This window comes from Sinohyriopsis cumingii, chromosome 3 (assembly GCF_028554795.1).
Source record: "Sinohyriopsis cumingii isolate HCF-2022 chromosome 3, ASM2855479v2, whole genome shotgun sequence".
NCBI classification, from domain to species: domain Eukaryota; kingdom Metazoa; phylum Mollusca; class Bivalvia; order Unionida; family Unionidae; genus Sinohyriopsis; species Sinohyriopsis cumingii.
The window spans coordinates 120,639,888-120,784,066 of record NC_142963.1 but is presented as its reverse complement, the minus strand read 5'-3'; the positions used below and the strand labels follow the sequence as shown (position 1 = coordinate 120,784,066).

Here is a 144,179-nt window from a genome sequence, read left to right as displayed (position 1 = left end):
CTTACTGTTTTACTGCCATGTTGCAGAAAAGAAAAAGAAGAGAAACAAAGAAGACACCGAACAATCTCTGAAGAAGGAAATGCCAGGTTTAAACGGCAACAACGAGTCTTGAAAACAATCAATAGGCTACATAAAACACTTGCAGAGGCATTACTTCAACAAAGACCACATAATGAGAATGAAGAAAGGCTGCGAAAATTCTACAGTATGTGAAACTTGATTCTATTTAAACAAAGACCTTCACATAATTACGAGATAAAAAGTGTCAAACTAGGTCAAAGGCGAGAGGATCCGAAGCTCAATTCCACCTCAATACCGACTTCCACCTTTACTTCATTAGAAAAGGTTCTTGTCCGCCTTTCATATATTCTTGAATTCCAACGGAGAATCAACTTCCCGCAATAAAGAAGAATCCATGCTGCCACTAAACGTATGTTAGCCACGTGAATAACAGCTGATACTGCATCAGTAACATGCTTGAGAACAATGTAAAACTTATAAATATTTATGTGGATCTGTCGTTATTGATAATTTTATATGTTTCTTTACTGCTTATAATTTGTTGAAAATACATGGAATATAATTTGAATCATTATCAAGTTTGTCCCGACTTATTAACAAAATTGTAGTAGGATTTTCCTTCTGATAAATAAGCAATTTTATTTGAGAGTTAATTTTCAATCAAAATTAAGAGAATCTCGATATTTAAGTTACTTTGACCAATTTAAATTTTTTATAAATTAGTTTCATAATGGTAAGAAACATAGTACGTGAAATTAATACATTCTTCTGCAACATATTGTATTCTGTCTATGATTTATTTGCACTTTTAGAGTCGCAGGATATGAAGGATGCAAACCAGTTTTAAAGTTCCAGAAACAACACATTGACTTAGGTTTTGTATTGTCAAAATTCCTGTTAATTATTGGAAACCAGCGATACACACATATCAAAAGTCAAAATTTGTCTCGTAATATGAACAAAATTTTCTTCAATTTAAATAATTTAAAATGTTACCATCGTGTGGGACCGACTAAGACAAATGTTTTCCAAGCGGGGAATCGAACCCCGGCAACCGGGGCGAGAGCGCGGAATCCTAACCATTAGACCATTTTGGGATGCTATGAGGGTCCTTTCTTGATACCTGGGTATCAGGATGTCATGGCACAGGAAGATGCAAATAATTAATTTCGTAAAACATTCAGCTACATAATCCACAGTATCTGGTGTCATCTAAAACGAATTGCAAGCAGAGTAAATGTCAATTGGACCCTAGCTCTTAACTAAAATGTTGAAGCATTAGCTACCATCATCTCTGAAGCATACTGACCACATTCATTTATAAACATGAGGGTAATTTACAGAGCAATCTCGAATAGTTTCATGTAGTGATCACAGTGTTTTTAGCTCTGTGCCAGCAATTAAAAACAAATGAAATTATTTAAGAAGGAAAATATTTTCATTCCTGATCAAAAAAATTGCAACTTTGCAAATTAGAAAAACTTTAAATCTTTTGACTCATCATTTCTGGTATGTGTCCATCTTATTTAAATCAAGTAAATAACTCCCTTGGCCAAAATCACATGTATACATATTGAAAATCACCAATATTGAAATGACATTCCTTGTCCAGTAAGATGCATCTACATCAGTGTAATCCTAGTTGTAAAATGAGAGAAAGAAATGAAATTCTCCCTCACATTTCCACTATGTTACTCTCACTGTAAACCCAAAACTCTATAGATTAAAATTATTATTGTGAACGTGTAAAATGGATCATGTCTGTAATCATCTGAGGAAAAGCAGAGCAAGTAACATTTCTATAACCAATAAAGAAAAATAAATTTCTTTTGTCTTGCTATCATAAAGGAAAGGAAAGCTTACCTTTGTCCAACTGACGCACAGCATTATTGAAAAGTTACCACAAATCAAAAATCGTTAAACAAGGTCCCTGCTGAAAACGTACTAACTGACTCGAAACTTACTCAAGAAATTCCTTATTAAGGATTCATATTTCAAGACGTATTTCACTTCAGCGTGTACATGATAGATTTGTTCGGTATATTGTCTCCAGAATTTCCACTGTTACAATTAAGAGGTTCTTCTATCCCATCAGTAAATATGCTTTACATGTCGTTTCATTTTTGGAAAATTCGCTCCACCGGTTTGAGGGAGATCTTAATCCTTACTGTTTGACAGCCTAGTTACAGAGGAGACAAAGAAGAGAATCAAAGAAAAATTGCTAATGCAATATTTTGTTTCGTAAAGGCGATGATATTGTTTAACATTTCTGAGATGTCATACAAAAATGAAAAATTCCGTGGTGATCGTGGTACAACATCTTTGACTAAAATGAATTACTCACAAGCGGGGAATCGAACACCGGCCGCTGTTGAGAGCGCGGAATTATAACCGCTAGACCACTTGGGACGCTATGAGTGTACTCCGTAATTAATAAAATATTATATTGTACGCATTATCCTCTTGGAATTCCTGTAATTTACATTTTACTTTCGTTCTCATTATGTACTTGATTTCACTTGGTATGCGCAACGAGAAGATTCTGATATAAAAATAGCATTTGTCTTTCCACGATTGAAGATTAAGTTTTGGCCAACACTGTGCAAGAGCTGATGTCCAGTTTCCTGTTTCTAGATTGTGGAAAACTTCGAAGGCGGATATTTTCTAGAATATCGGTCCGTTCATGGCCCAGTTTTCTATTCTTTAAAGTGTCATATAGGCCGCAATGGACACTGCATTCGATAGTGAATATCAGTCCGTTCGTAGTTTACTATTAATTAAATAAGTATTTGCGACGCTATTGACACAGCGAGATGTATCGGCAAGGGGATGTTGCTGTAGCGACCATAAATGGGGTATAAGCGAGTTCACGATAATATACCGTGCGCCGCCATATTTGTTGTGACGTCAGGAGTCAAAGGTCAAAGGGACCTAAGCGGTACACCCTCCTTCATCACGCCATTTAGCACGAGTGAACGATGTCTTTTGGCGGTGAGAATTTGTCTCTTGACGCTATAGAAACATGGAAAGTCGATAACTTGAAGGTGTGGTTGAAGAAAAGAGGGCTATCGACAATAGACAAAAAATGAATTAGCTGCTCGTGTATTTGTAGCGAGTGATCAGAAGCTACCCCTAGTACCAACTGAGGATGAAGTTGACAGAAAAACGAAAGTGGTCAAAAATGGTGTAAGTTTTATGTGTACACCACAAAAAGTCACTACCAGGAAAGAGTGCGATTTAATTCAGAGTTTTGGGAAGGTGTGAAGCCGACGTTAGTGCATTTCTTCACAAAATATGTCACACCCAGACTGCTGTGTAACGCAACTGTATGCAGTGAGAAAAAGACACCATCATGTTTACCAAAAACCAAAGACGTATCCCAAAAGCCCATGGTCCACAAAATTAATGCGAAGGCAACTGGAGTCTCGCGAACAATGAGAAAAGGGGAGAAATGCAATAAAACAATGCATAATAATGTAATATGCATGCTGTGTGCTTCAATTTGCAAGGAACCTGAGGATATTGTGAATGATGATGACAACAGTATTTGTTGTGATTATTGTAAAACATGGTTGCATTGGAAGTGCCTGCATTATCACCCACAAAAGCAAAGATGTTGAACTTGACAAAAGGTATTGTGAAAGATGGTTAGCAAAGACATAAATTTATGGTGCATATGAACTTCTTTGAACATGCAAAGTGTGGAACTCCTTTGAACATGTGTATAATGTAAAGTGTTTAAGCAAATCCTTTGTTATTGTCTGATTTTCTCATTACTGAAAGCAATTGCTGTGAACTTTGGTTTGTGAAAGCCTTGTTTTATAGTTATTTATTCATGATAGATTCCACATAAAACAACGAACGCATTAAAGATAGTTTACATGCAATGATTGGTTCATGTCTACCTACCAGTATGTAAAATCACATAGCCTGTTATATGGAATAACATACTTGTTAGATACTGATGTGAGACAATGCTAATCTCTGTATGTGATATGTGTCATTTTGACCTTTAACCCGGAAACAGCTGTGAAATCCCTGCACAGGCGAAGTAATTTTCCGTGAACTCGCTTATTCATAGATTGATCAGCTTTGACGTACTGATGTTTCACTAATTCAATGTCGGTAGGTGTGGTATAGCAGCAGAATGGGTGAACAGACCTCTTGCTGGAAGATGCATTTTTGAAACATCAAGCTTCTACGAAAAAATGAAAATGAAAGGTCAATAACGTCAAACCAAAGCCTTTAACTAAAACTGAGAGTTTCTCTAATTGGGTTAGTTTATTTTTTTCTTTGTGTTTTTTAACTCTTGTTTACCCGTCGGACACTCATTTGTGAGTAATCAAATCATTATTATATCAGTCTCTCAACCAAATATTCAATACCATTACGATATCGCGATCGAGGATCATTGAAATTTATTTTAATGAATCCGTGTGGAGCAGACTGTGCTTTTCAAAAGAAGTTTTTAAACTTAATCATGTCCATATCCCCACTACACCAAGTCTGATGAATATGTCGCAGAGTATGTGTATCGACTCCATTAAACACAACTAAAATATGTCTGATCACTTTAGGTATCTGTGTATATCGCTGAGCAAATCACATCAGTATTTTTATGTCTGTCTCGAGAAAATATTCTAGCTAGACTATTAACAAATCCATCGAGATCATCTACATATGGGACTTCATCAATATCGGTGATAAAATCAATAATATCATTACTATCTTCGTCCAACAATTTTGCATTTTCATAAAATCTTTAAGTACATCGTAACATCTCTGGTCATCAACTGACAAAAATACTAAATACAACTTAAATCATTTGAGCCGTCTCTTTATCAGATTAAGTAATAATTGCATTTTACCAGACCCAGATGGTCCTGTGATAATTGTTCTGATAGAATTTGGTAGCGCTGGATCATGTTTTACTGGCTCTTGCTTTCGTGTCGCTAAGAAATCATTGACATCCATGTTATACAAATATAATAAATAATATATTGTTCGATGTAGAGCATCGGCCCCCACATGTGGATTAACAAGAATAATAACAAAAAAGATAAAAGATCTGAACAGGTAAAATGTGGAACAAATAAATATAAATGTATTTAGTCTCGTATGAAAACAGGTGGTGATATCGCTACTTCATAAGGAAAATTACCAGGAACTCCATGGGCTAAATATCCAGGAGAAAGACATATTCCAGTATATAATTATTGTGGTCCTGGAACTCGACTTGATATCCAACTTGACGAGCGAGATCAACCAAGGCCTGGAGAGTATCCAATAAATGGTATTGATCAAGCATGTCATGTCCATGATATAGCTTATAAAAATCCAGATCTGCAACAACGACATATTGGAGATGTGAAGTTGATTCATTCGTTAAATTCCATAAAAATAAATCTTTCAGAGAATCATTAGCTAATTGGTTGGTAAGATCTGTGATGAAAGGTAAACGTATTAGAAGCCGGTAATTAATCAACCGATTATTATAAAATAATGGAATCAATTTATTATAGCCCAAGAGGATATTGGAGGGGTGGAGCAGCGATTAGTAAACTCTCTGATACAGCAAATGTTACACGTTCTTTTGCTGCAAATCGGTTAGCACGACAGGCAATATGGCAATATGGCAAATTATCTACCACCACCTAAAACATTCCGCAGGCACATTTTGATGCCAGCACTCCTAATGAAGTTCTTCAAGCAAATATTGTATTTTTACCACACGATATTATTAAAATTGGTAGACGTCAATCACGTTCATACAAATACGCGTTGACTCTCGCTGACGTTGCAAGTAGATATAAGGAAGTAGAGCCATTATTAACTAAAACAGCAGCTAAAGTTGTATCTGCTTTTGAACGAATTTATCAACTAGGACCCTTGCGATGGCCACAGTTACTACAGGTTGATCATGGCAAGTAGTTTCTTGGCGCAGTATCATCTCTGATAATGTCAGAACTAGACGAGGACATGCCGCAATTCATCGTAATCAGGCAGTTGTTGAACGATTTAATCGAACACTTGTTTTGAGCGGTTATTTGCATATATCAATATGGAAAGTAAATAATTCAGAAAGATATGAGATCTAAAATCAAACTACATACCAATACAACGAAATGCCATTTCAAAACAACCAGTACTAGGTAATGTGACTGTAAGATATTTATATGAACCTGGTGAACCTGAAGGTGGTTGAAAAATAGCGACTGATCCTATTTCGAGTATTTCGACACATAAAATTTCTAGCGTGGTAAGATCCACGGGTAGACCTGCAATCTACAGATTGGGGTCCACTGCTCCTCAACGTGGATTTGTACGTGAACAATTACAAATAATATATATAATGATGCAAATAATAAATGAAAATGGCTTATGATAGGCTCTACAACTCCCTGTAACAAATCTTGCGTAAACGAATTTTGTGGACTTCAATTACACAGTGTACGGAGAGGGAGTTTAGGACCTAAACCGTGTTTGAAATGTAGTGTTGAGGTTAGAGGAAAAATTCAGTTGTGTGTGTAATGTGGTGGCAAAAAATATAGAGAACTTAAAAGATATTATGATATAAAAAATATATTGATAACAATGACAGTCATAAAAAGCGCTGAAGAATATCTAATCAGATTTTCAAAATAATTATTTAGACAAATAATCACTGAAATATATTTGTGTAAATGGAGCAAAAAGAATCTGTAAAATATCCTATCACCACGAATAATGAAGCATCTCGTGATGGTGTAATCTAGAACTGTCAGCTAAAACAACCAGTCGGTTTTGTCATTAATACTGGTTATCTAATGTTTGATATTCACGAGAATAAAAAAAATATTACTCTCATAAATTTATTTATGAATGTTTTCTGATAGCAATCGGAGATGGTTTTATGATCGATCATATTTATTAACCAGAATATCGATATAACTCTTTCGATAATTTACGAGCTATTACACAGAGCCAAAATTGTACATTTGGAAATACTGGCCGTAGCAGTAAGATCGCCAGAGCAGTTGTATCTACAAAATTTAGAAACTGTTCAAGAAAATATATTTTAATCAATGAATGCAGCTGGAAAATATTTTGATATTTGCATGCCTTCGGTTCAGCTCATCTCAAATAATATCACCAGATCTGCTTTCTCGAAGAAATATAAAAAAATATAATTGTGCATCATTATTGGAGGGACATAACTCTGTCAAGCTCAAACTCTCTCCTGTCAGAGTAATTCAGTAGTTACCTTGCTTGTTACTACTAAATTGATAACAAGAAGGGAGATAACTCTGTAGCATAACTTTCTCCGGCAGAGCTTAATTTTTTTTCATCGTAAATAATTACTAACTATCTGTGTAATAATTAACATCAGTAAAGTAACATGATTTTGTAATAGTTCAAATCAGTAGAAGGATATTTACACTGTCCAACTTATTGACAAAATCAAGGCAGAAAACAGTGGTCACTAGCCCGCTTATAATCAATATAGTTCAGTTATTTCTAGATCTTTCTGTTATACTGACATATATGTATTTTAAACCTGACTTAGTCAACGGCAGAAATATGTACAATATATGATTATTTTAATGCGATGTGTTCTGGAAAATGGAACATAAATCCACGCTGTAGTTGTTTGTAGGAAATCCAGCATAGCCAACTTGACAAAATTTTCTGAAACAAATATCATTAAGATTGTAACATAGTGCAGTGGTAGCTAGGCTAACTGTGGTACTCGAGGGATGACGTTCAAGTCCTGTGTAGGGCAAACTGTCGAAGCTGGCTATAATCACGATTTTTCATTACAGTGAATGAATTTAATGTACCCCTCCTCACCACGTCAAACAAGATGGAGAGTACGTTTTGCACTCTCCCCGGGGTTTTATATTGGGAGGGGGGTGTACATAAAATTGAAAGGACTAGCCATCCCTCTGTATATCTAAGATTTCGTTTCGTTCAGGGATTCGATGCGGGCGTCTATGCAGTTTGGATCCCTCCAAAAATAAATTAGCGAGATGTGAGCCTTCAATCTCACTGAAAACGTTCAGAGAGAATGTCTGCCAAGAATATATATATATATATATATATATATATATATATATATATATATATATATATATATATATATATATATATATATATATGTATATATATATATGTGTATATATATATGTATATATATATGTATATATATATATGTATATATATATGTATATATATATGTATATATATATATATATATATATATATATATATATATATATATATATATATATATATATATGTATATATATATATATATATATATATATATATATATATATATATATATATATATATATATATATATATATATATATATATATATATAAAGAACTACGAAAATATTATTGATATTATTTGTGCAAATAAAATAATTATTACATGACTGAATAAAAATGCAGCTTGATCTAGAAAATCTTATTTGTGATTTTGAATCATTGCAAACAATAAAATTCGAAGATTCATATACACTACCACCAGAGTACAGATTTAAAAAGCTCACCCAACAATGTTTGTTCAAATCTTTGGCGGCAGTTAAAGATACAGAAGTTAAAAATTTGTATCTCTCTCTATGATCTTATATATAAGTAAATATTAATAATTTCGTGTCTTAAATCAAGTAAATGGCCATTTTGGTCCGTAAGTTTAAAATTATTTCGTGTCAATAAATTATTTTGACAATGTAGAAAAACTGGACTAATGGGTTCTTGTACATCAAATATCCAGGAGGTATTTGAGGTGTAAATCATACAGAATATATCCTTGCTGGGCCAGGTTGGATTTTTCAAGATCAATTTAATAGCTGACATCAATAACGTCGCATAGAAGATTAACTGAAATATTACGACCTTCACCGTGCCGATTATTATTATGTTTTAGAATTACTGATTGTGGGGTTACTTTGTTCCATGACTCAACAATGTGTTGAAAACATTCATTGATAATGTTAACTTTTCTTTTGAATCCGTCGGTTTCAAATCATGGTATTACAAACCTTTGTAATTCTACTTCAGTTGATCTATAATAATCGAGAAATAGTTCTTTTTAAGTTTCTATCTTTCCTTTTCCAAAACTTTGTTGAACACCTGCATGAGTTATAAATTCAACACTTTTTTGATTAATATAGTCAAGGTATAATACAGTGTGATTTAAATGTTGTAATGTTTCAATGATTTTCCTTTTTGGATCATCATTAGCATGCTCCAAAATGTAATTTGTAAATAAGTTTACTAATGATGCAGACATAGTCATATGTTCATTTCTAATTGTATCTGTTAATGATTTGAACATTTCTTCTCGAACAGTATAAAATCCTTGTACTGATTTCAACATAGAAGAAGGATAGAGATGTTGAAGATTACGGTGTAATGGAGATTCTTCTTCTTCCCGATATTTTGGTGTTGTTATAAAAAAATTCAACTGTAAGGAGTTTATTTAAATTTGGTTCTGGTGGTTTTTTATGATCTGATTGACGATTGATAAATATCTAGAACTTAATCTGGAGAATATATTTCTATCGCAGCTGATAAAGTTGGTTCATGAACAGTGATAGTTATTTTTGATTCTTTTTCGGTTATAGATTTAATTCTACGCTGGAATTCATCGTTGATTTGTTTGATTTGATAATTACCTGTGGGAAATCAGACAACTTGCCAAGCGGGAGTTTCATCATCTTTATTTTTGTCTGCAAATACAAGTTAATTACTTGCTGGTAATCCATCAGATGGTTTTGATCTGTTATTTGGTCAGCTGTAATATACTCGTAATTGTGCTAGCGCTATTTCTTTTGCTGGAATTGCAGTTGGAAAGTTAACACTAAATTCTGGATTAGTTGAGTTCACCGATATTATTGTAGTTTTTGACGGAGTGGTATTAATTACGATTTGCTGGAGGAATTCGTTCTGTTTCGACATTATTATTATTATTATTATCATTATTATTATTATTATTATTATTATTATTATTATTATTATTATTATTATTATTATTATTATTATTATTTAAATCCGGTGTGGATTCTATCACAGTCATTGCTTCTTTGTAAATTTAATCAACTGTGTAAATTCAAAGTCTGATATTTTTCCATCACTAAGACCTGTTTATAATAACGAAGATAATTTGTTGTATGCTAGCGTCTCTGTGTGTAATTTTATTTTACAATCATGTAATTTTGTGTTTTTACATGTACATATATTGCGATGATATTAAGAATACCAGAAATTGTTATTGCAGTTGAAACACAAATTGTTACAGCTGTTGGTGCCATCGCTAGCGATGGAGTTATTGTTGATTATAATACACCAGATCCATCAATAAAATCAGACACTGAATAAACAATTATGTCGGCATTATCTACAAATCTGCGATATGTTATATTTTTACTGTATATTCGTGAACGATAGTTTTAGTTTTTGTGACATTTATGTGCTTGCTTTTTTATCTGTAATGTTGCGCTGCACGTTACACGTTGATTGGAATGCTCATTATATTTTAATTAGGTGGGAATTTGGCGACTAATGCATGACACGAATAGTAAATTAAACCGAATTTTTGTTCTTCGAGTTCCACAGTAAATATTTCCTCGTTATTTTGCTCCAACATCAGTAACATAAATCCAGGAGATCCACCTGACTGAGTCAGGAGTGGATCACGCCATGAAAGTGTGGTGTATATTGTAAATGTAATAAATCCAATGACTAAGAGCATGTATATACCTGTAACCTCAGCGCGATGTTTGATAGTTTTATTAAGTGGTGACTACAATGCTTGTCCAGACGCTACTGTATTTACTACATTGTCGGTAGATTTTTTTGCATCAGAGATTTTATTATGAATGGCTGGTGGTTTTTTAAATAAATCAGGAACAATCCCATGTACTATTTTACGAAAAACCTAAAACTGTGTTCACATGAGTAGTATAATCAGTTATGAATGCAGTCATTTCATTATTACTTGAACCTAACGAGTTCATCATTAGAAGGATGTATCTCTTCGTTACAGCGTCATTGTCTCATTCTGGTTCTCCAGAACCAGCAATTTTATTATTAATCAACTCTTCTAGTATTTATTGGCAGCTTGATTTATTATTTTACTAACATTTGCAGGCATAACTTCAGTACTGGGTAATTTTACTGGTTGTGGTTTTCTTCGTACTAATCGAGATAATATTTCTTTGACTGATGACAATACTTTACCAGCAAGATCACCAACAGAACTTAATGCTTTATTTCCAACAAACTCAATAGCTTTCATTCCTAATTGTTTTGCAATCGGTATTGCTTTTGGAGCTATCCTCTTGAATAAACCTTGAACAACATCAAGTCCATCTCCTTAAATAACTTTATGTGTTGGTAATCATGAATTTACTACTCTGATCATTTCAGGTGCGCGTTGAGCATGATTTATAATAATTTTTTTATATTAAATATTGATTAATTTACTGTTTTCAGTCGCTGTAATAATCATCGACAATCTCATTAATGCGATAAATATAAACATTACGATCCATAACACCGCCTGTAAACAATCTTCGGCAAATATGAGACATTTCATTTATAATTTCAGGATAATTATTTCCTGTGCGTTTTTCTCCGATCAGAAAATGTAATTGTTCAACATCGGCAAAAACAGTCGGGACAAATTCCTATTCCACTTCCGGATTTTGGACCAAAATATGTTTCATAAGTTTCATCAATTACATCTTCTGCTGTAGGTTCTTTTGGTTTTGGCTTAAATTCTTCGTTTATTTTTTTAATTCCTTCGACAAGTTTCAAAATTCTCGAAACTTATCTTTATCATCCTACATTTTACGACCATATCTAACCACAAATACATCATTAATCCATTTTTGTCTGGTGTTGATGCAACATATATAGGTTTTAAATATTTATCTCTTTCATTATATTTTGCAGCAACATGTCCTAACCCAAAATAATCTTCACTCCAGATACTTTTGAAACCATCAGGTGTAAATCAATTTATAATAAATGCTTGAAAATTATCCATAGGTTGTTTTGCAGGTTTACGAGATTGTAGAGGAGAAAGAGCAAGTTGTGATTGATGTGTTTGAGAAGGGGAAGATTGTGGTGGAGCTTCAGTTACAATTTGTAGTTGTTGAGGTTGTTCTCTTTTTGTTACTTGATCTCGAAGGTTTTGAACATCAGGATCATCAGCGTGGAGAGAACTTTGTTTAGTAGATATGAAATATACATCTCTAACCCAATCATCTTTTGTCCAAGATCCGACATAATTGGTTCTTACATATTTAACTATATTTTTATATTTTGCAGCAATGTCATAAACTTCTTCTGATTATGCATTTGCAATAGCATTAAAACTGTTCTTCGTCAATTTATCTTTAAGGAAAACTTCAGGTTTAAGTTTAGGTTGTCTTTTAAATTGTTGCCCTATCGCTAAATATCTATTTATTTCACTTATATATGCAATATAATCAAAATCACCTGTCCTAGCTTCCTTACCTCCATTTTTATTTGAAATATCCAACCGTACCAAGTATCCATTGAAACCGGTTTATCAGCTTATTCAGGTTTTAAATATTTATCTCTATTACTAAAACTCGTAACAGCAAATTCAGCTAAATCTTCTGCTCTTTGCAGTTTTTTTTATTGCCTTATTATCATCTTCAGTACAATTATCAAACAGTTCGACTTTTTCTTTTGTTTTTGGTTTATATTTTGGTTTTTCACCAATAGCGTCTTCAAGTCTTCTCCAAGGTGAAGGGCACGTGGAGGTTGAGCGGCATCTATACCAACTGGAAGATCTCTTAAAATCTGTTTTGTCTGTTTGGATTTTCTTGCTATCTTTCTACTTTGCTCAGCAGTTTCTCTTACTACCGGAAGAAGACCTTCAGTAGCTTCTGAAGCTCTCTCAGTAAGCTTTGTAACAGGTTTAAAAAATTGTTCTTCATTTTCTGCATATTCCACTTGTGCTTCTTGGCGATCTTACAGTTTTCGTTTGAGAGCATCACGAACAGTAAGATATCTTCTGATTCCTTCTAATCTTCCTATAGTTAATCTACTAGTGTATGTTTCCATTATTGATACATTAATGATTTAATTACTCACATATTTACAGCAGCAGAGAGGGTAGAACCAAAAATATGTATCACGGTGGGTAAACAAATTTTCGAAAAAACACGCATGACAAAGATAAAGTAACCCAAGTAGAGAAACTCTCGGTTGTAGTTAGAGGTTTCAGTTTTGCTGTTATTGACAATGTTTTTTCTTTTTCGTAGGAAGCTTTATTTTTCAAAAATGGCCCTACCAGCAAGTGGTCTGTTCACCCTCTCTGCTGCTGGTACCTTGTTTGGCAGAGAGCAGACCTCGTAATTCACGAGTCGAAGGTTCAACATCCGCCCATTCCAGAATTAGTCGGAGGCCTAGATGTAGCATTAGAAGATACACTTAAGTTATATTTCTTCCTCAATAGATGCCTTTGAAGAAAATTGATTCAGGATACACAATCTTCAAAATGAAAAATATAGAGTTTTTGATTGATATATAATTTTATTTGGATACTTGTATTTTCGACCTTTAGCAATTATTTGTGAATCACCATTCACCATAAAACCACTCTGAAATTAAATTTTTATAAAGAAGTTATAAGCAAGAAACGATTTAAACATTTTTGGGCTGAATGATGTGACGTGACGCCATAAAGATGTAGCTCTTTGCTTCTTGTGTACGCTCATTTGCTGTCTGATCTACATGGGTTACAAGAAATATTTATTCATTTTAACAATGAATTAAAATAAATAAAGGAATCTCTGAATAATTCCCATGACTGTGAAAAGAATCTACGATAAACGTAACGGAAACGTACACGTTTTTATTCTTTCTGTTCCGCAAACAATCATGCGGAGGACACTAAAGAAATTGGCAGTAGTCATTAGTAGTGAATGGGGTCGATATAGGGTCTACGGGAATTAGCATTAAAAACACCCCTGGGTCACTATAGGGTCTATGTAAATTTGACATGGACAAAACCCCTGGGTCGATATAGGGTCTATGAGGAATTAGCATTACAGACCTCCGTGGGTCTGTATGGGGTCTATGTAAATTTAACATTAATCGCCCTGGGTCTGTATAAGGTCTATGTAAATTTAACATGGCCAAAAACCCTTGGGACAATATAGGGTCTATGTAAATTTAACATGGCCAAAAAACCCCTGGGACTGTATAGGGTCTATGTAAAATTGAAACAGGGAGGGTCTCTATCTCTAAAAAATAAAATAAAAAAAGGGGTAGGCAATGGTAAGGCTATCTCTTTTAGAGAAATATGGCTGGCCCTGAAAAGGGCCTTTGGTTTATGTTAATATGCCCTTAACATAAAGGGCATTTGCGACATCTTCTTGTCCTCAAACTTCGTCTTACAGCAGGGCCATACATCAGAGTTCTCTTGAGGCAACCTTGTCTCTCTATATAGACTCTTCTTATCCACAGGCTGCTGCTGGTCCTGTGGACAACGGTCCACTTGGATCGGACATACATGAGCATGTCCGTCCTGAACATCATTGTTGACACAAGGGTTGAAGATTCAACGTCTGTCCACATGTTTAGGCTCCGACAATAGGTGAATCAATGCAGTGAACTGCGCTTATTTATAGGGAAAGAAAGGATTGAAACGGATTGAGTTCATTCACCAATCCGAACACGCGTTACAGAATTCAGTCAGCCCGCATCCAATCTGAAGAGAGCAGTCTGTGACGTCACGTAGTCTATATAGATTCGCTAGCGCTTGTGTGCAGTCAATCTATGCGACAGTGATTCAACATGACGGAAACTCAGAAAACGATCCAATGGGGTGCACAAACAGGGGAGACCGCCCAAGGGAACCCGGACTTACTTTCAGAAGAGGTGAATTGGGATTTTGTGGATTTTCTCTCCTCGCAAGAATTTGTTCCGGAACCTTCGTTACCTTCTTCATTACCGCAAGTGGAAAATTTTAGACAGAGACAGAAAGAAGAATTGGAGAAATTTATACAACGACAAAAGGAAGCGGAACAGGCTTTTCTCCTACAGCAACAGCAACAAGAAGAAGAGGTAAGAAAAAAACAACAGCAGCAACAGCAAGAAGAAGTAGCAGCAAAGAAACAAGAGGGTGAAAATCAAACGGTCACGGTACTGTTGGACATTTTAGCGGAGTTAAGAAGTCTGAAACAAATGTATCAGACTTCTTTATCACGACCGAAGAGAATACGACCTTCCCGAGCTAAACACGTCAACCCTGTGACTAAGCCTACCGTACCACCCTTAGTGATTTCAACCCAATCATTATCATCATCATCAACATTACGCAGTCCAGAAGTAGGCCTTCGCAGTGGCAAAGGCATAAGGCAGTCAAAGTTGATTGCTTAAACTCACCCTTTCACCATGAAGAAAAAAGGCCCTTTTCAGGGCCACCCACATTTCTCGAAAAGAAATACAATTTCAATTTGCCAATAACTCAAAAAAAAAAAATAAACCCCACCCATTTTACCCTTATAGTACGTGTCTGTGTATGAGTGCGTGAGTGTACGTTCTTATTTTAAAATCACAACTCAAAGACACTTACCTTATATCATTAATTTATTCTTTTCTCCATTTTTTACAATCCAATTCACAATTCACAACACATCACTTTAATAAAAAGTTCATTGACTTCTTCTTTCTCCTTGTTTAGTCTCTCTGTTTTTTGAATTTCTTCACCGTCTTTTCCTCATTTTCTTCCCTTCTTCTTTTCTTCTTTTCTTCTTCTCCTGTTTCTTTGCCTCTTGTAAATAGAATTGTCTTTTTTCTTCCTCTTCTTCCTCTAAAGAATCCCTCTCTTCTTCTGAAGAATCCCTCTTTTCTTCTGACTCCTCTTGTTTCTTTTTTGGGCAATCTGGAGACCAATGTCCTTTTTCTTTACAATAATAACAGGTATCTTGACTTTTGTCTTTTTTAGTCCCTGTTTTTGTTCTTTTTTGACGGTCTGGACACTCTGAAGACCAATGCCCTTTCTTCTGACAGATATAGCAAGTATCTTGACTTTTATCTCTAAAGGAAGGAGAGTAGTCCGTAGGCTGGTCTGAAGAGAATTTTCTAATGACCCCTCGCAAAGCTCTGACGAAACGTTCGATCTGGTTAGTCTCTTCCATCGTTGTGCTCGGCTTGAGAGTGAAATGAATAGTGAAAGGACAAGACACACACCCTTTTATATACGCTGGTCTGCTATGACCATAAAGAAGCTCATGGTGTTTGAACTTGAGTCATTTGACTTTTTGCTTTCAAGATGAAACGATCTAATTCATTCGAGAAGAAAGAAGAAGAAAGTAAGAGGCAGAAACGTGATCTATCGCCTCGAACCAGGGCTGAAATCTTGGGACAAATTCATGCCAGTGATTTTGAAGAGGACATGAGTGAACCAGAATTTGAAACCTCTAAACCAATTTCACCACCCTTAGTCAACCCTGAAAAATACTATTCCATTCGAGAGACGGAAAAGCGTTCCTCTAGAAAATTTAGAACCACGGCTTACAAATACACGGTGAAGTTTAAAGATTTCAAGTCCGAAGTACCGTTAGAGAAAGCAGAAGGGTTCATCACCGGAGTGTGGGATTCTCTGCTCACTGCACTCAAGCGACAATGTCAACCCAAAGAAGACGATCGCTTGAGACTTTCCATACAACACGACGGTTTGAAATCCCCTGTTTGGATCGAGTTTAGCACCCCTGCAGAATTGACCGCTTCCAAAGTCATGGGCAAGATTCAACACGTGCAACAATCTAATGACCAGTTTGACATCACCGATGGAAAAGCCACATTGGACATGACCCACGTCTCTCCTCCTCAAGGGACCGGACGCAAAAAGATGTTATTGGTGAATGACCTTCGCAGCATTAAGCGTAGCCTTGTCCAAATTCACAATCCTCATGACCAGATGTGTTTAGCCCGTGCCATCGTGGTGGGACGAACCTATGTCAACAAGAACGACACGGCAGAATGGAAAAGAGACTGGGAGAACATTCGACAATCGGACCGAGCCAAACAACGAAGTGAAGCAGAACTCCTGTTACGACAAGCTGGCATGTCCAAAGACACACCCTGTGGCATTCCTGAGATGCAAAAATTGCAAGATGCCCTAGCTCCACGATACACTTTGAAAGTGCACCCTCAAGAAGTGCGCGGGTCTCTGTTGTTTCGAGGGCAAGATTTTAAGGACGGAAAATACATTCACGTTTATCATCACGATGACCATTTCGATACCATTACCAGTATCACTGGATTCCTGGGATATGTTTATTATTGTGAGAAATGTGACTATGGTTATAATAATCGAGAGCAACACAAACATTGTGGATGGAAATGCTCAGGATGTTTGGCCTCTCAACCCTGTCTGAGCGAAGAACCAGTGCCTTGTTGAACTTGTCTGCGCACGTTTGTCAGCCCTACCTGTTACCAACAACATTTGAAGACGCAAGGTTCACAGAAGAAATGCGCTTGTCAACTGCTGAGATCGTGCCCCGCGTGTGGACAAGGCATACGTACCAATAGTGTCAAGGCACACGTATGTTCAGGAAAGAAAAAATGTCACATTTGTCACCACATCGTGGACTTGGAACACCAATGTTACGTGCAAAAATACCAACCACCACCAGAGAAAGAGGACGGTCACAAGAAGAAAGGCAATTTCATCTTTTTCGATTTCGAATGCATGCAAGAGACTGGCATTCACATTCCTAATTTCTGCGTGGCTCATCGAGCGTGCGAGAAGTGTATTCAAGAACCTATCTTCAGTTATTGCCCTCACTGCAGCAAAATTTCTGGAGGGCGTGAAAAAATCTTTCGAGGACCAAAGACGCTAGACGATTTTGCCAAATGGGTCTTAGACCCCATCGACAAGACATGGAGCAAAGAGGACATCGAACGTTACCGAGATTGTCATCGCCATGCCACAGTGATGGCTCACAATTTCTCCGGATACGATGGACAGTTTCTTTTGAGGTACTATACGGAACATGGCACCGAACGTCCTAAAGTCACTTTGAACGGAGCCAAAATCATTTTCATGCAAGTGGGACAAGTGCAGTTTAAAGATTCGATGAGTTACTTGGCCATGCCTTTGAGTCGAATGCCTAAAACGTTTGGAATGACAGAAATGGCTAAAGGGTACTTTCCACACTTTTTCAATACGGAAGCCAATCAACATGCCGTTCTACCCCATTTGCCTGAGGCTCACTATTACGACCCCGACAACATGCGTACCGAACAACGAGAAGATTTCTACGCTTGGTACCAGGCTCATGCCTCTGACCCCTTCGACTTTCAGGAAGAAATGTTAAAGTATTGTCGTTCCGACGTGGACATTTTACGACGTTGCTGTGGAAAATTTCGAGAACTGTTCATGGAACACGGAGGGGTCGATCCTTTGAAAGAAGCTTGTACCATTGCCAAAGCGTGTTCCTTAGTGTACCGCCAACGATTCATGCCTCAAAAGACCGTGGCTGTCATCAGTCCTCAAACGACCAACTATGTCAAGCGTCAATACTCGGTCAAAGCCCTACGTTGGTTACATTACTTGTGCGACAAGGAAGACAAGTGGATTCAACATGCTCGCAACGGAGGGGGCGAAAAGACCATCGGAACGTATTCGGTCGATGGCTGGGACTTAGAAAACCCCAAGATCGTGTACGAGTTTAACGGTTGCTTATTTCACGGATGTCCCGTCTGTTACCCTGACCGTGGCACTAAAAATCAGTTTTTGCAACGAACCATGGAAGACTTGTACCAGGACACTTGTCAGCGGCGCCTAAAGTTAGAACAGGAAGGATACCAAGTGGTGGAAATGTGGGAACACGAGTACGATCACCGTATGAAAACCGATCCCGAGTTTAAACGCCTCGTGGAAAGTTACCAGTTCATGGACCCGCTGAACCCGAGGGATAGTTTGTACGGAGGAAGGACCAATGCCACCTGTTTGCTGTACCAAGCCGACGAAGAGAAAGGAGAAGAAATCAAATACTTGGACGTGTGTTCGCTGTATCCCTACGTGTGCAAATATTGTCGCTTTCCTGTAGGGCACCCGCAATTGTTCACGGAACACATCGACCTGAAAAACATTCGACAATACGAAGGCTTGATCAAGTGTAAAGTTTTGCCTCCCACGAACCTATACCATCCCGTCTTACCTCACCATTGTCAAGGCAAACTGATGTTTCCCTTGTGCCGTACTTGTGCCGAAACGTGCAACCAAGACCAACCTTGTCAGCACAGCCAGGAAGAACGTGCCTTGACGGGAACCTGGGTCAGCGTAGAATTGTTCAAAGCTCTGGACATGGGATACCAACTGTTAGAAGTGTACGAAATTTGCCACTTTCCCAAGACACAACAATACCACAAGGGTGACCCTACTCAGAAAGGCATTTTCGCAGACTACGTGGATGCCTTTTTGAAACTGAAGCAAGAAGCCAGCGGCTATCCGTCCTGGTGTCACACTCCCGAAGACCAAATAAAATTCAAAGAGAAATACTACGAACAAGAAGGCATCACTTTAGACCACATCGAAAAAAACGAAGGCAGGCGATCGTTTGCCAAAGTGATGTTAAATTGCTTGTGGGGTAAAATGGCACAACGACCGTGTTTACCCAAGACGGAATATTTGACAGAACCTTCCCGCTACTTCCAGATGATTCACGACAAAACCAAATACATGAAACACGTGGACGTCGTTCGAGAGAATTTGATCTTGGTCAATTACGAAGAAGATCTGGACTTTGTACAAGACGACCCTTTTGGAAATGTCATCATTGCGGCTTACGTGACAGCCCATGCTCGCTTAAAATTGTACGAAGCTTTAGAACTGTTAGAAGAACGCGTCCTGTACTTTGACACGGACAGTTGCATTTACATCCATCACCCGATTCAACATCACCCTAACATCGAAGGAGACCGTTTAGGAGCCTGGACAGACGAGCATCCCGACGACAAGATTCTAAGTTTCGTCAGTGGTGGTCCCAAAAATTACGGCTACGAATACCGGGACAAACAAGGAGAAGTGCACACGACGTGCAAAGTGAAAGGACTGACTCTGAATTATCGTACCAGTCGAGTGGTCAACTTTGGGGTATTGAAAGAAGCCTTGCAATCGGGAGAGGATGGAAACTTTAAAGTGACCACCTATCAACCGAAGAAGATTGTACGTTTACCCACTCACCACATCGTCAGTCGACCCTTGGAAAAAGTCTATCAAATCGTGTACCAGAAGCGAGTGCGACTTCCCAATCATTTCACCTTACCGTACGGTCACGTTGGTATTGGTCTGTATATAAAAAGGAACCCTAGGCAAGATCGATAGTTCATTGGGACTACCAAGACCGAGCGAACAAGATGAATACTTTGAAAGAGACATCGTTCCAGTTTGGGGATTGTAAAAAAGTTGTATCTTCCTCTAGTGTGACTAATACTGGATGGATAAGACCCAGGCATTGCGACGGAAAATGTCCGGAAGGAAACTGCGATTGTCCATGTGGTTACCATTGTAATTGCGTAACGGAGTTTGCAGACGAGTGCGATTGTGAGCCTTGCGATGTGTACGATGCTGTACGTTGTGACCTGAGCGATGCCGTAAAGCATCATGGGAACTTTAGTGTCCCTACCCCTATCATGGAAAGCGATGCTGTGCGTGTCAAACCTGTGGGATGCGAAAGTGATGCCGCTCGTCCTCTTGGACATTTTACTGGGTTTCGTTTTAAAGGGGAATGTCCACCTTCACGTCTACCCCCTTACGGATGTCATCCAGCCCTGAGCAAACTCCTACCTGTCACTTAACCCTCATCGAAACGAACCTGTGAAAGACGAATATTCGTTCCCTATGCGTTTGTCGGAATACTGCGACTTTGAAAATCGTCTTCAATCGTTCAAAGGAAAATGGCCAAAGTATCTGGGAGGACCGACCCCCGAAGAATTAGCCAGAGCCGGATTTTTCTACTTGGGTGAAGGAGATAAAGTCAAGTGCTTCAGTTGTGGTGTGTCACTTCACCACCGGGAACCGCAAGATTCGGCCTACGTAGAACATGCTCGATGGTCACCGAATTGTCATTACTTACCCTTAGTGGGACCGAGACATTGAAGTAACTTACCATGTCGTTGACGAAGAAGAAACCAGATTGGCTAGGAGTCAAATGTTGGACATCACCGAGACCAGTATTTAAACTTCATTTCAAAAACGATATTGAATCATTACCTAAAGAACTGCAAGAGAAGATTTACAAGGAAGTTTGGCAGGGGTTTGCCAGAGTGAAATCTCAATGGGTCACTGTAGAACTTTTGTGTCGAGAAATTCATAAGAGGAAAGTGAAAAAAGTCAAACAGTGTGTTAGATTTCTTTGGGTCAAGGTTGCATTCATCCTATTATATCGCTTTAGACCGTTTACATCAAAAGAGTTCAGTGACATTCTTGGACGTTACCCTGAATGGCAGTGGTCAGAAATTACTCACTATGTGGATTACTTTTGTGAATTGTACAGACTGACCTATTCATGAGTACTTTACAAGAGAACATTCGTGCTTTGCCTGTGGAGTTGAGAGAACGCATTTACCGAGAGCTGGTCAAAATACAAGTGAAACGTAAAGAACAATTGCATCCGTTACGTCACCAGATCTTTAACCACTGGTACCTGAATGGTATAAGAGAACTGATTCGTCAGAAATTCTTTCAATGGTCAGACATTGTTCGAAACTCTGAGGTCGCTAATGATCGACATGTTCATGATTATGGTTACTTCGAGATTCACCTAGTGCAACGCATTGAGGAAGACAAGTTAAAGGATTACAAACATATTTTACGTGGAATCTGCTTAGCGGAAGACGAAACACCTAATCGAACTCTGACGTTTCGGTTACAGTATGCAAGATTTAGATTCCCTACTGGAGAACGAAGATCTCTGGCTAGAAAGTACGTGTATTGCATCCGAAAAAAAGAGAATATAAAAACAGGCTGCCATGCCACGGTTTATGTCACATGTCATCCAACAGATTCCGTGGAAGGAACTCAATGACCATATTCAAACCGTGGATCATTACCATCGATTATTACAAGAACTGTATCCATTCAATTTGGGACGACAAGTGGTGTGTGTCTTAGTGACTTGTTTTCTGGGATTTCGTTTACCAGCCGATTCTTTGTGGACTCTTTACGATCAGTACTTACCACCTCCATGGCCTTAAATGGTCACGAAAAACTCCTTTTGCTCAAAGCCTTGCGGTTTCATCTGGATACTTCTCGACCTCAACAGGAAAAAAAGATTCGTCAACTTTTAGCTACCCAAGACGTGTATGACGAAGTGTGTGTAGCTTGTGACTTACATCCCCATTGGACAGATGTCCGTGCCTGGAAAGAATGGGGTTTTGAGGCTTGGACCCAAGAAGTGGCCCAGTATGCACGAGAGTTGTTCAAGGAAAAAAGTTACTTTTCAACCCGTGTTAGTGACGGTGCCAGAAGAACCCGTCACCCAGGACAGGACTGTCGTGGACAGGCCTGAAAGACCCTTTCGGGAGGACACTTGTGTGACCTTACCCCCTACTATAGAACTGGTTAGAACATTACCCAAAACATGTTGTTGTACAGAGACTTGTGTTTATTCCACGTTCATAGTTATCATGTGCCTTTTATCCTTGTACTTAAGCCTTTGGCTTTTATGTATTTTTGTCTTTCGTATTCATGTTTGAAAAAAAAACATTCAATAAACGTGTTCTGAAAAAGTATATAAACTTTGTCTTGTTTGTTTTTCGTGTCACAAGTGACATTTCTCACACCATGGCTACCTCTGCTGTCTCTGCTCCCTCTTCCTCTACTGTCAAAGTCATCGACGAACACTTAGATCGTGCCAGTTGGGAGGCTTTATATCTTCGCCATCCCTTTAACATGCTCATTGCTGGACCTAGCGGTTCAGGCAAAACCGAATTCGTCAAACGTTTGATCGAACATAAACATCATTTGATCGATCGACCCCCTCAACGGATCGTGTGGTGTTACAAAGAGTGGTAATCGGCGTACAGCCTCTTGCGAGAAAGTCAAGGCGATTCCATCGTGTTTGTGGAAGGCATTCCTAAAGAAGACGACGGCATCGTCTCTGACTCCCGTCAAACCCATTTGGTCATTTTCGAAGACATGTTAGGAGAAGACGAAGAAGAAATTAAATTGTGGTTCACGCGCAAAGGGCATCACCGTAATGCCAGTGTCATTTACATCACCCAAAATTTGTTTCAACAAAGTAAAGCCCATCGCACCATCAGTCTCAATGCACATTACGTGGTCTTGTTTAAAAGCCCTCGAGATAAATCGCAAGTGCAAGTCTTAGCCAAACAGTTAGGAACGCCTTGGCTGACTCAGGCGTACGACGATGCCACTCAAACGCCACACGCCTATTTACTCGTCGATTTGAAACCTACCACTCCCGAGGATTTGCGATTTCGTACCCACTTGTTTCACCACTGGTGCCAAGACGGAGGGCCTGTCCTGTACACGTCTCCGTCCTCGACTTCATTTCACTCCCCATAAAAAAATCTATAAAAACCTCAGACCCTTTTTCGTCTGTCTCACACAGTGTGAACATGACGTCCCTTCAGTCGCATCTTCCCGTCAAATTGATTCGTGCCTTGTATGGCATCAGTCGAGAAAAAAATCCACAAACACGAGCTCGTGTCTTAGAAGCTAGTCTCAAAGAAGTCTTACGATGGTTTACGGTGACGGCACGTCAATTACTCCAAGGAATCATTCAGATTCCTCATCAAACCCAACGCTTTTTCGATCGAAACAAAGTCGCTTTGGTCCAACTGGCCGATCCCCGCATCGACACTCAATCCAAAAAACAAATCATTTTGAAACCTGGAGGGAGCGGTACTCTAGGAGGGGTCATCATTCGTTCACTCTTAAGATGGGATCCTAATGCCCCCAAAGTTATCCCCAAGACAAAAGTTCAACGAAGCCCCAAGAAGAAAAAGAAAAAGACCAGGTCCCCAAGAAGAATAACTTCTCCAGTGGCAGGACCCTCCTCTTACCAGACACCACCCCGGAAAAAGAAAAGAAGCCCCCAAAAAAAGAAACAGAGAAAAAGTCCTCAGGAAAAGAAAAGTCCACAGAAGAAAACTAGTCGCAAGAGAGACACTTCGGCCAGGACGCAGCCTTACACTCGCAAACCACGACCTGCCACAGCGGTGACTGTGTCTCCGACAGCCTCACGTTTATCCACTTCTCCGTTGATGTCACCAGGAACTGAAGAGTACTTGGAGACGTTAATCACACCAAGAACTTCTCCGTTGATGACCCCCAAAAGAACTTCCCCAGTGGCAGGACCCTCCAATTTAGTGGCAGTGGCTGCTGCTCACAAAGTACCTTCTCCCAAAATCAAAGTCCATGAAAGATCGGGCATGTTACAAAGTTTACTGGATTTGTCCAAGCAAGAACTGACTCGATTTAGTCCGTTACGTACCCCTGCACGACGTGTCATGCCTGTCCTGAAGTTGATACGACGTAAAGACAATCAGTGGCGACGCGTTCCAGTATAAAAAAGGCCTGTGACCAAGTAGGGTATCAGTGTTCTTTTGGTGCTCCTAAAGACTCAAAGATGTCACCCTCCAGAAAACCCCAAGGAAAGAAAAGGAAAGGACTGCCACCACGTTTAGCCAAACATGGGGACCTGTTATCTGTCCTGTCCAAAGCTTCTCCACCCCTACGAAAAAAACTCATTCAAACGGCCTCCAAAGAGGTCATCGATACCGTGTGCGAATGTTGTTTGAACGTTTTGAAAGGCACGATCCCTTTGTCCAAACACCAGAAACAATGCTTAGGCAAACATCGTCACGTTCTTCGCCAAATGGTTCAAAAGAAAATTCCCATTCGTCAAAAAAAGAAGATGTTGGTCCAACGTGGAGGCATTTTGCCTCTCTTGTTAGGCCCCATACTGAAAGGAGATTTGGGAACCATGTTGGGAGGACTGGTGGGAGCAAGATAAAAAGGCCTTCGAAAGTCCCAAGATCTCAGAATCGACCCCTGACAACCCCATGGAAGGACGAAAACTAGCTTTAGTGCCTTACAAACGATGGATGGAATACCATCGGTGGCAAGAACAACGCACCCCGCATTTACCTCCCAATCCCAATTTGAGCGAGATGTCCCAGTTACAACACGAATTGCAGTCCTTGATGGATCGCCAAGATTTGTCCGAAACAGAAAAATCGCAAAAGTACGGTCAACTTTTGCAACGACTGCAACTCTTTCACCAGAAAGCTTTAGACGAAACAGCTTTACCCACTCTAAAAGATTTTAAGACCTTGATGAAAAGTCCAGCACCATCATCATCATTACCACCACCACTACCATCCCCAAGGGTCAGCAAAGATGCTACTCCACAAAGACCTGAGGAAGAAGAGATGCGCGAAGTGTTTCAAACACCGTCAGCAGCTCCCATTTCGAGTAAGATTGCAGCATCCTTGTTGACCCCGTCCCCAACACCCCAACGAGAAGAAATGAAAGCTTGGGTTAAAAAGATGATGTCCACGCCTCCTTCGACAGAAGTGAAAAAGAAAGAAGGGAAACCAGAAGCGAAAAAAGAAAAGAAGACCAAAGCCATTCCATTGCCACCACCACCACCACCACTACCTTCGACTTCTACTCCCGTAGCCCATCGGACACGTAAATCCGTTTCCAAACCACCCTTTCGACCCACCCAAAGTAGCATCACCGGAGAGTGGGTGACTTATTAACACGCCAACACAAAATAAAAAATGGAAAAAGTCTTAGCCAGCATTTACTACGATCCCTCACATCCTGCAGGTTACGCAGGAGTTCAAAAATTGTATCGTGCTGCCAAAACTCGACTGAAAAGTCTCCCTTTACCTCAAGTGCAACGATGGTTACAAGAACAAGTTACCTACACTTTACACAAACCCATTCGACGCAAGTTTGCCAGAAGTCGCACCCGAGTGGAAGGCATCGATCATCAATGGCAAGCCGATTTAGCCGATGTCTCTCATTTGGCCAGCTACAATCGTGGCTACAAATATTTGTTTTGTGTCATCGACGTCTTTTCCAAATTTGCCTGGGTCGTGCCCTTGACTTCCAAATCGAGCAGCGAGTTAGTGCGGGCCTTACAACGGGTGTTGAAACAAAGCGGTCGTCACCCTCTTCGATGGCAAACGGACAAAGGCACCGAATTTCTAAACCAAGCTTTCCAAAAAGAATTAAAGAAACGTGACATTCATTTTTTTACCACCGAGAATCCCGAAACCATAGCCAGCATCGTGGAACGTTTTCAACGCACTTTGAAAGAACGCATGTGGAAATATTTTACGCATCACCACACTCTGAAGTACATCGACATCTTACCGCACCTGGTGCAAGCGTACAACCAATCTTACCATCGAAGCATCGGACGTGCCCCGCAAGACGTGACTCCCGAGAACGAAGTGTTGGTGTTTGAGCGCCTGTTTGGTACGTCCCCGACGAGGGCTGTCCCCGAGAAAAGTGGAGAGTTGACCGTAGGAGATTGGGTGCGCATTGGCAAAACCAAACGCACTTTTGACAAAGGTTACTTACCTAACTGGACGACCGAACTGTTTCGCGTCACTGGACGAGTGCATGGTCGTCATCCTGCCGTCTATAAATTGGAAGACATGAACGGAGAAGTACTCAAAGGAACGTTTTATTTGCCCGAGTTACAACGTGTCACCAAAAAAGAAGACGACGTGTACGACATCGAAAGCATTCTCGAACGCAGAACCCGTAAAGTGGGCGAACGACGTGTCAAAGAAGTCAAAGTACGTTGGAAAGGATATCCACCCAGTTTCGATTCTTGGATCGACGCATCGCAAGTCATCGACTATAAAAAGAAGAAGTGACCATCATGCCCTTTCACACATCAGACGCAGCTACGTCGACCACTCCTTCTTCCCCTAGTTCTTCTGTGCAAGATTTACAAAAACAACCCTTGTGGGTGTGGTGTGGAGAACGTGTGCCTAAAACGCAAATCGTCTTTTTCTGCCAAATCTTTGTGGTGTATTGTGTCATCGGGGCAGCCATTGCCAATTTGAGTTTGCAACAAGGAGACAAACAATTGTGGACCATTTTATTGAGCAGTTGCATCGGTTACCTACTTCCCAATCCTTCCCTGAAATTCTCCTCGAACGGGAACCTTGTGTCCAGTGCCAGTGCCAGTCACCACTCCAACCACAACCAGAACCCCATTTTGGGCGGAGACACGCCTCTGACGTCCAGTAATATCCCCTCGGACAGCCACAGAACTCTGGAATTATGAGTCACCAAAACCAATTTTACTTAACCTTACCCAGTGACAGTTCCATGGAGGTGTTTCCCCACAACACGTTGTGCTGTTACACGGCTAAATTACCTCAGGCCATCCCCTTAGATCACGAAGCCCATTGGGAAGTGGCTTTAGTAGAAATGATTCACCCAACCCAAGTCCTCAATGTCCTTCCCAATCAAAATGTTTTTGATGTGGAAGTTCATGACGAGCAAGTGCAACAGTGGATGGATACCCATAGCAAATATGACAAGAAAACCCTTCCCACAAAAAATCAAAAGTGGACCACCTATCACTTGTTCATTCCCCCAGGCTATTATTTCAGTGGTCAACATTTGGTCAACACCATAGCCACCAGGTTTAATGGTGTGTTTCTGAAAGCTTTGGAAAGTGCCCAAAAAAGTGTCACCCTGGAGTACCACAAAACAGCTCGTCGCTTCCTGATGAAATTTCCTGAGGGGCGTAAAGTCATGTCTTTCTTATTTTGTCCTGTATTGTTTGACATGTTGGGCGGTGACACGGAGCTGAGGAAGAAAGTAGAACAAAAAACATCACCCGAATCATCAGTCATTTCTGACAACGAGTCATTTGGCAAGTATTTTCGTACCCCAGTAGAACTGAACCAAGGACTGAATTTGATGTTTGTGTATTCCGATGTGGTGGAGTACAACGTGGTGGGACACACCTCCGTGCCGTTACTGCGTGTCATTCCTTTCAAAGTGGATTCTGCCGCGAACGCTGACGAGGAAGGTGGAAACACTTACCACGTCCACCGCGAATTTGTCCATCCTCACTATTTGCCTGTCAGCAAGTCGTATTTGGACACGGTCAACATTACTATAAAAGGAGATTTGGGACAAAATATTCCATTCACCAAAGGAAAAGTCACGGTGAAACTCCATTTTCGAAAACGGTTCTCTCACGACTCGTTAATAAGTCATGTATCCAGTGTACCGAGGGGTTGCTCGACAGCGAGGACACGGTTTAGGAGACATGTTAAAATCGGCCTTTCGTTCGGTGGCCCCAGTCTTGAAACCGATGGTGACACGCGGATTGCACGCCTTGAAAGATGCGGCACTGACGCAAGGCAAAGAATTTCTCCAAAATGTCATCATCGACAAACAAAACCCTAAAGAAGCCTTCATGAGGGCAGGCAAAAATGTCTTGCTGCAAACGGGCAAAGACATTTTGGGCCGACGAGACACACCTATAAATGCCCTGCACGCTACCGAGTCAGGCATTCAGCAAGGACAAGGCAGAAAGAGACGACGCAGAAAACACCCTTTCACTAGACTTCAAGCGAGAAAGGCCAAGAAAAGAAGAACCGTTCGAGACTTAGACGTTTTCGATTATTGAGACACAGAAAAAATGATGCACCGAGAATCTTGCGCTTGTTCCAAGACGGAACTGGATCTGTTTGCCATGCCCCTTACCATGATGACGATGCAAGAATCTCAGTGGGTGGAATTTCATCCCGTCTCCTCTTTGACGGAATCCGCTCCCATCGAGTTTGAAATCAAAGGACAGCCCGAAGATTACATCGATCTGAATAGCAGTTACCTGTATTTGAAAGTGAAAGTGATCAAAGCGGCGGACAACACTAATCCTGCAGACGTTGCTAGAGTAGCTCCTGTCAACGATTTCATGCATTCCTTGTTCAGCGAAGTGGACTTGTACTTGAATAACAAACTGGTCAGCAGCAGCTTGGATACTTACCCTTATCGCGCCTACCTGGAAAATCTCTTGACGTACGGAAAAGAAGCCAAGAACACTCATCTGGATGCTTGCGTGGTATGGAAACCTGACACAGCGGGTACAACCACGTTTACCGACCTAGCTATTGCACCAGAAGATGACAATCCTCACAATGCGGGATATATGGCTCGACGACAGAAAATTCTGCAAGGGCGAAGTTTAGAACTGATGGATCGTTTGCATTTGGACATGTGGTTACAAGAAAAGTATTTGCTCAACGGGGTGGATATCCGTCTGAGACTGAATCGTAGCAGTGCCGCTTTCCATTTGATGGCCCATGCCAATGAATACAAAACTATCATTCAAGAAGCCCGACTTTACGTGCGTCGTGTGGAAGTGTTACCTAAAGTGGGAAACGACATCAGTCAGACGTTAAGCAGAACGACCGCCAAGTATCCGATCCGACGCGTGGAAGTGAAAACGTTCACCATTCCCACTGGACAGCGATCCATGATCGAAGATCATCTGTTCCAAGGACAGTTACCCAAGTGTTTGATCGTTGGTATCGTCAGGAATTCAGCCTTCAATGGAGTCCACGATCAAAATCCTTTTGAGTTTCAACATTACAATGTGTCCAAGATTGAAGTCAGTCGCGATGGCAAGACCTTGTGTACCCGACCTTTCGAGCCTAACTTTGGTGCCGCGAAGAATTATTTGAGATCGTACTTGTCCCTGTACGAAGCCACCGGACAGTTAGGAACCAACACCAGTCACGGCATTACGTACGAGGATTATGTAGGAGGCTATGCTTTGTGGGCTTTCGATTTCACTCCTGACCAAGGCAGCGATGAGGGACATTTCCACCCTATAAAATCTGGCCAGATTCGTGTGGAACTTCAGTTTTCGAGTGCTCTACCAGAGACGGTGAACGTCCTCCTGTATGCAGAATTCGATAACACCATAGAAATCAACAGTTTGAGAGAAGTCATTCTAGATTACTAGAAACCATGGAAGACTGTTATCCCTCTTTACCTAGTGGAGAAACTTTAAAGATGGAATGTGAGGGGACCGTGGAAAAAGAAGAAGAAGAAGTGATCATGATGAAGTCAAGATGGCCAGAACAAGAAGCCCATTTAGTCTCCTGTTTTGCCAAACACTTGGTGGAAAAAATGACGGAATTGATCAAGAAAAATTGCTATGGATGTCAAAACGATCATCCCAGTCAAATTCAACACGATAAATGCCTGATGTTGAGTCAAGAAGAAAAATTGGACGAGTATCTGGACGAAGCTTGGAGTCTCATCTCGGACGAAGACGTGTTGCACCAGTGGTATAAAGACTTGCGTGAACATTCTTGTCCACCATTAACCACTCAAGAGATCCATCGTATCGAAGCTCTCCTGAATCAGAGTGAGGAAACAGAACGAATAACCGTTTATTCGTCAGACATTTTCAAGCAAAAAGTCAGGATCGAATTGACGACTTATTATTACCTGTGAAGAAGAAAAAAACCACACAAATGGATACCTGGGAACTTTATTACCTTTTGAACCACAGTTCGTATACGGCTTCTTGGAATCCTGTCGTCTGTGCTAAAGATGAACTCCCTCATCGCAAACCTAAAGACCATCAAGCTTACGTGATCAACACGGACGACAGTCATCTCCCAGGAACCCACTGGGTAGCCGTCTACTTTCCTCAAGAAGGATGTGTGGAATATTTTGATTCGTACGGATTGCCCCCTTTGGAAGACGATATCATTGACTTTATGAGAAGAAATGCTCAAACCACCCGATTCAATAATGTGAAATTACAAGGCACAGATTCCTTGGTGTGTGGACAATATTGTGTGTATTATCTGCATCATCGCAGCCTAGGCTATTCCTTAGAACATTTAGTGACTCATTTCGATCCTCGTTCTTCTGCTAGAAACGATGTGAAAGTAGATCGATGGTTTTGTGACCATTATGCTTATCTTTTGTCTCAAGCTAGGAAACGTAGTGTCCATCAATGGCCTAATGATTTCCAACAGTGGAAATCACAATTTCATTCACAACGTTGTCAGCCCTGTTTAAAGTAAATTATCCATTGATAAAAAAATGTTAGTGATTTGAAAAAAATGTTTGATGTTATAGTGTTGGATTATTGTTAAAAATGTTAGAGTTGTTGTTTAGTGTTAAGTGATTTTTGAATAAAAAATGTTGTGTTTTGAAAAAAATGTCTTTGTCTTTTGTTTACCTAGAAGAATGTTGGATTGATGCTCTTTGATTTCTTACTATCCCTCTCATGACACTCACTAAACGTTGCGACTCGAAAACCGTGTGGGGATGTTTTCCTTCACGTCCGCGCTTTGACTTTAAGAACCGGGGTTGTTTCCAGTCTAACCATCCATTGTCGACTCATCCTCCTAAGAAGATGTGCTCCAAACTAGCTAAGCTCAACGAAGCCTACGTGAATTTGCATAGGGTCAGACACAGTCTGATACCGAAGCCAGAAGAAATCGAAAATGTGAGAATGTTAAAAATCACTGAAGACCTGATAGAAGAGCTCTTCAGAGAAGAAATGAACAGGGAAAAAGAAGAATGGACAGAGAAGTACAGACTTCAGAGACAGCAGCAACAGCAGCAACAACAACAGCAGCAACCTGAACCTGACAGAGGCTTTGTCGATTGCCGTATCGACACCAAAGAGTTCTTCTTTTCTTTCCGAAGAAGCAGACCTATCGCCAGAAAGTCTATCCTCAGAGGACATCGCATTCTTAGAAACTAAAAAAGAATACCATAGCAAACAAAAAAAACCAGCCCTTTTCAGGGCTACCCAATACTCTAGAAAAGAAATAACTATTAATTTGCCAATGTGTGTAGGTAGAGTAGTGTGAAAATAAACACTAACTCTTTTAAAAAATGTGAGGGTATGTGTTGGTGTGTTTGAGTTAGTAAGAGCTCAAGTAAGTTGGTGGAGATAGTAGATTAAAATGATATCTTTTCTTAGTGTTTGAGGTGTATATTTGGGGTTAGATTGGATTGATTTGCGTATGTGGATAGTCTATTGAAGTGATTTATAAAAAATTTTAAAATAGTGATGGGTAGCATAAAAAAGTGAGTGTTTCTTTTAGGTCCGCGCGTTGTTGTTTTTTTTTGGTCATGATCTAGGTAAGATGAATTTTATGTTATTAGGGGGGATGTTTTCCTTCACGTCCGCGCTTTCAGTATAAATTGAAACTCGTTCGGCAGTCCAGCTACCCTTGTTGATTGATCAACACCAAAAAATGAACACGAGACTTGAGAAACTGTTGGAGCTTCATGTGCATCTGGAATATGCCAGGCGCATATTAAATGAACTGGCCGCGGAAGCCATTGTCGAGGAGGGAAGGATAAGAGAGGAGGAAAGAAGAAACAAAGAAGAAGAAGAAAGAAGATATAAAGAGGAAAGAAGAAACAAAGAAGAGGAGGAGGAAAAGGAGAGAAGAAATTTCAAAATCCCAGAGAGCGAAAATTGGGATTCTGAAGCGACATATCCTGCCTCTGCTCTCTCCCCCCAAAAGGTAAAAAGTAACTGGGGGATAAGATGTGTATGTGGCGCCAGGCCTGGAAGGTGCCACCATTAACCAGGTGTCCATGAAGTTCCAAACAAAACAGCCCTTTTCAGGGCTACCCAATACTCTAGAAAAGAAATAACGATCGATTTGCCAATGTGTGTAGGTAGAGTAGTGTGAATATAAACACTAACTCTTTATTAATAGTGGAAGTGTATGTGATTGTGTGTTTGTGTTTGTAAATGTTGAAGTAAGTTTGTGTGTTTGTGTTTGTAAATGATGAAGTAAGTTTGTGTGAATAGTAGATTATGGGTTTATTTATTGATTCTTAGCGTATGTAGAGAGTATAGTTGAGGTTTATATTATATGAAATGAGAAAGTAAGGGGATATTTTCCTTCACGTACGTGCGATGTTAGTCATGATCTAGGTAAGATCAAATTTATGTTATTAGGGGGATGTTTTCCTTCACGTCCGCGCTTTCACTATAAGAACCCACAGTGTTCGTTGTTCAAACCATTCTGCAAAGAATAAAAAGAAGATGGCGTCAAACCAAATGGACAAAATACAAACCTTGCAAGACGTTTTAGACAACTTAGGAATAATGGAACAGATGCTAATAAGACTGGTTGAAGACCATTATTCCTATAGTCCCCATCGTGTGAAGATGGAAATTAATAACTTAAGGAAAGCAAAGGACAAGATTAGTGGTGTCATGAAAGAGATCAAGGAGGAGAAGGAGGATGAAGAGGAAAGAATAAGAATACGCAAATGGAACGAAACAATTGAAAAAGAAGAAGAAAATGAAAAGAGGAAGAAAGAAGAGGAGGAAGAGAAGAAGAAGAAAGAAGAGGAGGAGAAGAAAAAAAGAAAGAGAAGAAGAGTGTAGGAGATAAAATAAGAACTTGGTGGAGGAAAAGAAGAAATTAGAAGAAGAAGAAGAAAACCCAAAGGCCCTTTTCAGGGCCAGCCATATATCTCGAAAAGAGATAGCCTTACCATTGCCTACCCCTTTTTTATTTTATTTTTTAGAGATAGAGACCCTCCCTGTTTCAATTTTACATAGACCCTATACAGTCCCAGGGGTTTTTTGGCCATGTTAAATTTACATAGACCATATATTGTCCCAAGGGTTTTTGGCCATGTTAAATTTACATAGACCTTATACAGACCCAGGGCGATTAATGTTAAATTTACATAGACCCCATACAGACCCACGGAGGTCTGTAATGCTAATTCCTCATAGACCCTATATCGACCCAGGGGTTTTGTCCATGTTAAATTTACATAGACCCTATAGTGACCCAGGGGTGTTTTTAATGCTAATTCCCGTAGACCCTATATCGACCCCATTCACTACTGTCATTGTCATGTCCAGTGGCATTACTTTCAAGCTATTAGGGTTACGCTTTATTTAAAGACCACGTTGGCTAAGTCTCCCACCCCGTCAATTTATTTCATGATTCAAGTACAAAGTGCCGTCATATCGTAATATATTTAATACATCGAAAGAGCTCATTCTCTGTCCCTGCAGAGACTCATGACTTGGTCAATATTGCAACGCTTTTATATTGTACATCTTTGCGGTACGATAGATATTAAAGACATCATGTCAGACGTTATTCATACTAGGCACCTGCGTAATATTATGAGGTCATATTCATTCTAATTATACGCGTCATATTGCAATTAACAAGATTCGATATTCATTATTCATATAATAATCGACATTATCACATGACATTTGAAGAAGATTTAAATTGGAAAGGAGGAACTCGATACACCAAAATCAATCATTTATTCATTTTCGTTAAATATAACATTAATTAGTTTTAAGTATGCTTAAACGTTGGCAAACGCTGTAAATTGTTCAGAGAGTTTCATAAAAATCGAATCATTTGAAAGGTATATAAAATCATTCATAAATGACACAATTTGGTGGAGAGAATAAAGGAAGCACTGTATTGAAAATGTTTTCCTGTGGTGTTTACATTAAATTATTGCGAGAATAAATGCAATGTTTTATAAAATACTTTGATTGTGATTAATCTCTTTCACCTAAGAAAAACAGTTTTTGATCAGAAAGTCGAAATGTAGATATAATTTATAATATATTGCTTATCCTTGCATAAATAAAACTTTATGTTACCTTTGCACGAGATAGATTAAGACAAAAGTTTCCCAAGCAGGGAAACGAACCCCTAACCACTAGACCACTTCATACTGTAGTTTTTCTTTCTCTCCAAACTGTCTTGTTGGGATTATAATTGCGAGTTCAGCGCGTAAGTAAAACGCTTGGTTACTATGCCATACTTCCTCGCCAAGAAAATATTTGATTTCTTACCTACTCAAGGCGGTTGTGTTTGTTTCTTTATTGGTCAACTGTCATTTACCGTTGACCATTGCAATGTATGAAAAGCAATTAGTGATCCTCTTTTCTTCAGGACAAATGTCAACAAGAAAAGTGTAACCAGGTGGGAAACAGAGGCTATCTTGATTTGCTACGTTAATGCATAATAGCGCAAAGAATTATTAGGGTGGTGACGCGCATGACTTGATGTTTGAAGATTGAAGAACAAGCTTTTCTTTGTTTATAACCTTTTTTTATAAAGAAAGAGCAGCTCGACATTGAAAATAACTTTTCACAAGAACATTATTTTAAAATGCCACCAAAGTAAACATCTATGTATATATTTTAGTGTTATGTGGTGGTCATAACGCGTACGATGAACTACAAATGACGTGTTAAGATAAAATAGAACGGTTCTTGTACAATTTACTCGAGATTTATGTATGGCAATGATGGAAAGTTTCTATCAAAAGAAAACAATATTAGATACATCTTAACGGACAATCAGTTCTTAACCTCGCCGTAAGATATAATCATATGGGAAGCAAATCTGTCGTATAAACTTAGTACTATAAATCATGGATTACTTCAAGATGTCTTAGACCAGAGGTGGGCAAACTTTCCAGTGCAAGTGCCGCAGACACAAATTTACACCTTGTCACGGGCCTATTTGAAATAGCAAAAACAAAAGGTTTTTCTAAATAACTCAATAATTAATTTTCAGTTGTTAATATGCTGTTAATATTTCAAAACTTAAACATAAACTTCAAAAGAAGCACATTTATTTGATGAACAGAGTAACATAAACAGAGTCAGTGCGAATGATGACTTGTTCCTAGGCCGCATGAAAACCTTTGGCGGGCCTCATGAAAGCCCTTGGCGGGCCGTCGGGCCGTAGTTTCCCACCCCTGTCTTAGACATTATTTCCTAAAAATTTAAGGAAAGAAAACATGTATATTTTGAATCGTTAGAAATATTTTTTAAGAACAACACTTAAGTCTACTTGAGTAGTCTTTTATTGAACATATATTTCTCGAAAGCTTCTATTGTCTTCCCGAATATCAAGTATGTCGAGGCGTCTTAAATGTCCATAATTAAGTTTCGTGGCTACACTGGGTAGATAATTTTGATCCTATGCATTGTTTTGCTCTTGCGATTAAAACTGGTATTGGGGAGATAACGGGAAATAAAATCATAAAAACATATGCTATTTTACAGAAGAGCACAGTGAGAGAGAGAGAGAGAGAGAGAGAGAGAGAGAGATGGAGAGAGAGAGAGATATGTGATCTTTAATTAACCGTTTGGAGTTTAACATGGATGTGATTCGTTTATATAGTCCAGTACAAAATAATCTGATACATTACCAGAACCTTTACAAGTTATTTGTTGTGAATCTGGTAATAAAGGCGGCATTTTTCGATTAAAGAAAAACGGGTGCTAACTACAAAAACAATTGAAAGTTTCAAATCTTTCATCTGAACAATGCCAAAAGCCAGGGATACTTAATTGATATGCTTCATTGTTCACTCGATAACCACACATCATATAAATGCACGAATGAATCATACATAAGGTTTTGAAACAATTTGTAATCTTTATGAACATTTATTAAAGTTGGTAATAAGCATATTTGCAATTGGTGAAACAAATCATTTGACCGCTGAAGTCTCAAATTCAGATAAAATTCAGAAGAAACAGAATAAAAACGACCGAAAACAGCTATATGTCGCCAGCGTTGCAGGGTCATCATAGCTTAAATCTGAAAGAGGCGATATTGTTACTTATCTGATTCCAGACGACACTTGATTTATTTTGAGACATATATACACCTCGTGCACTACACCGAAACTGATGAAAGTTGGACTATATTTTACTTACTATTCTCTTGGAATTTCTGTAACTTACATTTCACGTTCGTTCTCATTATGTACTTGATTTCACTTGGTATGAGCAATGGGACGATTCTAGTAAAGAATAGCATTTGTCTTTCCACGATTGAATATCAAGTTCCGGCCAACACTGTGCAAGAGCTGATGTCCAGTTTCCTGTAGCTTGTTGTTTCTCGCTTATGGAACATTCGAAGGCGGATTTTTTCTAGAATATCGGTCCGTTCATGGCCCAGTTTTCTATTATTTCAATCGTCATATGGGCCTCAATGGAGACTGCATCATACAGTGAATATTCGTCCGTTCATAGCACACTGTTGATTAAAAAAGATATCCGACGCTATTGCCACAGTGAAATGGATCGGGGAGGTGATGGCATTGAAGCTACCATAAATGGGGTATTGATTGATTGATCAGCTTTGACGTATTGACGTTTCATTTATTCAATGTAGGTAGGTGCGGTAGCTTGTATGGTAGAGCGCAGACCGCGTATTTCAAGGGTGGATGGTTCAGCATCCGCCATTGCAGTCCTAGTCGGTTGCCTAGGTTTGGCCTTAGGAAATACACTTAGGTTCTATTTCTTTCTCAATAGATGCCTTTGAAGAAAATTGATTCAGGATACACAGTCTTCAAACTGAAAATATAGAGTTTTTTTTTTATTGGTATATAATTTTATTTGGATACTTGTATTTTCGACCTTTAGCAATTATTTGTGAACCACAATTCACCATAAAACTAGTCTGAAATTAAAGTTTTATAAAGAAGTTATAAGTAAGAAACGATTTAAACATTTTTGGGTTGAATGATGTCACGTGACGCCATACAGATCTAGCTCTTTGCCTCTTGTGTTCGCTCTTTCGCAGTCTGATATGAATCTGTTATAAGAAATATTTATTGAATTTAACAGGGAATTAAAATAAATAAGGGACATCTGTGAATAATTCCTGTGACTGAGAAAAGAACATAGGATAAACGTAACGGAAACGTACATGTTTTTATTCTTTCTGTTCCGCAAACAATCATGCGGAGGACACTAAAGGAAATGGCAGTAGTCTTTAGCATTTCCAGTGGCATTACTTTCATGCTATTAGGGTTACGCTTTATTTAAAGACCACGTTCCTAAGTCTCCCACCCCGTCAATTTATTTCATGATTCAAGTACAAAGTGCCGTAATATCGTAAGATATTTAATAAATCGAAAGAGCTCATTGTTTGTCCCTGCAGAGACTCATGACTTGATCAATATTACATCGCTTTTACATTGTTCAAATTTGCGGTACGATACATATTAAAGACATCATGTCAGACGTTATTCATACTAGGCACCTGCGTAATATTATGACGTCACATTCATACTAATTATACGCGTCATATTGCAATTAACAAGATTCGATATTCTTTATCCATTTAATAATCGATATTATCACAATGATACTTCAAGAACATTTAAATTGGAAAGGAGGAACTCGATACACCAAAATCAATCGTGAATTCATTTTCGTTAAATATAAAATTAATTAGTGTTAAATATGCTTAAACGTTGGCAAACGCTGTAAATTGTTCAGAGAGCTTCGTAAAAATCGAATCATTTGAAAGCGTATATAAAATCATTCATATATGACACGATTTGGCCGAGTGAATAATGGAAGCACTGTATTAAAAATGTTTTCCTGTGGTGTTTACATTAAAATTTTGCGAGAATAAATGTAATGTTTAATCAAATACTTTGATTGTGATTAATCTCTTTCACCTAAGAAAAACTGTTTTTGATCAGAAAGTCGAAACGTAGATATAATTTCTACAATTTTTCTTATCTTTGTAAAGATAAAACTTTATGTTATATTTGCACGATATAGATTAAAACAAAAGTTTCCCAAGCGGGGAATCGAACCCCGGCCGCCGCGGTGAGAGCGCGGAATCCTAGCCACTAGACCATTTGGGATATTATGGATATGATTTGTTGATACATGGATATCAAGTTGTCATGGCAATGGAAGATGCACATAATGTATTTCGCAAACACTGAGCTGTATAATCTACAGTATCTTTAGACATCTGAAATACAAATTTCAATCAGCGCCTAGCTATAAACTAAAATTTTGAAGTATCTGAGATAAACTGACCACATTCTTTTTCTAAAAATGAAAGTAATTTGTAGAGCAAACTCGAATACTTTCTAATAGTGCAAATACTCTCTTTATCTATCGGTTATGAATTAAATAGAAAGAGACTTATTTATGACAATAAATGTGTACATTCATTATCAAATAGGTGGAATGTTGCAAAGTAGAAAAAAGTAAATTGTTTTAGTCCATATTTCTGGTAAGTGTCGGTATATTTAAATCAAATGAATAACTCACGGCCAAAATCACATCTATACATATTGAAAATAGCCAATATTTGAATCATATTGATTTTCCAGTAAGATGAAACTGCTTCAATGTAATTCTATGAGGGAAAAAAAAACGAATGAAATTATTTCCTCACATTTCCATTGTTACTCATATTTTAAATACAAAAACACTATAGATTCACAATTCTTTCATTTGTCATTGTGGCCATGTGTAAAAGGAATCATGCTTTTAAGCATATCAACGGGTAACATTTCTATAATTCATGAAGAACAAGAAAGTTCTTGTGTCCCGCTATCATAATAGAAGGGAAACGTTTATCTTTGTCCGTCTGTCGCATCACGTCATTGAAGTGCCCTCAAATAGTTCAAAAAGATTCCAGCTTAAATAGCATTATCTTATTCAATAAACTTACTTAGGTATCTTCCTGATTAAATGTTTTAATTGTATCACGAAGTAATCCTCTTGGGCACACCCATACTCAATTCTTGGCAACATTATGTCCATAATTTGCATTGTTTCAATTAAGAGTTTATACTGTCTAATAATTAAATATGCGGTGCACATCGTTCCATTTATGGATTATTTGCTCTGCCGGTTTGAAGAGGTTTAAGTTCTAACTGTTTTACTGCATTGATACAGAAGAGAAAAAGAAGAGAACGAGAGAAACATAGAAATAAACTGAAAACTCTCTAAAGATGGAAATGACTGGTTTAAACGGCAACAGTGATTTGTGAAAACAATAAATAGGTTCCATAAAACACTTCAAGAAACATTAATTCAATAAAGACCACATACTGAGAACTAAGAAAGACCGCGAAAATGCTACAGGATCTGAAACTGAATTCTATTTAAATAAAGACCTCCATATAATTCAGTAGAAAAAGCTAAAAGCCTTTCATACATTCTTGAATTCCTTCGGTGATTGCACTTTTGCTATGAACATTATTAACAAGAATCTGTACTCATCTTGCATTTCACTAATTCAATTTTTTCCAATCAGTAAGTCCACATAAAAAGCGTTATCAGCTATTCTAAAGGCGAAAATCAACTTCCCGCCATAAATAAGCATCCATGCTGCTACTTAACATGTGTTAGCCACGTGACTAACAGCTGATATTGCATCTCTAACTTGCTTGAGAAAGATGTACAACTTATAAAGTTTAATGTGTATCTCTCGTTATTGAGTATTTGATTTGGTACTTAACTGATTAGGGGCCCGAGTGGCCGAGTGATCTAAAGCGATCTCCGTTACGGATCACTGCCATCTCACCTCTGTCTGCATGTGTTCGAGTCTCGGATTCGGTCAATGTGGATATGTGAGAAAGCTTGCCAGTAGCTTCTCGAGGGTCGGTGGTTCTTTCCCGGGATTTCCCGGGTTGTTCCTCCACCATTAATACTGGCCGCCATGTATAGCCTATCGTGTGCTGAAAAATGGCGTTAAGCCCTACAACAACAACAATAACTTAACTGATTATAAGTTGTGATAAAAGACATGGAATATAATTTTATGATATATTTCACAACTGAATCAATAATATCAAGTATATTACAGCTTAATAATAGGATAGCAATTTTAATTAGCAGTAAATTTTGAACCAAGCTTAAGAGAATCTCGATATTTAAGTTACTTTGATCGGTTTATTATTTATAAATTGGTTTGATAACGGTAATAAATATAATAACTGAAAATAATACCTTCTTCTACAACATATTGTCTTCTGTCTGATTATTTGCACTTTTAGAGACACAAGTTATGAAGGATGTAAACAAGTTTTAAATTTCCCAAAACAGCACATTCAAAGATTGGGGTTCTGTAAAGTCCCCATACTTGTAAAGTATTTGAAAATAGTGACACATTAAACCTCCGTTCATGGCCCAGCTTTCTATTCTTTCAATCGTCATATGGGCCTCAATGGAGACTGCATCATATAGTGAATATCCGTCCGTTCGTAGCACACTGTTAATTAAATAAATATATGTTACGCTATTGACACTGCGAGATGTATCGGGGAGGTAATGGTGCTGAAGCTATCACAAATTGGGTATTGATTGATTGATCAGCTTTGACGTATTGACGTTTCACTAATTCAATGTCGGTAGTTGCGGTAGCTTGTATGGTAGAGCGCAGACCTCGTATTTCAAGGGTCGATGGTTCAACATCCGCCATTCCAGCCCTAGTCGGTTACCTACCTGTGGCTTTAGGTACTACAGTTAGGTTCTATTTCTTCCTCAATAGATGCCTTTGAAGAAAATTGATACAGGATACACAGTCTTCAAACTGAAAATATAGAGTTTTTTTTATTGGTATATAACTTTATTTGGATGCGTGTATTTTCCACCTTTAGCAATTATTTGTGAACCATAATTCACCATAAAACCAGTCTGAAATAAAAATTGTATAAAGAAATTATAAGTAAGAAGCGATTTAATCATTTTTGGCTGAATGATGTCTCGTGACGCCATACAGATGTAGATCTTTGCCTCTTGTGTATGCTCTTTCGCAGTCTGATGTGCCTCTGTTATAAGAAATATTTATTGATTTTATCAGTGAATTAAAATAAATATGGGGCATATCTGAATAATTCCTATGACTGAGAAAAGAACATAGGATAAACGTAACGGAAACGTACATGTTTTTATTCTTTCTGTTCCGCAAACAATCATGCGGAGGACACTAAAGAAAATGGCAGTAATCGTTAGCATTTCCAGTGACATTACTTTCAAGATAATAGGATTACGCTTTATTTAAAGACCATGTTGCCTAAGTCTCCTCCCCCCAGCGTCAACATTTTTTTGTTATTCAAGTACAAAGTGCCGTAATATCGTAATATATTTAATAAATCGAAAGAGCTCATTGTTTGTCCCTGCAGAGACTCATGACTTGATCAATATTACATCGCTTTTACATTGTTCAATTTTGCGGTACGATACATATTAAAGACATCATGTCAGACGTTATTCATACTAGGCACCTGCGTAATATTATGACGTCACATTCATACTAATTATACGCGTTATATTGCTATTAACAAGATTCGATATTCTTTATCCATTTAATAATCGATATTATCACATGACATTTTAAGAAGATTTAAATTGGAAAGGAGGAACTCGATACACCAACATCAATCATTTATTCATTTTCGTTAAATATAACATTAATTAGTTTTAAGTATGCTTAAACGTTGGCAAACGCTGTAAATTGTTCAGAGAGCTTCATAAAAATCGAATCATTTAAAAGGTATATAAAATCATTCATAAATGACACAATTTGGCCGAGTGAATAAAGGAAACACTGTATTGAAAATGTTTTCCTGTGGTGTTTACATTAAATTATTGCGAGAATAAATGCAATGTTTTATAAAATACTTTGATTGTGATTAATCTCTTTCACCTAAGAAAAACTGTTTTTGATCAGAAAGTCGAAATGTAGATATAATTTATAATATATTGCTTATCCTTGCATAAATAAAACTTTATGTTACCTTTGCACGAGATAGATTAAGACAAAAGTTTCCCAAGCAGGGAAACAAACCCCGGTCGCCGCGGTGAGAGCGCGGAATCCTAACCACTACACCACTTCATACTGTAGTTTTTCTTTCTCTCCAAACTCTCTTGTTGGGGTTATAATTGCGAGTTCAGCGCGTAAGTAAATCGCTTGGTTACTATGCCATAGTTCCTCGCCAAGAAAATATTTGATTTCTTACCTACTCAAGGCGGTTGTGTTTGTTTCTTTATTGGTCAACTGTCATTTACCGTTGACCATTGCAATGTATGAAAAGCAATTAGTTATCCTCTTTTCTTCAGGACAAATGTCAACAAGAAAAGTGTAACCAGGTGGGAAACAGAGGCTATCTTGATTTGCTACGTTAATGCATAATAGCGCAAAGAATTATTAGGGTGGTGACGCGCATGACTTGATGTTTGAAGATTGAAGAACAAGCTTTTCTTTGTTTATAACCTTTTTTTATAAAGAAAGAGCAGCTCGACATTGAAAATAACTTTTCACAAGAACATTATTTTAAAATGCCACCAAAGTAAACATCTATGTATATATTTTAGTGTTATGCGGTGGTCATAACGCGTACGATGAACTACAAATGACGTGTTAAGATAAAATAGAACGGTTCTTGTACAATTTACTTGAGATTTATGTATGGCAATGATGGAAAGTTTCTATCAAAAGAAAACAATATTAAATACATCTTAACGGACAATCAGTTCTTAACCTCGCCGTAAGATATAATCATATGGGAAGCAAATCTGTCGTATAAACTTAGTACTATAAATCATGGATTACTTCAAGATGTCTTAGACCAGAGGTGGGCAAACTTTCCAGTGCAAGTGCCGCAGAAACAAATTTACAACTTGTCACGGGCCTATGTGAAATAGCAAAAACAAAAGGTTTTTCTAAATAACTTAATAATTAATTTTCAGTTGCTAATATGTTGTTAATATTTGAAAACTTAAACATAAACTTCAAAAGAAGCACATTTATTTGATGAACAGGGTAAGATAAACAGAGTCAGTGCGAATGATGACTTGTTCCTAGGCCGCATGAAAACCTTTGGCGGGCCTCATGAAAGCCCTTGGCGGGCCGCTCGGGCCGTAGTTTCCCACCCCTGTCTTAGACATTATTTCCTAAAAATTTAAGGAAAAAAAAACATGTATATTTTGAATCGTTAGAAATATTTTTGAAGAACAACACTAAAGTCTACTTGAGTAGTCTTTTATTGAACATATATTTCTCGAAAGCTTTTATTGTCTTCCCGAATATCAAGTATGTCGAGGCGTCTTAAATGTCCATAATTAGGTTTGGTGGCTACACTGGGTAGATAATTTTGATCCTATGCATTGTTTTGCTCTTGCGATCAAAACTGGTATTGGGGAGATAACGGGAAATAAAATCATAAAAACATATACTATTTTACAGAAGAAGAAGAAGAGAGAGAGAGAGAGAGAGAGAGAGAGAGAGAGAGAGAGAGAGAGATATGTGATCTTTAATTGACCGTTTGGAGTTTAACATGGATGTGATTCGTTTATATAGTCCAGTACAAAATAATCTGATACATAACCAGAACCTTTACAAGTTATTTGTTGTGAATCTGGTAATAAAGGCGGCATTTTTCGATTAAAGAAAAACGGGTGCTAACTACAAAAACAATTGAAAGTTGCAAATCTTTCATTTGAACAATGCCAAAAGCCAGGGATACTTAATTGATATGCTTCATTGTTCACTCGATAACTACACATCATATAAATGCACTAATAAATCATACATAAGGTTTTGAAACAATTTGTAATCTTTATGAACATTTATTAAAGTTGGTAATAAGCATATTTGCAATTGGTGAAACAAATCATTTGACCGCTGAAGTCTCAAATTCAGATGAAATTCAGAAGAAACAGAATAAAAACGACCGAAAACAACTATATGTCGCCAGTGTTGCAGGGTCATCACAGCTTACATCTGAAAGAGGCGATATTGTTACTAATCTGATTCCAGCCGACACTTAATTGATTTTGAGACATATATACACCTCGTGCACTACACCGAAACTGATGAAAGTTGGACTATATTTTACTTACTATCCTCTTGGAATTTCTGTAACTTACATTTCACTTTCGTTCTCATTATGTACTTGATTTCACTTGGTATGCGCAATGGGACGATTCTAGTAAAGAATAGCATTTGTCTTTCCACGATTGAATATCAAGTTCCGGCCAACACTGTGCAAGAGCTGATGTCCAGTTTCCTGTAGCTTGTTGTTTCTCGCTTGTGGAACATTCGAAGGCGGATTTTTTCTAGAATATCGGTCCGTTCATGGCCCAGTTTTCTATTATTTCAATCGTCATATGGGCCTCAATGGAGACTGCATCATACAGTGAATATTCGTCCGTTCGTAGCACACTGTTAATTAAATAAAGATATCCGACGCTATTGCCACAGCGAGATGGATCGGGGAGGTGATGGCATTGAAGCTACCATAAATGGGGTATTGATTGATTGATTGATCAGCTTTGACGTATTGACGTTTCATTTATTCAATGTAGGTAGGTGCGGTAGCTTGTATGGTAGAGCGCAGACCGCGTATTTCAAGGGTGGATGGTTCAACATCCGCCATTGCAGTCCTATTCGGTTGCCTAGGTTTGGCCTTAGGAAATACACTTAGGTTCTATTTCTTCCTCAATAGATGCCTTTGAAGAAAATTGATTCAGGATACACAGTCTTCAAACTGAAAATACAGAGCTTTTTTATTGGTATATAATTTTATTTGGATACTTGTATTTTCGACCTTTAGCAATTATTTGTGAACCACAATTCACCATAAAACTAGTCTGAAATTAAAGTTTTATAAAGAAGTTATAAGTAAGAAACGATTTAAACGTTTTTGGGTTGAATGATGTCACGTGACGCCATACAGATCTAGCTCTTTGCCTCCTGTGTACGCTCTTTCGCAGTCTGATGTGCCTCTGTTATAAGAAATATTTATTGAATTTAACAGGGAATTAAAATAAATAAGGGACATCTGTGAATAATTCCTGTGACTGAGAAAAGAACATAGGATAAACGTAACGGAAATGTACATGTTTTTATTCTTTCTGTTCCGCAAACAATCATGCGGAGGACACTAAAGGAAATGGCAGTAGTCATTAGCATTTCCAGTGACATTATTTTCATGCTATTAGGGTTACGCTTTATTTAAAGACCACGTTGGCTAAGTCTCCCACCCCGTCAATTTATTTCGTGATTCAAGTACAAAGTGCCGTAATATCGGAATATATTTAATAAATCGAAAGAGCTCATTGTTTGTCCCTGCAGAGACTCATGACTTGATCAATATTACATCGCTTTTACATTGTTCAAATTTGCGTTACGATACATATTAAAGACATCATGTCAGACGTTATTCATACTAGGTACCTGCGTAATATTATGACGTCACATTCATACTAATTATACGCGTCATATTGCTATTAACAAGATTCGATATTCTTTATCCATTTAATAATCGATATTATCACAATGATACTTCAAGAACATTTAAATTGGAAAGGAGGAACTCGATACACCAAAATCAATCGTGAATTCATTTTCGTTAAATATAAAATTAATTAGTGTTAAATATGCTTAAACGTTGGCAAACGCTGTAAATTGTTCAGAGAGCTTCGTAAAAATCGAATCATTTAAAAGGTATATAAAATCATTCATAAATGACACAATTTGGCCGAGTGAATAAAGGAAGCACTGTATTGAAAATGTTTTCCTGTGGTGTTTACATTAAATTATTGCGAGAATAAATGCAATGTTTTATAAAATACTTTGATTGTGATTAATCTCTTTCACCTAAGAAAAACTGTTTTTGATCAGAAAGTCGAAATGTAGATATAATTTATAATATATTGCTTATCCTTGCATAAATAAAACTTTATGTTACCTTTGCACGAGATAGATTAAGACAAAAGTTTCCCAAGCAGGGAAACAAACCCCGGTCGCCGCGGTGAGAGCGCGGAATCCTAACCACTAGACCACTTCATACTGTAGTTTTTCTTTCTCTCCAAACTGTCTTGTTGGGATTATAATTGCGAGTTCAGCGCGTAAGTAAAACGCTTGGTTACTATGCCATACTTCCTCGCCAAGAAAATATTTGATTTCTTACCTACTCAAGGCGGTTGTGTTTGTTTCTTTATTGGTCAACTGTCATTTACCGTTGACCATTGCAATGTATGAAAAGCAATTAGTTATCCTCTTTTCTTCAGGACAAATGTCAACAAGAAAAGTGTAACCAGGTGGGAAACAGAGGCTATCTTGATTTGCTACGTTGATGCATAATAGCGCAAAGAATTATTAGGGTGGTGACGCGCATGACTTGATGTTTGAAGATTGAAGAACAAGCTTTTCTTTGTTTATAACCTTTTTTTATAAAGAAAGAGCAGCTCGACATTGAAAATAACTTTTCACAAGAACATTATTTTAAAATGCCACCAAAGTAAACATCTATGTATATATTTTAGTGTTATGCGGTGGTCATAACGCGTACGATGAACTACAAATGACGTGTTAAGATAAAATAGAACGGTTCTTGTACAATTTACTCGAGATTTATGTATGGCAATGATGGAAAGTTTCTATCAAAAGAAAACAATATTAGATACATCTTAACGGACAATCAGTTCTTAACCTCGCCGTAAGATATAATCATATGGGAAGCAAATCTGTCGTATAAACTTAGTACTATAAATCATGGATTACTTCAAGATGTCTTAGACCAGAGGTGGGCAAACTTTCCAGTGCAAGTGCCGCAGAAACAAATTTACAACTTGTCACGGGCCTATTTGAAATAGCAAAAACAAAAGGTTTTTCTAAATAACTTAATAATTAATTTTCAGTTGCTAATATGTTGTTAATATTTGAAAACTTAAACATAAACTTCAAAAGAAGCACATTTATTTGATGAACAGGGTAAGATAAACAGAGTCAGTGCGAATGATGACTTGTTCCTAGGCCGCATGAAAACCTTTGGCGGGCCTCATGAAAGCCCTTGGCGGGCCGCTCGGGCCGTAATTTCCCACCCCTGTCTTAGACATTATTTCCGAAAAATTTAAGGAAAGAAAACATGTATATTTTGAATCGTTAGAAATATTTTTTAAGAACAACACTTAAGTCTACTTGAGTAGTCTTTTATTGAACATATATTTCTCGAAAGCTTTTATTGTCTTCCCGAATATCAAGTATGTCGAGGCGTCTTAAATGTCCATAATTAGGTTTGGTGGCTACACTGGGTAGATAATTTTGATCCTATGCATTGTTTTGCTCTTGCGATCAAAACTGGTATTGGGGAGATAACGGGAAATAAAATCATAAAAAACATATACTATTTTACAGAAGAACAGAGAGAGAGAGAGAGAGAGAGAGAGAGAGAGAGAGAGATGGAGAGAGAGAGAGATATGTGATCTTTAATTAACCGTTTGGAGTTTAACATGGATGTGATTCGTTTATATAGTCCAGTACAAAATAATCTGATACATAACCAGAACCTTTACAAGTTATTTGTTGTGAGTCTGGTAATAAAGGCGGCATTTTTCGATTAAAGAAAAACGGGTGCTAACTACAAAAACAATTGAAAGTTGCAAATCTTTCATTTGAACAATGCCAAAAGCCAGGGATACTTAATTGATATGCTTCATTGTTCACTCGATAACTACACATCATATAAATGCACGAATAAATCATACATAAGGTTTTGAAACAATTTGTAATCTTTATGAACATTTATTAAAGTTGGTAATAAGCATATTTGCAATTGGTGAAACAAATCATTTGACCGCTGAAGTCTCAAATTCAGATAAAATTCAGAAGAAACAGAATAAAAACGACCGAAAACAGCTATATGTCGCCAGTGTTGCAGGGTCATCACAGCTTACATCTGAAAGAGGCGATATTGTTACTAATCTGATTCCAGCCGACACTTAATTGATTTTGAGACATATATACACCTCGTGCACTACACCGAAACTGATGAAAGTTGGACTATATTTTACTTACTATCCTCTTGAAATTTCTGTAACTTACATTTCACTTTCGTTCTCATTATGTACTTGATTTCACTTGGTATGCGCAATGGGACGATTCTAGTAAAGAATAGCATTTGTCTTTCCACGATTGAATATCAAGTTCCGGCCAACACTGTGCAAGAGCTGATGTCCAGTTTCCTGTAGCTTGTTGTGTCTCGCTTGTGGAACATTCGAAGGCGGATTTTTTCTAGAATATCGGTCCGTTCATGGCCCAGTTTTCTATTATTTCAATCGTCATATGGGCCTCAATGGAGACTGCATCATACAGTGAATATTCGTCCATTCGTAGCACACTGTTAATTAAATAAAGATATCCGACGCTATTGCCACAGCGAGATCGATCGGGGAGGTGATGGCATTGAAGCTACCATAAATGGGGTATTGATTGATTGATTGATCAGCTTTGACGTATTGACGTTTCATTTATTCAATGTAGGTAGGTGCGGTAGCTTGTATGGTAGAGCGCAGACCGCGTATTTCAAGGGTGGATGGTTCAACATCCGCCATTGCAGTCCTATTCGGTTGCCTAGGTTTGGCCTTAGGAAATACACTTAAGTTCTATTTCTTCCTCAATAGATGCCTTTGAAGAAAATTGATTCAGGATACACAGTCTTCAAACTGAAAATATAGAGTTTTTTTATTTGTATATAATTTTATTTGGATGCTTGTATTTTCGACCTTTAGCAATTATTTGTGAACCACAATTCACCATAAAACTAGTCTGAAATTAAAGTTTTATAAAGAATTTATAAGTAAGAAACGATTTAAACATTTTTGGGTTGAATGATGTCACGTGACGCCATACAGATCTAGCTCTTTGCCTCCTGTGTACGCTCTTTCGCAGGCTGTTGTGCCTCTGTTATAAGAAATATTTATTGAATTTAACAGGGAATTAAAATAAATAAGGGACATCTGTGAATAATTCCTGTGACTGAGAAAAGAACATAGGATAAACGTAACGGAAACGTACATGTTTTTATTCTTTCTGTTCCGCAAACAATCATGCGGAGGACACTAAAGGAAATGGCAGTAGTCATTAGCATTTCCAGTGACATTACTTTCATGCTATTAGGGTTACGCTTTATTTAAAGACCACGTTGGCTAAGTCTCCCACCCCGTCAATTTATTTCGTGATTCAAGTACAAAGTGCCGTAATATCGGAATATATTTAATAAATCGAAAGAGCTCATTGTTTGTCCCTGCAGAGACTCATGACTTGATCAATATTACATGGCTTTTACATTGTTCAAATTTGCGTTACGATACATATTAAAGACATCATGTCAGACGTTATTCATACTAGGCACCTGCGTAATATTATGACGTCACATTCATACTAATTATACGCGTCATATTGCTATTAACAAGATTCGATATTCTTTATCCATTTAATAATCGATATTATCACAATGATACTTCAAGAACATTTAAATTGGAAAGGAGGAACTCGATACACCAAAATCAATCGTGAATTCATTTTCGTTAAATATAAAATTAATTAGTGTTAAATATGCTTAAACGTTGGCAAACGCTGTAAATTGTTCAGAGAGCTTCGTAAAAATCGAATCATTTGAAAGCGTATATAAAATCATTCATATATGACACGATTTGGCCGAGTGAATAATGGAAGCACTGTATTAAAAATGTTTTCCTTTGGTGTTTACACTAAATTTTTGCGAGAATAAATGTAATGTTTAATCAAATACTTTGATTGTGATTAATCTCTTTCACCTAAGAAAAACTGTTTTTGATCAGAAAGTCGAAACGTAGATATAATTTCTACAATTTTTCTTATCTTTGTAAAGATAAAACTTTATGTTATATTTGCACGATATAGATTAAAACAAAAGTTTCCCAAGCGGATAATCGAACCCCGGCCGCCGCGGTGAAAGCGCGGAATCCTAGCCACTAGACCACTTGGGATATTATGGATATGATTTGTTGATACATGGATATCAACTTGTCATGACAATGGAAGATGCACATAATGTATTTCGCAATCACTGAGCTGTATAATCTACAGTATCTTTAGACATCTGAAATACAAATTTCAAGCAGCGCCTAGCTATAAACTAAAATTTTGAAGTATCTGAGATAAACTGACCACATTCTTTTTTTAAAAATGAAAGTAATTTGTAGAGCAAACTCGAATACTTTCTAATAGTCCAAATACTCTCTTTATCTATCGGTTATGAATTAAATAGAAAGAGACTTATTTAAGACAATAAATGTGTACATTCATTATCAAATAGGTGGAATGTTGCAAAGTAGAAAAAAGTAAATTGTTTTAGTCCATATTTCTGGTAAGTGTCGGTATATTTAAATCAAATGAATAACTCACGGCCAAAATCACATCTATACATATTGAAAATAGCCAATATTTGAATCATATTGATTTTCCAGTAAGATGAAACTGCTTCAATGTAATTCTATGAGGAGAAAAAAACGAATGAAATTATTTCCTCACATTTCCATTGTTACTCATATTTTGAATACAAAAACACTATAGATTCACAATTCTTTCATTTGTCATTGTGGCCATGTGTAAAAGGAATCATGCTTTTAAGCATATCAACGGGTAACATTTCTATAATTCATGAAGAACAAGAAAGTTCTTGTGTCCCGCTATCATAATAGAAGGGAAACGTTTATCTTTGTCCGTCTGTCGCATCACATCATTGAAGTGCCCTCAAATAGTTCAAAAGATTCCAGCTTAAATAGCATTATCTTATTCAATAAACTTACTTAGGTATCTTCCTTATTAAAGGTTTTAATTGTATCACGAAGTAATCCTCTTGGGCACACCCATAATCAATTCTTGGCAACATTATGTCCATAATTTCCATTGTTTCAATTAAGAGTTTATACTGTCTAATAATTAAATATGCGTTGCACATCGTTCCATTTCTGGATTATTTGCTCTGCCGGTTTGAAGAGGTTTAAGTTCTAACTGTTTTACTGCATTGATACAGAAGAGAAAAAGAAGAGAACGAAAGAAACATAGAAATAAACTGAAAACTCTCTGAAGATGGAAATGACTGGTTTAAACGGCAACAGTGATTTGTGAAAACAATCAATAGGTTCCATAGAACACTTCAAGAAACATTAATTCAATAAAGACCACATACCGAGAACTAAGAAAGACCGCGAAAATGCTACAGGATCTGAAACTGAATTCTATTTAAATAAAGACCTCCATATAATTCAGTAGAAAAAGTTAAAAACCTTTCATACATTCTTGAATTCCTTCGGTGATTGCACTTTTGCTATGAACATTATTAACAAGAATCTGTACTCATCTTGCATTTCACTAATTCGATTTTTTCCAATCAGTAAGTCCACATAAAAAGCGTTATCAGCTATTCTAAAGGCGAAAATCAACTTCCCGCCATAAATAAGCATCCATGCTGCTACTTAACATGTGTTAGCCACGTGACTAACAGCTGATATTGCATCTCTAACTTGCTTGAGAAAGATGTACAACTTATAAAGTTTAATGTGTATCTCTCGTTATTGAGTATTTGATTTGGTACTTAACTGATTAGGGGCCCGAGTGGCCGAGTGATCTAAAGCGATCTCCGTTACGGATCACTGCCATCTCACCTCTGTCTGCATGGGTTCGAGTCTCGGATTCGGCCAATGTGGATATGTGAGAAAGCTTGCCAGTAGCTTCTCGAGGGTCGGTGGTTCTTTCCCGGGATTTCCAGGGTTGTTCCTCCTCCATTAATACTGGCCGCCATGTATAGCCTATCGTGTGCTGAAAAATGGCGTTAAGCCCTACAATAACAACAACAACTTAACTGATTATAAGTTGTGATAAAAGACATGGAATATAATTTTATGATATATTTCACAACTGAATCAATAATATCAAGTATATTACAGCTCAATAATAGGATAGCAATTTTATTTAGCAGTAAATTTTGAACCAAGCTTAAGAGAATCTCGATATTTAAGTTACTTTGATCGGTTTATTATTTATAAATTGGTTTGATAATGGTAATAAATATAATAACTGAAAATAATACCTTCTTCTACAACATATTGTCTTCTGTCTGATTATTTGCACTTTTAGAGACACAAGTTATGAAGGATGTAAACAAGTTTTAAATTTCCCAAAACAGCACATTCAAAGATTGGGGTTCTGTAAAGTCCCCATACTTGTAAAGTATTTGAAAATAGTGACACATTAAACCTCCGTTCATGGCCCAGCTTTCTATTCTTTCAATCGTCATATGGGCCTCAATGGAGACTGCATCATATAGTGAATATCCGTCCGTTCGTAGCACACTGTTAATTAAATAAATATATGTTACGCTATTGACACTGCGAGATGTATCGGGGAGGTAATGGTGCTGAAGCTATCACAAATTGGGTATTGATTGATTGATCAGCTTTGACGTATTGACGTTTCACTAATTCAATGTCGGTAGTTGCGGTAGCTTGTATGGTAGAGCGCAGACCTCGTATTTCAAGGGTCGATGGTTCAACATCCGCCATTCCAGCCCTAGTCGGTTACCTACCTGTGGTTTTAGGTATTACACTTAGGTTCTATTTCTTCCTCAATAGATGCCTTTGAAGAAAATTGATACAGGATACACAGTCTTCAAACTGAAAATATAGAGTTTTCTTTATTGGTATATAACTTTATTTGGATGCGTGTATTTTCCACCTTTAGCAATTATTTGTGAACCATAATTCACCATAAAACCAGTCTGAAATAAAAATTGTATAAAGAAATTATAAGTAAGAAGCGATTTAATCATTTTTGGGCTGAATGATGTCACGTGACGCCATACAGATGTAGCTCTTTGCCTCTTGTGTACGCTCTTTCGCAGTCTGATGTGCCTCTGTTATAAGAAATATTTATTGATTTTATCAGTGAATTAAAATAAATATGGGGCATATCTGAATAATTCCTATGACTGAGAAAAGAACATAGGATAAACGTAACGGAAACGTACATGTTTTTATTCTTTCTGTTCCGCAAACAATCATGCGGAGGACACTAAAGAAAATGGCAGTAATCGTTAGCATTTCCAGTGACATTACTTTCAAGATAATAGGATTACGCTTTATTTAAAGACCATGTTGCCTAAGTCTCCTCCCCCCAGCGTCAACATTTTTTTGTTATTCAAGTACAAAGTGCCCTAATATCGTAATATATTTAATAAATCGAAAGAGCTCATTGTTTGTCCCTGCAGAGACTCATGACTTGATCAATATTACATCGCTTTTACATTGTTCAATTTTGCGGTACGATACATATTAAAGACATCATGTCAGACTTTATTCATACTAGGCACCTGCGTAATATTATGACGTCACATTCATACTAATTATACGCGTCATATTGCTATTAACAAGATTCGATATTCTTTATCCATTTAATAATCGATATTATCACATGACATTTTAAGAAGATTTAAATTGGAAAGGAGGAACTCGATACACCAACATCAATCATTTATTCATTTTCGTTAAATATAACATTAATTAGTTTTAAGTATGCTTAAACGTTGGCAAACGCTGTAAATTGTTCAGAGAGCTTCATAAAAATCGAATCATTTAAAAGGTATATAAAATCATTCATAAATGACACAATTTGGCCGAGTGAATAAAGGAAGCACTGTATTGAAAATGTTTTCCTGTGGTGTTTACATTAAATTATTGCGAGAATAAATGCAATGTTTTATAAAATACTTTGATTGTGATTAATCTCTTTCACCTAAGAAAAACTGTTTTTGATCAGAAAGTCGAAATGTAGATATAATTTATAATATATTGCTTATCCTTGCATAAATAAAACTTTATGTTACCTTTGCACGAGATAGATTAAGACAAAAGTTTCCCAAGCAGGGAAACAAACCCCGGTCGCCGCGGTGAGAGCGCGGAATCCTAACCACTAGACCACTTCATACTGTAGTTTTTCTTTCTCTCCAAACTGTCTTGTTGGGATTATAATTGCGAGTTCAGCGCGTAAGTAAAACGCTTGGTTACTATGCCATACTTCCTCGCCAAGAAAATATTTGATTTCTTACCTACTCAAGGCGGTTGTGTTTGTTTCTTTATTGGTCAACTATCATTTACCGTTGACCATTGCAATGTATGAAAAGCAATTAGTTATCCTCTTTTCTTCAGGACAAATGTCAACAAGAAAAGTGTAACCAGGTGGGAAACAGAGGCTATCTTGATTTGCTACGTTAATGCATAATAGCGCAAAGAATTATTAGGGTGGTGACGCGCATGACTTGATGTTTGAAGATTGAAGAACAAGCTTTTCTTTGTTTATAACCTTTTTTTATAAAGAAAGAGCAGCTCGACATTGAAAATAACTTTTCACAAGAACATTATTTTAAAATGCCACCAAAGTAAACATCTATGTATATATTTTAGTGTTATGCGGTGGTCATAACGCGTACGATGAACTACAAATGACGTGTTAAGATAAAATAGAACGGTTCTTGTACAATTTACTCGAGATTTATGTATGGCAATGATGGAAAGTTTCTATCAAAAGAAAACAATATTAGATACATCTTAACGGACAATCAGTTCTTAACCTCGCCGTAAGATATAATCATATGGGAAGCAAATCTGTCGTATAAACTTAGTACTATAAATCATGGATTACTTCAAGATGTCTTAGACCAGAGGTGGGCAAACTTTCCAGTGCAAGTGCCGCAGAAACAAATTTACAACTTGTCACGGGCCTATTTGAAATAGCAAGAACAAAAGGTTTTTCTAAATAACTTAATAATTAATTTTCAGTTGCTAATATGTTGTTAATATTTGAAAACTTAAACATAAACTTCAAAAGAAGCACATTTATTTGATGAACAGGGTAAGATAAACAGAGTCAGTGCGAATGATGACTTGTTCCTAGGCCGCATGAAAACCTTTGGCGGGCCTCATGAAAGCCCTTGGCGGTCCGCTCGGGCCGTAGTTTCCCACCCCTGTCTTAGACATTATTTCCTAAAAATTTAAGGAAAGAAAACATGTATATTTTGAATCGTTAGAAATATTTTTTAAGAACAACACTAAAGTCTACTTGAGTAGTCTTTTATTGAACATATATTTCTCGAAAGCTTTTATTGTCTTCCCGAATATCAAGTATGTCGAGGCGTCTTAAATGTCCATAATTAGGTTTGGTGGCTACACTGGGTAGATAATTTTGATCCTATGCATTGTTTTGCTCTTGCGATCAAAACTGGTATTGGGGAGATAACGGGAAATAAAATCATAAAAACATATACTATTTTACAGAAGAACAGAGAGAGAGAGAGAGAGAGAGAGAGAGAGAGAGAGAGAGAGAGAGAGAGAGAGAGATGGAGAGAGAGAGAGATATGTGATCTTTAATTAACCGTTTGGAGTTTAACATGGATGTGATTCGTTTATATAGTCCAGTACAAAATAATCTGATACATAACCAGAACCTTTACAAGTTATTTGTTGTGAGTCTGGTAATAAAGGCGGCATTTTTCGATTAAAGAAAAACGGGTGCTAACTACAAAAACAATTGAAAGTTGCAAATCTTTCATTTGAACAATGCCAAAAGCCAGGGATACTTAATTGATATGCTTCATTGTTCACTCGATAACTACACATCATATAAATGCACGAATAAATCATACATAAGGTTTTGAAACAATTTGTAATCTTTATGAACATTTATTAAAGTTGGTAATAAGCATATTTGCAATTGGTGAAACAAATCATTTGACCGCTGAAGTCTCAAATTCAGATAAAATTCAGAAGAAACAGAATAAAAACGACCGAAAACAGCTATATGTCGCCAGTGTTGCAGGGTCATCACAGCTTACATCTGAAAGAGGCGATATTGTTACTAATCTGATTCCAGCCGACACTTAATTGATTTTGAGACATATATACACCTCGTGCACCACACCGAAACTGATGAAAGTTGGACTATATTTTACTTACTATCCTCTTGAAATTTCTGTAACTTACATTTCACTTTCGTTCTCATTATGTACTTGATTTCACTTGGTATGCACAATGGGACGATTCTAGTAAAGAATAGCATTTGTCTTTCCACGATTGAATATCAAGTTCCGGCCAACACTGTGCAAGAGCTGATGTCCAGTTTCCTGCAGCTTGTTGTTTCTCGCTTGTGGAACATTCGAAGGCGGATTTTTTCTAGAATATCGGTCCGTTCATGGCCCAGTTTTCTATTATTTCAATCGTCATATGGGCCTCAATGGAGACTGCATCATACAGTGAATATTCGTCCGCTCGTAGCACACTGTTAATTAAATAAAGATATCCGACGCTATTGCCACAGCGAGATGGATCGGGGAGGTGATGGCATTGAAGCTACCATAAATGGGGTATTGATTGATTGATCAGCTTTGACGTATTGACGTTTCATTTATTCAATGTAGGTAGGTGCGGTAGCTTGTATGGTAGAGCGCAGACCGCGTATTTCAAGGGTGGATGGTTCAACATCCGCCATTGCAGTCCTATTCGGTTGCCTAGGTTTGGCCTTAGGAAATACACTTAGGTTCTATTTCTTCCTCAATAGATGCCTTTGAAGAAAATTGATTCAGGATACACAGTCTTCAAACTGAAAATACAGAGCTTTTTTATTGGTATATAATTTTATTTGGATACTTGTATTTTCGACCTTTAGCAATTATTTGTGAACCACAATTCACCATAAAACTAGTCTGAAATTAAAGTTTTATAAAGAAGTTATAAGTAAGAAACGATTTAAACGTTTTTGGGTTGAATGATGTCACGTGACGCCATACAGATCTAGCTCTTTGCCTCCTGTGTACGCTCTTTCGCAGTCTGATGTGCCTCTGTTATAAGAAATATTTATTGAATTTAACAGGGAATTAAAATAAATAAGGGACATCTGTGAATAATTCCTGTGACTGAGAAAAGAACATAGGATAAACGTAACGGAAATGTACATGTTTTTATTCTTTCTGTTCCGCAAACAATCATGCGGAGGACACTAAAGGAAATGGCAGTAGTCATTAGCATTTCCAGTGACATTATTTTCATGCTATTAGGGTTACGCTTTATTTAAAGACCACGTTGGCTAAGTCTCCCACCCCGTCAATTTATTTCGTGATTCAAGTACAAAGTGCCGTAATATCGGAATATATTTAATAAATCGAAAGAGCTCATTGTTTGTCCCTGCAGAGACTCATGACTTGATCAATATTACATCGCTTTTACATTGTTCAAATTTGCGTTACGATACATATTAAAGACATCATGTCAGACGTTATTCATACTAGGTACCTGCGTAATATTATGACGTCACATTCATACTAATTATACGCGTCATATTGCTATTAACAAGATTCGATATTCTTTATCCATTTAATAATCGATATTATCACAATGATACTTCAAGAACATTTAAATTGGAAAGGAGGAACTCGATACACCAAAATCAATCGTGAATTCATTTTCGTTAAATATAAAATTAATTAGTGTTAAATATGCTTAAACGTTGGCAAACGCTGTAAATTGTTCAGAGAGCTTCGTAAAAATCGAATCATTTAAAAGGTATATAAAATCATTCATAAATGACACAATTTGGCCGAGTGAATAAAGGAAGCACTGTATTGAAAATGTTTTCCTGTGGTGTTTACATTAAATTATTGCGAGAATAAATGCAATGTTTTATAAAATACTTTGATTGTGATTAATCTCTTTCACCTAAGAAAAACTGTTTTTGATCAGAAAGTCGAAATGTAGATATAATTTATAATATATTGCTTATCCTTGCATAAATAAAACTTTATGTTACCTTTGCACGAGATAGATTAAGACAAAAGTTTCCCAAGCAGGGAAACAAACCCCGGTCGCCGCGGTGAGAGCGCGGAATCCTAACCACTAGACCACTTCATACTGTAGTTTTTCTTTCTCTCCAAACTGTCTTGTTGGGATTATAATTGCGAGTTCAGCGCGTAAGTAAAACGCTTGGTTACTATGCCATACTTCCTCGCCAAGAAAATATTTGATTTCTTACCTACTCAAGGCGGTTGTGTTTGTTTCTTTATTGGTCAACTGTCATTTACCGTTGACCATTGCAATGTATGAAAAGCAATTAGTTATCCTCTTTTCTTCAGGACAAATGTCAACAAGAAAAGTGTAACCAGGTGGGAAACAGAGGCTATCTTGATTTGCTACGTTGATGCATAATAGCGCAAAGAATTATTAGGGTGGTGACGCGCATGACTTGATGTTTGAAGATTGAAGAACAAGCTTTTCTTTGTTTATAACCTTTTTTTATAAAGAAAGAGCAGCTCGACATTGAAAATAACTTTTCACAAGAACATTATTTTAAAATGCCACCAAAGTAAACATCTATGTATATATTTTAGTGTTATGCGGTGGTCATAACGCGTACGATGAACTACAAATGACGTGTTAAGATAAAATAGAACGGTTCTTGTACAATTTACTCGAGATTTATGTATGGCAATGATGGAAAGTTTCTATCAAAAGAAAACAATATTAGATACATCTTAACGGACAATCAGTTCTTAACCTCGCCGTAAGATATAATCATATGGGAAGCAAATCTGTCGTATAAACTTAGTACTATAAATCATGGATTACTTCAAGATGTCTTAGACCAGAGGTGGGCAAACTTTCCAGTGCAAGTGCCGCAGACACAAATTCACACCTTGTCACGGGCCTATTTGAAATAGCAAAAACAAAAGGTTTTTCTAAATAACTTAATAATTAATTTTCAGTTGCTAATATGTTGTTAATATTTGAAAACTTAAACATAAACTTCAAAAGAAGCACATTTATTTGATGAACAGGGTAAGATAAATAGAGTCAGTGCGAATGATGACTTGTTCCTAGGCCGCATGAAAACCTTTGGCGGGCCTCATGAAAGCCCTTGGCGGGCCGCTCGGGCCGTAGTTTCCCACTCCTGTCTTAGACATTATTTCCTAAAAATTTAAGGAAAGAAAACATGTATATTTTGAATCGTTAGAAATATTTTTTAAGAACAACACTAAAGTCTACTTGAGTAGTCTTTTATTGAACATATATTTCTCGAAAGCTTCTATTGCCTTCCCGAATATCAAGTATGTCGAGGCGTCTTAAATGTCCATAATTAGGTTTGGTGGCTACACTGGGTAGATAATTTTGATCCTATGCATTGTATTGCTCTTGCGATCAAAACTGGTATTGGGGAGATAACGGGAAATAAAATCATAAAAACATATACTATTTTACAGAAGAACACAGAGACAGAGAGAGAGAGAGAGAGAGAGAGAGAGAGATGGAGAGAGAGAGAGAGATATGTGATCTTTAATTAACCGTTTGGAGTTTAACATGGATGTGATTCGTTTATATAGTCCAGTACAAAATAATCTGATACATAACCAGAACCTTTACAAGTTATTTGTTGTGAGTCTGGTAATAAAGGCGGCATTTTTCGATTAAAGAAAAACGGGTGCTAACTACAAAAACAATTGAAAGTTGCAAATCTTTCATTTGAACAATGCCAAAAGCCAGGGATACTTAATTGATATGCTTCATTGTTCACTCGATAACTACACATCATATAAATGCAGAACAAATCATACATAAGGTTTTGAAACAATTTGTAATCTTTATGAACATTTATTAAAGTTGGTAATAAGCATATTTGCAATTGGTGAAACAAATCATTTGACCGCTGAAGTCTCAAATTCAGATAAAATTCAGAAGAAACAGAATAAAAACGACCGAAAACAGCTATATGTCGCCAGTGTTGCAGGGTCATCACAGCTTACATCTGAAAGAGGCGATATTGTTACTAATCTGATTCCAGCCGACACTTAATTGATTTTGAGACATATATACACCTCGTGCACTACACCGAAACTGATGAAAGTTGGACTATATTTTACTTACTATCCTCTTGAAATTTCTGTAACTTACATTTCACTTTCGTTCTCATTATGTACTTGATTTCACTTGGTATGCACAATGGGACGATTCTAGTAAAGAATAGCATTTGTCTTTCCACGATTGAATATCAAGTTCCGGCCAACACTGTGCAAGAGCTGATGTCCAGTTTCCTGCAGCTTGTTGTTTCTCGCTTGTGGAACATTCGAAGGCGGATTTTTTCTAGAATATCGGTCCGTTCATGGCCCAGTTTTCTATTATTTCAATCGTCATATGGGCCTCAATGGAGACTGCATCATACAGTGAATATTCGTCCGCTCGTAGCACACTGTTAATTAAATAAAGATATCCGACGCTATTGCCACAGCGAGATGGATCGGGGAGGTGATGGCATTGAAGCTACCATAAATGGGGTATTGATTGATTGATCAGCTTTGACGTATTGACGTTTCATTTATTCAATGTAGGTAGGTGCGGTAGCTTGTATGGTAGAGCGCAGACCGCGTATTTCAAGGGTGGATGGTTCAACATCCGCCATTGCAGTCCTATTCGGTTGCCTAGGTTTGGCCTTAGGAAATACACTTAGGTTCTATTTCTTCCTCAATAGATGCCTTTGAAGAAAATTGATTCAGGATACACAGTCTTCAAACTGAAAATACAGAGCTTTTTTATTGGTATATAATTTTATTTGGATACTTGTATTTTCGACCTTTAGCAATTATTTGTGAACCACAATTCACCATAAAACTAGTCTGAAATTAAAGTTTTATAAAGAAGTTATAAGTAAGAAACGATTTAAACGTTTTTGGGTTGAATGATGTCACGTGACGCCATACAGATCTAGCTCTTTGCCTCCTGTGTACGCTCTTTCGCAGTCTGATGTGCCTCTGTTATAAGAAATATTTATTGAATTTAACAGGGAATTAAAATAAATAAGGGACATCTGTGAATAATTCCTGTGACTGAGAAAAGAACATAGGATAAACGTAACGGAAATGTACATGTTTTTATTCTTTCTGTTCCGCAAACAATCATGCGGAGGACACTAAAGGAAATGGCAGTAGTCATTAGCATTTCCAGTGACATTATTTTCATGCTATTAGGGTTACGCTTTATTTAAAGACCACGTTGGCTAAGTCTCCCACCCCGTCAATTTATTTCGTGATTCAAGTACAAAGTGCCGTAATATCGGAATATATTTAATAAATCGAAAGAGCTCATTGTTTGTCCCTGCAGAGACTCATGACTTGATCAATATTACATCGCTTTTACATTGTTCAAATTTGCGTTACGATACATATTAAAGACATCATGTCAGACGTTATTCATACTAGGCACCTGCGTAATATTATGACGTCACATTCATACTAATTATACGCGTCATATTGCTATTAACAAGATTCGATATTCTTTATCCATTTAATAATCGATATTATCACAATGATACTTCAAGAACATTTAAATTGGAAAGGAGGAACTCGATACACCAAAATCAATCGTGAATTCATTTTCGTTAAATATAAAATTAATTAGTGTTAAATATGCTTAAACGTTGGCAAACGCTGTAAATTGTTCAGAGAGCTTCGTAAAAATCGAATCATTTGAAAGCGTATATAAAATCATTCATATATGACACGATTTGGCCGAGTGAATAATGGAAGCACTGTATTAAAAATGTTTTCCTTTGGTGTTTACACTAAATTTTTGCGAGAATAAATGTAATGTTTAATCAAATACTTTGATCGTGATTAATCTCTTTCACCTAAGAAAAACTGTTTTTGATCAGAAAGTCGAAACGTAGATATAATTTCTACAATTTTTCTTATCTTTGTAAAGATAAAACTTTATGTTATATTTGCACGATATAGATTAAAACAAAAGTTTCCCAAGCGGGGAATCGAACCCCGGCCGCCGCGGTGAAAGCGCGGAATCCTAGCCACTAGACCACTTGGGATATTATGGATATGATTTGTTGATACATGGATATCAACTTGTGATGACAATGGAAGATGCACATAATGTATTTCGCAAACACTGAGCTGTATAATCTACAGTATCTTTAGACATCTGAAATACAAATTTCAATCAGCGCCTAGCTATAAACTAAAATTTTGAAGTATCTGAGATAAACTGACCACATTCTTTTTTTAAAAATGAAAGTAATTTGTAGAGCAAACTCGAATACTTTCTAATAGTGCAAATACTCTCTTTATCTATCGGTTATGAATTAAATAGAAAGAGACTTATTTAAGACAATAAATGTGTACATTCATTATCAAATAGGTGGAATGTTGCAAAGTAGAAAAAAGTAAATTGTTTTAGTCCATATTTCTGGTAAGTGTCGGTATATTTAAATCAAATGAATAACTCACGGCCAAAATCACATCTATACATATTGAAAATAGCCAATATTTGAATCATATTGATTTTCCAGTAAGATGAAACTGCTTCAATGTAATTCTATGAGGAGAAAAAAACGAATGAAATTATTTCCTCACATTTCCATTGTTACTCATATTTTGAATACAAAAACACTATAGATTCACAATTCTTTCATTTGTCATTGTGGCCATGTGTAAAAGGAATCATGCTTTTAAGCATATCAACGGGTAACATTTCTATAATTCATGAAGAACAAGAAAGTTCTTGTGTCCCGCTATCATAATAGAAGGGAAACGTTTATCTTTGTCCGTCTGTCGCATCACATCATTGAAGTGCCCTCAAATAGTTCAAAAGATTCCAGCTTAAATAGCATTATCTTATTCAATAAACTTACTTAGGTATCTTCCTTATTAAAGGTTTTAATTGTATCACGAAGTAATCCTCTTGGGCACACCCATAATCAATTCTTGGCAACATTATGTCCATAATTTCCATTGTTTCAATTAAGAGTTTATACTGTCTAATAATTGAATATGCGGTGCACATCGTTCCATTTCTGGATTATTTGCTCTGCCGGTTTGAAGAGGTTTAAGTTCTAACTGTTTTACTGCATTGATACAGAAGAGAAAAAGAAGAGAACGAAAGAAACATAGAAATAAACTGAAAACTCTCTGAAGATGGAAATGACGGGTTTAAACGGCAACAGTGATTTGTGAAAACAATCAATAGGTTCCATAGAACACTTCAAGAAACATTAATTCAATAAAGACCACATACTGAGAACTAAGAAAGACCGCGAAAATGCTACAGGATCTGAAACTGAATTCTATTTAAATAAAGACCTCCATATAATTCAGTAGAAAAAGCTAAAAACCTTTCATACATTCTTGAATTCCTTCGGTGATTGCACTTTTGCTATGAACATTATTAACAAGAATCTGTACTCATCTTGCATTTCACTAATTCGATTTTTTCCAATCAGTAAGTCCACATAAAAAGCGTTATCAGCTATTCTAAAGGCGAAAATCAACTTCCCGCCATAAATAAGCATCCATGCTGCTACTTAACATGTGTTAGCCACGTGACTAACAGCTGATATTGCATCTCTAACTTGCTTGAGAAAGATGTACAACTTATAAAGTTTAATGTGTATCTCTCGTTATTGAGTATTTGATTTGGTACTTAACTGATTAGGGGCCCGAGTGGCCGAGTGATCTAAAGCGATCTCCGTTACGGATCACTGCCATCTCACCTCTGTCTGCATGGGTTCGAGTCTCGGATTCGGCCAATGTGGATATGCGAGAAAGCTTGCCAGTAGCTTCTCGAGGGTCGGTGGTTCTTTCCCGGGATTTCCCGGGTTGTTCCTCCTCCATTAATACTGGCCGCCATGTATAGCCTATCGTGTGCTGAAAAATGGCGTTAAGCCCTACAATAACAACAACAACTTAACTGATTATAAGTTGTGATAAAAGACATGGAATATAATTTTATGATATATTTCACAACTGAATCAATAATATCAAGTATATTACAGCTCAATAATAGGATAGCAATTTTATTTAGCAGTAAATTTTGAACCAAGCTTAAGAGAATCTCGATATTTAAGTTACTTTGATCGGTTTATTATTTATAAATTGGTTTGATAATGGTAATAAATATAATAACTGAAAATAATACCTTCTTCTACAACATATTGTCTTCTGTCTGATTATTTGCACTTTTAGAGACACAAGTTATGAAGGATGTAAACAAGTTTTAAATTTCCCAAAACAGCACATTCAAAGATTGGGGTTCTGTAAAGTCCCCATACTTGTAAAGTATTTGAAAATAGTGACACATTAAACCTCCGTTCATGGCCCAGCTTTCTATTCTTTCAATCGTCATATGGGCCTCAATGGAGACTGCATCATATAGTGAATATCCGTCCGTTCGTAGCACACTGTTAATTAAATAAATATATGTTACGCTATTGACACTGCGAGATGTATCGGGGAGGTAATGGTGCTGAAGCTACCACAAATTGGGCATTGATTGATTGATCAGCTTTGACGTATTGACGTTTCACTAATTCAATGTCGGTAGTTGCGGTAGCTTGTATGGTAGAGCGCAGACCTCGTATTTCAAGGGTCGATGGTTCAACATCCGCCATTCCAGCCCTAGTCGGTTACCTACCTGTGGCTTTAGGTATTACACTTAGGTTCTATTTCTTCCTCAATAGATGCCTTTGAAGAAAATTGATACAGGATACACAGTCTTCAAACTGAAAATATAGAGTTTTTTTTATTGGTATATAACTTTATTTGGATGCGTGTATTTTCCACCTTTAGCAATTATTTGTGAACCATAATTCACCATAAAACCAGTCTGAAAAAAAAATTGTATAAAGAAATTATAAGTAAGAAGCGATTTAATCATTTTTGGGCTGAATGATGTCACGTGACGCCATACAGATGTAGCTCTTTGCCTCTTGTGTACTCTCTTTCGCAGTCTGATGTGCCTCTGTTATAAGAAATATTTATTGATTTTATCAGTGAATTAAAATAAATATGGGGCATATCTGAATAACTCCTATGACTGAGAAAAGAACATAGGATAAACGTAACGGAAACGTACATGTTTTTATTCTTTCTGTTCCGCAAACAATCATGCGGAGGACACTAAAGAAAATGGCAGTAATCGTTAGCATTTCCAGTGACATTACTTTCAAGATAATAGGATTACGCTTTATTTAAAGACCATGTTGCCTAAGTCTCCTCCCCCCAGCGTCAACATTTTTTTGTTATTCAAGTACAAAGTGCCCTAATATCGTAATATATTTAATAAATCGAAAGAGCTCATTGTTTGTCCCTGCAGAGACTCATGACTTGATCAATATTACATCGCTTTTACATTGTTCAATTTTGCGGTACGATACATATTAAAGACATCATGTCAGACTTTATTCATACTAGGCACCTGCGTAATATTATGACGTCACATTCATACTAATTATACGCGTCATATTGCTATTAACAAGATTCGATATTCTTTATCCATTTAATAATCGATATTATCACATGACATTTTAAGAAGATTTAAATTGGAAAGGAGGAACTCGATACACCAACATCAATCATTTATTCATTTTCGTTAAATATAACATTAATTAGTTTTAAGTATGCTTAAACGTTGGCAAACGCTGTAAATTGTTCAGAGAGCTTCATAAAAATCGAATCATTTAAAAGGTATATAAAATCATTCATAAATGACACAATTTGGCCGAGTGAATAAAGGAAGCACTGTATTGAAAATGTTTTCCTGTGGTGTTTACATTAAATTATTGCGAGAATAAATGCAATGTTTTATAAAATACTTTGATTGTGATTAATCTCTTTCACCTAAGAAAAACTGTTTTTGATCAGAAAGTCGAAATGTAGATATAATTTATAATATATTGCTTATCCTTGCATAAATAAAACTTTATGTTACCTTTGCACGAGATAGATTAAGACAAAAGTTTCCCAAGCAGGGAAACAAACCCCGGTCGCCGCGGTGAGAGCGCGGAATCCTAACCACTAGACCACTTCATACTGTAGTTTTTCTTTCTCTCCAAACTGTCTTGTTGGGATTATAATTGCGAGTTCAGCGCGTAAGTAAAACGCTTGGTTACTATGCCATACTTCCTCGCCAAGAAAATATTTGATTTCTTACCTACTCAAGGCGGTTTGTTTGTTTCTTTATTGGTCAACTATCATTTACCGTTGACCATTGCAATGTATGAAAAGCAATTAGTTATCCTCTTTTCTTCAGGACCAATGTCAACAAGAAAAGTGTAACCAGGTGGGAAACAGAGGCTATCTTGATTTGCTACGTTGATGCATAATAGCGCAAAGAATTATTAGGGTGGTGACGCGCATGACTTGATGTTTGAAGATTGAAGAACAAGCTTTTCTTTGTTTATAACCTTTTTTTATAAAGAAAGAGCAGCTCGACATTGAAAATAACTTTTCACAAGAACATTATTTTAAAATGCCACCAAAGTAAACATCTATGTATATATTTTAGTGTTATGCGGTGGTCATAACGCGTACGATGAACTACAAATGACGTGTTAAGATAAAATAGAACGGTTCTTGTACAATTTACTCGAGATTTATGTATGGCAATGATGGAAAGTTTCTATCAAAAGAAAACAATATTAGATACATCTTAACGGACAATCAGTTCTTAACCTCGCCGTAAGATATAATCATATGGGAAGCAAATCTGTCGTATAAACTTAGTACTATAAATCATGGATTACTTCAAGATGTCTTAGACCAGAGGTGGGCAAACTTTCCAGTGCAAGTGCCGCAGACACAAATTCACACCTTGTCACGGGCCTATTTGAAATAGCAAAAACAAAAGGTTTTTCTAAATAACTTAATAATTAATTTTCAGTTGCTAATATGTTGTTGATATTTGAAAACTTAAACATAAACTTCAAAAGAAGCACATTTATTTGATGAACAGGGTAAGATAAATAAAGTCAGTGCGAATGATGACTTGTTCCTAGGCCGCATGAAAACCTTTGGCGGGCCTCATGAAAGCCCTTGGCGGGCCGCTCGGGCCGTAGTTTCCCAGTCCTGTCTTAGACATTATTTCCTAAAAATTTAAGGAAAGAAAACATGTATATTTTGAATCGTTAGAAATATTTTTTAAGAACAACACTTAAGTCTACTTGAGTAGTCTTTTATTGAACATATATCTCTAGAAAGCTTCTATTGTCTTCCCGAATATCAAGTATGTCGAGGCGTCTTAAATGTCCATAATTAGGTTTGGTGGCTACACTGGGTAGATAATTTTGATCCTATGCATTGTTTTGCTCTTGCGATCAAAACTGGTATTGGGGAGATAACGGGAAATAAAATCATAAAAACATATACTATTTTACAGAAGAACACAGAGACAGAGAGAGAGAGAGAGAGAGAGAGAGATAGATGGAGAGAGAGATATGTGATCTTTAATTAACCGTTTGGAGTTTAACATGGATGTGATTCGTTTATATAGTCCAGTACAAAATAATCTGATACATTACCAGAACCTTTACAAGTTATTTGTTGTGAATCTGGTAATAAAGGCGGCATTTTTCGATTAAAGAAAAACGGGTACTAACTACAAAAACAATTGAAAGTTGCAAATCTTTCATTTGAACAATGACAAAAGCCAGGGATACTTAATTGATATGCTTCATTGTTCACTCGATAACTACACATCATATAAATGCACGAATAAATCATACATAAGGTTTTGAAACAATTTGTAATCTTTATGAACATTTATTAAAGTTGGTAATAAGCATATTTGCAATTGGTGAAACAAATCATTTGACCGCTGAAGTCTCAAATTCAAATGAAATTCAGAAGAAACAGAATAAAAACGACCGAAAACAACTATATGTCGCCAGTGTTGCAGGGTCATCACAGCTTACATCTGAAAGAGGCGATATTGTTACTAATCTGATTCCAGCCGACACTTAATTGATTTTGAGACATATATACACCTCGTGCACTACACCGAAACTGATGAAAGTTGGACTATATTTTACTTACTATCCTCTTGGAATTTCTGTAACTTACATTTCACTTTCGTTCTCATTATGTACTTGATTTCACTTGGTATGCGCAATGGGACGATTCTAGTAAAGAATAGCATTTGTCTTTCCACGATTGAATATCAAGTTCCGGCCAACACTGTGCAAGAGCTGATGTCCAGTTTCCTGTAGCTTGTTGTTTCTCGCTTGTGGAACATTCGAAGGCGGATTTTTTCTAGAATATCGGTCCGTTCATGGCCCAGTTTTCTATTATTTCAATCGTCATATGGGCCTCAATGGAGACTGCATCATACAGTGAATATTCGTCCGTTCGTAGCACACTGTTAATTAAATAAAGATATCCGACGCTATTGCCACAGCGAGATGGATCGGGGAGGTGATGGCACTGAAGCTACCATAAATGGGGTATTGATTGATTGATCAGCTTTGACGTATTGACGTTTCATTTATTCAATGTAGGTAGGTGCGGTAGCTTGTATGGTAGAGCGCAGACCGCGTATTTCAAGGGTGGATGGTTCAACATCCGCCATTGCAGTCCTATTCGGTTGCCTAGGTTTGGCCTTAGGAAATACACTTAGGTTCTATTTCTTCCTCAATAGATGCCTTTGAAGAAAATTGATTCAGGATACACAGTCTTCAAACTGAAAATACAGAGCTTTTTTATTGGTATATAATTTTATTTGGATACTTGTATTTTCGACCTTTAGCAATTATTTGTGAACCACAATTCACCATAAAACTAGTCTGAAATTAAAGTTTTATAAAGAAGTTATAAGTAAGAAACGATTTAAACGTTTTTGGGTTGAATGATGTCACGTGACGCCATACAGATCTAGCTCTTTGCCTCCTGTGTACGCTCTTTCGCAGTCTGATGTGCCTCTGTTATAAGAAATATTTATTGAATTTAACAGGGAATTAAAATAAATAAGGGACATCTGTGAATAACTCCTGTGACTGAGAAAAGAACATAGGATAAACGTAACGGAAACGTACATGTTTTTATTCTTTCTGTTCCGCAAACAATCATGCGGAGGACACTAAAGAAAATGGCAGCAGTCATTAGCATTTCCAGTGACATTACTTTCATGCTATTAGGGTTACGCTTTATTTAAAGACCACGTTGGCTAAGTCTCCCACCCCGTCAATTTATTTCGTGATTCAAGGACAAAGTGCCGTAATATCGTAATATATTTAATAAATCGAAACAGCTCATTGTTTGTCCCTGCAGAGACTCATGACTTGATCAATATTACATCGCTTTTACATTGTTCAAATTTGCGGTACGATACATATTAAAGACATCATGTCAGACGTTATTCATACTAGGCACCTGCGTAATATTATGACGTCACATTCATACTAATTATACGCGTCATATTGCTATTAACAAGATTCGATATTCTTTATCCATTTAATAATCGATATTATCACAATGATACTTCAAGAACATTTAAATTGGAAAGGAGGAACTCGATACACCAAAATCAATCGTGAATTCATTTTCGTTAAATATAAAATTAATTAGTGTTAAATATGCTTAAACGTTGGCAAACGCTGTAAATTGTTCAGAGAGCTTCATAAAAATCGAATCATTTGAAAGCGTATATAAAATCATTCATATATGACACGATTTGGCCGAGTGAATAATGGAAGCACTGTATTAAAAATGTTTTCCTTTGGTGTTTACACTAAATTTTTGCGAGAATAAATGTAATGTTTAATCAAATACTTTGGTTGTGATTAATCTCTTTCACCTAAGAAAAACTGTTTTTGATCAGAAAGTCGAAACGTAGATATAATTTCTACAATTTTTCTTATCTTTGTAAAGATGAAACTTTATGTTATATTTGCACGATATAGATTAAAACAAAAGTTTCCCAAGCGGGGAATCGAACCCCGGCCGCCGCGGTGAGAGCGCGGAATCCTAGCCACTAGACCACTTGGGATATTATGGATATGATTTGTTGATACATGGATATCAACTTGTGATGACAATGGAAGATGCACAAAATGTATTTCGCAAACACTGAGCTGTATAATCTACAGTATCTTTAGACATCTGAAATACAAATTTCAATCAGCGCCTAGCTATAAACTAAAATTTTGAAGTATCTGAGATAAACTGACCACATTCTTTTTTTAAAAATGAAAGTAATTTGTAGAGCAAACTCGAATACTTTCTAATAGTCCAAATACTCTCTTTATCTATCGGTTATGAATTAAATAGAAAGAGACTTATTTAAGACAATAAATGTGTACATTCATTATCAAATAGGTTAAATGTTGCAAAGTGGAAAAAAGTTAATTGTTTTAGTCCATATTTCTGGTAAGTGTCGGTATATTTAAATCAAATGAATAACTCACGGCCAAAATCACATCTATACATATTGAAAATAGCCAATATTTGAATCATATTGATTTTCCAGTAAGATGAAACTGCTTCAATGTAATTCTATGAGGAGAAAAAAACGAATGAAATTATTTCCTCACATTTCCATTGTTACTCATATTTTGAATACAAAAACACTATAGATTCACAATTCTTTCATTTGTCATTGTGGCCATGTGTAAAAGGAATCATGCTTTTAAGCATATCAACGGGTAACATTTCTATAATTCATGAAGAACAAGAAAGTTCTTGTGTCCCGCTATCATAATAGAAGGGAAACGTTTATCTTTGTCCGTCTGTCGCATCACATCATTGAAGTGCCCTCAAATAGTTCAAAAGATTCCAGCTTAAATAGCATTATCTTATTCAATAAACTTACTTAGGTATCTTCCTTATTAAAGGTTTTAATTGTATCACGAAGTAATCCTCTTGCGCACACCCATACTCAATTCTTGGCAACATTATGTCCATAATTTCCATTGTTTCAATTAAGAGTTTATACTGTCTAATAATTAAATATGCGGTGCACATCGTTCCATTTCTGGATTATTTGCTCTGCCGGTTTGAAGAGGTTTAAGTTCTAACTGTTTTACTGCATTGATACAGAAGAGAAAAAGAAGAGAACGAAAGAAACATAGAAATAAACTGAAAACTCCCTGAAGATGGAAATGACGGGTTTAAACGGCAACAGTGATTTGTGGAAACAATCAATAGGTTCCATAAAACACTTCAAGAAACATTAATTCAATAAAGACCACATACTGAGAACTAAGAAAGACCGCGAAAATGCTACAGGATCTGAAACTGAATTCTATTTAAATAAAGACCTCCATATAATTCAGTAGAAAAAGCTAAAAGCCTTTCATATATTCTTGAATTCCTTCGGTGATTGCACTTTTGCTATGAACATTATTAACAAGAATCTGTACTCATCTTGCATTTCACTAATTCGATTTTTTCCAATCAGTAAGTCCACATAAAAAGCGTTATCAGCTATTCTAAAGGCGAAAATCAACTTCCCGCCATAAATAAGCATCCATGCTGCTACTTAACATGTGTTACCCACGTGACTAACAGCTGATATTGCATCTCTAACTTGCTTGAGAAAGACGTACAACTTATAAAGTTTAATGTGTATCTCTCGTTATTGAGTATTTGATTTGGTACTTAACTGATTAGGGGCCCGAGTGGCCGAGTGATCTAAAGCGATCTCCGTTACGGATCACTGCCATCTCACCTCTGTCTGCATGGGTTCGAGTCTCGGATTCGGTCAATGTGGATATGTGAGAAAGCTTGCCAGTAGCTTCTCGAGGGTCGGTGGTTCTTTCCCGGGATTTCCCGGGTTGTTCCTCCACCATTAATACTGGCCGCCATGTATAGCCTATCGTGTGCTGAAAAATGGCGTTAAGCCCTACAACAACAACAACAACTTAACTGATTATAAGTTGTGATAAAAGACATGGAATATAATTTTATGATATATTTCACAACTGAATCAATAATATCAAGTATATTACAGCTTAATAATAGGATAGCAATTTTATTTAGCAGTAAATTTTGAACCAAGCTTAAGAGAACAATGATATTTAAGTTACTTTGATCGGTTTATTATTTATAAATTGGTTTGATAATGGTAATAAATATAATAACTGAAAATAATACCTTCTTCTACAACATATTGTCTTCTGTCTGATTATTTGCACTTTTAGAGACACAAGTTATGAAGGATGTAAACAAGTTTTAAATTTCCCAAAACAGCACATTCAAAGATTGGGGTTCTGTAAAGTCCCCATACTTGTAAAGTATTTGAAAATAGTGACACATTAAACCTCCGTTCATGGCCCAGCTTTCTATTCTTTCAATCGCCATATGGGCCTCAATGGAGACTGCATCATATAGTGAATATCCGTCCGTTCGTAGCACACTGTTAATTAAATAAATATATGTTACGCTATTGACACTGCGAGATGTATCGGGTAGGTAATGGTGCTGAAGCTACCACAAATTGGGTATTGATTGATTGATCAGCTTTGACGTATTGACGTTTCACTAATTCAATGTCGCTAGTTGCGGTAGCTTGTATGGTAGAGCGCAGACCTCGTATTTCAAGGGTCGATGGTTCAACATCCGCCATTCCAGCCCTAGTCGGTTACCTACCTGTGGCTTTAGGTATTACACTTAGGTTCTATTTCTTCCTCAATAGATGCCTTTGAAGAAAATTGATACAGGATACACAGTCTTCAAACTGAAAATATAGAGTTTTTTTTATTGGTATATAACTTTATTTGGATGCGTGTATTTTCCACCTTTAGCAATTATTTGTGAACCATAATTCACCATAAAACCAGTCTGAAAAAAAAATTGTATAAAGAAATTATAAATAAGAAGCGATTTAATCATTTTTGGGCTGAATGATGTCACGTGACGCCATACAGATGTAGCTCTTTGCCTCTTGTGTACTCTCTTTCGCAGTCTGATGTGCCTCTGTTATAAGAAATATTTATTGATTTTATCAGTGAATTAAAATAAATATGGGGCATATCTGAATAACTCCTATGACTGAGAAAAGAACATAGGATAAACGTAACGGAAACGTACATGTTTTTATTCTTTCTGTTCCGCAAACAATCATGCGGAGGACACTAAAGAAAATGGCAGTAATCGTTAGCATTTCCAGTGACATTACTTTCAAGATAATAGGATTACGCTTTATTTAAAGACCATGTTGCCTAAGTCTCCTCCCCCCAGCGTCAACATTTTTTTGTTATTCAAGTACAAAGTGCCCTAATATCGTAATATATTTAATAAATCGAAAGAGCTCATTGTTTGTCCCTGCAGAGACTCATGACTTGATCAATATTACATCGCTTTTACATTGTTCAATTTTGCGGTACGATACATATTAAAGACATCATGTCAGACTTTATTCATACTAGTCACCTGCGTAATATTATGACGTCACATTCATACTAATTATACGCGTCATATTGCTATTAACAAGATTCGATATTCTTTATCCATTTAATAATCGATATTATCACATGACATTTTAAGAAGATTTAAATTGGAAAGGAGGAACTCGATACACCAACATCAATCATTTATTCATTTTCGTTAAATATAACATTAATTAGTTTTAAGTATGCTTAAACGTTGGCAAACGCTGTAAATTGTTCAGAGAGCTTCATAAAAATCGAATCATTTAAAAGGTATATAAAATCATTCATAAATAACACAATTTGGCCGAGTGAATAAAGGAAGCACTGTATTGAAAATGTTTTCCTGTGGTGTTTACATTAAATTATTGCGAGAATAAATGCAATGTTTTATAAAATACTTTGATTGTGATTAATCTCTTTCACCTAAGAAAAACTGTTTTTGATCAGAAAGTCGAAATGTAGATATAATTTATAATATATTGCTTATCCTTGCATAAATAAAACTTTATGTTACCTTTGCACGAGATAGATTAAGACAAAAGTTTCCCAAGCAGGGAAACAAACCCCGGTCGCCGCGGTGAGAGCGCGGAATCCTAACCACTAGACCACTTCATACTGTAGTTTTTCTTTCTCTCCAAACTGTCTTGTTGGGATTATAATTGCGAGTTCAGCGCGTAAGTAAAACGCTTGGTTACTATGCCATACTTCCTCGCCAAGAAAATATTTGATTTCTTACCTACTCAAGGCGGTTGTGTTTGTTTCTTTATTGGTCAACTGTCATTTACCGTTGACCATTGCAATGTATGAAAAGCAATTAGTTATCCTCTTTTCTTCAGGACAAATGTCAACAAGAAAGGTGTAACCAGGTGGGAAACAGAGGCTATCTTGATTTGCTACGTTAATGCATAATAGCGCAAAGAATTATTAGGGTGGTGACGCGCATGACTTGATGTTTGAAGATTGAAGAACAAGCTTTTCTTTGTTTATAACCTTTTTTTATAAAGAAAGAGCAGCTCGACATTGAAAATAACTTTTCACAAGAACATTATTTTAAAATGCCACCAAAGTAAACATCTATGTATATATTTTAGTGTTATGCGGTGGTCATAACGCGTACGATGAACTACAAATGACGTGTTAAGATAAAATAGAACGGTTCTTGTACAATTTACTCGAGATTTATGTATGGCAATGATGGAAAGTTTCTATCAAAAGAAAACAATATTAGATACATCTTAACGGACAATCAGTTCTTAACCTCGCCGTAAGATATAATCATATGGGAAGCAAATCTGTCGTATAAACTTAGTACTATAAATCATGGATTACTTCAAGATGTCTTAGACCAGAGGTGGGCAAACTTTCCAGTGCAAGTGCCGCAGACACAAATTCACACCTTGTCACGGGCCTATTTGAAATAGCAAAAACAAAAGGTTTTTCTAAATAACTTAATAATTAATTTTCAGTTGCTAATATGTTGTTAATATTTGAAAACTTAAACATAAACTTCAAAAGAAGCACATTTATTTGATGAACAGGGTAAGATAAATAAAGTCAGTGCGAATGATGACTTGTTCCTAGGCCGCATGAAAACCTTTGGCGGGCCTCATGAAAGCCCTTGGCGGGCCGCTCGGGCCGTAGTTTCCCAGTCCTGTCTTAGACATTATTTCCTAAAAATTTAAGGAAAGAAAACATGTATATTTTGAATCGTTAGAAATATTTTTTAAGAACAACACTTAAGTCTACTTGAGTAGTCTTTTATTGAACATATATTTCTCGAAAGCTTCTATTGTCTTCCCGAATATCAAGTATGTCGAGGCGTCTTAAATGTCCATAATTAGGTTTGGTGGCTACACTGGGTAGATAATTTTGATCCTATGCATTGTTTTGCTCTTGCGATCAAAACTGGTATTGGGGAGATAACGGGAAATAAAATCATAAAAACATATACTATTTTACAGAAGAACACAGAGAGAGAGAGAGAGAGAGAGAGAGAGAGAGAGAGAGAGAGAGAGAGAGAGATGGAGAGAGAGATATGTGATCTTTAATTAACCGTTTGGAGTTTAACATGGATGTGATTCGTTTATATAGTCCAGTACAAAATAATCTGATACATTACCAGAACCTTTACAAGTTATTTGTTGTGAATCTGGTAATAAAGGCGGCATTTTTCGATTAAAGAAAAACGGGTGCTAACTACAAAAACAATTGAAAGTTGCAAATCTTTCATTTGAACAATGCCAAAAGCCAGGGATACTTAATTGATATGCTTCATTGTTCACTCGATAACTACACATCATATAAATGCACGAATAAATCATACATAAGGTTTTGAAACAATTTGTAATCTTTATGAACATTTATTAAAGTTGGTAATAAGCATATTTGCAATTGGTGAAACAAATCATTTGACCGCTGAAGTCTCAAATTCAGATGAAATTCAGAAGAAACAGAATAAAAACGACCGAAAACAACTATATGTCGCCAGTGTTGCAGGGTCATCACAGCTTACATCTGAAAGAGGCGATATTGTTACTAATCTGATTCCAGCCGACACTTAATTGATTTTGAGACATATATACACCTCGTGCACTACACCGAAACTGATGAAAGTTGGACTATATTTTACTTACTATCCTCTTGGAATTTCTGTAACTTACATTTCACTTTCGTTCTCATTATGTACTTGATTTCACTTGGTATGCGCAATGGGACGATTCTAGTAAAGAATAGCATTTGTCTTTCCACGATTGAATATCAAGTTCCGGCCAACACTGTGCAAGAGCTGATGTCCAGTTTCCTGTAGCTTGTTGTTTCTCGCTTGTGGAACATTCGAAGGCGGATTTTTTCTAGAATATCGGTCCGTTCATGGCCCAGTTTTCTATTATTTCAATCGTCATATGGGCCTCAATGGAGACTGCATCATACAGTGAATATTCGTCCGTTCGTAGCACACTGTTAATTAAATAAAGATATCCGACGCTATTGCCACAGCGAGATGGATCGGGGAGGTGATGGCATTGAAGCTATCATAAATGGGGTATTGATTGATTGATTGATCAGCTTTGACGTATTGACGTTTCATTTATTCAATGTAGGTAGGTGCGGTAGCTTGTATGGTAGAGCGCAGACCGCGTATTTCAAGGGTGGATGGTTCAACATCCGCCATTGCAGTCCTAGTCGGTTGCCTAGGTTTGGCCTTAGGAAATACACTTAGGTTCTATTTCTTCCTCAATAGATGCCTTTGAAGAAAATTGATTCAGGATGCACAGTCTTCAAACTGAAAATATAGAGTTTTTTTATTTGTATAATCTATTCTACTCTGCTTCATTTCGCCTAGTACAACTTGTTTTCTGGAGAAACTACGAGTACTAGGATTTCGTGATCTCCATAAATCGGTAATATTTCTATCATGAATGATTTTATAAAGTTCACGCACTGCTACATCATAAATATGTAAGGGTTTGTTATGTCGATCAATACCTGCTAAAGTTGTATTGAAATCACCAGCCAGGATAGTGCTGTCACTAGTACTGTTATGTAAATATGTATTTAGCTTCATGAAAAAGTTAAACCTTTCCTTCACAACATTTGGAGCATAAATATTGATTAAATCAATCACTTTATCATCAATAGCTATTTTAAGATGTAAAATCCTACCCTTTTCAATCATTTCTTGTGTCACCTGATTTCTCAATTCTCTCACTACTAAAACAGCAACACCTGCCCTCCTATTGTCTGCATTACTATAAAATATGTCACCATTCCAAATCTCATTTTCTCTAATACTTTCAGCAAACTCATCATCCCAAAAGGTTTCTTGCAATAATAAAATATGGCCTCTTTTCTCTTTAAATATTTCTAAAACAGACTTTAGTTTATTCAAATTACGCAAGCCATTTACATTTATAGATACAATATTTAAAGCCATGATTATGATGAGTGTATTGAAAGTATTAAAAAATGTTGTGTGTTTGATCATTTCTTAATAGGTGTTCGTCGCATGCTATTCATTTTCAGGTTAGGTACTGGATTAAACCTTCTCCTTCTCCTTTGTACTACTTTGAAATTTTCGATATTAGTACCGTTTTCTTGACATGTACGTGATTCGTTTGATCTTTCAACAACGTCTGCAGCCATCTTCCTGTCATCATCTGAATCTGTCCCCGATCCATCTCCAATTGTATGATTGTTGTTTACTTCCTCCTCAGATTCTATTTCTACATTGGTCATATCAACTCCACTTCTTTCTTTTTCTTCCCCACTTTCTCCACTCTCGTTATCTTGTTTTGCATTCTCAATTTCTTCTTTATCATCTTCGTCACTCGGTAACTCCAATATGTCTTCCCTAGTATCATCATCAACTTGCGAATGAATCCCTGCAATGGCCTCTCTGTAACATATACATGTTTGCGCCTCTTTGTGGCATTTGTCGCATATCCTGCATGTACACATTAGAGGAAAACTTACACAACTGTCACATCTTTGCCTTGTGCAATTTTTTGCTACATGGCCTTGCTCCCCACACTTGTAGCATACAAAATCAGGGCAGTCTTTTATAACATGTCCCGGATCTAGACATCTAGAACATACCTTAACTTGGTTGTCGTGTAATACTCTAAAGTATTGCTGACCATTGACAGTCTGAAATTTCAGACTGTAAGGCAAGGATTTTACCTGCTGTGGAAATTTACATTTGACATAACGAGTCCCATCAGCCACACTAGTCCCAGGATAATATCTGCGTTGAATGGGAGAAAGAAGTTCTACTCCGTATTCACCGAGCTTCATACTTATATCATCATCGGTGATGTATGCTGGTAAATGAAGAATTGACACAATAATAGTGTCTGAATATAAGAGAGTACAATCAAAGTGTTCACTTCCAATATCAATTCCACACAAGGTATTATATGCTACTTCCTTGCTCGGCAGTGTGACCTCATACAAATTTGCACCTTTGGGCACAACTGCATAGACCGACATATCTCCGGTTAATTCTTCTACACTTCTAACAATATCACTTGCCTTTATTTTCTTCACATCCTTTACATCAATCACCACGGTACATTCTTTCCCAAAACGACGAGAAGCTCCTGTCTGTCTATCGATGTTACTCGACATGCCATTCTTATTGTTAGCTATTCCACTGGTGTCATTAGAGTGTGAGTCAGCTCCTTGTGCTGCTCGTGCAGCACGACCAGGCTTTGTATTCATTGTCACAGAAAATAGTATTTTGTGTGGTGGATAAAGTCATCCACACACTCAAAATATATCACACTTATATATGAATACGATCACACAAATCTTATAAACGTACCTGTAACAAATTAAAACAGAAAAAATGTCTATTAAAGGAAAAAAACTTGAAAATTCACGGAGCGATCATCAAACGTGTTTTCCTTCTGATGTCATAACCGGAAGTCCTATAGATTAAAACAAAAGTTTCCAAGCGGGGAATCGAACCCCGGCCGCCGCGGTGAGAGCGCGGAATCCTAGCCACTAGACCACTTGGGATATTATGGATATGATTTGTTGATACATGGATATCAAGTTGTCATGGCAATGGAAGATGCACATAATGTATTTCGCAAACACTGAGCTGTATAATCTACAGTATCTTTAGACATCTGAAATACAAATTTCAATCAGCGCCTAACTATAAACAAAAGAAGGACATTTATTTGATGAACAGGGTAAGATAAACAGAGTCAGTGCGAATGATGACTTGTTCTTAGGCCGCATGAAAACCTTTGGCGGGCCTCATGAAAGCCCTTGGCGGGCCGCTCGGGCCGTAGTTTCCCACCCCTGTCTTAGACATTATTTCCTAAAAATTTAAGGAAAGAAAACATGTATATTTTGAATCGTTAGAAATATTTTTTAAGAACAACACTTAAGTCTACTTGAGTAGTCTTTTATTGAACATATATTTCTCGAAAGCTTCTATTGTCTTCCCGAATATCAAGTATGTCGAGGCGTCTTAAATGACCATAATTAGGTTTGGTGGCTACACTGGGTAGATAATTTTGATCCTATGCATTGTTTTGCTCTTGCGATCAAAACTGGTATTGGGGAGATAACGGGAAATAAAATCATAAAAACATATACTATTTTAAAGAAGAACAGAGAGAGAGAGAGAGAGAGAGAGAGAGAGAGAGAGATGGAGAGAGAGAGATATGTGATCTTTAATTAACCGTTTGGAGTTTAACATGGATGTGATTCGTTTATATAGTCCAGTACAAAATAATCTGATACATTACCAGAACCTTTACAAGTTATTTGTTGTGAATCTGGTAATAAAGGCGGCATTTTTCGATTAAAGAAAAACGGGTACTAACTACAAAAACAATTGAAAGTTGCAAATCTTTCATTTGAACAATGCTAAAAGCCAGGGATACTTAATTGATATGCTTCATTGTTCACTCGATAACTACACATCATATAAATGCACGAATAAATCATACATAAGGTTTTGAAACAATTTGTAATCTTTATGAACATTTATTAAAGTTGGTAATAAGCATATTTGCAATTGGTGAAACAAATCATTTGACCGCTGAAGTCTCAAATTCAGATAAAATTCAGAAGAAACAGAATAAAAACGACCGAAAACAACTATATGTCGCCAGAGTTGCAGGGTCATCACAGCTTACATCTGAAAGAGGCGATATTGTTACTAATCTGATTCCAGCCGACACTTAATTGATTTTGAGACATATATACACCTCGTGCACTACACCGAAACTGATGAAAGTTGGACTATATTTTACTTACTATCCTCTTGGAATTTCTGTAACTTACATTTCACTTTCGTTCTCATTATGTACTTGATTTCACTTGGTATGCGCAATGGGACGATTCTAGTAAAGAATAGCATTTGTCTTTCCACGATTGAATATCAAGTTCCGGCCAACACTGTGCAAGAGCTGATGTCCAGTTTCCTGTAGCTTGTTGTTTCTCGCTTGTGGAACATTCGAAGGCGGATTTTTTCTAGAATATCGGTCCGTTCATGGCCCAGTTTTCTATTATTTCAATCGTCATATGGGCCTCAATGGAGACTGCATCATACAGTGAATATTCGTCCGTTCGTAGCACACTGTTAATTAAATAAAGATATCCGACGCTATTGCCACAGCGAGATGGATCGGGGAGGTGATGGCATTGAAGCTACCATAAATGGGGTATTGATTGATTGATCAGCTTTGACGTATTGACGTTTCATTTATTCAATGTAGGTAGGTGCGGTACCTTGTATGGTAGAGCGCAGACCGCGTATTTCAAGGGTGGATGGTTCAACATCCGCCATTGCAGTCCTAGTCGGTTGCCTAGGTTTGGCCTTAGGAAATACACTTAGGTTCTATTTCTTCCTCAACAGATGCCTTTGAAGAAAATTGATTCAGGATACACAGTCTTCAAACTGAAAATACAGAGCTTTTTTATTGGTATATAATTTTATTTGGATACTTGTATTTTCGACCTTTAGCAATTATTTGTGAACCACAATTCACCATAAAACTAGTCTGAAATTAAAGTTTTATAAAGAAGTTATAAGTAAGAAACGATTTAAACGTTTTTGGGTTGAATGATGTCACGTGACGCCATACAGATCTAGCTCTTTGCCTCCTGTGTACGCTCTTTCGCAGTCTGATGTGCCTCTGTTATAAGAAATATTTATTGAATTTAACAGGGAATTAAAATAAATAAGGGACATCTGTGAATAACTCCTGTGACTGAGAAAAGAACATAGGATAAACGTAACGGAAACGTACATGTTTTTATTCTTTCTGTTCCGCAAACAATCATGCGGAGGACACTAAAGGAAATGGCAGTAGTCATTAGCATTTCCAGTGACATTACTTTCATGCTATTAGGGTTACGCTTTATTTAAAGACCACGTTGGCTAAGTCTCCCACCCCGTCAATTTATTTCGTGATTCAAGGACAAAGTGCCGTAATATCGTAATATATTTAATAAATCGAAAGAGCTCATTGTTTGTCCCTGCAGAGACTCATGACTTGATCAATATTACATCGCTTTTACATTGTTCAAATTTGCGATACGATACATATTAAAGACATCATGTCAGACGTTATTCATACTAGGCACCTGCGTAATATTATGACGTCACATTCATACTAATTATACGCGTCATATTGCTATTAACAAGATTCGATATTCTTTATCCATTTAATAATCGATATTATCACAATGATACTTCAAGAACATTTAAATTGGAAAGGAGGAACTCGATACACCAAAATCAATCGTGAATTCATTTTCGTTAAATATAAAATTAATTAGTGTTAAATATGCTTAAACGTTGGCAAACGCTGTAAATTGTTCAGAGAGCTTCGTAAAAATCGAATCATTTGAAAGCGTATATAAAATCATTCATATATGACACGATTTGGCCGAGTGAATAATGGAAGCACTGTATTAAAAATGTTTTCCTTTGGTGTTTACACTAAATTTTTGCGAGAATAAATGTAATGTTTAATCAAATACTTTGGTTGTGATTAATCTCTTTCACCTAAGAAAAACTGTTTTTGATCAGAAAGTCGAAACGTAGATATAATTTCTACAATTTTTCTTATCTTTGTAAAGATAAAACTTTATGTTATATTTGCACGATATAGATTAAAACAAAAGTTTCCCAAGCGGGGAATCGAACCCCGGCCGCCGCGGTGAGAGCGCGGAATCCTAGCCACTAGACCACTTGGGATATTATGGATATGATTTGTTGATACATGGATATCAACTTGTGATGACAATGGAAGATGCACAAAATGTATTTCGCAAACACTGAGCTGTATAATCTACAGTATCTTTAGACATCTGAAATACAAATTTCAAGCAGCGCCTAGCTATAAACTAAAATTTTGAAGTATCTGAGATAAACTGACCACATTCTTTTTTTAAAAATGAAAGTAATTTGTAGAGCAAACTCGAATACTTTCTAATAGTCCAAATACTCTCTTTATCTATCGGTTATGAATTAAATAGAAAGAGACTTTTTTAAGACAATAAATGTGTACATTCATTATCAAATAGGTTAAATGTTGCAAAGTAGAAAAAAGTTAATTGTTTTAGTCCATATTTCTGGTAAGTGTCGGTATATTTAAATCAAATGAATAACTCACGGCCAAAATCACATCTATACATATTGAAAATAGCCAATATTTGAATCATATTGATTTTCCAGTAAGATGAAACTGCTTCAATGTAATTCTATGAGGAGAAAAAAACGAATGAAATTATTTCCTCACATTTCCATTGTTACTCATATTTTGAATACAAAAACACTATAGATTCACAATTCTTTCATTTGTCATTGTGGCCATGTGTAAAAGGAATCATGCTTTTAAGCATATCAACGGGTAACATTTCTATAATTCATGAAGAACAAGAAAGTTCTTGTGTCCCGCTATCATAATAGAAGGGAAACGTTTATCTTTGTCCGTCTGTCGCATCACATCATTGAGGTGCCCTCAAATAGTTCAAAAGATTCCAGCTTAAATAGCATTATCTTATTCAATAAACTTACTTAGGTATCTTCCTTATTAAAGGTTTTAATTGTATCACGAAGTAATCCTCTTGCGCACACCCATACTCAATTCTTGGCAACATTATGTCCATAATTTCCATTGTTTCAATTAAGAGTTTATACTGTCTAATAATTAAATATGCGGTGCACATCGTTCCATTTCTGGATTATTTGCTCTGCCGGTTTGAAGAGGTTTAAGTTCTAACTGTTTTACTGCATTGATACAGAAGAGAAAAAGAAGAGAACGAAAGAAACATAGAAATAAACTGAAAACTCTCTGAAGATGGAAATGACGGGTTTAAACGGCAACAGTGATTTGTGGAAACAATCAATAGGTTCCATAAAACACTTCAAGAAACATTAATTCAATAAAGACCACATACTGAGAACTAAGAAAGACCGCGAAAATGCTACAGGATCTGAAACTGAATTCTATTTAAATAAAGACCTCCATATAATTCAGTAGAAAAAGCTAAAAGCCTTTCATACATTCTTGAATTCCTTCGGTGATTGCACTTTTGCTATGAACATTATTAACAAGAATCTGTACTCATCTTGCATTTCACTAATTCGATTTTTTCCAATCAGTAAGTCCACATAAAAAGCGTTATCAGCTATTCTAAAGGCGAAATCAACTTCCCGCCATAAATAAGCATCCATGCTGCTACTTAACATGTGTTACCCACGTGACTAACAGCTGATATTGCATCTCTAACTTGCTTGAGAAAGATGTACAACTTATAAAGTTTAATGTGTATCTCTCGTTATTGAGTATTTGATTTGGTACTTAAATGATTAGGGGCCCGAGTGGCCGAGTGATCTAAAGCGATCTCCGTTACGGATCACTGCCATCTCACCTCTGTCTGCATGGGTTCGAGTCTCGGATTCGGTCAATGTGGATATGTGAGAAAGCTTGCCAGTAGCTTCTCGAGGGTCGGTGGTTCTTTCCCGGGATTTCCCGGGTTGTTCCTCCACCATTAATACTGGCCGCCATGTATAGCCTATCGTGTGCTGAAAAATGGCGTTAAGCCCTACAACAACAACAACAACTTAACTGATTATAAGTTGTGATAAAAGACATGGAATATAATTTTATGATATATTTCACAACTGAATCAATAATATCAAGTATATTACAGCTTAATAATAGGATAGCAATTTTATTTAGCAGTAAATTTTGAACCAAGCTTAAGAGAACAATGATATTTAAGTTACTTTGATCGGTTTATTATTTATAAATTGGTTTGATAATGGTAATAAATATAATAACTGAAAATAATACCTTCTTCTACAACATATTGTCTTCTGTCTGATTATTTGCACTTTTAGAGACACAAGTTATGAAGGATGTAAACAAGTTTTAAATTTCCCAAAACAGCACATTCAAAGATTGGGGTTCTGTAAAGTCCCCATACTTGTAAAGTATTTGAAAATAGTGACACATTAAACCTCCGTTCATGGCCCAGCTTTCTATTCTTTCAATCGTCATATGGGCCTCAATGGAGACTGCATCATATAGTGAATATCCGTCCGTTCGTAGCACACTGTTAATTAAATAAATATATGTTACGCTATTGACACTGCGAGATGTATCGGGGAGGTAATGGTGCTGAAGCTACCACAAATTGGGTATTGATTGATTGATCAGCTTTGACGTATTGACGTTTCACTAATTCAATGTCGGTAGTTGCGGTAGCTTGTATGGTAGAGCGCAGACCTCGTATTTCAAGGGTCGATGGTTCAACATCCGCCATTCCAGCCCTAGTCGGTTACCTACCTGTGGCTTTAGGTGTTACACTTAGGTTCTATTTCTTCCTCAATAGATGCCTTTGAAGAAAATTGATACAGGATACACAGTCTTCAAACTGAAAATATAGAGTTTTTTTTATTGGTATATAACTTTATTTGGATGCGTGTATTTTCCACCTTTAGCAATTATTTGTGAACCATCTTTCACCATCAAACCAGTCTGAAATAAAAATTGTATAAAGAAATTATAAGTAAGAAACGATTTAATCATTTTTGGGCTGAATGATGTCACGTGACGCCATACAGATGTAGCTCTTTGCCTCTTGTGTACGCTCTTTCGCAGTCTGATGTGCCTCTGTTATAAGAAATATTTATTGATTTTATCAGTGAATTAAAATAAATAAGGGGCATATCTGAATAATTCCTATGACTGAGAAAAGAACATAGGATCAACGTAACGGAAACGTACATGTTTTTATTCTTTCTGTTCCGCAAACAATCATGCGGAGGACACTAAAGAAAATGGCAGTAATCGTTAGCATTTCCAGTGACATTACTTTCAAGATAATAGGATTACGCTTTATTTAAAGACCATGTTGCCTAAGTCTCCTCCCCCCAGCGTCAATTTTTTTTTGTTATTCAAGTACAAAGTGCCGTAATATCGTAATATATTTAATAAATCGAAAGAGCTCATTGTTTGTCCCTGCAGAGACTCATGACTTGATCAATATTACATCGCTTTTACATTGTTCAATTTTGCGGTACGATACATATTAAAGACATCATGTCAGACGTTATTCATACTAGGCACCTGCGTAATATTATGACGTCACATTCATACTAATTATACGCGTTATATTGCTATTAACAAGATTCGATATTCTTTATCCATTTAATAATCGATATTATCACATGACATTTTAAGAAGATTTAAATTGGAATGGAGGAACTCGATACACCAACATCAATCATTTATTCATTTTCGTTAAATATAACATTAATTAGTTTTAAGTATGCTTAAACGTTGGCAAACGCTGTAAAATGTTCAGAGAGCTTCATAAAAATCGAATCATTTAAAAGGTATATAAAATCATTCATAAATGACACAATTTGGCCGAGTGAATAAAGGAAGCACTGTATTGAAAATGTTTTCCTGTGGTGTTTACATTAAATTATTGCGAGAATAAATGCAATGTTTTATAAAATACTTTGATTGTGATTAATCTCTTTCACCTAAGAAAAACTGTTTTTGATCAGAAAGTCGAAATGTAGATATAATTTATAATATATTGCTTATCCTTGCATAAATAAAACTTTATGTTACCTTTGCACGAGATAGATTAAGACAAAAGTTTCCCAAGCAGGGAAACAAACCCCGGTCGCCGCGGTGAGAGCGCGGAATCCTAACCACTAGACCACTTCATACTGTAGTTTTTCTTTCTCTCCAAACTCTCTTGTTGGGGTTATAATTGCGAGTTCAGCGCGTAAGTAAATCGCTTGGTTACTATGCCATACTTCCTCGCCAAGAAAATATTTGATTTCTTACCTACTCAAGGCTGTTGTGTTTGTTTCTTTATTGGTCAACTGTCATTTACCGTTGACCATTGCAATGTATGAAAATCAATTAGTTATCCTCTTTTCTTCAGGACAAATGTCAACAAGAAAAGTGTAACCAGGTGGGAAACAGAGGCTATCTTGATTTGCTACGTTAATGCATAATAGCACAAAGAATTATTAGGGTGGTGACGCGCATGACTTTATGTTTGAAGATTGAAGAACAAGCTTCTCTTTGTTTATAACCTTTTTTTATAAAGAAAGAGCAGCTCGACATTGAAAATAACTTTTCACAAGAACATTATTTTAAAATGCCACCAAAGTAAACATCTATGTATATATTTTAGTGTTATGCGGTGGTCATAACGCGTACGATGAACTACAAATGACGTGTTAAGATAAAATAGAACGGTTCTTGTACAATTTACTCGAGATTTATGTATGGCAATGATGGAAAGTTTCTATCAAAAGAAAACAATATTAGATACATCTTAACGGACAATCAGTTCTTAACCTCGCCGTAAGATATAATCATATGGGAAGCAAATCTGTCGTATAAACTTAGTACTATAAATCATGGATTACTTCAAGATGTCTTAGACCAGAGGTGGGGAAACTTTCCAGTGCAAGTGCCGCAGACACAAATTCACACCTTGTCACGGGCCTATTTGAAATAGCAAAAACAAAAGGTTTTTCTAAATAACTTAATAATTAATTTTCAGTTGCTAATATGTTGTTAATATTTGAAAACTTAAACATAAACTTCAAAAGAAGCACATTTATTTGATGAACAGGGTAAGATAAATAAAGTCAGTGCGAATGATGACTTGTTCCTAGGCCGCATGAAAACCTTTGGCGGGCCTCATGAAAGCCCTTGGCGGGCCGCTCGGGCCGTAGTTTCCCACTCCTGTCTTAGACATTATTTCCTAAAAATTTAAGGAAAGAAAACATGTATATTTTGAATCGTTAGAAATATTTTTTAAGAACAACACTTAAGTCTACTTGAGTAGTCTTTTATTGAACATATATTTCTCGAAAGCTTCTATTGTCTTCCCGAATATCAAGTATGTCGAGGCGTCTTAAATGTCCATAATCAGGTTTGGTGGCTACACTGGGTAGATAATTTTGATCCTATGCATTGTTTTGCTCTTGCGATCAAAACTGGTATTGGGGAGATAACGGGAAATAAAATCATAAAAACATATACTATTTTACAGAAGAACACAGAGAGAGAGAGAGAGAGAGAGAGAGAGAGATGGAGAGAGAGAGAGATATGTGATCTTTAATTAACCGTTTGGAGTTTAACATGGATGTGATTCGTTTATATAGTCCAGTACAAAATAATCTGATACATTACCAGAACCTTTACAAGTTATTTGTTGTGAATCTGGTAATAAAGGCGGCATTTTTCGATTAAAGAAAAACGGGTGCTAACTACAAAAACAATTGAAAGTTGCAAATCTTTCATTTGAACAATGCCAAAAGCCAGGGATACTTAATTGATATGCTTCATTGTTCACTCGATAACTACACATCATATAAATGCACGAATAAATCATACATAAGGTTTTGAAACAATTTGTAATCTTTATGAACATTTATTAAAGTTGGTAATAAGCATATTTGCAATTGGTGAAACAAATCATTTGACCGCTGAATCTCAAATTCAGATGAAATTCAGAAGAAACAGAATAAAAACGACCGAAAACAACTATATGTCGCCAGTGTTGCAGGGTCATCACAGCTTACATCTGAAAGAGGCGATATTGTTACTAATCTGATTCCAGCCGACACTTAATTGATTTTGAGACATATATACACCTCGTGCACTACACCGAAACTGATGAAAGTTGGACTATATTTTACTTACTATCCTCTTGGAATTTCTGTAACTTACATTTCACTTTCGTTCTCATTATGTACTTGATTTCACTTGGTATGCGCAATGGGACGATTCTAGTAAAGAATAGCATTTGTCTTTCCACGATTGAATATCAAGTTCCGGCCAACACTGTGCAAGAGCTGATGTCCAGTTTCCTGTAGCTTGTTGTTTCTCGCTTGTGGAACATTCGAAGGCGGATCTTTTCTAGAATATCGGTCCGTTCATGGCCCAGTTTTCTATTATTTCAATCGTCATATGGGCCTCAATGGAGACTGCATCATACAGTGAATATTCGTCCGTTCGTAGCACACTGTTAATTAAATAAAGATATCCGACGCTATTGCCACAGCGAGATGGATCGGGGAGGTGATGGCATTGAAGCTATCATAAATGGGGTATTGATTGATTGATTGATCAGCTTTGACGTATTGACGTTTCATTTATTCAATGTAGGTAGGTGCGGTAGCTTGTATGGTAGAGCGCAGACCGCGTATTTCAAGGGTGGATGGTTCAACATCCGCCATTGCAGTCCTATTCGGTTGCCTAGGTTTGGCCTTAGGAAATACACTTAGGTTCTATTTCTTCCTCAATAGATGCCTTTGAATAAAATTGATTCAGGATACACAGTCTTCAAACTGAAAATATAGAGTTTTTTTATTTGTATAATCTATTCTACTCTGCTTCATCTCGCCTAGTACAACTTGTTTTCTGGAGAAACTACGAGTACTAGGATTTCGTGATCTCCATAAATCGGTAATATTTCTATCATGAATGATTTTATAAAGTTCACGCACTGCTACATCATCAATATGTAAGGGTTTGTTATGTCGATCAATACCTGCTAAAGTTGTATTGAAATCACCAGCCAGGATAGTGCTGTCACTAGTACTGTTATGTAAATATGTATTTAGCTTCATGAAAAAGTTAAACCTTTCCTTCACAACATTTGGAGCATAAATATTGATTAAATCAATCACTTTATCATCAATAGCTATTTTAAGATGTAAAATCCTACCCTTTTCAATCATTTCTTGTGTCACCTGATTTCTCAATTCTCTCACTACTAAAACAGCAACACCTGCCCTCCTATTGTCTGCATTACTATAAAATATGTCACCATTCCAAATCTCATTTTCTCTAATACTTTCAGCAAACTCATCATCCCAAAAGGTTTCTTGCAATAATAAAATATGGCCTCTTTTCTCTTTAAATATTTCTAAAACAGACTTTAGTTTATTCAAATTACGCAAGCCATTTATATTTAGAGATACAATATTTAAAGCCATGATTATGATGAGTGTATTGAAAGTATTAAAAAATGTTGAGTGTTTGATCATTTCTTAATAGGTGTTCGTCGCATGCTATTCATTTTCAGGTTAGGTACTGGATTAAACCTTCTCCTTCTCCTTTGTACTACTTTGAAATTTTCGATATTAGTACCGTTTTCTTGACATGTACGTGATTCGTTTGATCTTTCAACAACGTCTGCAGCCATCTTCCTGTCATCATCTGAATCTGTCCCCGATCCATCTCCAATTGTATGATTGTTGTTTACTTCCTCCTCAGATTCTATTTCTACATTGGTCATATCAACTCCACTTCTTTCTTTTTCTTCCCCACTTTCTCCACTCTCGTTATCTTGTTTTGCATTCTCAATTTCTTCTTTATCATCTTCGTCACTCGGTAACTCCAATATGTCTTCCCTAGTATCATCATCAACTTGCGAATGAATCCCTGCAATGGCCTCTCTGTAACATATACATGTTTGCGCCTCTTTGTGGCATTTGTCGCATATCCTGCATGTACACATTAGAGGAAAACTTACACAACTGTCACATCTTTGCCTTGTGCAATTTTTTGCTACATGGCTTTGCTCCCCACACTTGTAGCATACAAAATCAGGGCAGTCTTTTATAACATGTCCCGGATCTAGACATCTAGAACATACCTTAACTTGGTTGTCGTGTAATACTCTAAAGTATTGCTGACCATTGACAGTCTGAAATTTCAGACTGTAAGGCAAGGATTTTACCTGCTGTGGAAATTTACATTTGACATAACGAGTCCCATCAGCCACACTAGTCCCAGGATAATATCTGCGTTGAATGGGAGAAAGAAGTTCTACTCCGTATTCACCGAGCTTCATACTTATATCATCATCGGTGATGTATGCTGGTAAATGAAGAATTGACACAATAATAGTGTCTGAATATAAGAGAGTACAATCAAAGTGTTCACTTCCAATATCAATTCCACACAAGGTATTATATGCTACTTCCTTGCTCGGCAGTGTGACCTCATACAAATTTGCACCTTTGGGCACAACTGCATAGACCGACATATCTCCGGTTAATTCTTCTACACTTCTAACAATATCACTTGCCTTTATTTTCTTCACATCCTTTACATCAATCACCACGGTACATTCTTTCCCAAAACGACGAGAAGCTCCTGTCTGTCTATCGATGTTACTCGACATGCCATTCTTATTGTTAGCTATTCCACTGGTGTCATTAGAGTGTGAGTCAGCTCCTTGTGCTGCTCGTGCAGCACGACCAGGCTTTGTATTCATTGTCACAGAAAATAGTATTTTGTGTGGTGGATAAAGTTATCCACACACTCAAAATATATCACACTTATATATGAATGCGATCACACAAATCTTATAAACGTACCTGTAACAAATTAAAACAGAAAAAATGTCTATTAAAGGAAAAAAACTTGAAAATTCACGGAGCGATCATCAAACGTGTTTTCCTTCTGATGTCATAACCGGAAGTCCTATAGATTAAAACAAAAGTTTCCCAAGCGGGGAATCGAACCCCGGCCGCCGCGGTGAGAGCGCGGAATCCTAGCCACTAGACCACTTGGGATATTATGGATATGATTTGTTGATACATGGATATCAAGTTGTCATGGCAATGGAAGATGCACATAATGTATTTCGCAAACACTGAGCTGTATAATCTACAGTATCTTTAGACATCTGAGATACAAATTTCAATCAGCGCCAAACTATAAACAAAAGAAGGACATTTATTTGATGAACAGGGTAAGATAAACAGAGTCAGTGCGAATGATGACTTGTTCTTAGGCCGCATGAAAACCTTTGGCGGGCCTCATGAAAGCCCTTGGCGGGCCGCTCGGGCCGTAGTTTCCCACCCCTGTCTTAGACATTATTTCCTAAAAATTTAAGGAAAGAAAACATGTATATTTTGAATCGTTAGAAATATTTTTTAAGAACAACACTTAAGTCTACTTGAGTAGTCTTTTATTGAACATATATTTCTCGAAAGCTTCTATTGTCTTCCCGAATATCAAGCATGTCGAGGCGTCTTAAATGACCATAATTAGGTTTGGTGGCTACACTGGGTAGATAATTTTGATCCTATGCATTGTTTTGCTCTTGCGATCAAAACTGGTATTGGGGAGATAACGGGAAATAAAATCATAAAAACATATACTATTTTACAGAACAACAGAGAGAGAGAGAGAGAGAGAGAGATGGAGAGAGAGAGATATGTGATCTTTAATTAACCGTTTGGAGTTTAACATGGATGTGATTCGTTTATATAGTCCAGTACAAAATAATCTGATACATTACCAGAACCTTTACAAGTTATTTGTTGTGAATCTGGTAATAAAGGCGGCATTTTTCGATTAAAGAAAAACGGGTACTAACTACAAAAACAATTGAAAGTTCCAAATCTTTCATTTGAACAATGCCAAAAGCCAGGGATACTTAATTGATATGCTTCATTGTTCACTCGATAACTACACATCATATAAATGCACGAATAAATCATACATAAGGTTTTGAAACAATTTGTAATCTTTATGAACATTTATTAAAGTTGGTAATAAGCATATTTGCAATTGGTGAAACAAATCATTTGACCGCTGAAGTCTCAAATTCAGATGAAATTCAGAAGAAACAGAATAAAAACGACCGAAAACAGCTATATGTCGCCAGTGTTGCAGGGTCATCACAGCTTACATCTGAAAGAGGCGATATTGTTACTAATCTGATTCCAGCCGACACTTAATTGATTTTGAGACATATATACACCTCGTGCACTACACCGAAACTGATGAAAGTTGGACTATATTTTACTTACTATCCTCTTGGAATTTCTGTAACTTACATTTCACTTTCGTTCTCATTATGTACTTGATTTCACTTGGTATGCGCAATGGGACGATTCTAGTAAAGAATAGCATTTGTCTTTCCACGATTGAATATCAAGTTCCGGCCAACACTGTGCAAGAGCTGATGTCCAGTTTCCTGTAGCTTGTTGTTTCTCGCTTGTGGAACATTCGAAGGCGGATTTTTTCTAGAATATCGGTCCGTTCATGGCCCAGTTTTCTATTATTTCAATCGTCATATGGGCCTCAATGGAGACTGCATCATACAGTGAATATTCGTCCGTTCGTAGCACACTGTTAATTAAATAAAGATATCCGACGCTATTGCCACAGCGAGATGGATCGGGGAGGTGATGGCATTGAAGCTACCATAAATGGGGTATTGATTGATTGATCAGCTTTGACGTATTGACGTTTCATTTATTCAATGTAGGTAGGTGCGGTAGCTTGTATGGTAGAGCGCAGACCGCGTATTTCAAGGGTGGATGGTTCAACATCCGCCATTGCAGTCCTAGTCGGTTGCCTAGGTTTGGCCTTAGGAAATACACTTAGGTTCTATTTCTTCCTCAACCGATGTCTTTCAAGAAAATTGATTCAGGATACACAGTCTTCAAACTGAAAATACAGAGCTTTTTTATTGGTATATACTTTTATTTGGATACTTGTATTTTCGACCTTTAGCAATTATTTGTGAACCATAATCCACCATAAAGCTAGTCTGAAATTAAAGTTTTATAAAGAAGTTATAAGTAAGAAACGATTTAAACATTTTTGGGTTGAATGATGTCACGTGACGCCATACAGATCTAGCTCTTTGCCTCCTGAGTACGCTCTTTCGCAGTCTGATGTGATTCTGTTATAAGAAATATTTATTGAATTTAACAGGGAATTAAAATAAATAAGGGACATCTGTGAATAATTCCTATGACTGAGAAAAGAACATAGGATAAACGTAACGGAAACGTACATGTTTTTATTCTTTCCGTTCCGCAAACAATCATGCGGAGGACACTAAAGGAAATGGCAGTAGTCATTAGCATTTCCAGTGGCATTACTTTCATACTATTAGGGTTACGCTTTATTTAAAGACCACGTTGGCTAAGTCTCCCACCCCGTCAATTTATTTCGTGATTCAAGTACAAAGTGCCGTAATATCGTAATATATTTAATAAATCGAAAGAGCTCATTGTTTGTCCCTGCAGAGACTCATGACTTGATCAATATTACATCGCTTTTACATTGTTCAAATTTGCGGTACGATACATATCAAAGACATCGTGTCAGACGTTATTCATACTAGGCACCTGCGTAATATTATGACGTCACATTCATACTAATTATACGCGTCATATTGCTATTAACAAGATTCGATATTCTTTATCCATTTGATAATCGATATTATCACAATGATACTTCAAGAACATTTAAATTGGAAAGGAGGAACTCGATACACCAAAATCAATCGTGAATTCATTTTCGTTAAATATAAAATTAATTAGTGTTAAATATGCCTAAACGATGGCAAACGCTGTAAATTGTTTAGAGGGCTTCGTAAAAATCGAATCATTTGAAAGCGTATATAAAATCATTCATATATGACACGATTTGGCCGAGTGAATAATGGAAGCACTGTATTAAAAATGTTTTCCTGTGGTGTTTTCATTAAATTTTTGCGAGAATAAATGTAATGTTTAATCAAATACTTTGATTGTGATTAATCTCTTTCCCCTAAGAAAAACTGTTTTTGATCAGAAAGTCGAAACGTAGATATAATTTCTACAATTTTTCTTATCTTTGTAAAGATAAAACTTTATGTTATATTTGCACGATATAGATTAAAACAAAATTTTCCCAAGCGGGGAATCGAACCCCGGCCGCCGCGGTGAGAGCGCGGAATCCTTTTTTTTTTTTTTCTTTCTTTATTTAAAAAACGTTTTGTACAGTATATATGTTAAAAGTATACAGTCAGTATTTACATAGGAGTTTGTAATGCTATATTACAAAATAATGGTTCTACAATAGTATTTTGTAATGCTATATTACAAAACAATGATTCTACAATAGTATTTTGTTAAGCTATATTACAGAACATTGATTCTAAAATTATATTTTGTAATGCTATAGTACAAAACAATGATTCTACAATGTGATAAAAAGTTTATCCTCTTCCATTCTCATTAAAGGATTATCTTTTACAAAATACTTCGTTATCAAAGTCTGATTTTTGTCTTTGTAATGTTGATACGCATATAATATATATTTTCTAGTCAAATATTGGAACAATCTTTCGATGTCTATTTGTTTCCCTAATAACGACATAATGTTTCTTCTTTTGTAAATGCACAATCGAGCAATGCTCAGAATGTAGTTCAAAAAATAACTATTTACTGATTTTGTTTCTTTGTTATATCCTATCATGAGCATTTGTTCAAAAGAAGTGCTATTGAGAACACCAACTCTACATTCTTTAAAAAGAATCTCAACTATATATACAATATAATTCTTAAAAGAGCTTAATTCAGGACATTTCAAAAACATGTGAAATAAATCCTCTGTTTCCAACTGGCACACCGGACATAAGTCATTATCAATTTTGCCATAGTATTTTAGTCTCTCTTTTGTAAATATTCGATTGTGCATTATTCTGTAATCCAAATCTATACAATCTGGGGTCTTGAAAGGCAGATGTATCAATTTCCAGTATTTATGCTTTTCCAAACTAAATATCTTACTCCAAAAGGAAACAGAAGCTGGTTCTTTAAAAATCAACGTACATAAAAGCTTGTAAAATAGTTGTGTTGTACATAAACAGAGGTCATGTAATTTTGTATCAACTCTGAGAAACATATTATTTCTCCCATTGGTTACAGTGGGTTTTGACTCTGTTGCAACAATATTTCTCCAGCCTAATGGTATACTTTCTATTATGCAATTATAGTCTTTTTTTATCTTATCTGTTTTGATCTCAGAATTTGATTTGTATATCATTTCTTGAATAGCTCTATAAGGTAGTATTCCAGGTACAAATTCATATGTAATATCCTGAACACGAACAATTCCTGCTTCTATAAATTCTGCGAAAAACAACGTTTTACCAGCACATGTAATATTAGGATTTAAAAAGAGAGGTTGTTCAAAAACATTCCTCACATCAATATTTGTATCGATATTATTTCTAAGTTTTTCCCATGCATGAAACATTTCTCTGTAAAATATAGGTAGGGTATTCAATTGTTGCTTATTTAAAGACATGAGAAACAACTCTTTGGTCAACCTCATGTTCAGGACAGTAGATAAAAAGTGATCAAAGGTATTTTTCCACATAGCATGGCAATTCACATCAAAGTATCTTTTTAAAAATTTTAGTCTGAATGCATACATTTTCATCTTTATATCAGTTAACTGTAGTCCGCCATTTCGCTTATCACCAATTATTGTATAATAGTGAACCAAATGGGACTTTCCTGACCAGATAAATCTGAGATATAATTGCTTCAATTCATCAGCAATCATATCAGGAAGAGGCTGAACTGACACTATGTACAATACTCTAGAAACTAATAAGTTATTAACAACTGTTACTTTTCCTTGTATTGTCAAATATCTCTGTGACCACAGTTGCAATAAGTTTTTAATTTTAGACAATCTATCATTCCAGTTCAGTTGCTCACATAACTTTGCACATTTTCCAACATAAGCTCCCAAAATTAAGATGACTTGATCACACATTTGAATTTGTAATTGTTTGCAATAATCATCAGTAAGTTTACCAGATCCAATACACAGAAGTTCTGTCTTTTCCTTGTTCACCTTTGCACCAGATCCTTTACAATACAAGTCAAGTACATTAAAAGATTGATTAATGGATTGTGTGTCCGCTAATGTCAAGGTTGTATCATCTGCATGTTGAAAAACTTTACTTGTATTACTAGACAGTGGGAGTGGAATACCTTTGATAGTGGGATTTGCTTTGATAGCGAGTCCTAAGGGTTCTGCTGCTAATACATATAACATTGCTGATATAGGACAACCTTGTCTGACTGAATTTTTAATTAAAAAGGGTTTCGTTAGATGACCATTGCATTTAACACTACTTTTAATTTCATTATAAAATATCTTTATCCACTGAATAAAATTGTCACCAAAACCGAACTTTCGTAAAACAGAAATCAAATATGAGTGGCAAACTCTGTCAAACGCTTTTTCTTGATCAATTTTTAAGATATATCCCTCAAGATTGTCTCTCTCAACCATATCTATAATATCTCTTACAGTGACTATAGTATCAGCAAAATCTCTCCCAACTATACAACATGTCTGAGTTTGAGAAATAATTTTGGGTAATACCATTTTTAAACTTGTAGACAAAATCCTTGTCAAAATTTTATAATCTACATTAAGTAAACTGATAGGACGCCAATTTTGCAATCTTCTATTATCCCCCTTATTTTTATAAATAAGTGATATAACGCCAAATCTCATTGATCTCGACATAATATTGTCATTCTTAACACTCTGAAAGATGTGCAACAGAATATCATATATACAATCATAAAATTTACAATACCACTCTACTGTCAATCTGTATGTATTTCATCAACTGTTATTATGGCATCACACATATCTTTATCCTCATCAGATACAGAACAGTTTACAAAATTTAAAAGTGAATCAGTACAATTATCATCAACAGTTACCGAAGAATATAAATGACTATAAAACTGATGTATTTCATCTAAGATTCCGCTTGTATTTGAAATAATTACACCATCATCATCAATCAATTCATTGATTACATTTTTGTTGTGTCGATATTTCTCAAGATTTAGAAAGTATTTAGTATTTCTATCGCTTTCAATTGCCCATTTCGCCTTAGATCTCAATATAGCACCCGACAAAAATCGGTTTCATAGTCACTTAACTGATGTTTTAGTTCTTCATATTTGTTAATGTCATATGATTCTTTATTTGCGACTTTTTCTGAAAATGATTTTAATTTATTTTGCAATGTAAAGTATTCTTGTAATCTTTCCTTATTTCTTCTTGTACAGTATACTTGGGAAAATTTTTTAATTTTGTATTTTACATTATCCCACCAAATGAGTGGTTCACTAAAATACATTTCGTCAGTTTTTCCCTCGGTAAGAATTGATTTCACTCTTTGTACATATTTTTCCTCAAAAAGAACATTGTTATTTAGTATCCATAATCCGGGCCCTGTTTCCACTTTGCAGGTATTTAGTTTAAGGTATACAAAAGAATGATCACTAAAGGATGTATCTGCATAATAAATATTTTGCACATTGGAATGCAATTTTGAGGAAATCAAAAAATAATCTATTCTACTCTGCTTCATTTCGCCTAGTACAACTTGTTTTCTGGAGAAACTACGAGTACTAGGATTTCGTGATCTCTATAAATCGGTAATATTTCTATCATGAATAATTTTATAAAGTTCACGCACTGCTACATCATCAATATGTAAGGCTTTGTTATGTCGATCAATACCTGCTAAAGTTGTATTGAAATCACCAGCCAGGATAGTGCTATCACTAGTACTGTTATGTAAATATGTATTTAGCTTCATGAAAAAGTTAAACCTTTCCTTCACAACATTTGGAGCATAAATATTGATTAAATCAATCACTTTATCATCAATAGCTATTTTAAGATGTAAAATCCTACCCTTTTCAATCATTTCTTGTGTCACCTGATTTCTCAATTCTCTCACTACTAAAACAGCAACACCTGCCCTCCTATTGTCTGCATTACTATAAAATATGTCACCATTCCAAATCTCATTTTCTCTGATACTTTCAGCAAACTCATCATCCCAAAAGGTTTCTTGCAATAATAAAATATGGCCTCTTTTCTCTTTAAATATTTCTAAAACAGACTTTAGTTTATTCAAATTACGCAAGCCATTTACATTTAGAGATACAATATTTAAAGCCATGATTATGATGAGTGTATTGAAAGTATTAAAAAATGTTGAGTGTTTGATCATTTCTTAATAGGTGTTCGTCGCATGCTATTCATTTTCAGGTTAGGTACTGGATTAAACCTTCTCCTTCTCCTTTGTACTACTTTGAAATTTTCGATATTAGTACCGTTTTCTTGACATGTACGTGATTCGTTTGATCTTTCAACAACGTCTGCAGCCATCTTCCTGTCATCATCTGAATCTGTCCCCGATCCATCTCCAATTGTATGATTGTTGTTTACTTCCTCCTTAGATTCTATTTCTACATTGGTCATATCAACTCCACTTCTTTCTTTTTCTTCCCCACTTTCTCCACTCTCGTTATCTTGTTTTGCATTCTCAATTTCTTCTTTATCATCTTCGTCACTCGGTAACTCCAATATGTCTTCCCTAGTATCATCATCAACTTGCGAATGAATCCCTGCAATGGCCTCTCTGTAACATATACATGTTTGCGCCTCTTTGTGGCATTTGTCGCATATCCTGCATGTACACATTAGAGGAAAACTTCCACAACTGTCACATCTTTGCCTTGTGCAATTTTTTGCTACATGGCCTTGCTCCCCACACTTGTAGCATACAAAATCAGGGCAGTCTTTTATAACATGTCCCGGATCTAGACATCTAGAACATACCTTAACTTGGTTGTCGTGTAATACTCTAAAGTATTGCTGACCATTGACAGTCTGAAATTTCAGACTGTAAGGCAAGGATTTTACCTGCTGTGGAAATTTACATTTGACATAACGAGTCCCATCAGCCACACTAGTCCCAGGATAATATCTGCGTTGAATGGGAGAAAGAAGTTCTACTCCGTATTCACCGAGCTTCATACTTATATCATCATCGGTGATGTATGCTGGTAAATGAAGAATTGACACAATAATAGTGTCTGAATATAAGAGAGTACAATCAAAGTGTTCACTTCCAATATCAATTCCACACAAGGTATTATATGCTACTTCCTTGCTCGGCAGTGTGACCTCATACAAATTTGCACCTTTGGGCACAACTGCATAGACCGACATATCTCCGGTTAATTCTTCTACACTTCTAACAATATCACTTGCCTTTATTTTCTTCACATCCTTTACATCAATCACCACGGTACATTCTTTCCCAAAACGACGAGAAGCTCCTGTCTGTCTATCGATGTTACTCGACATGCCATTCTTATTGTTAGCTATTCCACTGGTGTCATTAGAGTGTGAGTCAGCTCCTTGTGCTGCTCGTGCAGCACGACCAGGCTTTGTATTCATTGTCACAGAAAATAGTATTTTGTGTGGTGGATAAAGTTATCCACACACTCAAAATATATCACACTTATATATGAATGCGATCACACAAATCTTATAAACGTACCTGTAACAAATTAAAACAGAAAAAATGTCTATTAAAGGAAAAAAACTTGAAAATTCACGGAGCTATCATCAAACGTGTTTTCCTTCTGATGTCATAACCGGAAGTCCTATAGATTAAAACAAAAGTTTCCCAAGCGGGGAATCGAACCCCGGCCGCCGCGGTGAGAGCGCGGAATCCTAGCCACTAGACCACTTGGGATATTATGGATATGATTTGTTGATACATGGATATCAAGTTGTCATGGCAATGGAAGATGCACATAATGTATTTCGCAAACACTGAGCTGTATAATCTACAGTATCTTTAGACATCTGAAATACAAATTTCAATCAGCGCCTAACTATAAACAAAAGAAGCACATTTATTTGATGAACAGGGTAAGATAAACAGAGTCAGTGCGAATGATGACTTGTTCTTAGGCCGCATGAAAACCTTTGGCGGGCCTCATGAAAGCCCTTGGCGGGCCGCTCGGGCCGTAGTTTCCCTCCCCTGTCTTAGACATTATTTCCTAAAAATTTAAGGAAAGAAAACATGTATATTTTGAATCGTTAGAAATATTTTTTAAGAACAACACTTAAGTCTACTTGAGTAGTCTTTTATTGAACATATATTTCTCGAAAGCTTCTATTGTCTTCCCGAATATCAAGTATGTCGAGGCGTCTTAAATGACCATAATTAGGTTTGGTGGCTACACTGGGTAGATAATTTTGATCCCATGCATTGTTTTGCTCTTGCGATCAAAACTGGTATTGGGGAGATAACGGGAAATAAAATCATAAAAACATATACTATTTTACAGAAGAACACAGAGACAGAGAGAGAGAGAGAGAGAGAGATGGAGAGAGAGATATGTGATCTTTAATTAACCGTTTGGAGTTTAACATGGATGTGATTCGTTTATATAGTCCAGTACAAAATAATCTGATACATTACCAGAACCTTTACAAGTTATTTGTTGTGAATCTGGTAATAAAGGCGGCATTTTTCGATTAAAGAAAAACGGGTACTAACTACAAAAACAATTGAAAGTTCCAAATCTTTCATTTGAACAATGCCAAAAGCCAGGGATACTTAATTGATATGCTTCATTGTTCACTCGATAACTACACATCATATAAATGCACGAATAAATCATGCATAAGGTTTTGAAACAATTTGTAATCTTTATGAACATTTATTAAAGTTGGTAATAAGCATATTTGCAATTGGTGAAACAAATCATTTGACCGCTGAAGTCTCAAATTCAGATAAAATTCAGAAGAAACAGAATAAAAACGACCGAAAACAACTATATGTCGCCAGTGTTGCAGGGTCATCACAGCTTACATCTGAAAGAGGCGATATTGTTACTAATCTGATTCCAGCCGACACTTAATTGATTTTGAGACATATATACACCTCGTGCACTACACCGAAACTGATGAAAGTTGGACTATATTTTACTTACTATCCTCTTGGAATTTCTGTAACTTACATTTCACTTTCATTCTCATTATGTACTTGATTTCACTTGGTATGCGCAATGGGACGATTCTAGTAAAGAATAGCATTTGTCTTTCCACGATTGAATATCAAGTTCCGGCCAACACTGTGCAAGAGCTGATGTCCAGTTTCCTGTAGCTTGTTGTTTCTCGCTTGTGGAACATTCGAAGGCGGATTTTTTCTAGAATATCGGTCCGTTCATGGCCCAGTTTTCTATTATTTCAATCGTCATATGGGCCTCAATGGAGACTGCATCATACAGTGAATATTCGTCCGTTCGTAGCACACTGTTAATTAAATAAAGATATCCGACGCTATTGCCACAGCGAGATGGATCGGGGAGGTGATGGCATTGAAGCTACCATAAATGGGGTATTGATTGATTGATCAGCTTTGACGTATTGACGTTTCATTTATTCAATGTAGGTAGGTGCGGTAGCTTGTATGGTAGAGCGCAGACCGCGTATTTCAAGGGTGGATGGTTCAACATCCGCCATTGCAGTCCTAGTCGGTTGCCTAGGTTTGGCCTTAGGAAATACACTTAGGTTCTATTTCTTCCTCAATAGATGCCTTTGAAGAAAATTGATTCAGGATACACAGTCTTCAAACTGAAAATACAGAGCTTTTTTATTGGTATATACTTTTATTTGGATACTTGTATTTTCGACCTTTAGCAATTATTTGTGAACCATAATCCACCTTAAAGCTGGTCTGAAATTAAAGTTTTATAAAGAAGTTATAAGTAAGAAACGATTTAAACATTTTTGGGTTGAATGATGTCACGTGACGCCATACAGATCTAGCTCTTTGCCTCCTGTGTACGCTCTTTCGCAGTCTGATGTGCCTCTGTTATAAGAAATATTTATTGAATTTAACAGGGAATTAAAATAAATAAGGGACATCTGTGAATAATTCCTATGACTGAGAAAAGAACATAGGATAAACGTAACGGAAACGTACATGTTTTTATTCTTTCCGTTCCGCAAACAATCATGCGGAGGACACTAAAGGAAATGGCAGTAGTCATTAGCATTTCCAGTGGCATTACTTTCATACTATTAGGGTTACGCTTTATTTAAAGACCACGTTGGCTAAGTCTCCCACTCCGTCAATTTATTTCGTGATTCAAGTACAAAATGCCGTAATATCGTAATATATTTAATTAATCGAAAGAGCTCATTGTTTGTCCCTGCAGAGACTCATGACTTGATCAATATTACATCGCTTTTACATTGTTCAAATTTGCGGTACGATACATATCAAAGACATCGTGTCAGACGTTATTCATACTAGGCACCTGCGTAATATTATGACGTCACATTCATACTAATTATACGCGTCATATTGCTATTAACAAGATTCGATATTCTTTATCCATTTGATAATCGATATTATCACAATGATGCTTCAAGAACATTTAAATTGGAAAGGAGGAACTCGATACACCAAAATCAATCGTGAATTCATTTTCGTTAAATATAAAATTAATTAGTGTTAAATATGCTTAAATGTTGGCAAACGCTGTAAATCGAATCATTTGAAAGCGTATATAAAATCATTCATATATGACACGATTTGGCCGAGTGAATAATGGAAGCACTGTATTAAAAATGTTTTCCTGTGGTGTTTTCATTAAATTTTTGCGAGAATAAATGTAATGTTTAATCAAATACTTTGATTGTGATTAATCTCTTTCCCCTAAGAAAAACTGTTTTTGATCAGAAAGTCGAAACGTAGATATAATTTCTACAATTTTTCTTATCTTTGTAAAGATAAAACTTTATGTTATATTTGCACGATATAGATTAAAACAAAAGTTTCCCAAGCGGGGAATCGAACCCCGGCCGCCTCGGTGAGAGCGAGGAATCCTTTTTTTTTTTTTTCTTTCTTTATTTAAAAAACGTTTTGTACAGTATATATGTTAAAAGTATACAGTCAGTATTTACATAGGAGTTTGTAATGCTATATTACAAAATAATGGTTCTACAATAGTATTTTGTAATGCTATATTACAAAACAATGATTCTACAATAGTATTTTGTTAAGCTATATTACAGAACATTGATTCTAAAATTATATTTTGTAATGCTATAGTACAAAACAATGATTCTACAATGTGATAAACAGTTTATCCTCTTCCATTCTCATTAAAGGATTATCTTTTACAAAATACTTCGTTATCAAAGTCTGATTTTTGTCTTTGTAATGTTGATACGCATATAATATATATTTTCTAGTCAAATATTGGAACAATCTTTCGATGTCTATTTGTTTCCCTAATAACGACATAATGTTTCTTCTTTTGTAAATGCACAATCGAGCAATGCTCAGAATGTAGTTCAAAAAATAACTATTTACTGATTTTGTTTCTTTGTTATATCCTATCATGAGCATTTGTTCAAAAGAAGTGCTATTGAGAACACCAACTCTACATTCTTTAAAAAGAATCTCAACTATATATACAATATAATTCTTAAAAGAGCTTAATTCAGGACATTTCAAAAACATGTGAAATAAATCCTCTGTTTCCAACTGGCACACTGGACATAAGTCATTATCAATTTTGCCATAGTATTTTAGTCTCTCTTTTGTAAATATTCGATTGTGCATTATTCTGTAATCCAAATCTATACAATCTGGGGTCTTGAAAGGTAGATGTATCAATTTCCAGTATTTATGCTTTTCCAAACTAAATATCTTACTCCAAAAGGAAACAGAAGCTGGTTCTTTAAAAATCAACGTACATAAAAGCTTGTAAAATAGTTGTGTTGTACATAAACAGAGGTCATATAATTTTGTATCAACTCTGAGAAACATATTATTTCTCCCATTGGTTACAGTGGGTTTTGACTCTGTTGCAACAATATTTCTCCAGCCTAATGGTATACTTTCTATTATGCAATTATAGTCTTTTTTTATCTTATCTGTTTTGATCTCAGAATTTGATTTGTATATCATTTCTTGAATAGCTCTATAAGGTAGTATTCCAGGTACAAATTCATATGTAATATCCTGAACACGAACAATTCCTGCTTCTATAAATTCTGCGAAAAACAACGTTTTACCAGCACATGTAATATTAGGATTTAAAAAGAGAGATTGTTCAAAAACATTCCTCACATCAATATTTGTATCGATATTATTTCTAAGTTTTTCCCATGCATGAAACATTTCTCTGTAAAATATAGGTAGGGTATTCAATTGTTGCTTATTTAAAGACATGAGAAACAACTCTTTGGTCAACCTCATGTTCAGGACAGTAGATAAAAAGTGATCAAAGGTATTTTTCCACATAGCATGGCAATTCACATCAAAGTATCTTTTTAAAAATTTTAGTCTGAATGCATACATTTTCATCTTTATATCAGTTAACTGTAGTCCGCCATTTCGCTTATCACCAATTATTGTATAATAGTGAACCAAATGGGACTTTCCTGACCAGATAAATCTGAGAAATAATTGCTTCAATTCATCAGCAATCATATCAGGAAGAGGCTGAACTGACACTATGTACAATACTCTAGAAACTAATAAGTTATTAACAACTGTTACTTTTCCTTGTATTGTCAAATATCTCTGTGACCACAGTTGCAATAAGTTTTTAATTTTAGACAATCTATCATTCCAGTTCAGTTGCTCACATAACTTTGCACATTTTCCAACATAAGCTCCCAAAATTAAGATGACTTGATCACACATTTGAATTTGTAATTGTTTGCAATAATCATCAGTAAGTTTACCAGATCCAATACACAGAAGCTCTGTCTTTTCCTTGTTCACCTTTGCACCAGATCCTTTACAATACAAGTCAAGTACATTAAAAGATTGATTAATGGATTGTGTGTCCGCTAATGTCAAGGTTGTATCATCTGCATGTTGAAAAACTTTACTTGTATTACTAGACAGTGGGAGTGGAATACCTTTGATAGTGGGATTTGCTTTGATAGCGAGTCCTAAGGGTTCTGCTGCTAATACATATAACATTGCTGATATAGGACAACCTTGTCTGACTGAATTTTTAATTAAAAAGGGTTTCGTTAGATGACCATTGCATTTAACACTACTTTTAATTTCATTATAAAATATCTTTATCCACTGAATAAAATTGTCACCAAAACCGAACTTTCGTAAAACAGAAATCAAATATGAGTGGCAAACTCTGTCAAACGCTTTTTCTTGATCAATTTTTAAGATATATCCCTCAAGATTGTCTCTCTCAACCATATCTATAATATCTCTTACAGTGACTATAGTATCAGCAAAATCTCTCCCAACTATACAACATGTCTGAGTTTGAGAAATAATTTTGGGTAATACCATTTTTAAACGTGTAGACAAAATCCTTGTCAAAATTTTATAATCTACATTAAGTAAACTGATAGGACGCCAATTTTGCAATCTTCTATTATCCCCCTTATTTTTATAAATAAGTGATATAACGCCAAATCTCATTGATCTCGACATAATATTGTCATTCTTAACACTCTGAAAGATGTGCAACAGAATATCATATATACAATCATAAAATTTACAATACCACTCTACTGTCAATCTGTATGTATTTCATCAACTGTTATTATGGCATCACACATATCTTTATCCTCATCAGATACAGAACAGTTTACAAAATTTAAAAGTGAATCAGTACAATTATCATCAACAGTTACCGAAGAATATAAATGACTATAAAACTGATGTATTTCATCTAAGATTCCGCTTGTATTTGAAATAATTACACCATCATCATCAATCAATTCATTGATTACATTTTTGTTGTGTCGATATTTCTCAAGATTTAGAAAGTATTTAGTATTTCTATCGCTTTCAATTGCCCATTTCGCCTTAGATCTCAATATAGCACCCCGACAAAAATCGGTTTCATAGTCACTTAACTGATGTTTTAGTTCTTCATATTTGTTAATGTCATATGATTCTTTATTTGCGACTTTTTCTGAAAATGATTTTAATTTATTTTGCAATGTAAAGTATTCTTGTAATCTTTCTTTATTTCTTCTTGTACAGTATACTTGGGAAAATTTTTTAATTTTGTATTTTACATTATCCCACCAAATGAGTGGTTCACTAAAATACATTTCGTCAGTTTTTCCCTCGGTAAGAATTGATTTCACTCTTTGTACATATTTTTCCTCAAAAAGAACATTGTTATTTAGTATCCATAATCCGGGCCCTGTTTCCACTTTGCAGGTATTTAGTTTAAGGTATACAAAAGAATGATCACTAAAGGATGTATCTGCATAATAAATATTTTGCACATTGGAATGCAATTTTGAGGAAATCAAAAAATAATCTATTCTACTCTGCTTCATTTCGCCTAGTACAACTTGTTTTCTGGAGAAACTACGAGTACTAGGATTTCGTGATCTCCATAAATCGGTAATATTTCTATCATGAATAATTTTATAAAGTTCACGCACTGCTACATCATCAATATGTAAGGCTTTGTTATGTCGATCAATACCTGCTAAAGTTGTATTGAAATCACCAGCCAGGATAGTGCTATCACTAGTACTGTTATGTAAATATGTATTTAGCTTCATGAAAAAGTTAAACCTTTCCTTCACAACATTTGGAGCATAAATATTGATTAAATCAATCACTTTATCATCAATAGCTATTTTAAGATGTAAAATCCTACCCTTTTCAATCATTTCTTGTGTCACCTGATTTCTCAATTCTCTCACTACTAAAACAGCAACACCTGCCCTCCTATTGTCTGCATTACTATAAAATATGTCACCATTCCAAATCTCATTTTCTCTAATACTTTCAGCAAACTCATCATCCCAAAAGGTTTCTTGCAATAATAAAATATGGCCTCTTTTCTCTTTAAATATTTCTAAAACAGACTTTAGTTTATTCAAATTACGCAAGCCATTTACATTTAGAGATACAATATTTAAAGCCATGATTATGATGAGTGTATTGAAAGTATTAAAAAATGTTGAGTGTTTGATCATTTCTTAATAGGTGTTCGTCGCATGCTATTCATTTTCAGGTTAGGTACTGGATTAAACCTTCTCCTTCTCCTTTGTACTACTTTGAAATTTTCGATATTAGTACCGTTTTCTTGACATGTACGTGATTCGTTTGATCTTTCAACAACGTCTGCAGCCATCTTCCTGTCATCATCTGAATCTGTCCCCGATCCATCTCCAATTGTATGATTGTTGTTTACTTCCTCCTCAGATTCTATTTCTACATTGGTCATATCAACTCCACTTCTTTCTTTTTCTTCCCCACTTTCTCCACTCTCGTTATCTTGTTTTGCATTCTCAATTTCTTCTTTATCATCTTCGTCACTCGGTAACTCCAATATGTCTTCCCTAGTATCATCATCAACTTGCGAATGAATCCCTGCAATGGCCTCTCTGTAACATATACATGTTTGCGCCTCTTTGTGGCATTTGTCGCATATTCTGCATGTACACATTAGAGGAAAACTTCCACAACTGTCACATCTTTGCCTTGTGCAATTTTTTGCTACATGGCCTTGCTCCCCACACTTGTAGCATACAAAATCAGGGCAGTCTTTTATAACATGTCCCGGATCTAGACATCTAGAACATACCTTAACTTGGTTGTCGTGTAATACTCTAAAGTATTGCTGACCATTGACAGTCTGAAATTTCAGACTGTAAGGCAAGGATTTTACCTGCTGTGGAAATTTACATTTGACATAACGAGTCCCATCAGCCACACTAGTCCCAGGATAATATCTGCGTTGAATGGGAGAAAGAAGTTCTACTCCGTATTCACCGAGCTTCATACTTATATCATCATCGGTGATGTATGCTGGTAAATGAAGAATTGACACAATAATAGTGTCTGAATATAAGAGAGTACAATCAAAGTGTTCACTTCCAATATCAATTCCACACAAGGTATTATATGCTACTTCCTTGCTCGGCAGTGTGACCTCATACAAATTTGCACCTTTGGGCACAACTGCATAGACCGACATATCTCCGGTTAATTCTTCTACACTTCTAACAATATCACTTGCCTTTATTTTCTTCACATCCTTTACATCAATCACCACGGTACATTCTTTCCCAAAACGACGAGAAGCTCCTGTCTGTCTATCGATGTTACTCGACATGCCATTCTTATTGTTAGCTATTCCACTGGTGTCATTAGAGTGTGAGTCAGCTCCTTGTGCTGCTCGTGCAGCACGACCAGGCTTTGTATTCATTGTCACAGAAAATAGTATTTTGTGTGGTGGATAAAGTTATCCACACACTCAAAATATATCACACTTATATATGAATGCGATCACACAAATCTTATAAACGTACCTGTAACAAATTAAAACAGAAAAAATGTCTATTGAAGAAAAAAAACTTGCAAAATTCACGGAGCGATCATCAAACGTGTTTTTCTTCTGATGTCATAACCGGAAGTCCTATAGATTAAAACAAAAGTTTCCCAAGCGGGGAATCGAACCCCAGCCGCCGCGGTGAGAGCGCGGAATCCCAGCCACTAGACCACTTGGGATATTATGGATATGATTTGTTGATACATGGATATCAAGTTGTCATGGCAATGGAAGATGCACATAATGTATTTCGCAAACACTGAGCTGTATAATCTACAGTATCTTTAGACATCTGAAATACAAATTTCAATCAGCGCCTAACTATAAACAAAAGAAGCACATTTATTTGATGAACAGGGTAAGATAAACAGAGTCAGTGCGAATGATGACTTGTTCTTAGGCCGCATGAAAACCTTTGGCGGGCCTCATGAAAGCCCTTGGCGGGCCGCTCGGGCCGTAGTTTCCCTCCCCTGTCTTAGACATTATTTCCTAAAAATTTAAGGAAAGAAAACATGTATATTTTGAATCGTTAGAAATATTTTTTAAGAACAACACTTAAGTCTACTTGAGTAGTCTTTTATTGAACATATATTTCTCGAAAGCTTCTATTGTCTTCCCGAATATCAAGTATGTCGAGGCGTCTTAAATGACCATAATTAGGTTTGGTGGCTACACTGGGTAGATAATTTTGATCCTATGCATTGTTTTGCTCTTGCGATCAAAACTGGTATTGGGGAGATAACGGGAAATAAAATCATAAAAACATATACTATTTTACAGAAGAACACAGAGAGAGAGAGAGAGAGAGAGAGAGATGGAGAGAGAGAGATATGTGATCTTTAATTAACCGTTTGGAGTTTAACATGGATGTGATTCGTTTATATAGTCCAGTACAAAATAATCTGATACATTACCAGAACCTTTACAAGTTATTTGTTGTGAATCTGGTAATAAAGGCGGCATTTTTCGATTAAAGAAAAACTGGTACTAACTACAAAAACAATTGAAAGTTGCAAATCTTTCATTTGAACAATGCCAAAAGCCAGGGATACTTAATTGATATGCTTCATTGTTCACTCGATAACTACACATCATATAAATGCACGAATAAATCATACATAAGGTTTTGAAACAATTTGTAATCTTTATGAACATTTATTAAAGTTGGTAATAAGCATATTTGCAATTGGTGAAACAAATCATTTGACCGCTGAAGTCTCAAATTCAGATAAAATTCAGAAGAAACAGAATAAAAACGACCGAAAACAACTATATGTCGCCAGTGTTGCAGGGTCATCACAGCTTACATCTGAAAGAGGCGATATTGTTACTAATCTGATTCCAGCCGACACTTAATTGATTTTGAGACATATATACACCTCGTGCACTACACCGAAACTGATGAAAGTTGGACTATATTTTACTTACTATCCTCTTGGAATTTCTGTAACTTACATTTCACTTTCATTCTCATTATGTACTTGATTTCACTTGGTATGCGCAATGGGACGATTCTAGTAAAGAATAGCATTTGTCTTTCCACGATTGAATATCAAGTTCCGGCCAACACTGTGCAAGAGCTGATGTCCAGTTTCCTGTAGCTTGTTGTTTCTCGCTTGTGGAACATTCGAAGGCGGATTTTTTCTAGAATATCGGTCCGTTCATGGCCCAGTTTTCTATTATTTCAATCGTCATATGGGCCTCAATGGAGACTGCATCATACAGTGAATATTCGTCCGTTCGTAGCACACTGTTAATTAAATAAAGATATCCGACGCTATTGCCACAGCGAGATGGATCGGGGAGGTGATGGCATTGAAGCTACCATAAATGGGGTATTGATTGATTGATCAGCTTTGACGTATTGACGTTTCATTTATTCAATGTAGGTAGGTGCGGTAGCTTGTATGGTAGAGCGCAGACCGCGTATTTCAAGGGTCGATGGTTCAACATCCGCCATTGCAGTCCTAGTCGGTTGCCTAGGTTTGGCCTTAGGAAATACACTTAGGTTCTATTTCTTCCTCAATAGATGCCTTTGAAGAAAATTGATTCAGGATACACAGTCTTCAAACTGAAAATACAGAGCTTTTTTATTGGTATATACTTTTATTTGGATACTTGTATTTTCGACCTTTAGCAATTATTTGTGAACCATAATCCACCATAAAGCTAGTCTGAAATTAAAGTTTTATAAAGAAGTTATAAGTAAGAAACGATTTAAAAATTTTTGGGTTGAATGATGTCACGTGACGCCACACAGATCTAGCTCTTTGCCTCTTGTGTACGCTCTTTCGCAGTCTGATGTGCCTCTGTCATAAGAAATATTTATTGAATTTAACAGGGAATTAAAATAAATAAGGGACATCTGTGAATAATTCCTATGACTGAGAAAAGAACATAGGATAAACGTAACGGAAACGTACATGTTTTTATTCTTTCCGTTCCGCAAACAATCATGCGGAGGACACTAAAGGAAATGGCAGTAGTCATTAGCATTTCCAGTGGCATTACTTTCATACTATTAGGGTTACGCTTTATTTAAAGACCACGTTGGCTAAGTCTCCCACCCCGTCAATTTATTTCGTGATTCAAGTACAAAGTGCCGTAATATCGTAATATATTTAATAAATCGAAAGAGCTCATTGTTTGTCCCTGCAGAGACTCATGACTTGATCAATATTACATCGCTTTTACATTGTTCAAATTTGCGGTACGATACATATCAAAGACATCGTGTCAGACGTTATTCATACTAGGCACCTGCGTAATATTATGACGTCACATTCATACTAATTATACGCGTCATATTGCTATTAACAAGATTCGATATTCTGTATCCATTTAATAATCGATATTATCACAATGATACTTCAAGAACATTTAAATTGGAAAGGAGGAACTCGATACACCAAAATCAATCGTAATTCATTTTCGTTAAATATAAAATTAATTAGTGTTAAATATGCCTAAACGTTGGCAAACGCTGTAAATTGTTCAGAGAGCTTCGTAAAAATCGAATCATTTGAAAGCGTATATAAAATCGTTCAGATATGACACAATTTGGCCGAGTGAATAATGGAAGCACTGTATTAAAAATGTTTTCCTGTGGTGTTTTCATTAAATTTTTGCGAGAATAAATGTAATGTTTAATCAAATACTTTGATTGTGATTAATCTCTTTCCCCTAAGAAAAACTGTTTTTGATCAGAAAGTCGAAACGTAGATATAATTTCTACAATTTTTCTTATCTTTGTAAAGATAAAACTTTATGTTATATTTGCACGATATAGATTAAAACAAAAGTTTCCCAAGCGGGGAATCGAACCCCGGCCGCCTCGGTGAGAGCGAGGAATCCTTTTTTTTTTTTTCTTTCTTTATTTAAAAAACGTTTTGTACAGTATATATGTTAAAAGTATACAGTCAGTATTTACATAGGAGTTTGTAATGCTATATTACAAAATAATGGTTCTACAATAGTATTTTGTAATGCTATATTACAAAACAATGATTCTACAATAGTATTTTGTTAAGCTATATTACAGAACATTGATTCTAAAATTATATTTTGTAATGCTATAGTACAAAACAATGATTCTACAATGTGATAAACAGTTTATCCTCTTCCATTCTCATTAAAGGATTATCTTTTACAAAATACTTCGTTATCAAAGTCTGATTTTTGTCTTTGTAATGTTGATACGCATATAATATATATTTTCTAGTCAAATATTGGAACAATCTTTCGATGTCTATTTGTTTCCCTAATAACGACATAATGTTTCTTCTTTTGTAAATGCACAATCGAGCAATGCTCAGAATGTAGTTCAAAAAATAACTATTTACTGATTTTGTTTCTTTGTTATATCCTATCATGAGCATTTGTTCAAAAGAAGTGCTATTGAGAACACCAACTCTACATTCTTTAAAAAGAATCTCAACTATATATACAATATAATTCTTAAAAGAGCTTAATTCAGGACATTTCAAAAACATGTGAAATAAATCCTCTGTTTCCAACTGGCACACTGGACATAAGTCATTATCAATTTTGCCATAGTATTTTAGTCTCTCTTTTGTAAATATTCGATTGTGCATTATTCTGTAATCCAAATCTATACAATCTGGGGTCTTGAAAGGTAGATGTATCAATTTCCAGTATTTATGCTTTTCCAAACTAAATATCTTACTCCAAAAGGAAACAGAAGCTGGTTCTTTAAAAATCAACGTACATTAAAGCTTGTAAAATAGTTGTGTTGTACATAAACAGAGGTCATATAATTTTGTATCAACTCTGAGAAACATATTATTTCTCCCATTGGTTACAGTGGGTTTTGACTCTGTTGCAACAATATTTCTCCAGCCTAATGGTATACTTTCTATTATGCAATTATAGTCTTTTTTTATCTTATCTGTTTTGATCTCAGAATTTGATTTGTATATCATTTCTTGAATAGCTCTATAAGGTAGTATTCCAGGTACAAATTCATATGTAATATCCTGAACACGAACAATTCCTGCTTCTATAAATTCTGCGAAAAACAACGTTTTACCAGCACATGTAATATTAGGATTTAAAAAGAGAGGTTGTTCAAAAACATTCCTCACATCAATATTTGTATCGATATTATTTCTAAGTTTTTCCCATGCATGAAACATTTCTCTGTAAAATATAGGTAGGGTATTCAATTGTTGCTTATTTAAAGACATGAGAAACAACTCTTTGGTCAACCTCATGTTCAGGACAGTAGATAAAAAGTGATCAAAGGTATTTTTCCACATAGCATGGCAATTCACATCAAAGTATCTTTTTAAAAATTTTAGTCTGAATGCATACATTTTCATCTTTATATCAGTTAACTGTAGTCCGCCATTTCGCTTATCACCAATTATTGTATAATAGTGAACCAAATGGGACTTTCCTGACCAGATAAATCTGAGAAATAATTGCTTCAATTCATCAGCAATCATATCAGGAAGAGGCTGAACTGACACTATGTACAATACTCTAGAAACTAATAAGTTATTAACAACTGTTACTTTTCCTTGTATTGTCAAATATCTCTGTGACCACAGTTGCAATAAGTTTTTAATTTTAGACAATCTATCATTCCAGTTCAGTTGCTCACATAACTTTGCACATTTTCCAACATAAGCTCCCAAAATTAAGATGACTTGATCACACATTTGAATTTGTAATTGTTTGCAATAATCATCAGTAAGTTTACCAGATCCAATACACAGAAGCTCTGTCTTTTCCTTGTTCACCTTTGCACCAGATCCTTTACAATACAAGTCAAGTACATTAAAAGATTGATTAATGGATTGTGTGTCCGCTAATGTCAAGGTTGTATCATCTGCATGTTGAAAAACTTTACTTGTATTACTAGACAGTGGGAGTGGAATACCTTTGATAGTGGGATTTGCTTTGATAGCGAGTCCTAAGGGTTCTGCTGCTAATACATATAACATTGCTGATATAGGACAACCTTGTCTGACTGAATTTTTAATTAAAAAGGGTTTCGTTAGATGACCATTGCATTTAACACTACTTTTAATTTCATTATAAAATATCTTTATCCACTGAATAAAATTGTCACCAAAACCGAACTTTCGTAAAACAGAAATCAAATATGAGTGGCAAACTCTGTCAAACGCTTTTTCTTGATCAATTTTTAAGATATATCCCTCAAGATTGTCTCTCTCAACCATATCTATAATATCTCTTACAGTGACTATAGTATCAGCAAAATCTCTCCCAACTATACAACATGTCTGAGTTTGAGAAATAATTTTGGGTAATACCATTTTTAAACGTGTAGACAAAATCCTTGTCAAAATTTTATAATCTACATTAAGTAAACTGATAGGACGCCAATTTTGCAATCTTCTATTATCCCCCTTATTTTTATAAATAAGTGATATAACGCCAAATCTCATTGATCTCGACATAATATTGTCATTCTTAACACTCTGAAAGATGTGCAACAGAATATCATATATACAATCATAAAATTTACAATACCACTCTACTGTCAATCTGTATGTATTTCATCAACTGTTATTATGGCATCACACATATCTTTATCCTCATCAGATACAGAACAGTTTACAAAATTTAAAAGTGAATCAGTACAATTATCATCAACAGTTACCGAAGAATATAAATGACTATAAAACTGATGTATTTCATCTAAGATTCCGCTTGTATTTGAAATAATTACACCATCATCATCAATCAATTCATTGATTACATTTTTGTTGTGTCGATATTTCTCAAGATTTAGAAAGTATTTAGTATTTCTATCGCTTTCAATTGCCCATTTCGCCTTAGATCTCAATATAGCACCCCGACAAAAATCGGTTTCATAGTCACTTAACTGATGTTTTAGTTCTTCATATTTGTTAATGTCATATGATTCTTTATTTGCGACTTTTTCTGAAAATGATTTTAATTTATTTTGCAATGTAAAGTATTCTTGTAATCTTTCTTTATTTCTTCTTGTACAGTATACTTGGGAAAATTTTTTAATTTTGTATTTTACATTATCCCACCAAATGAGTGGTTCACTAAAATACATTTCGTCAGTTTTTCCCTCGGTAAGAATTGATTTCACTCTTTGTACATATTTTTCCTCAAAAAGAACATTGTTATTTAGTATCCATAATCCGGGCCCTGTTTCCACTTTGCAGGTATTTAGTTTAAGGTATACAAAAGAATGATCACTAAAGGATGTATCTGCATAATAAATATTTTGCACATTGGAATGCAATTTTGAGGAAATCAAAAAATAATCTATTCTACTCTGCTTCATTTCGCCTAGTACAACTTGTTTTCTGGAGAAACTACGAGTACTAGGATTTCGTGATCGCCATAAATCGGTAATATTTCTATCATGAATAATTTTATAAAGTTCACGCACTGCTACATCATCAATATGTAAGGCTTTGTTATGTCGATCAATACCTGCTAAAGTTGTATTGAAATCACCAGCCAGGATAGTGCTATCACTAGTACTGTTATGTAAATATGTATTTAGCTTCATGAAAAAGTTAAACCTTTCCTTCACAACATTTGGAGCATAAATATTGATTAAATCAATCACTTTATCATCAATAGCTATTTTAAGATGTAAAATCCTACCCTTTTCAATCATTTCTTGTGTCACCTGATTTCTCAATTCTCTCACTACTAAAACAGCAACACCTGCCCTCCTATTGTCTGCATTACTATAAAATATGTCACCATTCCAAATCTCATTTTCTCTAATACTTTCAGCAAACTCATCATCCCAAAAGGTTTCTTGCAATAATAAAATATGGCCTCTTTTCTCTTTAAATATTTCTAAAACAGACTTTAGTTTATTCAAATTACGCAAGCCATTTACATTTAGAGATACAATATTTAAAGCCATGATTATGATGAGTGTATTGAAAGTATTAAAAAATGTTGAGTGTTTGATCATTTCTTAATAGGTGTTCGTCGCATGCTATTCATTTTCAGGTTAGGTACTGGATTAAACCTTCTCCTTCTCCTTTGTACTACTTTGAAATTTTCGATATTAGTACCGTTTTCTTGACATGTACGTGATTCGTTTGATCTTTCAACAACGTCTGCAGCCATCTTCCTGTCATCATCTGAATCTGTCCCCGATCCATCTCCAATTGTATGATTGTTGTTTACTTCCTCCTCAGATTCTATTTCTACATTGGTCATATCAACTCCACTTCTTTCTTTTTCTTCCCCACTTTCTCCACTCTCGTTATCTTGTTTTGCATTCTCAATTTCTTCTTTATCATCTTCGTCACTCGGTAACTCCAATATGTCTTCCCTAGTATCATCATCAACTTGCGAATGAATCCCTGCAATGGCCTCTCTGTAACATATACATGTTTGCGCCTCTTTGTGGCATTTGTCGCATATCCTGCATGTACACATTAGAGGAAAACTTACACAACTGTCACATCTTTGCCTTGTGCAATTTTTTGCTACATGGCCTTGCTCCCCACACTTGTAGCATACAAAATCAGGGCAGTCTTTTATAACATGTCCCGGATCTAGACATCTAGAACATACCTTAACTTGGTTGTCGTGTAATACTCTAAAGTATTGCTGACCATTGACAGTCTGAAATTTCAGACTGTAAGGCAAGGATTTTACCTGCTGTGGAAATTTACATTTGACATAACGAGTCCCATCAGCCACACTAGTCCCAGGATAATATCTGCGTTGAATGGGAGAAAGAAGTTCTACTCCGTATTCACCGAGCTTCATACTTATATCATCATCGGTGATGTATGCTGGTAAATGAAGAATTGACACAATAATAGTGTCTGAATATAAGAGAGTACAATCAAAGTGTTCACTTCCAATATCAATTCCACACAAGGTATTATATGCTACTTCCTTGCTCGGCAGTGTGACCTCATACAAATTTGCACCTTTGGGCACAACTGCATAGACCGACATATCTCCGGTTAATTCTTCTACACTTCTAACAATATCACTTGCCTTTATTTTCTTCACATCCTTTACATCAATCACCACGGTACATTCTTTCCCAAAACGACGAGAAGCTCCTGTCTGTCTATCGATGTTACTCGACATGCCATTCTTATTGTTAGCTATTCCACTGGTGTCATTAGAGTGTGAGTCAGCTCCTTGTGCTGCTCGTGCAGCACGACCAGGTTTTGTATTCATTGTCACAGAAAATAGTATTTTGTGTGGTGGATAAAGTTATCCACACACTCAAAATATATCACACTTATATATGAATGCGATCACACAAATCTTATAAACGTACCTGTAACAAATTAAAACAGAAAAAATGTCTATTAAAGGAAAAAAAACTTGAAAATTCACGGAGCGATCATCAAACGTGTTTTCCTTCTGATGTCATAACCGGAAGTCCTATAGATTAAAACAAAAGTTTCCCAAGCGGGGAATCGAACCCCGGCCGCCGCGGTGAGAGCGCGGAATCCTAGCCACTAGACCACTTGGGATATTATGGATATGATTTGTTGATACATGGATATCAAGTTGTCATGGCAATGGAAGATGCACATAATGTATTTCGCAAACACTGAGCTGTATAATCTACAGTATCTTTAGACATCTGAAATACAAATTTCAATCAGCGCCTAACTATAAACAAAAGAAGCACATTTATTTGATGAACAGGGTAAGATAAACAGAGTCAGTGCGAATGATGACTTGTTCTTAGGCCGCATGAAAACCTTTGGCGGGCCTCATGAAAGCCCTTGGCGGGCCGCTCGGGCCGTAGTTTCCCATCCCTGTCTTAGACATTATTTCCTAAAAATTTAAGGAAAGAAAACATGTATATTTTGAATCGTTAGAAATATTTTTTAAGAACAACACTTAAGTCTACTTGAGTAGTCTTTTATTGAACATATATTTCTCGAAAGCTTCTATTGTCTTCCCGAATATCAAGTATGTCGAGGCGTCTTAAATGACCATAATTAGGTTTGGTGGCTACACTGGGTAGATAATTTTGATCCTATGCATTGTTTTGCTCTTGCGATCAAAACTGGTATTGGGGAGATAACGGGAAATAAAATCATAAAAACATATACTATTTTACAGAAGAACACAGAGAGAGAGAGAGAGAGAGAGAGAGAGAGAGATGGAGAGAGAGAGATATGTGATCTTTAATTAACCGTTTGGAGTTTAACATGGATGTGATTCGTTTATATAGTCCAGTACAAAATAATCTGATACATTACCAGAACCTTTACAAGTTATTTGTTGTGAATCTGGTAATAAAGGCGGCATTTTTCGATTAAAGAAAAACTGGTACTAACTACAAAAACAATTGAAAGTTGCAAATCTTTCATTTGAACAATGCCAAAAGCCAGGGATACTTAATTGATATGCTTCATTGTTCACTCGATAACTACACATCATATAAATGCACGAATAAATCATACATAAGGTTTTGAAACAATTTGTAATCTTTATGAACATTTATTAAAGTTGGTAATAAGCATATTTGCAATTGGTGAAACAAATCATTTGACCGCTGAAGTCTCAAATTCAGATAAAATTCAGAAGAAACAGAATAAAAACGACCGAAAACAACTATATGTCGCCAGTGTTGCAGGGTCATCACAGCTTACATCTGAAAGAGGCGATATTGTTACTAATCTGATTCCAGCCGACACTTAATTGATTTTGAGACATATATACACCTCGTGCACTACACCGAAACTGATGAAAGTTGGACTATATTTTACTTACTATCCTCTTGGAATTTCTGTAACTTACATTTCACTTTCATTCTCATTATGTACTTGATTTCACTTGGTATGCGCAATGGGACGATTCTAGTAAAGAATAGCATTTGTCTTTCCACGATTGAATATCAAGTTCCGGCCAACACTGTGCAAGAGCTGATGTCCAGTTTCCTGTAGCTTGTTGTTTCTCGCTTGTGGAACATTCGAAGGCGGATTTTTTCTAGAATATCGGTCCGTTCATGGCCCAGTTTTCTATTATTTCAATCGTCATATGGGCCTCAATGGAGACTGCATCATACAGTGAATATTCGTCCGTTCGTAGCACACTGTTAATTAAATAAAGATATCCGACGCTATTGCCACAGCGAGATGGATCGGGGAGGTGATGGCATTGAAGCTACCATAAATGGGGTATTGATTGATTGATCAGCTTTGACGTATTGACGTTTCATTTATTCAATGTAGGTAGGTGCGGTAGCTTGTATGGTAGAGCGCAGACCGCGTATTTCAAGGGTCGATGGTTCAACATCCGCCATTGCAGTCCTAGTCGGTTGCCTAGGTTTGGCCTTAGGAAATACACTTAGGTTCTATTTCTTCCTCAATAGATGCCTTTGAAGAAAATTGATTCAGGATACACAGTCTTCAAACTGAAAATACAGAGCTTTTTTATTGGTATATACTTTTATTTGGATACTTGTATTTTCGACCTTTAGCAATTATTTGTGAACCATAATCCACCATAAAGCTAGTCTGAAATTAAAGTTTTATAAAGAAGTTATAAGTAAGAAACGATTTAAAAATTTTTGGGTTGAATGATGTCACGTGACGCCACACAGATCTAGCTCTTTGCCTCTTGTGTACGCTCTTTCGCAGTCTGATGTGCCTCTGTCATAAGAAATATTTATTGAATTTAACAGGGAATTAAAATAAATAAGGGACATCTGTGAATAATTCCTATGACTGAGAAAAGAACATAGGATAAACGTAACGGAAACGTACATGTTTTTATTCTTTCCGTTCCGCAAACAATCATGCGGAGGACACTAAAGGAAATGGCAGTAGTCATTAGCATTTCCAGTGGCATTACTTTCATACTATTAGGGTTACGCTTTATTTAAAGACCACGTTGGCTAAGTCTCCCACCCCGTCAATTTATTTCGTGATTCAAGTACAAAGTGCTGTAATATCGTAATATATTTAATAAATCGAAAGAGCTCATTGTTTGTCCCTGCAGAGACTCATGACTTGATCAATATTACATCGCTTTTACATTGTTCAAATTTGCGGTACGATACATATCAAAGACATCGTGTCAGACGTTATTCATACTAGGCACCTGCGTAATATTATGACGTCACATTCATACTAATTATACGCGTCATATTGCTATTAACAAGATTCGATATTCTGTATCCATTTAATAATCGATATTATCACAATGATACTTCAAGAACATTTAAATTGGAAAGGAGGAACTCGATACACCAAAATCAATCGTAATTCATTTTCGTTAAATATAAAATTAATTAGTGTTAAATATGCCTAAACGTTGGCAAACGCTGTAAATTGTTCAGAGAGCTTCGTAAAAATCGAATCATTTGAAAGCGTATATAAAATCATTCATATATGACACGATTTGGCCGAGTGAATAATGGAAGCACTGTATTAAAAATGTTTTCCTGTGGTGTTTTCATTAAATTTTTGCGAGAATAAATGTAATGTTTAATCAAATACTTTGATTGTGATTAATCTCTTTCCCCTAAGAAAAACTGTTTTTGATCAGAAAGTCGAAACGTAGATATAATTTCTACAATTTTTCTTATCTTTGTAAAGATAAAACTTTATGTTATATTTGCACGATATAGATTAAAACAAAAGTTTCCCAAGCGGGGAATCGAACCCCGGCCGCCTCGGTGAGAGCGAGGAATCCTTTTTTTTTTTTTCTTTCTTTATTTAAAAAACGTTTTGTACAGTATATATGTTAAAAGTATACAGTCAGTATTTACATAGGAGTTTGTAATGCTATATTACAAAATAATGGTTCTACAATAGTATTTTGTTATGCTATATTACAAAACAATGATTCTACAATAGTATTTTGTTAAGCTATATTACAGAACATTGATTCTAAAATTATATTTTGTAATGCTATAGTACAAAACAATGATTCTACAATGTGATAAACAGTTTATCCTCTTCCATTCTCATTAAAGGATTATCTTTTACAAAATACTTCGTTATCAAAGTCTGATTTTTGTCTTTGTAATGTTGATACGCATATAATATATATTTTCTAGTCAAATATTGGAACAATCTTTCGATGTCTATTTGTTTCCCTAATAACGACATAATGTTTCTTCTTTTGTAAATGCACAATCGAGCAATGCTCAGAATGTAGTTCAAAAAATAACTATTTACTGATTTTGTTTCTTTGTTATATCCTATCATGAGCATTTGTTCAAAAGAAGTGCTATTGAGAACACCAACTCTACATTCTTTAAAAAGAATCTCAACTATATATACAATATAATTCTTAAAAGAGCTTAATTCAGGACATTTCAAAAACATGTGAAATAAATCCTCTGTTTCCAACTGGCACACTGGACATAAGTCATTATCAATTTTGCCATAGTATTTTAGTCTCTCTTTTGTAAATATTCGATTGTGCATTATTCTGTAATCCAAATCTATACAATCTGGGGTCTTGAAAGGTAGATGTATCAATTTCCAGTATTTATGCTTTTCCAAACTAAATATCTTACTCCAAAAGGAAACAGAAGCTGGTTCTTTAAAAATCAACGTACATTAAAGCTTGTAAAATAGTTGTGTTGTACATAAACAGAGGTCATATAATTTTGTATCAACTCTGAGAAACATATTATTTCTCCCATTGGTTACAGTGGGTTTTGACTCTGTTGCAACAATATTTCTCCAGCCTAATGGTATACTTTCTATTATGCAATTATAGTCTTTTTTTATCTTATCTGTTTTGATCTCAGAATTTGATTTGTATATCATTTCTTGAATAGCTCTATAAGGTAGTATTCCAGGTACAAATTCATATGTAATATCCTGAACACGAACAATTCCTGCTTCTATAAATTCTGCGAAAAACAACGTTTTACCAGCACATGTAATATTAGGATTTAAAAAGAGAGGTTGTTCAAAAACATTCCTCACATCAATATTTGTATCGATATTATTTCTAAGTTTTTCCCATGCATGAAACATTTCTCTGTAAAATATAGGTAGGGTATTCAATTGTTGCTTATTTAAAGACATGAGAAACAACTCTTTGGTCAACCTCATGTTCAGGACAGTAGATAAAAAGTGATCAAAGGTATTTTTCCACATAGCATGGCAATTCACATCAAAGTATCTTTTTAAAAATTTTAGTCTGAATGCATACATTTTCATCTTTATATCAGTTAACTGTAGTCCGCCATTTCGCTTATCACCAATTATTGTATAATAGTGAACCAAATGGGACTTTCCTGACCAGATAAATCTGAGAAATAATTGCTTCAATTCATCAGCAATCATATCAGGAAGAGGCTGAACTGACACTATGTACAATACTCTAGAAACTAATAAGTTATTAACAACTGTTACTTTTCCTTGTATTGTCAAATATCTCTGTGACCACAGTTGCAATAAGTTTTTAATTTTAGACAATCTATCATTCCAGTTCAGTTGCTCACATAACTTTGCACATTTTCCAACATAAGCTCCCAAAATTAAGATGACTTGATCACACATTTGAATTTGTAATTGTTTGCAATAATCATCAGTAAGTTTACCAGATCCAATACACAGAAGTTCTGTCTTTTCCTTGTTCACCTTTGCACCAGATCCTTTACAATACAAGTCAAGTACATTAAAAGATTGATTAATGGATTGTGTGTCCGCTAATGTCAAGGTTGTATCATCTGCATGTTGAAAAACTTTACTTGTATTACTAGACAGTGGGAGTGGAATACCTTTGATAGTGGGATTTGCTTTGATAGCGAGTCCTAAGGGTTCTGCTGCTAATACATATAACATTGCTGATATAGGACAACCTTGTCTGACTGAATTTTTAATTAAAAAGGGTTTCGTTAGATGACCATTGCATTTAACACTACTTTTAATTTCATTATAAAATATCTTTATCCACTGAATAAAATTGTCACCAAAACCGAACTTTCGTAAAACAGAAATCAAATATGAGTGGCAAACTCTGTCAAACGCTTTTTCTTGATCAATTTTTAAGATATATCCCTCAAGATTGTCTCTCTCAACCATATCTATAATATCTCTTACAGTGACTATAGTATCAGCAATATCTCTCCCAACTATACAACATGTCTGAGTTTGAGAAATAATTTTGGGTAATACCATTTTTAAACGTGTAGACAAAATCCTTGTCAAAATTTTATAATCTACATTAAGTAAACTGATAGGACGCCAATTTTGCAATCTTCTATTATCCCCCTTATTTTTATAAATAAGTGATATAACGCCAAATCTCATTGATCTCGACATAATATTGTCATTCTTAACACTCTGAAAGATGTGCAACAGAATATCATATATACAATCATAAAATTTACAATACCACTCTACTGTCAATCTGTATGTATTTCATCAACTGTTATTATGGCATCACACATATCTTTATCCTCATCAGATACAGAACAGTTTACAAAATTTAAAAGTGAATCAGTACAATTATCATCAACAGTTACCGAAGAATATAAATGACTATAAAACTGATGTATTTCATCTAAGATTCCGCTTGTATTTGAAATAATTACACCATCATCATCAATCAATTCATTGATTACATTTTTGTTGTGTCGATATTTCTCAAGATTTAGAAAGTATTTAGTATTTCTATCGCTTTCAATTGCCCATTTCGCCTTAGATCTCAATATAGCACCCCGACAAAAATCGGTTTCATAGTCACTTAACTGATGTTTTAGTTCTTCATATTTGTTAATGTCATATGATTCTTTATTTGCGACTTTTTCTGAAAATGATTTTAATTTATTTTGCAATGTAAAGTATTCTTGTAATCTTTCCTTATTTCTTCTTGTACAGTATACTTGGGAAAATTTTTTAATTTTGTATTTTACATTATCCCACCAAATGAGTGGTTCACTAAAATACATTTCGTCAGTTTTTCCCTCGGTAAGAATTGATTTCACTCTTTGTACATATTTTTCCTCAAAAAGAACATTGTTATTTAGTATCCATAATCCGGGCCCTGTTTCCACTTTGCAGGTATTTAGTTTAAGGTATACAAAAGAATGATCACTAAAGGATGTATCTGCATAATAAATATTTTGCACATTGGAATGCAATTTTGAGGAAATCAAAAAATAATCTATTCTACTCTGCTTCATTTCGCCTAGTACAACTTGTTTTCTGGAGAAACTACGAGTACTAGGATTTCGTGATCGCCATAAATCGGTAATATTTCTATCATGAATAATTTTATAAAGTTCACGCACTGCTACATCATCAATATGTAAGGCTTTGTTATGTCGATCAATACCTGCTAAAGTTGTATTGAAATCACCAGCCAGGATAGTGCTATCACTAGTACTGTTATGTAAATATGTATTTAGCTTCATGAAAAAGTTAAACCTTTCCTTCACAACATTTGGAGCATAAATATTGATTAAATCAATCACTTTATCATCAATAGCTATTTTAAGATGTAAAATCCTACCCTTTTCAATCATTTCTTGTGTCACCTGATTTCTCAATTCTCTCACTACTAAAACAGCAACACCTGCCCTCCTATTGTCTGCATTACTATAAAATATGTCACCATTCCAAATCTCATTTTCTCTAATACTTTCAGCAAACTCATCATCCCAAAAGGTTTCTTGCAATAATAAAATATGGCCTCTTTTCTCTTTAAATATTTCTAAAACAGACTTTAGTTTATTCAAATTACGCAAGCCATTTACATTTAGAGATACAATATTTAAAGCCATGATTATGATGAGTGTATTGAAAGTATTAAAAAATGTTGAGTGTTTGATCATTTCTTAATAGGTGTTCGTCGCATGCTATTCATTTTCAGGTTAGGTACTGGATTAAACCTTCTCCTTCTCCTTTGTACTACTTTGAAATTTTCGATATTAGTACCGTTTTCTTGACATGTACGTGATTCGTTTGATCTTTCAACAACGTCTGCAGCCATCTTCCTGTCATCATCTGAATCTGTCCCCGATCCATCTCCAATTGTATGATTGTTGTTTACTTCCTCCTCAGATTCTATTTCTACATTGGTCATATCAACTCCACTTCTTTCTTTTTCTTCCCCACTTTCTCCACTCTCGTTATCTTGTTTTGCATTCTCAATTTCTTCTTTATCATCTTCGTCACTCGGTAACTCCAATATGTCTTCCCTAGTATCATCATCAACTTGCGAATGAATCCCTGCAATGGCCTCTCTGTAACATATACATGTTTGCGCCTCTTTGTGGCATTTGTCGCATATCCTGCATGTACACATTAGAGGAAAACTTCCACAACTGTCACATCTTTGCCTTGTGCAATTTTTTGCTACATGGCCTTGCTCCCCACACTTGTAGCATACAAAATCAGGGCAGTCTTTTATAACATGTCCCGGATCTAGACATCTAGAACATACCTTAACTTGGTTGTCGTGTAATACTCTAAAGTATTGCTGACCATTGACAGTCTGAAATTTCAGACTGTAAGGCAAGGATTTTACCTGCTGTGGAAATTTACATTTGACATAACGAGTCCCATCAGCCACACTAGTCCCAGGATAATATCTGCGTTGAATGGGAGAAAGAAGTTCTACTCCGTATTCACCGAGCTTCATACTTATATCATCATCGGTGATGTATGCTGGTAAATGAAGAATTGACACAATAATAGTGTCTGAATATAAGAGAGTACAATCAAAGTGTTCACTTCCAATATCAATTCCACACAAGGTATTATATGCTACTTCCTTGCTCGGCAGTGTGACCTCATACAAATTTGCACCTTTGGGCACAACTGCATAGACCGACATATCTCCGGTTAATTCTTCTACACTTCTAACAATATCACTTGCCTTTATTTTCTTCACATCCTTTACATCAATCACCACGGTACATTCTTTCCCAAAACGACGAGAAGCTCCTGTCTGTCTATCGATGTTACTCGACATGCCATTCTTATTGTTAGCTATTCCACTGGTGTCATTAGAGTGTGAGTCAGCTCCTTGTGCTGCTCGTGCAGCACGACCAGGTTTTGTATTCATTGTCACAGAAAATAGTATTTTGTGTGGTGGATAAAGTTATCCACACACTCAAAATATATCACACTTATATATGAATGCGATCACACAAATCTTATAAACGTACCTGTAACAAATTAAAACAGAAAAAATGTCTATTAAAGGAAAAAAAACTTGAAAATTCACGGAGCGATCATCAAACGTGTTTTCCTTCTGATGTCATAACCGGAAGTCCTATAGATTAAAACAAAAGTTTCCCAAGCGGGGAATCGAACCCCGGCCGCCGCGGTGAGAGCGCGGAATCCTAGCCACTAGACCACTTGGGATATTATGGATATGATTTGTTGATACATGGATATCAAGTTGTCATGGCAATGGAAGATGCACATAATGTATTTCGCAAACACTGAGCTGTATAATCTACAGTATCTTTAGACATCTGAAATACAAATTTCAATCAGCGCCTAACTATAAACGAAAGAAGCACATTTATTTGATGAACAGGGTAAGATAAACAGAGTCAGTGCGAATGATGACTTGTTCTTAGGCCGCATGAAAACCTTTGGCGGGCCTCATGAAAGCCCTTGGCGGGCCGCTCGGGCCGTAGTTTCCCATCCCTGTCTTAGACATTATTTCCTAAAAATTTAAGGAAAGAAAACATGTATATTTTGAATCGTTAGAAATATTTTTTAAGAACAACACTTAAGTCTACTTGAGTAGTCTTTTATTGAACATATATTTCTCGAAAGCTTCTATTGTCTTCCCGAATATCAAGTATGACGAGGCGTCTTAAATGACCATAATTAGGTTTGGTGGCAACACTGGGTAGATAATTTTGATCCTATGCATTGTTTTGCTCTTGCGATCAAAACTGGTATTGGGGAGATAACGGGAAATAAAATCATAAAAACATATACTATTTTACAGAAGAACACAGAGAGAGAGAGAGAGAGAGAGAGAGAGAGAGATGGAGAGAGAGAGATATGTGATCTTTAATTAACCGTTTGGAGTTTAACATGGATGTGATTCGTTTATATAGTCCAGTACAAAATAATCTGATACATTACCAGAACCTTTACAAGTTATTTGTTGTGAATCTGGTAATAAAGGCGGCATTTTTCGATTAAAGAAAATCGGGTACTAACTACAAAAACAATTGAAAGTTGCAAATCTTTCATTTGAACAATGCCAAAAGCCAGGGATACTTAATTGATATGCTTCATTGTTCACTCGATAACTACACATCATATAAATGCACGAATAAATCATACATAAGGTTTTGAAACAATTTGTAATCTTTATGAACATTTATTAAAGTTGGTAATAAGCATATTTGCAATTGGTGAAACAAATCATTTGACCGCTGAAGTCTCAAATTCAGATAAAATTCAGAAGAAACAGAATAAAAACGACCGAAAACAACTATATGTCGCCAGTGTTGCAGGGTCATCACAGCTTACATCTGAAAGAGGCGATATTGTTACTAATCTGATTCCAGCCGACACTTAATTGATTTTGAGACATATATACACCTCGTGCACTACACCGAAACTGATGAAAGTTGGACTATATTTTACTTACTATCCTCTTGGAATTTCTGTAACTTACATTTCACTTTCGTTCTCATTATGTACTTGATTTCACTTGGTATGCGCAATGGGACGATTCTAGTAAAGAATAGCATTTGTCTTTCCACGATTGAATATCAAGTTCCGGCCAACACTGTGCAAGAGCTGATGTCCAGTTTCCTGTAGCTTGTTGTTTCTCGCTTGTGGAACATTCGAAGGCGGATTTTTTCTAGAATATCGGTCCGTTCATGGCCCAGTTTTCTATTATTTCAATCGTCATATGGGCCTCAATGGAGACTGCATCATACAGTGAATATTCGTCCGTTCGTAGCACACTGTTAATTAAATAAAGATATCCGACGCTATTGCCACAGCGAGATGGATCGGGGAGGTGATGGCATTGAAGCTACCATCAATGGGGTATTGATTGATTGATCAGCTTTGACGTATTGACGTTTCATTTATTCAATGTAGGTAGGTGCGGTAGCTTGTATGGTAGAGCGCAGACCGCGTATTTCAAGGGTGGATGGTTCAACATCCGCCATTGCAGTCCTAGTCGGTTGCCTAGGTTTGGCCTTAGGAAATACACTTAGGTTCTATTTCTTCCTCAATAGATGCCTTTGAAGAAAATTGATTCAGGATACACAGTCTTCAAACTGAAAATACAGAGCTTTTTTATTGGTATATACTTTTATTTGGATACTTGTATTTTCGACCTTTAGCAATTATTTGTGAACCATAATCCACCATAAAGCTAGTCTGAAATTAAAGTTTTATAAAGAAGTTATAAGTAAGAAACGATTTAAACATTTTTGGGTTGAATGATGTCACGTGACGCCATACAGATCTAGCTCTTTGCCTCCTGTGTACGCTCTTTCGCAGTCTGATGTGCCTCTGTTATAAGAAATATTTATTGAATTTAATAGGGAATTAAAATAAATAAGGGACATCTGTGAATAATTCCTATGACTGAGAAAAGAACATAGGATAAACGTAACGGAAACGTACATGTTTTTATTCTTTCCGTTCCGCAAACAATCATGCGGAGGACACTAAAGGAAATGGCAGTAGTCATTAGCATTTTCAGTGGCATTACTTTCATACTATTAGGGTTACGCTTTATTTAAAGACCACGTTGGCTAAGTCTCCCACCCCGTCAATTTATTTCGTGATTCAAGTACAAAGTGCCGTAATATCGTAATATATTTAATAAATCGAAAGAGCTCATTGTTTGTACCTGCAGAGACTCATGACTTGATCAATATTACATCGCTTTTACATTGTTCAAATTTGCGGTACGATGCATATCAAAGACATCGTGTCAGACGTTATTCATACTAGGCACCTGCGTAATATTATGACGTCACATTCATACTAATTATACGCGTCATATTGCTATTAACAAGATTCGATATTCTTTATCCATTTAATAATCGATATTATCACAATGATACTTCAAGAACATTTAAATTGGAAAGGAGGAACTCGATACACCAAAATCAATCGTGAATTCATTTTCGTTAAATATAAAATTAATTAGTGTTGAATATGCCTAAACGTTGGCAAACGCTGTAAATTGTTCAGAGAGCTTCGTAAAAATCTAATCATTTGAAAGCGTATATAAAATCATTCATATATGACACGATTTGGCCGAGTGAATAATGGAAGCACTGTATTAAAAATGTTTTCCTGTGGCGTTTTCATTAAATTTTTGCGAGAATAAATGTAATGTTTAATCAAATACTTTGATTGTGATTAATCTCTTTCCCCTAAGAAAAACTGTTTTTGATCAGAAAGTCGAAACGTAGATATAATTTCTACAATTTTTCTTATCTTTGTAAAGATAAAACTTTATGTTATATTTGCACGATATAGATTAAAACAAAAGTTTCCCAAGCGGGGAATCGAACCCCGGCCGCCGCGGTGAGAGCGAGGAATCCTTTTTTTTTTTTTTTTTTTTTATTTAAAAAACGTTTTGTACAGTATATATGTTAAAAGTATACAGTCAGTATTTACATAGGAGTTTGTAATGCTATATTACAAAATAATGGTTCTGCAATAGTATTTTGTTATGCTATATTACAAAACAATGAATCTACAATAGTATTTTGTTAAGCTATATTACAGAACATTGATTCTAAAATTATATTTTGTAATGCTATAGTACAAAACAATGATTCTACAATGTGATAAACAGTTTATCCTCTTCCATTCTCATTAAAGGATTATCTTTTACAAAATACTTCGTTATCAAAGTCTGATTTTTGTCTTTGTAATGTTGATACGCATATAATATATATTTTCTAGTCAAATATTGGAACAATCTTTCGATGTCTATTTGTTTCCCTAATAACGACATAATGTTTCTTCTTTTGTAAATGCACAATCGAGCAATGCTCAGAATGTAGTTCAAAAAATAACTATTTACTGATTTTGTTTCTTTGTTATATCCTATCATGAGCATTTGTTCAAAAGAAGTGCTATTGAGAACACCAACTCTACATTCTTTAAAAAGAATCTCAACTATATATACAATATAATTCTTAAAAGAGCTTAATTCAGGACATTTCAAAAACATGTGAAATAAATCCTCTGTTTCCAACTGGCACACTGGACATAAGTCATTATCAATTTTGCCATAGTATTTTAGTCTCTCTTTTGTAAATATTCGATTGTGCATTATTCTGTAATCCAAATCTATACAATCTGGGGTCTTGAAAGGTAGATGTATCAATTTCCAGTATTTATGCTTTTCCAAACTAAATATCTTACTCCAAAAGGAAACAGAAGCTGGTTCTTTAAAAATCAACGTACATAAAAGCTTGTAAAATAGTTGTGTTGTACATAAACAGAGGTCATATAATTTTGTATCAACTCTGAGAAACATATTATTTCTCCCATTGGTTACAGTGGGTTTTGACTCTGTTGCAACAATATTTCTCCAGCCTAATGGTATACTTTCTATTATGCAATTATAGTCTTTTTTTATCTTATCTGTTTTGATCTCAGAATTTGATTTGTATATCATTTCTTGAATAGCTCTATAAGGTAGTATTCCAGGTACAAATTCATATGTAATATCCTGAACACGAACAATTCCTGCTTCTATAAATTCTGCGAAAAACAACGTTTTACCAGCACATGTAATATTAGGATTTAAAAAGAGAGGTTGTTCAAAAACATTCCTCACATCAATATTTGTATCGATATTATTTCTAAGTTTTTCCCATGCATGAAACATTTCTCTGTAAAATATAGGTAGGGTATTCAATTGTTGCTTATTTAAAGACATGAGAAACAACTCTTTGGTCAACCTCATGTTCAGGACAGTAGATAAAAAGTGATCAAAGGTATTTTTCCACATAGCATGGCAATTCACATCAAAGTATCTTTTTAAAAATTTTAGTCTGAATGCATACATTTTCATCTTTATATCAGTTAACTGTAGTCCGCCATTTCGCTTATCACCAATTATTGTATAATAGTGAACCAAATGGGACTTTCCTGACCAGATAAATCTGAGAAATAATTGCTTCAATTCATCAGCAATCATATCAGGAAGAGGCTGAACTGACACTATGTACAATACTCTAGAAACTAATAAGTTATTAACAACTGTTACTTTTCCTTGTATTGTCAAATATCTCTGTGACCACAGTTGCAATAAGTTTTTAATTTTAGACAATCTATCATTCCAGTTCAGTTGCTCACATAACTTTGCACATTTTCCAACATAAGCTCCCAAAATTAAGATGACTTGATCACACATTTGAATTTGTAATTGTTTGCAATAATCATCAGTAAGTTTACCAGATCCAATACACAGAAGTTCTGTCTTTTCCTTGTTCACCTTTGCACCAGATCCTTTACAATACAAGTCAAGTACATTAAAAGATTGATTAATGGATTGTGTGTCCGCTAATGTCAAGGTTGTATCATCTGCATGTTGAAAAACTTTACTTGTATTACTAGACAGTGGGAGTGGAATACCTCTGATAGTGGGATTTGCTTTGATAGCGAGTCCTAAGGGTTCTGCTGCTAATACATATAACATTGCTGATATAGGACAACCTTGTCTGACTGAATTTTTAATTAAAAAGGGTTTCGTTAGATGACCATTGCATTTAACACTACTTTTAATTTCATTATAAAATATCTTTATCCACTGAATAAAATTGTCACCAAAACCGAACTTTCGTAAAACAGAAATCAAATATGAGTGGCAAACTCTGTCAAACGCTTTTTCTTGATCAATTTTTAAGATATATCCCTCAAGATTGTCTCTCTCAACCATATCTATAATATCTCTTACAGTGACTATAGTATCAGCAATATCTCTCCCAACTATACAACATGTCTGAGTTTGAGAAATAATTTTGGGTAATACCATTTTTAAACGTGTAGACAAAATCCTTGCCAAAATTTTATAATCTACATTAAGTAAACTGATAGGACGCCAATTTTGCAATCTTCTATTATCCCCCTTATTTTTATAAATAAGTGATATAACGCCAAATCTCATTGATCTCGACATAATATTGTCATTCTTAACACTCTGAAAGATGTGCAACAGAATATCATATATACAATCATAAAATTTACAATACCACTCTACTGTCAATCTGTATGTATTTCATCAACTGTTATTATGGCATCACACATATCTTTATCCTCATCAGATACAGAACAGTTTACAAAATTTAAAAGTGAATCAGTACAATTATCATCAACAGTTACCGAAGAATATAAATGACTATAAAACTGATGTATTTCATCTAAGATTCCGCTTGTATTTGAAATAATTACACCATCATCATCAATCAATTCATTGATTACATTTTTGTTGTGTCGATATTTCTCAAGATTTAGAAAGTATTTAGTATTTCTATCGCTTTCAATTGCCCATTTCGCCTTAGATCTCAATATAGCACCCCGACAAAAATCGGTTTCATAGTCACTTAACTGATGTTTTAGTTCTTCATATTTGTTAATGTCATATGATTCTTTATTTGCGACTTTTTCTGAAAATGATTTTAATTTATTTTGCAATGTAAAGTATTCTTGTAATCTTTCCTTATTTCTTCTTGTACAGTATACTTGGGAAAATTTTTTAATTTTGTATTTTACATTATCCCACCAAATGAGTGGTTCACTAAAATACATTTCGTCAGTTTTTCCCTCGGTAAGAATTGATTTCACTCTTTGTACATATTTTTCCTCAAAAAGAACATTGTTATTTAGTATCCATAATCCGGGCCCTGTTTCCACTTTGCAGGTATTTAGTTTAAGGTATACAAAAGAATGATCACTAAAGGATGTATCTGCATAATAAATATTTTGCACATTGGAATGCAATTTTGAGGAAATCAAAAAATAATCTATTCTACTCTGCTTCATTTCGCCTAGTACAACTTGTTTTCTGGAGAAACTACGAGTACTAGGATTTCGTGATCGCCATAAATCGGTAATATTTCTATCATGAATAATTTTATAAAGTTCACGCACTGCTACATCATCAATATGTAAGGCTTTGTTATGTCGATCAATACCTGCTAAAGTTGTATTGAAATCACCAGCCAGGATAGTGCTATCACTAGTACTGTTATGTAAATATGTATTTAGCTTCATGAAAAAGTTAAACCTTTCCTTCACAACATTTGGAGCATAAATATTGATTAAATCAATCACTTTATCATCAATAGCTATTTTAAGATGTAAAATCCTACCCTTTTCAATCATTTCTTGTGTCACCTGATTTCTCAATTCTCTCACTACTAAAACAGCAACACCTGCCCTCCTATTGTCTGCATTACTATAAAATATGTCACCATTCCAAATCTCATTTTCTCTAATACTTTCAGCAAACTCATCATCCCAAAAGGTTTCTTGCAATAATAAAATATGGCCTCTTTTCTCTTTAAATATTTCTAAAACAGACTTTAGTTTATTCAAATTACGCAAGCCATTTACATTTAGAGATACAATATTTAAAGCCATGATTATGATGAGTGTATTGAAAGTATTAAAAAATGTTGAGTGTTTGATCATTTCTTAATAGGTGTTCGTCGCATGCTATTCATTTTCAGGTTAGGTACTGGATTAAACCTTCTCCTTCTCCTTTGTACTACTTTGAAATTTTCGATATTAGTACCGTTTTCTTGACATGTACGTGATTCGTTTGATCTTTCAACAACGTCTGCAGCCATCTTCCTGTCATCATCTGAATCTGTCCCCGATCCATCTCCAATTGTATGATTGTTGTTTACTTCCTCCTCAGATTCTATTTCTACATTGGTCATATCAACTCCACTTCTTTCTTTTTCTTCCCCACTTTCTCCACTCTCGTTATCTTGTTTTGCATTCTCAATTTCTTCTTTATCATCTTCGTCACTCGGTAACTCCAATATGTCTTCCCTAGTATCATCATCAACTTGCGAATGAATCCCTGCAATGGCCTCTCTGTAACATATACATGTTTGCGCCTCTTTGTGGCATTTGTCGCATATCCTGCATGTACACATTAGAGGAAAACTTCCACAACTGTCACATCTTTGCCTTGTGCAATTTTTTGCTACATGGCCTTGCTCCCCACACTTGTAGCATACAAAATCAGGGCAGTCTTTTATAACATGTCCCGGATCTAGACATCTAGAACATACCTTAACTTGGTTGTCGTGTAATACTCTAAAGTATTGCTGACCATTGACAGTCTGAAATTTCAGACTGTAAGGCAAGGATTTTACCTGCTGTGGAAATTTACATTTGACATAACGAGTCCCATCAGCCACACTAGTCCCAGGATAATATCTGCGTTGAATGGGAGAAAGAAGTTCTACTCCGTATTCACCGAGCTTCATACTTATATCATCATCGGTGATGTATGCTGGTAAATGAAGAATTGACACAATAATAGTGTCTGAATATAAGAGAGTACAATCAAAGTGTTCACTTCCAATATCAATTCCACACAAGGTATTATATGCTACTTCCTTGCTCGGCAGTGTGACCTCATACAAATTTGCACCTTTGGGCACAACTGCATAGACCGACATATCTCCGGTTAATTCTTCTACACTTCTAACAATATCACTTGCCTTTATTTTCTTCACATCCTTTACATCAATCACCACGGTACATTCTTTCCCAAAACGACGAGAAGCTCCTGTCTGTCTATCGATGTTACTCGACATGCCATTCTTATTGTTAGCTATTCCACTGGTGTCATTAGAGTGTGAGTCAGCTCCTTGTGCTGCTCGTGCAGCACGACCAGGTTTTGTATTCATTGTCACAGAAAATAGTATTTTGTGTGGTGGATAAAGTTATCCACACACTCAAAATATATCACACTTATATATGAATGCGATCACACAAATCTTATAAACGTACCTGTAACAAATTAAAACAGAAAAAATGTCTATTAAAGGAAAAAAAACTTGAAAATTCACGGAGCGATCATCAAACGTGTTTTCCTTCTGATGTCATAACCGGAAGTCCTATAGATTAAAACAAAAGTTTCCCAAGCGGGGAATCGAACCCCGGCCGCCGCGGTGAGAGCGCGGAATCCTAGCCACTAGACCACTTGGGATATTATGGATATGATTTGTTGATACATGGATATCAAGTTGTCATGGCAATGGAAGATGCACATAATGTATTTCGCAAACACTGAGCTGTATAATCTACAGTATCTTTAGACATCTGAAATACAAATTTCAATCAGCGCCTAACTATAAACAAAAGAAGCACATTTATTTGATGAACAGGGTAAGATAAACAGAGTCAGTGCGAATGATGACTTGTTCTTAGGCCGCATGAAAACCTTTGGCGGGCCTCATGAAAGCCCTTGGCGGGCCGCTCGGGCCGTAGTTTCCCATCCCTGTCTTAGACATTATTTCCTAAAAATTTAAGGAAAGAAAACATGTATATTTTGAATCGTTAGAAATATTTTTTAAGAACAACACTTAAGTCTACTTGAGTAGTCTTTTATTGAACATATATTTCTCGAAAGCTTCTATTGTCTTCCCGAATATCAAGTATGACGAGGCGTCTTAAATGACCATAATTAGGTTTGGTGGCAACACTGGGTAGATAATTTTGATCCTATGCATTGTTTTGCTCTTGCGATCAAAACTGGTATTGGGGAGATAACGGGAAATAAAATCATAAAAACATATACTATTTTACAGAAGAACACAGAGAGAGAGAGAGAGAGAGAGAGAGAGATGGAGAGAGAGAGATATGTGATCTTTAATTAACCGTTTGGAGTTTAACATGGATGTGATTCGTTTATATAGTCCAGTACAAAATAATCTGATACATTACCAGAACCTTTACAAGTTATTTGTTGTGAATCTGGTAATAAAGGCGGCATTTTTCGATTAAAGAAAATCGGGTACTAACTACAAAAACAATTGAAAGTTGCAAATCTTTCATTTGAACAATGCCAAAAGCCAGGGATACTTAATTGATATGCTTCATTGTTCACTCGATAACTACACATCATATAAATGCACGAATAAATCATACATAAGGTTTTGAAACAATTTGTAATCTTTATGAACATTTATTAAAGTTGGTAATAAGCATATTTGCAATTGGTGAAACAAATCATTTGACCGCTGAAGTCTCAAATTCAGATAAAATTCAGAAGAAACAGAATAAAAACGACCGAAAACAACTATATGTCGCCAGTGTTGCAGGGTCATCACAGCTTACATCTGAAAGAGGCGATATTGTTACTAATCTGATTCCAGCCGACACTTAATTGATTTTGAGACATATATACACCTCGTGCACTACACCGAAACTGATGAAAGTTGGACTATATTTTACTTACTATCCTCTTGGAATTTCTGTAACTTACATTTCACTTTCGTTCTCATTATGTACTTGATTTCACTTGGTATGCGCAATGGGACGATTCTAGTAAAGAATAGCATTTGTCTTTCCACGATTGAATATCAAGTTCCGGCCAACACTGTGCAAGAGCTGATGTCCAGTTTCCTGTAGCTTGTTGTTTCTCGCTTATGGAACATTCGAAGGCGGATTTTTTCTAGAATATCGGTCCGTTCATGGCCCAGTTTTCTATTATTTCAATCGTCATATGGGCCTCAATGGAGACTGCATCATACAGTGAATATTCGTCCGTTCGTAGCACACTGTTAATTAAATAAAGATATCCGACGCTATTGCCACAGCGAGATGGATCGGGGAGGTGATGGCATTGAAGCTACCATCAATGGGGTATTGATTGATTGATCAGCTTTGACGTATTGACGTTTCATTTATTCAATGTAGGTAGGTGCGGTAGCTTGTATGGTAGAGCGCAGACCGCGTATTTCAAGGGTGGATGGTTCAACATCCGCCATTGCAGTCCTAGTCGGTTGCCTAGGTTTGGCCTTAGGAAATACACTTAGGTTCTATTTCTTCCTCAATAGATGCCTTTGAAGAAAATTGATTCAGGATACACAGTCTTCAAACTGAAAATACAGAGCTTTTTTATTGGTATATACTTTTATTTGGATACTTGTATTTTCGACCTTTAGCAATTATTTGTGAACCATAATCCACCATAAAGCTAGTCTGAAATTAAAGTTTTATAAAGAAGTTATAAGTAAGAAACGATTTAAACATTTTTGGGTTGAATGATGTCACGTGACGCCATACAGATCTAGCTCTTTGCCTCCTGTGTACGCTCTTTCGCAGTCTGATGTGCCTCTGTTATAAGAAATATTTATTGAATTTAATAGGGAATTAAAATAAATAAGGGACATCTGTGAATAATTCCTATGACTGAGAAAAGAACATAGGATAAACGTAACGGAAACGTACATGTTTTTATTCTTTCCGTTCCGCAAACAATCATGCGGAGGACACTAAAGGAAATGGCAGTAGTCATTAGCATTTTCAGTGGCATTACTTTCATACTATTAGGGTTACGCTTTATTTAAAGACCACGTTGGCTAAGTCTCCCACCCCGTCAATTTATTTCGTGATTCAAGTACAAAGTGCCGTAATATCGTAATATATTTAATAAATCGAAAGAGCTCATTGTTTGTACCTGCAGAGACTCATGACTTGATCAATATTACATCGCTTTTACATTGTTCAAATTTGCGGTACGATGCATATCAAAGACATCGTGTCAGACGTTATTCATACTAGGCACCTGCGTAATATTATGACGTCACATTCATACTAATTATACGCGTCATATTGCTATTAACAAGATTCGATATTCTTTATCCATTTAATAATCGATATTATCACAATGATACTTCAAGAACATTTAAATTGGAAAGGAGGAACTCGATACACCAAAATCAATCGTGAATTCATTTTCGTTAAATATAAAATTAATTAGTGTTGAATATGCCTAAACGTTGGCAAACGCTGTAAATTGTTCAGAGAGCTTCGTAAAAATCTAATCATTTGAAAGCGTATATAAAATCATTCATATATGACACGATTTGGCCGAGTGAATAATGGAAGCACTGTATTAAAAATGTTTTCCTGTGGCGTTTTCATTAAATTTTTGCGAGAATAAATGTAATGTTTAATCAAATACTTTGATTGTGATTAATCTCTTTCCCCTAAGAAAAACTGTTTTTGATCAGAAAGTCGAAACGTAGATATAATTTCTACAATTTTTCTTATCTTTGTAAAGATAAAACTTTATGTTATATTTGCACGATATAGATTAAAACAAAAGTTTCCCAAGCGGGGAATCGAACCCCGGCCGCCGCGGTGAGAGCGAGGAATCCTTTTTTTTTTTTTTTTTTTTTATTTAAAAAACGTTTTGTACAGTATATATGTTAAAAGTATACAGTCAGTATTTACATAGGAGTTTGTAATGCTATATTACAAAATAATGGTTCTGCAATAGTATTTTGTTATGCTATATTACAAAACAATGAATCTACAATAGTATTTTGTTAAGCTATATTACAGAACATTGATTCTAAAATTATATTTTGTAATGCTATAGTACAAAACAATGATTCTACAATGTGATAAACAGTTTATCCTCTTCCATTCTCATTAAAGGATTATCTTTTACAAAATACTTCGTTATCAAAGTCTGATTTTTGTCTTTGTAATGTTGATACGCATATAATATATATTTTCTAGTCAAATATTGGAACAATCTTTCGATGTCTATTTGTTTCCCTAATAACGACATAATGTTTCTTCTTTTGTAAATGCACAATCGAGCAATGCTCAGAATGTAGTTCAAAAAATAACTATTTACTGATTTTGTTTCTTTGTTATATCCTATCATGAGCATTTGTTCAAAAGAAGTGCTATTGAGAACACCAACTCTACATTCTTTAAAAAGAATCTCAACTATATATACAATATAATTCTTAAAAGAGCTTAATTCAGGACATTTCAAAAACATGTGAAATAAATCCTCTGTTTCCAACTGGCACACTGGACATAAGTCATTATCAATTTTGCCATAGTATTTTAGTCTCTCTTTTGTAAATATTCGATTGTGCATTATTCTGTAATCCAAATCTATACAATCTGGGGTCTTGAAAGGTAGATGTATCAATTTCCAGTATTTATGCTTTTCCAAACTAAATATCTTACTCCAAAAGGAAACAGAAGCTGGTTCTTTAAAAATCAACGTACATAAAAGCTTGTAAAATAGTTGTGTTGTACATAAACAGAGGTCATATAATTTTGTATCAACTCTGAGAAACATATTATTTCTCCCATTGGTTACAGTGGGTTTTGACTCTGTTGCAACAATATTTCTCCAGCCTAATGGTATACTTTCTATTATGCAATTATAGTCTTTTTTTATCTTATCTGTTTTGATCTCAGAATTTGATTTGTATATCATTTCTTGAATAGCTCTATAAGGTAGTATTCCAGGTACAAATTCATATGTAATATCCTGAACACGAACAATTCCTGCTTCTATAAATTCTGCGAAAAACAACGTTTTACCAGCACATGTAATATTAGGATTTAAAAAGAGAGGTTGTTCAAAAACATTCCTCACATCAATATTTGTATCGATATTATTTCTAAGTTTTTCCCATGCATGAAACATTTCTCTGTAAAATATAGGTAGGGTATTCAATTGTTGCTTATTTAAAGACATGAGAAACAACTCTTTGGTCAACCTCATGTTCAGGACAGTAGATAAAAAGTGATCAAAGGTATTTTTCCACATAGCATGGCAATTCACATCAAAGTATCTTTTTAAAAATTTTAGTCTGAATGCATACATTTTCATCTTTATATCAGTTAACTGTAGTCCGCCATTTCGCTTATCACCAATTATTGTATAATAGTGAACCAAATGGGACTTTCCTGACCAGATAAATCTGAGAAATAATTGCTTCAATTCATCAGCAATCATATCAGGAAGAGGCTGAACTGACACTATGTACAATACTCTAGAAACTAATAAGTTATTAACAACTGTTACTTTTCCTTGTATTGTCAAATATCTCTGTGACCACAGTTGCAATAAGTTTTTAATTTTAGACAATCTATCATTCCAGTTCAGTTGCTCACATAACTTTGCACATTTTCCAACATAAGCTCCCAAAATTAAGATGACTTGATCACACATTTGAATTTGTAATTGTTTGCAATAATCATCAGTAAGTTTACCAGATCCAATACACAGAAGTTCTGTCTTTTCCTTGTTCACCTTTGCACCAGATCCTTTACAATACAAGTCAAGTACATTAAAAGATTGATTAATGGATTGTGTGTCCGCTAATGTCAAGGTTGTATCATCTGCATGTTGAAAAACTTTACTTGTATTACTAGACAGTGGGAGTGGAATACCTTTGATAGTGGGATTTGCTTTGATAGCGAGTCCTAAGGGTTCTGCTGCTAATACATATAACATTGCTGATATAGGACAACCTTGTCTGACTGAATTTTTAATTAAAAAGGGTTTCGTTAGATGACCATTGCATTTAACACTACTTTTAATTTCATTATAAAATATCTTTATCCACTGAATAAAATTGTCACCAAAACCGAACTTTCGTAAAACAGAAATCAAATATGAGTGGCAAACTCTGTCAAACGCTTTTTCTTGATCAATTTTTAAGATATATCCCTCAAGATTGTCTCTCTCAACCATATCTATAATATCTCTTACAGTGACTATAGTATCAGCAATATCTCTCCCAACTATACAACATGTCTGAGTTTGAGAAATAATTTTGGGTAATACCATTTTTAAACGTGTAGACAAAATCCTTGCCAAAATTTTATAATCTACATTAAGTAAACTGATAGGACGCCAATTTTGCAATCTTCTATTATCCCCCTTATTTTTATAAATAAGTGATATAACGCCAAATCTCATTGATCTCGACATAATATTGTCATTCTTAACACTCTGAAAGATGTGCAACAGAATATCATATATACAATCATAAAATTTACAATACCACTCTACTGTCAATCTGTATGTATTTCATCAACTGTTATTATGGCATCACACATATCTTTATCCTCATCAGATACAGAACAGTTTACAAAATTTAAAAGTGAATCAGTACAATTATCATCAACAGTTACCGAAGAATATAAATGACTATAAAACTGATGTATTTCATCTAAGATTCCGCTTGTATTTGAAATAATTACACCATCATCATCAATCAATTCATTGATTACATTTTTGTTGTGTCGATATTTCTCAAGATTTAGAAAGTATTTAGTATTTCTATCGCTTTCAATTGCCCATTTCGCCTTAGATCTCAATATAGCACCCCGACAAAAATCGGTTTCATAGTCACTTAACTGATGTTTTAGTTCTTCATATTTGTTAATGTCATATGATTCTTTATTTGCGACTTTTTCTGAAAATGATTTTAATTTATTTTGCAATGTAAAGTATTCTTGTAATCTTTCCTTATTTCTTCTTGTACAGTATACTTGGGAAAATTTTTTAATTTTGTATTTTACATTATCCCACCAAATGAGTGGTTCACTAAAATACATTTCGTCAGTTTTTCCCTCGGTAAGAATTGATTTCACTCTTTGTACATATTTTTCCTCAAAAAGAACATTGTTATTTAGTATCCATAATCCGGGCCCTGTTTCCACTTTGCAGGTATTTAGTTTAAGGTATACAAAAGAATGATCACTAAAGGATGTATCTGCATAATAAATATTTTGCACATTGGAATGCAATTTTGAGGAAATCAAAAAATAATCTATTCTACTCTGCTTCATTTCGCCTAGTACAACTTGTTTTCTGGAGAAACTACGAGTACTAGGATTTCGTGATCGCCATAAATCGGTAATATTTCTATCATGAATAATTTTATAAAGTTCACGCACTGCTACATCATCAATATGTAAGGCTTTGTTATGTCGATCAATACCTGCTAAAGTTGTATTGAAATCACCAGCCAGGATAGTGCTATCACTAGTACTGTTATGTAAATATGTATTTAGCTTCATGAAAAAGTTAAACCTTTCCTTCACAACATTTGGAGCATAAATATTGATTAAATCAATCACTTTATCATCAATAGCTATTTTAAGATGTAAAATCCTACCCTTTTCAATCATTTCTTGTGTCACCTGATTTCTCAATTCTCTCACTACTAAAACAGCAACACCTGCCCTCCTATTGTCTGCATTACTATAAAATATGTCACCATTCCAAATCTCATTTTCTCTAATACTTTCAGCAAACTCATCATCCCAAAAGGTTTCTTGCAATAATAAAATATGGCCTCTTTTCTCTTTAAATATTTCTAAAACAGACTTTAGTTTATTCAAATTACGCAAGCCATTTACATTTAGAGATACAATATTTAAAGCCATGATTATGATGAGTGTATTGAAAGTATTAAAAAATGTTGAGTGTTTGATCATTTCTTAATAGGTGTTCGTCGCATGCTATTCATTTTCAGGTTAGGTACTGGATTAAACCTTCTCCTTCTCCTTTGTACTACTTTGAAATTTTCGATATTAGTACCGTTTTCTTGACATGTACGTGATTCGTTTGATCTTTCAACAACGTCTGCAGCCATCTTCCTGTCATCATCTGAATCTGTCCCCGATCCATCTCCAATTGTATGATTGTTGTTTACTTCCTCCTCAGATTCTATTTCTACATTGGTCATATCAACTCCACTTCTTTCTTTTTCTTCCCCACTTTCTCCACTCTCGTTATCTTGTTTTGCATTCTCAATTTCTTCTTTATCATCTTCGTCACTCGGTAACTCCAATATGTCTTCCCTAGTATCATCATCAACTTGCGAATGAATCCCTGCAATGGCCTCTCTGTAACATATACATGTTTGCGCCTCTTTGTGGCATTTGTCGCATATCCTGCATGTACACATTAGAGGAAAACTTACACAACTGTCACATCTTTGCCTTGTGCAATTTTTTGCTACATGGCCTTGCTCCCCACACTTGTAGCATACAAAATCAGGGCAGTCTTTTATAACATGTCCCGGATCTAGACATCTAGAACATACCTTAACTTGGTTGTCGTGTAATACTCTAAAGTATTGCTGACCATTGACAGTCTGAAATTTCAGACTGTAAGGCAAGGATTTTACCTGCTGTGGAAATTTACATTTGACATAACGAGTCCCATCAGCCACACTAGTCCCAGGATAATATCTGCGTTGAATGGGAGAAAGAAGTTCTACTCCGTATTCACCGAGCTTCATACTTATATCATCATCGGTGATGTATGCTGGTAAATGAAGAATTGACACAATAATAGTGTCTGAATATAAGAGAGTACAATCAAAGTGTTCACTTCCAATATCAATTCCACACAAGGTATTATATGCTACTTCCTTGCTCGGCAGTGTGACCTCATACAAATTTGCACCTTTGGGCACAACTGCATAGACCGACATATCTCCGGTTAATTCTTCTACACTTCTAACAATATCACTTGCCTTTATTTTCTTCACATCCTTTACATCAATCACCACGGTACATTCTTTCCCAAAACGACGAGAAGCTCCTGTCTGTCTATCGATGTTACTCGACATGCCATTCTTATTGTTAGCTATTCCACTGGTGTCATTAGAGTGTGAGTCAGCTCCTTGTGCTGCTCGTGCAGCACGACCAGGTTTTGTATTCATTGTCACAGAAAATAGTATTTTGTGTGGTGGATAAAGTTATCCACAC

The 144,179-nt window shown here is 35.7% G+C and overlaps 10 non-coding genes across 10 annotated transcripts; all 10 read right to left on the bottom strand.

The window, feature by feature from the left end:
- Window positions 1-38,688: 38,688 nt before the first annotated feature.
- Trnae-cuc (transfer RNA glutamic acid (anticodon CUC)) lies at window positions 38,689-38,760 on the bottom strand. The gene has a single exon. It is a non-coding gene; the product is annotated as a tRNA-Glu (tRNA).
- A 23,762-nt stretch (window positions 38,761-62,522) lies between these two features.
- Trnae-uuc (transfer RNA glutamic acid (anticodon UUC)) lies at window positions 62,523-62,594 on the bottom strand. The gene has a single exon. It is a non-coding gene; the product is annotated as a tRNA-Glu (tRNA).
- A 7,874-nt stretch (window positions 62,595-70,468) lies between these two features.
- Trnae-cuc (transfer RNA glutamic acid (anticodon CUC)) lies at window positions 70,469-70,540 on the bottom strand. The gene has a single exon. It is a non-coding gene; the product is annotated as a tRNA-Glu (tRNA).
- Window positions 70,541-79,367: 8,827 nt separating this feature from the next.
- Trnae-cuc (transfer RNA glutamic acid (anticodon CUC)) lies at window positions 79,368-79,439 on the bottom strand. The gene has a single exon. It is a non-coding gene; the product is annotated as a tRNA-Glu (tRNA).
- Window positions 79,440-82,572: 3,133 nt separating this feature from the next.
- Window positions 82,573-82,644, bottom strand: Trnae-cuc (transfer RNA glutamic acid (anticodon CUC)). The gene has a single exon. It is a non-coding gene; the product is annotated as a tRNA-Glu (tRNA).
- An 8,808-nt stretch (window positions 82,645-91,452) lies between these two features.
- Trnae-cuc (transfer RNA glutamic acid (anticodon CUC)) lies at window positions 91,453-91,524 on the bottom strand. The gene has a single exon. It is a non-coding gene; the product is annotated as a tRNA-Glu (tRNA).
- Window positions 91,525-100,268: 8,744 nt separating this feature from the next.
- Window positions 100,269-100,340, bottom strand: Trnae-cuc (transfer RNA glutamic acid (anticodon CUC)). Its single transcript has one exon. It is a non-coding gene; the product is annotated as a tRNA-Glu (tRNA).
- Window positions 100,341-117,887: 17,547 nt separating this feature from the next.
- On the bottom strand, window positions 117,888-117,959 carry Trnae-cuc (transfer RNA glutamic acid (anticodon CUC)). Its single transcript has one exon. It is a non-coding gene; the product is annotated as a tRNA-Glu (tRNA).
- Window positions 117,960-126,713: 8,754 nt separating this feature from the next.
- Window positions 126,714-126,785, bottom strand: Trnae-cuc (transfer RNA glutamic acid (anticodon CUC)). The gene has a single exon. It is a non-coding gene; the product is annotated as a tRNA-Glu (tRNA).
- An 8,755-nt stretch (window positions 126,786-135,540) lies between these two features.
- Trnae-cuc (transfer RNA glutamic acid (anticodon CUC)) lies at window positions 135,541-135,612 on the bottom strand. The gene has a single exon. It is a non-coding gene; the product is annotated as a tRNA-Glu (tRNA).
- Between the last annotated feature and the right edge of the window lie 8,567 nt (window positions 135,613-144,179).